Below are 143005 nucleotides of genomic sequence, written 5' to 3' on the forward strand. Positions count from 1 at the left end.
GTAATATGATAGATATATAATAAATATAAATCATAAATTGGGGAATGGGTGGAGGATGGATGGAGGTGAAGTCCAGGCTAAGTCAGTGTAATGCAGCGATCCAGTACACAGTCACTTGGACTGGTGACTCTTCTCTCTCAGCATCTCTGCTCCACAGTCACTCAGGTGCCCCGATACCTTCTGCATCGTTGCTCTGCCCTCCCCCTAAGATAACGTCTTCGTGCATATAGCTGTAGCCGGATCCCTGGCATGTCCAGGTTCCAGCGTGAGGAAAGTGGTCAAGAAGGGAAGCCTAAGGCCAACGATCCGTCACCTATGCAGAAGAAATGGATGGAGGAGATGGAAGGATGGCATGGACCTGGTTGGAGGGGTCGAAGCTAGAACCGGGAGGAAGCGATGAAGGAAGGAGGAGGCCCAGCCCCATTGGTGCCCTCCTGCCCATGCTCCCACACACCCCAGAAGCAGAGCTAACTCTGGAGCAGCACAGAGGGGCCAACCAGATCCCCTCAGACGGCACAGTGGCTGCCCTGACCTCCCATTTGACCATGTCCTCTGTGAAAAGGACACCTACCTCAGACACATTTCTATAGAACTAAGAGCACCCAAAAGTCACCCCCTGTTAGAAAACCAAAGAAAGCCAAAATGGGTCCCTAGGATGAAGCAAGTATCCGCTCACTAATCCTGAGACGTGCACGCCCCAAAAGCTCCCCCATGCTCCAGATGTTCAGATCTTTCCGCACAATGCCTGAGACCTGGATTGCTCTGCCCTCCCTCCCCACCCCCCTCTACTAGTTTTCCACTCATGTCTCTCCTTGTTCCCCTTCACTCTCTGAACAGCAATATTTTAAATGGGAAATGGTTTATCCATAGCAATCAATACCTGCTTTTCCACCAATTATCACTTATTTATATATGAACAGTAGTTCAGCTGGGAAACATAGGAGTCTGCCCTTTCACAGGGGCACATGAGCAAGCTCTCTCAGAAATCCGGAAGGGACAGCAATCAGCTCCCAAATGCAGCCAGGACTCCCTCCCTCCCTCTCCTCCACCAAGGCAGACAGAGCTCCCTCCCCCAGATCCCAAAACACAGAGGGTCAGCCACGGATGGGGACCAAGGCTCTGCATTTTCTTTCAGCCAGCTCCCACTTCCCACGGATGCACTCGACTGCATTTCCCTGGAAATCAGACATGGAGATACAAAGCCATCCCCCAGAAGCACCCCTGACGGGACCCTCTGTGCCCCAGCCAGGCCCCCATACACCCGCACAGCAGTGCAGGAACTCAGCACCTCCAGAGGTAAGAGAAAGTGAACTTCCCGAAAGACCCGTCCCTCTGCCAGACTAGCCTGTTCCTCAGACATTTCATACTCACAAGGAGGATGGGTGGGGGGGGGGCAACCTGACCCGGCTTCTATCTGACAGCTGACACCTGGTCCCTGTCCACTGAGGGTTCCGACACCATGCACAGGCCCACAAACACGCGCTCAGCTCAGAAGTGCCCTCTCCCTCTCTCTGGCTCGCCCGCGGCCCAAGTGAGGGTAATGGGCCCGCTCATTTTGCCCCATTCGGAGGAGCCTGGCTGCGGGCCGCTGGGCAGCTCCAGGCACCATGGGGCTGTGCATGCACCCTGGGCGCGCCGCGCGCAGGCATCGGAGAAACGCCGGGGGTCCCGGCGGAGGGTGGTCTCCTGTTGGCGCCCACCCCCGCGCCGTGGACCCTGAGGTCACTCACCGCCCGTAAGCTGTGCGGGGCCGAAGCACAGAGCCAGCTGGATCTAGAGGACCACGGCCAGCAGCCTGCGAGGGGGCAGCGGCTGCTGCTGCTGCTGCTTCTCCAGAAATCCGTCTCCCGGGCTCCGGTTCATTCCATGATGCATCTTTCGTCCAGGCACCGCACCCGGCTCACAGGCGCCTGCAATCAGGAGCGGACGCGGCGGTGCCTGAGCCGCGGGGCCGCGGGGCAGCGGGGCCTCCCCTCCTCCATCCCCCTCCCTGCGGGAACCCCCCTCTCGGCCCCCACTGGCATCACCACCCACCCCGCTACCCGCCGCGCACAACCCACGGCAGCGCCCCGCGATGCCGCGCGGGTGGACGGCGGGGGAGGGGCGGCCTGGCCGGGATTGCGCCGGAACCTTGGCCACTAAGTCCGAAGCATCCCCGCGTCTCCTGCTGGACCCGCACTTTTGCCGGGGCCTATGCGTTTTCACTCTCGGGCACCTCGCGGCGTGGCAGCGGGTCCCCGCGCGACCTACCCCACCTCCGGGCTCTCGGTCGTGCCCTGAGGTCGCGGGGGTTCCTGGCGCGACGGACCCTCCCTGGCCCGCGGGCTCCCGCGCTTACCTACGGGGCTTCTCTGGCAGCTTCCTTCCCGCCTCTGCCGCCTCCCTGCGCAGCTCTGACCCGCATCTGTGCGCGACCTCTGCGCCGCCACTGCGCTAGCCAGAGGGAAGCCTCAGCAGCGCCAGACCCCCGCCCGCGCCCCGCCTCCGGCTCCCGCGGCACCGGGACCAATCAGAATCCCGCGCGCCTGCACCTGCCTGCCCCGCGGCCAGGTGGCCTCCAACCCACGCGGCGGGCCCGCGACATGTCAGCCCTCGGTCCCCGCGAAGGTTCCGCGCGTCCCTTTGGGGCCCGAGTGGCGACCGAAGCGGCTGAGACCCTCCCCATCCCAGGGCATCCCAGCGTTTGCCCTTCAGGATCCGCGGGTACTCCGATCCGAGGCCTGTGCCTTGCAACTGCGCTGGCCTCTCCCAGCGTCTGCGCCGCTTGCCCGGGTGTCCCGCGGGGGGCCTGTGTAGGGTGGGGGTGCGATCCTTGCAGCTGAAGAAGCCAGGGTACCCGGGAAAGGGAGGCCTCTGGAGGGGTGGGGCCTCAACCCGAGGGGTTCGGGTGTTGGCTCCCAGTCCTCAGGGGGTAGCCTGAGCCTCCACGTGGTTCTTGGAGCACAACCCGGCACCCGCATAGGGGTGGCCCACTCCCCCGACCCCTTTCTCCTCCGCCCACCGTTCCGCCCGAGGCTGGTCTCCCTCTAGTTGAAGGGTGAACTAAGGAGGTGGTGCAGGCAGGCGGCAATTCACTTCCGGGGCTCCCCGTTTTGCCGCTGCAGTTTGCGCCCTGAAAACCATTTTCCTGATACCAACAGCAAATCATCCCGATTCTATCGGGTTTGTATTTATTTCTTTGTTTAGGCTTTATCAAATTGAGATGGCCGCTTTGCACACCGTAGGTTTGACACTTTGGCACAAGTTAATTCCTGCTAATACGGTCTCACTTTGGGGGATCTGGAATCTGAGTTGGGCACCATTCCACCTTTGAATATTTACTCCCATTTTTTTCCCCCTCAGTAAGCCATGAAATCAGCAAAGCTGAGAAATAGTTGACCATGCACGTTTTTACCGTAGTAAGAGGTCTACATGTATGTATATTCTACTGAACTCTGTTCTTCAACCAATGCGCAACCCATTTGTACAGACACCATCAGGATCAAAAGGAACACACACGTTTTTCTATCCAAACACGGGATCTAGGCTGGAGTCCCCTGACATTTCTAATAAGCGGTCATTCCGCCTCATGGAATACTTCCTGAGGGAGCCTGGTACATTCGCCAACACCTCTCTTAGAAAAGCCTCTCCAGCAAATATAGTTTCTGACCCACACATGATGCAACAGAGAAGTTATTCTTAATAATTTGCTTCCGTTCATGCAACATAAGAAAAACAAACATTAGGGTGGCCACCGCAACACCCCAGCTGTGAGTTTTCTATAGGACCTTTTGTGTTGGTCTGCTAAAGCAGCCCTAACCACGTAGCCCTTGCGGGGTCATGACCAAGACAGGTCTATCTTCTCAGTTTTGGAGGCCAGCCACTCAAGATCAAGGTGTCAGCACGTTTGGTTTCTCCTGAGGCCTGTCTCCCCAGCATGAGGGGAGTGGCTTTGTGCCCATGTCACTGACTGACCACAGTGCAGTGGTCAACTCTGCGGTCCCTGTGCTATTTTCCCTCACTTTTCCCTTCCATCCCCCAGCCTCTCCCTGCCCACTATGAGACATTTTTCAAAACGTAGTGAATCTCTTTTGGGGGGAAAAATTATGATTTCACTTTCAGTGGCCAGCAGTATTTCCCTCAGGATGTGTTAGTTGAGCACCAGCTGTGAACAGGATGAGAAAGTGATCACAGAACACAAAACTTCTGTGCCCTTTGAGAACTTACGTTCCGGTGAAGGAAGACACAAGAAGCCAACAAAGGAAAGCACTGGGTCTGTCTGGAGCTGTTAAGTGCTGGGCAGAATAATAAATATGTAATATGATAGATATATAATAAATATAAATCATAAATTGGGGAATGGGTGGAGGATGGATGGAGGTGAAGTCCAGGCTAAGTCAGTGTAATGAAGCGATCCAGTACACAGTCACTTGGACTGGTTACTCTTCTCTCTCAGCATCTCTGCTCCACAATCACTCAGGTGCCCCGGGACCTTCTGCATCGTTGCTCTGCCCTCCCCCTAAGATAACGTCTTCGTGCATATAGCTGTAGCCGGATCCCTGGCATGTCCAGGTTCCAGCCTGAGGAAAGTGGTCAAGAAGGGAAGCCTAAGGCCAACGATCCGTCACCTATGCGGAAGAAATGGATGGAGGAGATGGAAGGATGGCATGGACCTGGTTGGAGGGGTCGAGGCTAGAACCGGGAGGAAGCGATGAAGGAAGGAGGAGGCCCAGCCCCATTTGTGCCCTCCTGCCCATGCTCCCACACACCCCAGAAGCAGAGCTAACTCTGGAGCAGCACAGAGGGGCCAACCAGATCCCCTCAGACGGCACAGTGGCTGCCCTGACCTCCCATTTGACCATGTCCTCTGTGAAAAGGACACCTACCTCAGACACATTTCTATAGAACTAAGAGCACCCAAAAGTCACCCCCTGTTAGAAAACCAAAGAAAGCCAAAATGGGTCCCTAGGATGAAGCAAGTATCCGCTCACTAATCCTGAGACGTGCACGCCCCAAAAGCTCCTCCATGCTCCAGATGTCCAGATCATTCCGCACAATGCCTGAGACCTGGATTCCTCTGCGGTCCCTCCCCACCCCCCTTTACTAGTTTTCCACTCATGTCTCTCCTTGTTGCCCTTCACTCTCCGAACAGCAATATTTTAAATGGGAAATGGTTTATCCATAGCAATCAATACCTGCTTTTCCACCAATTATCACTTATTTATATATGAACAGTAGTTCAGCTGGGAAACATAGGAGTCTGCCCTTTCACAGGGGCACATGAGCAAGCTCTCTCAGAAATCCGGAAGGGACAGCAATCAGCTCCCAAATGCAGCCAGGACTCCCTCCCTCCCTCTCCTCCACCAAGGCAGACAGAGCTCCCTCCCCCAGATCCCAAAACACAGAGGGTCAGCCACGGATGGGGACCAAGGCTCTGCATTTTCTTTCAGCCAGCTCCCACTTCCCACGGATGCACTCGACTGCATTCCCCTGGAAATCAGACATGGAGATACAAAGCCATCCCCCAGAAGCACCCCTGACGGGACCCTCTGTGCCCCAGCCCGGCCCCCATACACCCGCACAGCAGTGCAGGAACTCAGCACCTCCAGAGGTAAGAGAAAGTGAACTTCCCGACAGACCCGTCCCTCTGCCAGACTAGCCTGTTCCTCAGACATTTCACACTCACAAGGAGGATGGGTGGGTGGGGGGGGCAACCTGCGCCGGCTTCTATCTGACAGCTGACACCTGGTCCCTGTCCACTGAGGGTTCCGACACCATGCACAGGCCCACAAACACGCGCTCAGCTCAGAAGTGCCCTCTCCCTCTCTCTGGCTCGCCCGCGGCCCAAGTGAGGGTAATGGGCCCGCTCATTTTGCCCCATTCGGAGGAGCCTGGCTGCGGGCCGCTGGGCAGCTCCAGGCACCATGGGGCTGTGCATGCACCCTGGGCGCGCCGCGCGCAGGCATCGGAGAAACGCCGGGGGTCCCGGCGGAGGGTGGTCTCCTGTTGGCGCCCACCCCCGCGCCGTGGACCCTGAGGTCACTCACCGCCCGTAAGCTGTGCGGGGCCGAAGCACAGAGCCAGCTGGATCTACAGGACCACGGCCAGCAGCCTGCGAGGGGGCAGCGGCTGCTGCTGCTGCTGCTTCTCCAGAAATCCGTCTCCCGGGCTCCGGTTCATTCCATGATGCATCTTTCGTCCAGGCACCGCACCCGGCTCACAGGCGCCTGCAATCAGGAGCGGACGCGGCGGTGCCTGAGCCGCGGGGCCGCGGGGCAGCGGGGCCTCCCCTCCTCCATCCCCCAACCTGCGGGAACCCCCCTCCCGGCCCCCACTGGCATCACCACCCAGCCCCCTACCCGCCGCGCGCAACCCGCCGCAGCGCCCCGAGGCGCCGCGCGGGTGGACGGCGGGGGAGGGGCGGCCTGGCCGGGATTGCGCCGGAACCTTGGCCACTAAGTCCGAAGCATCCCCGCGTCTCCTGCTGGTCCCGCACTTTTGCCGGGGCCTATGCGTTTTCACTCTCGGGCACCTCGCGGCGTGGCAGCGGGTCCCCGCGCGACCTACCCCACCTCCGGGCTCTCGGTCGTGCCCCGAGGTCGCGGGGGTTCCCGGCGCGGCGGACCCTCCCTGGCCCGCGGGCTCCCGCGCTTACCTACGGGGCTTCTCTGGCAGCTTCCTTCCCGCCTCTGCCGAATCCCTGCGCAGCTCTGACCCGCATCTGTGCGCGACCTCTGCGCTGCCACTGCGCTAGCCAGAGGGAAGCCTCGGCAGCGCCAGACCCCCGCCCGCGCCCCGCCTCTGGCTCCCGCGGCACCGGGACCAATCAGAATTCCGCGCGCCTGCACCTGCCTGCCCCGCGGCCAGGCGGCCTCCAACCCACGCGGCGGGCCCGCGACATGTCAGCCCTCGGTCCCCGCGAAGGTTCCGCGCGTCCCTTTGGGGCCCGAGTGGCGACCGAAGCGGCTGAGACCCTCCCCATCCCAGGGCATCCCAGCGTTTGCCTTTCAGGATCCGCGGGTACTCCGATCCGAGGCCTGTGCCTTGGAACTGCCCTGGCCTCTCCCAGCGTCTGCGCCGCTTGCGCGGGTGTCCCGCGGGGGGCTGTGCGGGGTGGGGGTGCGATCCTTGCAGCTGAAGAAGCCTGGGTACCCGGGAAAGGGAGGCCTCTGGAGGGGTGGGGCCTCAACCCGAGGGGTTCGGGTGTTGGCTCCCAGTCCTCAGGGGGTAGCTTGAGCCTCCACGTGGTTCTTGGAGCACAACCCGGCACCCGCATAGGGGTGGCCCACTCCCCCGACCCCTTTCTCCTCCGCCCACCGTTCCGCCCGAGGCTGGTCTCCCTCTAGTTGAAGGGTGAACTAAGGAGGTGGTGCAGGCAGGCGGCAATTCACTTCCGGGGCTCCCCGTTTTGCCGCTGCAGTTTGCGCCCTGAAAACCATTTTCCTGATACCAACAGCAAATCATCCCGATTCTATCGGGTTTGTATTTATTTCTTTGTTTAGGCTTTATCAAATTAAGATGGCCGCTTTGCACACCGTAGGTTTGACACTTTGGCACAAGTTAATTCCTGCTAATACGGTCTCACTTTGGGGGATCTGGAATCTGAGTTGGGCACCATTCCACCTTTGAATATTTACTCCCATTTTTTTCCCCCTCAGTAAGCCATGAAATCAGCAAAGCTGAGAAATAGTTGACCATGCACGTTTTTACCGTAGTAAGAGGTCTACATGTATGTATATTCTACTGAACTCTGTTCTTCAACCAATGCGCAACCCATTTGTACAGACACCATCAGGATCAAAAGGAACACACACGTTTTTCTGTCCAAACACGGGATCTAGGCTGGAGTCCCCTGACATTTCTAATAAGCGGTCATTCCGCCTCATGGAATACTTCCTGAGGGAGCCTGGTACATTCGCCAACACCTCTCTTAGAAAAGCCTCTCCAGCAAATATAGTTTCTGACCCACACATGATGCAACAGAGAAGTTATTCTGAATAATTTGCTTCCGTTCATGCAACATAAGAAAAACAAACATTAGGGTGGCCACCGCAACACCCCAGCTGTGAGTTTTCTATAGGACCTTTTGTGTTGGTCTGCTAAAGCAGCACTAACCACGTAGCCCTTGCGGGGTCATGACCAAGACAGGTCTATCTTCTCAGTTTTGGAGGCCAGCCACTCAAGATCAAGGTGTCAGCACGTTTGGTTTCTCCTGAGGCCTGTCTCCCCAGCATGAGGGGAGTGGCTTTGTGCCCATGTCACTGACTGACCACAGTGCAGTGGTCAACTCTGCGGTCCCTGTGCTATTTTCCCTCACTTTTCCCTTCCATCCCCCAGCCTCTCCCTGCCCACTATGAGACATTTTTCAAAACGTAGTGAATCTCTTTTGGGGGGAAAAATTATGATTTCACTTTCAGTGGCCAGCAGTATTTCCCTCAGGATGTGTTAGTTGAGCACCAGCTGTGAACAGGATGAGAAAGTGATCACAGAACACAAAACTTCTGTGCCCTTTGAGAACTTACGTTCCGGTGAAGGAAGACACAAGAAGCCAACAAAGGAAAGCACTGGGTCTGTCTGGAGCTGTTAAGTGCTGGGCAGAATAATAAATATGTAATATGATAGATATATAATAAATATAAATCATAAATTGGGGAATGGGTGGAGGATGGATGGAGGTGAAGTCCAGGCTAAGTCAGTGTAATGAAGCGATCCAGTACACAGTCACTTGGACTGGTTACTCTTCTCTCTCAGCATCTCTGCTCCACAGTCACTCAGGTGCCCCGATACCTTCTGCATCGTTGCTCTGCCCTCCCCCTAAGATAACGTCTTCGTGCATATAGCTGTAGCCGGATCCCTGGCATGTCCAGGTTCCAGCCTGAGGAAAGTGGTCAAGAAGGGAAGCCTAAGGCCAACGATCCGTCACCTATGCAGAAGAAATGGATGGAGGAGATGGAAGGATGGCATGGACCTGGTTGGAGGGGTCGAAGCTAGAACCGGGAGGAAGCGATGAAGGAAGGAGGAGGCCCAGCCCCATTTGTGCCCTCCTGCCCATGCTCCCACACACCCCAGAAGCAGAGCTAACTCTGGAGCAGCACAGAGGGGCCAACCAGATCCCCTCAGACGGCACAGTGGCTGCCCTGACCTCCCATTTGACCATGTCCTCTGTGAAAAGGACACCTACCTCAGACACATTTCTATAGAACTAAGAGCACCCAAAAGTCACCCCCTGTTAGAAAACCAAAGAAAGCCAAAATGGGTCCCTAGGATGAAGCAAGTATCCGCTCACTAATCCTGAGACGTGCACGCCCCAAAAGCTCCCCCATGCTCCAGATGTCCAGATCTTTCCGCACAATGCCTGAGACCTGGATTCCTCTGCGGTCCCTCCCCACCCCCCTTTACTAGTTTTCCACTCATGTCTCTCCTTGTTCCCCTTCACTCTCTGAACAGCAATATTTTAAATGGGAAATGGTTTATCCATAGCAATCAATACCTGCTTTTCCACCAATTATCACTTATTTATATATGAACAGTAGTTCAGCTGGGAAACATAGGAGTCTGCCCTTTCACAGGGGCACATGAGCAAGCTCTCTCAGAAATCCGGAAGGGACAGCAATCAGCTCCCAAATGCAGCCAGGACTCCCTCCCTCCCTCTCCTCCACCAAGGCAGACAGAGCTCCCTCCCCCAGATCCCAAAACACAGAGGGTCAGCCACGGATGGGGACCAAGGCTCTGCATTTTCTTTCAGCCAGCTCCCACTTCCCACGGATGCACTCGACTGCATTTCCCTGGAAATCAGACATGGAGATACAAAGCCATCCCCCAGAAGCACCCCTGACGGGACCCTCTGTGCCCCAGCCAGGCCCCCATACACCCGCACAGCAGTGCAGGAACTCAGCACCTCCAGAGGTAAGAGAAAGTGAACTTCCCGACAGACCCGTCCCTCTGCCAGACTAGCCTGTTCCTCAGACATTTCATACTCACAAGGAGGATGGGTGGGGGGGGGGCAACCTGACCCGGCTTCTATCTGACAGCTGACACCTGGTCCCTGTCCACTGAGGGTTCTGACACCATGCACAGGCCCACAAACACGCGCTCAGCTCAGAAGTGCCCTCTCCCTCTCTCTGGCTCGCCCGCGGCCCAAGTGAGGGTAATGGGCCCGCTCATTTTGCCCCATTCGGAGGAGCCTGGCTGCGGGCCGCTGGGCAGCTCCAGGCACCATGGGGCTGTGCATGCACCCTGGGCGCGCCGCGCGCAGGCATCGGAGAAACGCCGGGGGTCCCGGCGGAGGGTGGTCTCCTGTTGGCGCCCACCCCCGCGCCGTGGACCCTGAGGTCACTCACCGCCCGTAAGCTGTGCGGGGCCGAAGCACAGAGCCAGCTGGATCTACAGGACCACGGCCAGCAGCCTGCGAGGGGGCAGCGGCTGCTGCTGCTGCTGCTTCTCCAGAAATCCGTCTCCCGGGCTCCGGTTCATTCCATGATGCATCTTTCGTCCAGGCACCGCACCCGGCTCACAGGCGCCTGCAATCAGGAGCGGACGCGGCGGTGCCTGAGCCGCGGGGCCGCGGGGCAGCGGGGCCTCCCCTCCTCCATCCCCCTCCCTGCGGGAACCCCCCTCCCGGCCCCCACTGGCATCACCACCCACCCCGCTACCCGCCGCGCACAACCCACGGCAGCGCCCCGCGATGCCGCGCGGGTGGACGGCGGGGGAGGGGCGGCCTGGCCGGGATTGCGCCGGAACCTTGGCCACTAAGTCCGAAGCATCCCCGCGTCTCCTGCTGGACCCGCACTTTTGCCGGGGCCTATGCGTTTTCACTCTCGGGCACCTCGCGGCGTGGCAGCGGGTCCCCGCGCGACCTACCCCACCTCCGGGCTCTCGGTCGTGCCCTGAGGTCGCGGGGGTTCCTGGCGCGACGGACCCTCCCTGGCCCGCGGGCTCCCGCGCTTACCTACGGGGCTTCTCTGGCAGCTTCCTTCCCGCCTCTGCCGCCTCCCTGCGCAGCTCTGACCCGCATCTGTGCGCGACCTCTGCGCCGCCACTGCGCTAGCCAGAGGGAAGCCTCAGCAGCGCCAGACCCCCGCCCGCGCCCCGCCTCCGGCTCCCGCGGCACCGGGACCAATCAGAATCCCGCGCGCCTGCACCTGCCTGCCCCGCGGCCAGGTGGCCTCCAACCCACGCGGCGGGCCCGCGACATGTCAGCCCTCGGTCCCCGCGAAGGTTCCGCGCGTCCCTTTGGGGCCCGAGTGGCGACCGAAGCGGCTGAGACCCTCCCCATCCCAGGGCATCCCAGCGTTTGCCCTTCAGGATCCGCGGGTACTCCGATCCGAGGCCTGTGCCTTGCAACTGCGCTGGCCTCTCCCAGCGTCTGCGCCGCTTGCCCGGGTGTCCCGCGGGGGGCCTGTGTAGGGTGGGGGTGCGATCCTTGCAGCTGAAGAAGCCAGGGTACCCGGGAAAGGGAGGCCTCTGGAGGGGTGGGGCCTCAACCCGAGGGGTTCGGGTGTTGGCTCCCAGTCCTCAGGGGGTAGCCTGAGCCTCCACGTGGTTCTTGGAGCACAACCCGGCACCCGCATAGGGGTGGCCCACTCCCCCGACCCCTTTCTCCTCCGCCCACCGTTCCGCCCGAGGCTGGTCTCCCTCTAGTTGAAGGGTGAACTAAGGAGGTGGTGCAGGCAGGCGGCAATTCACTTCCGGGGCTCCCCGTTTTGCCGCTGCAGTTTGCGCCCTGAAAACCATTTTCCTGATACCAACAGCAAATCATCCCGATTCTATCGGGTTTGTATTTATTTCTTTGTTTAGGCTTTATCAAATTGAGATGGCCGCTTTGCACACCGTAGGTTTGACACTTTGGCACAAGTTAATTCCTGCTAATACGGTCTCACTTTGGGGGATCTGGAATCTGAGTTGGGCACCATTCCACCTTTGAATATTTACTCCCATTTTTTTCCCCCTCAGTAAGCCATGAAATCAGCAAAGCTGAGAAATAGTTGACCATGCACGTTTTTACCGTAGTAAGAGGTCTACATGTATGTATATTCTACTGAACTCTGTTCTTCAACCAATGCGCAACCCATTTGTACAGACACCATCAGGATCAAAAGGAACACACACGTTTTTCTGTCCAAACACGGGATCTAGGCTGGAGTCCCCTGACATTTCTAATAAGCGGTCATTCCGCCTCATGGAATACTTCCTGAGGGAGCCTGGTACATTCGCCAACACCTCTCTTAGAAAAGCCTCTCCAGCAAATATAGTTTCTGACCCACACATGATGCAACAGAGAAGTTATTCTGAATAATTTGCTTCCGTTCATGCAACATAAGAAAAACAAACATTAGGGTGGCCACCGCAACACCCCAGCTGTGAGTTTTCTATAGGACCTTTTGTGTTGGTCTGCTAAAACAGCCCTAACCACGTAGCCCTTGCGGGGTCATGACCAAGACAGGTCTATCTTCTCAGTTTTGGAGGCCAGCCACTCAAGATCAAGGTGTCAGCACGTTTGGTTTCTCCTGAGGCCTGTCTCCCCAGCATGAGGGGAGTGGCTTTGTGCCCATGTCACTGACTGACCACAGTGCAGTGGTCAACTCTGCGGTCCCTGTGCTATTTTCCCTCACTTTTCCCTTCCATCCCCCAGCCTCTCCCTGCCCACTATGAGACATTTTTCAAAACGTAGTGAATCTCTTTTGGGGGGAAAAATTATGATTTCACTTTCAGTGGCCAGCAGTATTTCCCTCAGGATGTGTTAGTTGAGCACCAGCTGTGAACAGGATGAGAAAGTGATCACAGAACACAAAACTTCTGTGCCCTTTGAGAACTTACGTTCCGGTGAAGGAAGACACAAGAAGCCAACAAAGGAAAGCACTGGGTCTGTCTGGAGCTGTTAAGTGCTGGGCAGAATAATAAATATGTAATATGATAGATATATAATAAATATAAACCATAAATTGGGGAATGGGTGGAGGATGGATGGACGTGAAGTCCAGGCTAAGTCAGTGTAATGAAGCGATCCAGTACACAGTCACTTGGACTGGTTACTCTTCTCTCTCAGCATCTCTGCTCCACAATCACTCAGGTGCCCCGGGACCTTCTGCATCGTTGCTCTGCCCTCCCCCTAAGATAACGTCTTCGTGCATATAGCTGTAGCCGGATCCCTGGCATGTCCAGGTTCCAGCCTGAGGAAAGTGGTCAAGAAGGGAAGCCTAAGGCCAACGATCCGTCACCTATGCGGAAGAAATGGATGGAGGAGATGGAAGGATGGCATGGACCTGGTTGGAGGGGTCGAGGCTAGAACCGGGAGGAAGCGATGAAGGAAGGAGGAGGCCCAGCCCCATTTGTGCCCTCCTGCCCATGCTCCCACACACCCCAGAAGCAGAGCTAACTCTGGAGCAGCACACAGGGGCCAACCAGATCCCCTCAGACGGCACAGTGGCTGCCCTGACCTCCCATTTGACCATGTCCTCTGTGAAAAGGACACCTACCTCAGACACATTTCTATAGAACTAAGAGCACCCAAAAGTCACCCCCTGTTAGAAAACCAAAGAAAGCCAAAATGGGTCCCTAGGATGAAGCAAGTATCCGCTCACTAATCCTGAGACGTGCACGCCCCAAAAGCTCCTCCATGCTCCAGATGTCCAGATCTTTCCGCACAATGCCTGAGACCTGGATTCCTCTGCGGTCCCTCCCCACCCCCCTTTACTAGTTTTCCACTCATGTCTCTCCTTGTTGCCCTTCACTCTCCGAACAGCAATATTTTAAATGGGAAAATGGTTTATCCATAGCAATCAATACCTGCTTTTCCACCAATTATCACTTATTTATATATGAACAGTAGTTCAGCTGGGAAACATAGGAGTCTGCCCTTTCACAGGGGCACATGAGCAAGCTCTCTCAGAAATCCGGAAGGGACAGCAATCAGCTCCCAAATGCAGCCAGGACTCCCTCCCTCCCTCTCCTCCACCAAGGCAGACAGAGCTCCCTCCCCCAGATCCCAAAACACAGAGGGTCAGCCACGGATGGTGACCAAGGCTCTGCATTTTCTTTCAGCCAGCTCCCACTTCCCACGGATGCACTCGACTGCATTCCCCTGGAAATCAGACATGGAGATACAAAGCCATCCCCCAGAAGCACCCCTGACGGGACCCTCTGTGCCCCAGCCCGGCCCCCATACACCCGCACAGCAGTGCAGGAACTCAGCACCTCCAGAGGTAAGAGAAAGTGAACTTCCCGACAGACCCGTCCCTCTGCCAGACTAGCCTGTTCCTCAGACATTTCACACTCACAAGGAGGATGGGTGGGTGGGGGGGGCAACCTGCGCCGGCTTCTATCTGACAGCTGACACCTGGTCCCTGTCCACTGAGGGTTCCGACACCATGCACAGGCCCACAAACACGCGCTCAGCTCAGAAGTGCCCTCTCCCTCTCTCTGGCTCGCCCGCGGCCCAAGTGAGGGTAATGGGCCCGCTCATTTTGCCCCATTCGGAGGAGCCTGGCTGCGGGCCGCTGGGCAGCTCCAGGCACCATGGGGCTGTGCATGCACCCTGGGCGCGCCGCGCGCAGGCATCGGAGAAACGCCGGGGGTCCCGGCGGAGGGTGGTCTCCTGTTGGCGCCCACCCCCGCGCCGTGGACCCTGAGGTCACTCACCGCCCGTAAGCTGTGCGGGGCCGAAGCACAGAGCCAGCTGGATCTACAGGACCACGGCCAGCAGCCTGCGAGGGGGCAGCGGCTGCTGCTGCTGCTGCTTCTCCAGAAATCCGTCTCCCGGGCTCCGGTTCATTCCATGATGCATCTTTCGTCCAGGCACCGCACCCGGCTCACAGGCGCCTGCAATCAGGAGCGGACGCGGCGGTGCCTGAGCCGCGGGGCCGCGGGGCAGCGGGGCCTCCCCTCCTCCATCCCCCAACCTGCGGGAACCCCCCTCCCGGCCCCCACTGGCATCACCACCCAGCCCCCTACCCGCCGCGCGCAACCCGCGGCAGCGCCCCGAGGCGCCGCGCGGGTGGACGGCGGGGGAGGGGCGGCCTGGCCGGGATTGCGCCGGAACCTTGGCCACTAAGTCCGAAGCATCCCCGCGTCTCCTGCTGGACCCGCACTTTTGCCGGGGCCTATGCGTTTTCACTCTCGGGCACCTCGCGGCGTGGCAGCGGGTCCCCGCGCGACCTACCCCACCTCCGGGCTCTCGGTCGTGCCCCGAGGTCGCGGGGGTTCCCGGCGCGGCGGACCCTCCCTGGCCCGCGGGCTCCCGCGCTTACCTACGGGGCTTCTCTGGCAGCTTCCTTCCCGCCTCTGCCGCCTCCCTGCGCAGCTCTGACCCGCATCTGTGCGCGACCTCTGCGCCGCCACTGCGCTAGCCAGAGGGAAGCCTCGGCAGCGCCAGACCCCCGCCCGCGCCCCGCCTCTGGCTCCCGCGGCACCGGGACCAATCAGAATTCCGCGCGCCTGCACCTGCCTGCCCCGCGGCCAAGCGGCCTCCAACCCACGCGGCGGGCCCGCGACATGTCAGCCCTCGGTCCCCGCGAAGGTTCCGCGCGTCCCTTTGGGGCCCGAGTGGCGACCGAAGCGGCTGAGACCCTCCCCATCCCAGGGCATCCCAGCGTTTGCCTTTCAGGATCCGCGGGTACTCCGATCCGAGGCCTGTGCCTTGGAACTGCCCTGGCCTCTCCCAGCGTCTGCGCCGCTTGCGCGGGTGTCCCGCGGGGGGCCTGTGCGGGGTGGGAGTGCGATCCTTGTAGCTGAAGAAGCCTGGGTACCCGGGAAAGGGAGGCCTCTGGAGGGGTGGGGCCTCAACCCGAGGGGTTCGGGTGTTGGCTCCCAGTCCTCAGGGGGTAGCTTGAGCCTCCACGTGGTTCTTGGAGCACAACCCGGCACCCGCATAGGGGTGGCCCACTCCCCCGACCCCTTTCTCCTCCGCCCACCGTTCCGCCCGAGGCTGGTCTCCCTCTAGTTGAAGGGTGAACTAAGGAGGTGGTGCAGGCAGGCGGCAATTCACTTCCGGGGCTCCCCGTTTTGCCGCTGCAGTTTGCGCCCTGAAAACCATTTTCCTGATACCAACAGCAAATCATCCCGATTCTATCGGCTTTGGATTTATTTCTTTGTTTAGGCTTTATCAAATTGAGATGGCCGCTTTGCACACCGTAGGTTTGACACTTTGGCACAAGTTAATTCCTGCTAATACGGTCTCACTTTGGGGGATCTGGAATCTGAGTTGGGCACCATTCCACCTTTGAATATTTACTCCCATTTTTTTCCCCCTCAGTAAGCCATCAAATCAGCAAAGCTGAAAAATAGTTGACCATGCACGTTTTTACCGTAGTAAGAGGTCTACATGTATGTATATTCTACTGAACTCTGTTCTTCAACCAATGCGCAACCCATTTGTACAGACACCATCAGGATCAAAAGGAACACACACGTTTTTCTGTCCAAACACGGGATCTAGGCTGGAGTCCCCTGACATTTCTAATAAGCGGTCATTCCGCCTCATGGAATACTTCCTGAGGGAGCCTGGTACATTCGCCAACACCTCTCTTAGAAAAGCCTCTCCAGCAAATATAGTTTCTGACCCACACATGATGCAACAGAGAAGTTATTCTTAATAATTTGCTTCCGTTCATGCAACATAAGAAAAACAAACATTAGGGTGGCCACCGCAACACCCCAGCTGTGAGTTTTCTATAGGACCTTTTGTGTTGGTCTGCTAAAACAGCCCTAACCACGTAGCCCTTGCGGGGTCATGACCAAGACAGGTCTATCTTCTCAGTTTTGGAGGCCAGCCACTCAAGATCAAGGTGTCAGCACGTTTGGTTTCTCCTGAGGCCTGTCTCCCCAGCATGAGGGGAGTGGCTTTGTGCCCATGTCACTGACTGACCACAGTGCAGTGGCCCGACTTCAACTCTGCGGTCCCTGTGCTATTTTCCCTCACTTTTCCCTTCCATCCCCCAGCCTCTCCCTGCCCACTATGAGACATTTTTCAAAACGTAGTGAATCTCTTTTGGGGGGAAAAATTATGATTTCACTTTCAGTGGCCAGCAGTATTTCCCTCAGGATGTGTTAGTTGAGCACCAGCTGTGAACAGGATGAGAAAGTGATCACAGAACACAAAACTTCTGTGCCCTTTGAGAACTTACGTTCCGGTGAAGGAAGACACAAGAAGCCAACAAAGGAAAGCACTGGGTCTGTCTGGAGCTGTTAAGTGCTGGGCAGAATAATAAATATGTAATATGATAGATATATAATAAATATAAATCATAAATTGGGGAATGGGTGGAGGATGGATGGAGGTGAAGTCCAGGCTAAGTCAGTGTAATGAAGCGATCCAGTACACAGTCACTTGGACTGGTTACTCTTCTCTCTCAGCATCTCTGCTCCACAGTCACTCAGGTGCCCCGATACCTTCTGCATCGTTGCTCTGCCCTCCCCCTAAGATAACGTCTTCGTGCATATAGCTGTAGCCGGATGCCTGGCATGTCCAGGTTCCAGCCTGAGGAAAGTGGTCAAGAAGGGAAGCCTAAGGCCAACGATCCGTCACCTATGCGGAAGAAATGGATGGAGGAGATGGAAGGATGGCATGGACCTGGTTGGAGGGGTCGAAGCTAGAACCGGGAGGAAGCGATGAAGGAAGGAGGAGGCCCAGCCCCATTTGTGCCCTCCTGCCCATGCTCCCACACACCCCAGAAGCAGAGCTAACTCTGGAGCAGCACAGAGGGGCCAACCAGATCCCCTCAGACGGCACAGTGGCTGCCCTGACCTCCCATTTGACCATGTCCTCTGTGAAAAGGACACCTACCTCAGACACATTTCTATAGAACTAAGAGCACCCAAAAGTCACCCCCTGTTAGAAAACCAAAGAAAGCCAAAATGGGTCCCTAGGATGAAGCAAGTATCCGCTCACTAATCCTGAGACGTGCACGCCCCAAAAGCTCCCCCATGCTCCAGATGTCCAGATCTTTCCGCACAATGCCTGAGACCTGGATTCCTCTGCGGTCCCTCCCCACCCCCCTTTACTAGTTTTCCACTCATGTCTCTCCTTGTTCCCCTTCACTCTCTGAACAGCAATATTTTATATGGGAAATGGTTTATCCATAGCAATCAATACCTGCTTTTCCACCAATTATCACTTATTTATATATGAACAGTAGTTCAGCTGGGAAACATAGGAGTCTGCCCTTTCACAGGGGCACATGAGCAAGCTCTCTCAGAAATCCGGAAGGGACAGCAATCAGCTCCCAAATGCAGCCAGGACTCCCTCCCTCCCTCTCCTCCACCAAGGCAGACAGAGCTCCCTCCCCCAGATCCCAAAACACAGAGGGTCAGCCACGGATGGGGACCAAGGCTCTGCATTTTCTTTCAGCCAGCGCCCACTTCGCAAGGATGCACTCGACTGCATTCCCCTGGAAATCAGACATGGAGATACAAGGCCATCCCCCAGAAGCACCCCTGACGGGACCCTCTGTGCCCCAGCCCGGCCCCCATACACCCGCACAGCAGTGCAGGAACTCAGCACCTCCAGAGGTAAGAGAAAGTGAACTTCCCGACAGACCCGTCCCTCTGCCAGACTAGCCTGTTCCTCAGACATTTCACACTCACAAGAAGGATGGGTGGGGGGTGGGGCAACCTGACCCGGCTTCTATCTGACAGCTGACACCTGGTCCCTGTCCACTGAGGGTTCCGACACCATGCACAGGCCCACAAACACGCGCTCAGCTCAGAAGTGCCCTCTCCCTCTCTCTGGCTCGCCCGCGGCCCAAGTGAGGGTAATGGGCCCGCTCATTTTGCCCCATTCGGAGGAGCCTGGCTGCGGGCCGCTGGGCAGCTCCAGGCACCATGGGGCTGTGCATGCACCCTGGGCGCGCCGCGCGCAGGCATCGGAGAAACGCCGGGGGTCCCGGCGGAGGGTGGTCTCCTGTTGGCGCCCACCCCCGCGCCGTGGACCCTGAGGTCACTCACCGCCCGTAAGCTGTGCGGGGCCGAAGCACAGAGCCAGCTGGATCTACAGGACCACGGCCAGCAGCCTGCGAGGGGGCAGCGGCTGCTGCTGCTGCTGCTTCTCCAGAAATCCGTCTCCCGGGCTCCGGTTCATTCCATGATGCATCTTTCGTCCAGGCACCGCACCCGGCTCACAGGCGCCTGCAATCAGGAGCGGACGCGGCGGTGCCTGAGCCGCGGGGCCGCGGGGCAGCGGGGCCTCCCCTCCTCCATCCCCCTCCCTGCGGGAACCCCCCTCCCGGCCCCCACTGGCATCACCACCCACCCCCCTACCCGCCGCGCGCAACCCGCGGCAGCGCCCCGAGGCGCCGCGCGGTGGACGGCGGGGGAGGGGCGGCCTGGCCGGGATTGCGCCGGAACCTTGGCCACTAAGTCCGAAGCATCCCCGCGTCTCCTGCTGGACCCGCACTTTTGCCGGGGCCTATGCGTTTTCACTCTCGGGCACCTCGCGGTGTGGCAGCGGGTCCCCGCGCGAACTACCCCACCTCCGGGCTCTCGGTCGTGCCCCGAGGTCGCGGGGGTTCCCGGCGCGGCGGACCCTCCCTGGCCCGCGGGCTCCCGCGCTTACCTACGGGGCTTCTCTGGCAGCTTCCTTCCCGCCTCTGCCGCCTCCCTGCGCAGCTCTGACCCGCATCTGTGCGCGACCTCTGCGCCGCCACTGCGCTAGCCAGAGGGAAGCCTCGGCAGCGCCAGACCCCCGCCCGCGCCCCGCCTCCGGCTCCCGCGGCACCGGGACCAATCAGAATCCTGCGCGCCTGCACCTGCCTGCCCCGCGGCCAGGCGGCCTCCAACCCACGCGGCGGGCCCGCGACATGTCAGCCCTCGGTCCCCGCGAAGGTTCCGCGCGTCCCTTTGGGGCCCGAGTGGCGACCGAAGCGGCTGAGACCCTCCCCATCCCAGGGCATCCCAGCGTTTGCCCTTCAGGATCCGCGGGTACTCCGATCCGAGGCCTGTGCCTTGGAACTGCCCTGGCCTCTCCCAGCGTCTGCGCCGCTTGCGCGGGTGTCCCGCGGGGGGCCTGTGCGGGGTGGGGGTGCGATCCTTGCAGCTGAAGAAGCCTGGGTACCCGGGAAAGGGAGGCCTCTGGAGGGGTGGGGCCTCAACCCGAGGGGTTCGGGTGTTGGCTCCCAGTCCTCAGGGGGTAGCCTGAGCCTCCACGTGGTTCTTGGAGCACAACCCGGCACCCGCATAGGGGTGGCCCACTCCCCCGACCCCTTTCTCCTCCGCCCACCGTTCCGCCCGAGGCTGGTCTCCCTCTAGTTGAAGGGTGAACTAAGGAGGTGGTGCAGGCAGGCGGCAATTCACTTCCGGGGCTCCCCGTTTTGCCGCTGCAGTTTGCGCCCTGAAAACCATTTTCCTGATACCAACAGCAAATCATCCCGATTCTATCGGGTTTGGATTTATTTCTTTGTTTAGGCTTTATCAAATTGAGATGGCCGCTTTGCACACCGTAGGTTTGACACTTTGGCACAATTTAATTCCTGCTAATACGGTCTCACTTTGGGGGTTCTGGAATCTGAGTTGGGCACCATTCCACCTTTGAATATTTACTCCCATTTTTTCCCCCTCAGTAAGCCATCAAATCAGCAAAGCTGAGAAATAGTTGACCATGCACGTTTTTACCGTAGTAAGAGGTCTACATTTATGTATATTCTACTGAACTCTGTTCTTCAACCAATGCGCAACCCATTTGTACAGACACCATCAGGATCAAAAGGAACACACACGTTTTTCTGTCCAAACACGGGATCTAGGCTGGAGTCCCCTGACATTTCTAATAAGCGGTCATTCCGCCTCATGGAATACTTCCTGAGGGAGCCTGGTACATTCGCCAACACCTCTCTTAGAAAAGCCTCTCCAGCAAATATAGTTTCTGACCCACACATGATGCAACAGAGAAGTTATTCTGAATAATTTGCTTCCGTTCATGCAACATAAGAAAAACAAACATTAGGGTGGCCACCGCAACACCCCAGCTGTGAGTTTTCTATAGGACCTTTTGTGTTGGTCTGCTAAAGCAGCCCTAACCACGTAGCCCTTGCGGGGTCATGACCAAGACAGGTCTATCTTCTCAGTTTTGGAGGCCAGCCACTCAAGATCAAGGTGTCAGCACGTTTGGTTTCTCCTGAGGCCTGTCTCCCCAGCATGAGGGGAGTGGCTTTGTGCCCATGTCACTGACTGACCACAGTGCAGTGGTCAACTCTGCGGTCCCTGTGCTATTTTCCCTCACTTTTCCCTTCCATCCCCCAGCCTCTCCCTGCCCACTATGAGACATTTTTCAAAACGTAGTGAATCTCTTTTGGGGGGAAAAATTATGATTTCACTTTCAGTGGCCAGCAGTATTTCCCTCAGGATGTGTTAGTTGAGCACCAGCTGTGAACAGGATGAGAAAGTGATCACAGAACACAAAACTTCTGTGCCCTTTGAGAACTTACGTTCCGGTGAAGGAAGACACAAGAAGCCAACAAAGGAAAGCACTGGGTCTGTCTGGAGCTGTTAAGTGCTGGGCAGAATAATAAATATGTAATATGATAGATATATAATAAATATAAACCATAAATTGGGGAATGGGTGGAGGATGGATGGAGGTGAAGTCCAGGCTAAGTCAGTGTAATGAAGCGATCCAGTACACAGTCACTTGGACTGGTTACTCTTCTCTCTCAGCATCTCTGCTCCACAATCACTCAGGTGCCCCGATACCTTCTGCATCGTTGCTCTGCCCTCCCCCTAAGATAACGTCTTCGTGCATATAGCTGTAGCCGGATCCCTGGCATGTCCAGGTTCCAGCCTGAGGAAAGTGGTCAAGAAGGGAAGCCTAAGGCCAACGATCCGTCACCTATGCGGAAGAAATGGATGGAGGAGATGGAAGGATGGCATGGACCTGGTTGGAGGGGTCGAGGCTAGAACCGGGAGGAAGCGATGAAGGAAGGAGGAGGCCCAGCCCCATTTGTGCCCTCCTGCCCATGCTCCCACACACCCCAGAAGCAGAGCTAACTCTGGAGCAGCACAGAGGGGCCAACCAGATCCCCTCAGACGGCACAGTGGCTGCCCTGACCTCCCATTTGACCATGTCCTCTGTGAAAAGGACACCTACCTCAGACACATTTCTATAGAACTAAGAGCACCCAAAAGTCACCCCCTGTTAGAAAACCAAAGAAAGCCAAAATGGGTCCCTAGGATGAAGCAAGTATCCGCTCACTAATCCTGAGACGTGCACGCCCCAAAAGCTCCTCCATGCTCCAGATGTCCAGATCTTTCCGCACAATGCCTGAGACCTGGATTCCTCTGCGGTCCCTCCCCACCCCCCTTTACTAGTTTTCCACTCATGTCTCTCCTTGTTGCCCTTCACTCTCCGAACAGCAATATTTTAAATGGGAAATGGTTTATCCATAGCAATCAATACCTGCTTTTCCACCAATTATCACTTATTTATATATGAACAGTAGTTCAGCTGGGAAACATAGGAGTCTGCCCTTTCACAGGGGCACATGAGCAAGCTCTCTCAGAAATCCGGAAGGGACAGCAATCAGCTCCCAAATGCAGCCAGGACTCCCTCCCTCCCTCTCCTCCACCAAGGCAGACAGAGCTCCCTCCCCCAGATCCCAAAACACAGAGGGTCAGCCACGGATGGGGACCAAGGCTCTGCATTTTCTTTCAGCCAGCTCCCACTTCCCACGGATGCACTCGACTGCATTCCCCTGGAAATCAGACATGGAGATACAAGGCCATCCCCCAGAAGCACCCCTGACGGGACCCTCTGTGCCCCAGCACGGCCCCCATACACCCGCACAGCAGTGCAGGAACTCAGCACCTCCAGAGGTAAGAGAAAGTGAACTTCCCGACAGACCCGTCCCTCTGCCAGACTAGCCTGTTCCTCAGACATTTCACACTCACAAGGAGGATGGGTGGGGGGTGGGGCAACCTGACCCGGCTTCTATCTGACAGCTGACACCTGGTCCCTGTCCACTGAGGGTTCCGACACCATGCACAGGCCCACAAACACGCGCTCAGCTCAGAAGTGCCCTCTCCCTCTCTCTGGCTCGCCCGCGGCCCAAGTGAGGGTAATGGGCCCGCTCATTTTGCCCCATTCGGAGGAGCCTGGCTGCGGGCTGCTGGGCAGCTCCAGGCACCATGGGGCTGTGCATGCACCCTGGGCGCGCCGCGCGCAGGCATCGGAGAAACGCCGGGGGTCCCTGCGGAGGGTGGTCTCCTGTTGGCGCCCACCCCCGCGCCGTGGACCCTGAGGTCACTCACCGCCCGTAAGCTGTGCGGGGCCGAAGCACAGAGCCAGCTGGATCTACAGGACCACGGCCAGCTACCTGTGAGGGGGCAGCGGCTACTGCTGCTGCTGCTTCTCCAGAAATCCGTCTCCCGGGCTCCGGTTCATTCCATGATGCATCTTTCGTCCAGGCACCGCACCCGGCTCACAGGCGCCTGCAATCAGGAGCGGACGCGGCGGTGCCTGAGCCGCGGGGCCGCGGGGCAGCGGGGCCTCCCCTCCTCCATCCCCCTCCCTGCGGGAACTCCCCTCCCGGCCCCCAGTGGCATCACCACCCACCCCCCTCCCCGCTGCGCGCAACCCGCGGCAGCGCCCCGAGGCGCCGCGCGGGTGGACGGCGGGGGAGGGGCGGCCTGGCCGGGATTGCGCCGGAACCTTGGCCACTAAGTCCGAAGCATCCCCGCGTCTCCTGCTGGACCCGCACTTTTGCCGGGGCCTATGCGTTTTCACTCTCGGGCACCTCGCGGCGTGGCAGCGGGTCCCCGCACGACTTACCCCACCTCTAGGCTCTCGGTCGTGCCCCGAGGTCGCGGGGGTTCCTGGCGCGACGGACCCCCCCCCTGGCCCGCGGGCTCCCGCGCTTACCTACGGGGCTTCTCTGGCAGCTTCCTTCCCGCCTCTGCCGCCTCCCTGCGCAGCTCTGACCCGCATCTGTGCGTGACCTCTGCGCCGCCACTGCGCTAGCCAGAGGGAAGCCTCGGCAGCGCCAGACCCCCGCCCGCGCCCCGCCTCCGGCTCCCGCGGCACCGGGACCAATCAGAATCCCACGCGCCTGCACCTGCCTGCCCCGCGGCCAGGCGGCCTCCAACCCACGCGGCGGGCCCGCGACATGTCAGCCCTCGGTCCCCGCGAAGATTCCGCGCGTCCCTTTGGGGCCCGAGTGGCGACCGAAGCGGCTGAGACCCTCCCCATCCCAGGGCATCCCAGCGTTTGCCCTTCAGGATCCGCGGGTACTCCGATCCGAGGCCTGTGCCTTGGAACTGCCCTGGCCTCTCCCAGCGTCTGCGCCGCTTGCGCGGGTGTCCCGCGGGGGGCCTGTGCGGGGTGGGGGTGCGATCCTTGCAGCTGAAGAAGCCTGGGTACCCGGGAAAGGGAGGCCTCTGGAGGGGTGGGGCCTCAACCCGAGGGGTTCGGGTGTTGGCTCCCAGTCCTCAGGGGGTAGCCTGAGCCTCCACGTGGTTCTTGGAGCACAACCCGGCACCCGCATAGGGGTGGCCCTCTCCCCCGACCCCTTTCTCCTCCGCCCACCGTTCCGCCCGAGGCTGGTCTCCCTCTAGTTGAAGGGTGAACTAAGGAGGTGGTGCAGGCAGGCGGCAATTCACTTCCGGGGCTCCCCGTTTTGCCGCTGCAGTTTGCGCCCTGAAAACCATTTTCCTGATACCAACAGCAAATCATCCCGATTCTATCGGGTTTGGATTTATTTCTTTGTTTAGGCTTTATCAAATTGAGATGGCCGCTTTGCACACCGTAGGTTTGACACTTTGGCACAAGTTAATTCCTGCTAATACGGTCTCACTTTGGGGGTTCTGGAATCTGAGTTGGGCACCATTCCACCTTTGAATATTTACTCCCATTTTTTTCCCCCTCAGTAAGCCATCAAATCAGCAAAGCTGAGAAATAGTTGACCATGCACGTTTTTACCGTAGTAAGAGGTCTACATGTATGTATATTCTACTGAACTCTGTTCTTCAACCAATGCGCAACCCATTTGTACAGACACCATCAGGATCAAAAGGAACACACACGTTTTCCTGTCCAAACACGGGATCTAGGCTGGAGTCCCCTGACATTTCTAATAAGCGGTCATTCCGCCTCATGGAATACTTCCTGAGGGAGCCTGGTACATTCGCCAACACCTCTCTTAGAAAAGCCTCTCCAGCAAATATAGTTTCTGACCCACACATGATGCAACAGAGAAGTTATTCTGAATAATTTGCTTCCGTTCATGCAACATAAGAAAAACAAACATTAGGGTGGCCACCGCCTCACCCCAGCTGTGAGTTTTCTATAGGACCTTTTGTGTTGGTCTGCTAAAGCAGCCCTAACCACGTAGCCCTTGCGGGGTCATGACCAAGACAGGTCTATCTTCTCAGTTTTGGAGGCCAGCCACTCAAGATCAAGGTGTCAGCACGTTTGGTTTCTCCTGAGGCCTGTCTCCCCAGCATGAGGGGAGTGGCTTTGTGCCCATGTCACTGACTGACCACAGTGCAGTGGCCCGACTTCAACTCTGCGGTCCCTGTGCTATTTTCCCTCACTTTTCCCTTCCATCCCCCAGCCTCTCCCTGCCCACTATGAGACATTTTTCAAAACGTAGTGAATCTCTTTTGGGGGGAAAAATTATGATTTCACTTTCAGTGGCCAGCAGTATTTCCCTCAGGATGTGTTAGTTGAGCACCAGCTGTGAACAGGATGAGAAAGTGATCACAGAACACAAAACTTCTGTGCCCTTTGAGAACTTACGTTCCGGTGAAGGAAGACACAAGAAGCCAACAAAGGAAAGCACTGGGTCTGTCTGGAGCTGTTAAGTGCTGGGCAGAATAATAAATATGTAATATGATAGATATATAATAAATATAAACCATAAATTGGGGAATGGGTGGAGGATGGATGGAGGTGAAGTCCAGGCTAAGTCAGTGTAATGAAGCGATCCAGTACACAGTCACTTGGACTGGTTACTCTTCTCTCTCAGCATCTCTGCTCCACAATCACTCAGGTGCCCCGATACCTTCTGCATCGTTGCTCTGCCCTCCCCCTAAGATAACGTCTTCGTGCATATAGCTGTAGCCGGATCCCTGGCATGTCCAGGTTCCAGCCTGAGGAAAGTGGTCAAGAAGGGAAGCCTAAGGCCAACGATCCGTCACCTATGCGGAAGAAATGGATGGAGGAGATGGAAGGATGGCATGGACCTGGTTGGAGGGGTCGAGGCTAGAACCGGGAGGAAGCGATGAAGGAAGGAGGAGGCCCAGCCCCATTTGTGCCCTCCTGCCCATGCTCCCACACACCCCAGAAGCAGAGCTAACTCTGGAGCAGCACACAGGGGCCAACCAGATCCCCTCAGACGGCACAGTGGCTGCCCTGACCTCCCATTTGACCATGTCCTCTGTGAAAAGGACACCTACCTCAGACACATTTCTATAGAACTAAGAGCACCCAAAAGTCACCCCCTGTTAGAAAACCAAAGAAAGCCAAAATGGGTCCCTAGGATGAAGCAAGTATCCGCTCACTAATCCTGAGACGTGCACGCCCCAAAAGCTCCTCCATGCTCCAGATGTCCAGATCTTTCCGCACAATGCCTGAGACCTGGATTCCTCTGCGGTCCCTCCCCACCCCCCTTTACTAGTTTTCCACTCATGTCTCTCCTTGTTGCCCTTCACTCTCCGAACAGCAATATTTTAAATGGGAAATGGTTTATCCATAGCAATCAATACCTGCTTTTCCACCAATTATCACTTATTTATATATGAACAGTAGTTCAGCTGGGAAACATAGGAGTCTGCCCTTTCACAGGGGCACATGAGCAAGCTCTCTCAGAAATCCGGAAGGGACAGCAATCAGCTCCCAAATGCAGCCAGGACTCCCTCCCTCCCTCTCCTCCACCAAGGCAGACAGAGCTCCCTCCCCCAGATCCCAAAACACAGAGGGTCAGCCACGGATGGGGACCAAGGCTCTGCATTTTCTTTCAGCCAGCTCCCACTTCCCACGGATGCACTCGACTGCATTCCCCTGGAAATCAGACATGGAGATACAAAGCCATCCCCCAGAAGCACCCCTGACGGGACCCTCTGTGCCCCAGCCCGGCCCCCATACACCCGCACAGCAGTGCAGGAACTCAGCACCTCCAGAGGTAAGAGAAAGTGAACTTCCCGACAGACCCGTCCCTCTGCCAGACTAGCCTGTTCCTCAGACATTTCACACTCACAAGGAGGATGGGTGGGTGGGGGGGGCAACCTGCGCCGGCTTCTATCTGACAGCTGACACCTGGTCCCTGTCCACTGAGGGTTCCGACACCATGCACAGGCCCACAAACACGCGCTCAGCTCAGAAGTGCCCTCTCCCTCTCTCTGGCTCGCCCGCGGCCCAAGTGAGGGTAATGGGCCCGCTCATTTTGCCCCATTCGGAGGAGCCTGGCTGCGGGCCGCTGGGCAGCTCCAGGCACCATGGGGCTGTGCATGCACCCTGGGCGCGCCGCGCGCAGGCATCGGAGAAACGCCGGGGGTCCCGGCGGAGGGTGGTCTCCTGTTGGCGCCCACCCCCGCGCCGTGGACCCTGAGGTCACTCACCGCCCGTAAGCTGTGCGGGGCCGAAGCACAGAGCCAGCTGGATCTACAGGACCACGGCCAGCAGCCTGCGAGGGGGCAGCGGCTGCTGCTGCTGCTGCTTCTCCAGAAATCCGTCTCCCGGGCTCCGGTTCATTCCATGATGCATCTTTCGTCCAGGCACCGCTCCCGGCTCACAGGCGCCTGCAATCAGGAGCGGACGCGGCGGTGCCTGAGCCGCGGGGCTGCGGGGCAGCGGGGCCTCCCCTCCTCCATCCCCCAACCTGCGGGAACCCCCCTCCCGGCCCCCACTGGCATCACCACCCAGCCCCCTACCCGCCGCGCGCAACCCGCGGCAGCGCCCCGAGGCGCCGCGCAGGTGGACGGCGGGGGAGGGGCGGCCTGGCCGGGATTGCGCCGGAACCTTGGCCACTAAGTCCGAAGCATCCCCGCGTCTCCTGCTGGACCCGCACTTTTGCCGGGGCCTATGCGTTTTCACTCTCGGGCACCTCGCGGCGTGGCAGCGGGTCCCCGCGCGACCTATCCCACCTCCGGGCTCTCGGTCGTGCCCCGAGGTCGCGGGGGTTCCCGGCGCGGCGGACCCTCCCTGGCCCGCGGGCTCCCGCGCTTACCTACGGGGCTTCTCTGGCAGCTTCCTTCCCGCCTCTGCCGCCTCCCTGCGCAGCTCTGACCCGCATCTGTGCGCGACCTCTGCGCCGCCACTGCGCTAGCCAGAGGGAAGCCTCGGCAGCGCCAGACCCCCGCCCGCGCCCCGCCTCTGGCTCCCGCGGCACCGGGACCAATCAGAATTCCGCGCGCCTGCACCTGCCTGCCCTGCGGCCAGGCGGCCTCCAACCCACGCGGCGGGCCCGCGACATGTCAGCCCTCGGTCCCCGCGAAGGTTCCGCGAGTCCCTTTGGGGCCCGAGTGGCGACCGAAGCGGCTGAGACCCTCCCCATCCCAGGGCATCCCAGCGTTTGCCTTTCAGGATCCGCGGGTACTCCGATCCGAGGCCTGTGCCTTGGAACTGCCCTGGCCTCTCCCAGCGTCTGCGCCGCTTGCGCGGGTGTCCCGCGGGGGGCCTGTGCGGGGTGGGGGTGCGATCCTTGCAGCTGAAGAAGCCTGGGTACCCGGGAAAGGGAGGCCTCTGGAGGGGTGGGGCCTCAACCCGAGGGGTTCGGGTGTTGGCTCCCAGTCCTCAGGGGGTAGCTTGAGCCTCCACGTGGTTCTTGGAGCACAACCCGGCACCCGCATAGGGGTGGCCCACTCCCCCGACCCCTTTCTCCTCCGCCCACCGTTCCGCCCGAGGCTGGTCTCCCTCTAGTTGAAGGGTGAACTAAGGAGGTGGTGCAGGCAGGCGGCAATTCACTTCCGGGGCTCCCCGTTTTGCCGCTGCAGTTTGCGCCCTGAAAACCATTTTCCTGATACCAACAGCAAATCATCCCGATTCTATCGGGTTTGGATTTATTTCTTTGTTTAGGCTTTATCAAATTGAGATGGCCGCTTTGCACACCGTAGGTTTGACACTTTGGCACAAGTTAATTCCTGCTAATACGGTCTCACTTTGGGGGATCTGGAATCTGAGTTGGGCACCATTCCACCTTTGAATATTTACTCCCATTTTTTTCCCCCTCAGTAAGCCATCAAATCAGCAAAGCTGAAAAATAGTTGACCATGCACGTTTTTACCGTAGAAAGAGGTCTACATGTATGTATATTCTACTGAACTCTGTTCTTCAACCAATGCGCAACCCATTTGTACAGACACCATCAGGATCAAAAGGAACACACACGTTTTTCTGTCCAAACACGGGATCTAGGCTGGGGTCCCCTGACATTTCTAATAAGCGGTCATTCCGCCTCTTGGAATACTTCCTGAGGGAGCCTGGTACATTCGCCAACACCTCTCTTAGAAAAGCCTCTCCAGCAAATATAGTTTCTGACCCACACATGATGCAACAGAGAAGTTATTCTGAATAATTTGCTTCCGTTCATGCAACATAAGAAAAACAAACATTAGGGTGGCCACCGCAACACCCCAGCTGTGAGTTTTCTATAGGACCTTTTGTGTTGGTCTGCTAAAACAGCCCTAACCACGTAGCCCTTGCGGGGTCATGACCAAGACAGGTCTATCTTCTCAGTTTTGGAGGCCAGCCACTCAAGATCAAGGTGTCAGCACGTTTGGTTTCTCCTGAGGCCTGTCTCCCCAGCATGAGGGGAGTGGCTTTGTGCCCATGTCACTGACTGACCACAGTGCAGTGGCCCGACTTCAACTCTGCGGTCCCTGTGCTATTTTCCCTCACTTTTCCCTTCCATCCCCCAGCCTCTCCCTGCCCACTATGAGACATTTTTCAAAACGTAGTGAATCTCTTTTGGGGGGAAAAATTATGATTTCACTTTCAGTGGCCAGCAGTATTTCCCTCAGGATGTGTTAGTTGAGCACCAGCTGTGAACAGGATGAGAAAGTGATCACAGAACACAAAACTTCTGTGCCCTTTGAGAACTTACGTTCCGGTGAAGGAAGACACAAGAAGCCAACAAAGGAAAGCACTGGGTCTGTCTGGAGCTGTTAAGTGCTGGGCAGAATAATAAATATGTAATATGATAGATATATAATAAATATAAATCATAAATTGGGGAATGGGTGGAGGATGGATGGAGGTGAAGTCCAGGCTAAGTCAGTGTAATGAAGCGATCCAGTACACAGTCACTTGGACTGGTTACTCTTCTCTCTCAGCATCTCTGCTCCACAGTCACTCAGGTGCCCCGATACCTTCTGCATCGTTGCTCTGCCCTCCCCCTAAGATAACGTCTTCGTGCATATAGCTGTAGCCGGATCCCTGGCATGTCCAGGTTCCAGCCTGAGGAAAGTGGTCAAGAAGGGAAGCCTAAGGCCAACGATCCGTCACCTATGCGGAAGAAATGGATGGAGGAGATGGAAGGATGGCATGGACCTGGTTGGAGGGGTCGAAGCTAGAACCGGGAGGAAGCGATGAAGGAAGGAGGAGGCCCAGCCCCATTTGTGCCCTCCTGCCCATGCTCCCACACACCCCAGAAGCAGAGCTAACTCTGGAGCAGCACAGAGGGGCCAACCAGATCCCCTCAGACGGCACAGTGGCTGCCCTGACCTCCCATTTGACCATGTCCTCTGTGAAAAGGACACCTACCTCAGACACATTTCTATAGAACTAAGAGCACCCAAAAGTCACCCCCTGTTAGAAAACCAAAGAAAGCCAAAATGGGTCCCTAGGATGAAGCAAGTATCCGCTCACTAATCCTGAGACGTGCACGCCCCAAAAGCTCCCCCATGCTCCAGATGTCCAGATCTTTCCGCACAATGCCTGAGACCTGGATTCCTCTGCGGTCCCTCCCCACCCCCCTTTACTAGTTTTCCACTCATGTCTCTCCTTGTTCCCCTTCACTCTCTGAACAGCAATATTTTATATGGGAAATGGTTCATCCATAGCAATCAATACCTGCTTTTCCACCAATTATCACTTATTTATATATGAACAGTAGTTCAGCTGGGAAACATAGGAGTCTGCCCTTTCACAGGGGCACATGAGCAAGCTCTCTCAGAAATCCGGAAGGGACAGCAATCAGCTCCCAAATGCAGCCAGGACTCCCTCCCTCCCTCTCCTCCACCAAGGCAGACAGAGCTCCCTCCCCCAGATCCCAAAACACAGAGGGTCAGCCACGGATGGGGACCAAGGCTCTGCATTTTCTTTCAGCCAGCTCCCACTTCCCACGGATGCACTCGACTGCATTCCCCTGGAAATCAGACATGGAGATACAAGGCCATCCCCCAGAAGCACCCCTGACGGGACCCTCTGTGCCCCAGCACGGCCCCCATACACCCGCACAGCAGTGCAGGAACTCAGCACCTCCAGAGGTAAGAGAAAGTGAACTTCCCGACAGACCCGTCCCTCTGCCAGACTAGCCTGTTCCTCAGACATTTCACACTCACAAGGAGGATGGGTGGGGGGTGGGGCAACCTGACCCGGCTTCTATCTGACAGCTGACACCTGGTCCCTGTCCACTGAGGGTTCCGACACCATGCACAGGCCCACAAACACGCGCTCAGCTCAGAAGTGCCCTCTCCCTCTCTCTGGCTCGCCCGCGGCCCAAGTGAGGGTAATGGGCCCGCTCATTTTGCCCCATTCGGAGGAGCCTGGCTGCGGGCCGCTGGGCAGCTCCAGGCACCATGGGGCTGTGCATGCACCCTGGGCGCGCCGCGCGCAGGCATCGGAGAAACGCCGGGGGTCCCTGCGGAGGGTGGTCTCCTGTTGGCGCCCACCCCCGCGCCGTGGACCCTGAGGTCACTCACCGCCCGTAAGCTGTGCGGGGCCGAAGCACAGAGCCAGCTGGATCTACAGGACCACGGCCAGCTACCTGCGAGGGGGCAGCGGCTACTGCTGCTGCTGCTTCTCCAGAAATCCGTCTCCCGGGCTCCGGTTCATTCCATGATGCATCTTTCGTCCAGGCACCGCACCCGGCTCACAGGCGCCTGCAATCAGGAGCGGACGCGGCGGTGCCTGAGCCGCGGGGCCGCGGGGCAGCGGGGCCTCCCCTCCTCCATCCCCCTCCCTGCGGGAACTCCCCTCCCGGCCCCCAGTGGCATCACCACCCACCCCCCTACCCGCCGCGCGCAACCCGCGGCAGGGCCCCGAGGCGCCGCGCGGGTGGACGGCGGGGGAGGGGCGGCCTGGCCGGGATTGCGCCGGAACCTTGGCCACTAAGTCCGAAGCATCCCCGCGTCTCCTGCTGGACCCGCACTTTTGCCGGGGCCTATGCGTTTTCACTCTCGGGCACCTCGCGGCGTGGCAGCGGGTCCCCGCACGACTTACCCCACCTCTAGGCTCTCGGTCGTGCCCCGAGGTCGCGGGGGTTCCTGGCGCGACGGACCCCCCCCCTGGCCCGCGGGCTCCCGCGCTTACCTACGGGGCTTCTCTGGCAGCTTCCTTCCCGCCTCTGCCGCCTCCCTGCGCAGCTCTGACCCGCATCTGTGCGTGACCTCTGCGCCGCCACTGCGCTAGCCAGAGGGAAGCCTCGGCAGCGCCAGACCCCCGCCCGCGCCCCACCTCCGGCTCCCGCGGCACCGGGACCAATCAGAATCCCGCGCGCCTGCACCTGCCTGCCCCGCGGCCAGGCGGCCTCCAACCCACGCGGCGGGCCCGCGACATGTCAGCCCTCGGTCCCCGCGAAGGTTCCGCGCGTCCCTTTGGGGCCCGAGTGGCGACCGAAGCGGCTGAGACCCTCCCCATCCCAGGGCATCCCAGCGTTTGCCCTTCAGGATCCGCGGGTACTCCGATCCGAGGCCTGTGCCTTGGAACTGCCCTGGCCTCTCCCAGCGTCTGCGCCGCTTGCGCGGGTGTCCCGCGGGGGGCCTGTGCGGGGTGGGGGTGCGATCCTTGCAGCTGAAGAAGCCTGGGTACCCGGGAAAGGGAGGCCTCTGGAGGGGTGGGGCCTCAACATCGAGGGGTTCGGGTGTTGGCTCCCAGTCCTCAGGGGGTAGCCTGAGCCTCCACGTGGTTCTTGGAGCACAACCCGGCACCCGCATAGGGGTGGCCCACTCCCCCGACCCCTTTCTCCTCCGCCCACCGTTCCGCCCGAGGCTGGTCTCCCTCTAGTTGAAGGGTGAACTAAGGAGGTGGTGCAGGCAGGCGGCAATTCACTTCCGGGGCTCCCCGTTTTGCCGCTGCAGTTTGCGCCCTGAAAACCATTTTCCTGATACCAACAGCAAATCATCCCGATTCTATCGGGTTTGGATTTATTTCTTTGTTTAGGCTTTATCAAATTGAGATGGCCGCTTTGCACACCGTAGGTTTGACACTTTGGCACAAGTTAATTCCTGCTAATACGGTCTCACTTTGGGGGTTCTGGAATCTGAGTTGGGCACCATTCCACCTTTGAATATTTACTCCCATTTTTTTCCCCCTCAGTAAGCCATGAAATCAGCAAAGCTGAGAAATAGTTGACCATGCACGTTTTTACCGTAGTAAGAGGTCTACATGTATGTATATTCTACTGAACTCTGTTCTTCAACCAATGCGCAACCCATTTGTACAGACACCATCAGGATCAAAAGGAACACACACGTTTTTCTGTCCAAACACGGGATCTAGGCTGGAGTCCCCTGACATTTCTAATAAGCGGTCATTCCGCCTCATGGAATACTTCCTGAGGGAGCCTGGTACATTCGCCAACACCTCTCTTAGAAAAGCCTCTCCAGCAAATATAGTTTCTGACCCACACATGATGCAACAGAGAAGTTATTCTGAATAATTTGCTTCCGTTCATGCAACATAAGAAAAACAAACATTAGGGTGGCCACCGCAACACCCCAGCTGTGAGTTTTCTATAGGACCTTTTGTGTTGGTCTGCTAAAGCAGCCCTAACCACGTAGCCCTTGCGGGGTCATGACCAAGACAGGTCTATCTTCTCAGTTTTGGAGGCCAGCCACTCAAGATCAAGGTGTCAGCACGTTTGGTTTCTCCTGAGGCCTGTCTCCCCAGCATGAGGGGAGTGGCTTTGTGCCCATGTCACTGACTGACCACAGTGCAGTGGCCCGACTTCAACTCTGCGGTCCCTGTGCTATTTTCCCTCACTTTTCCCTTCCATCCCCCAGCCTCTCCCTGCCCACTATGAGACATTTTTCAAAACGTAGTGAATCTCTTTTGGGGGGAAAAATTATGATTTCACTTTCAGTGGCCAGCAGTATTTCCCTCAGGATGTGTTAGTTGAGCACCAGCTGTGAACAGGATGAGAAAGTGATCACAGAACACAAAACTTCTGTGCCCTTTGAGAACTTACGTTCCGGTGAAGGAAGACACAAGAAGCCAACAAAGGAAAGCACTGGGTCTGTCTGGAGCTGTTAAGTGCTGGGCAGAATAATAAATATGTAATATGATAGATATATAATAAATATAAATCATAAATTGGGGAATGGGTGGAGGATGGATGGAGGTGAAGTCCAGGCTAAGTCAGTGTAATGAAGCGATCCAGTACACAGTCACTTGGACTGGTTACTCTTCTCTCTCAGCATCTCTGCTCCACAGTCACTCAGGTGCCCCGATACCTTCTGCATCGTTGCTCTGCCCTCCCCCTAAGATAACGTCTTCGTGCATATAGCTGTAGCCGGATGCCTGGCATGTCCAGGTTCCAGCCTGAGGAAAGTGGTCAAGAAGGGAAGCCTAAGGCCAACGATCCGTCACCTATGCGGAAGAAATGGATGGAGGAGATGGAAGGATGGCATGGACCTGGTTGGAGGGGTCGAAGCTAGAACCGGGAGGAAGAGATGAAGGAAGGAGGAGGCCCAGCCCCATTTGTGCCCTCCTGCCCATGCTCCCACACACCCCAGAAGCAGAGCTAACTCTGGAGCAGCACAGAGGGGCCAACCAGATCCCCTCAGACGGCACAGTGGCTGCCCTGACCTCCCATTTGACCATGTCCTCTGTGAAAAGGACACCTACCTCAGACACATTTCTATAGAACTAAGAGCACCCAAAAGTCACCCCCTGTTAGAAAACCAAAGAAAGCCAAAATGGGTCCCTAGGATGAAGCAAGTATCCGCTCACTAATCCTGAGACGTGCACGCCCCAAAAGCTCCCCCATGCTCCAGATGTCCAGATCTTTCCGCACAATGCCTGAGACCTGGATTCCTCTGCGGTCCCTCCCCACCCCCCTTTACTAGTTTTCCAATCATGTCTCTCCTTGTTGCCCTTCACTCTCTGAACAGCAATATTTTATATGGGAAATGGTTTATCCATAGCAATCAATACCTGCTTTTCCACCAATTATCACTTATTTATATATGAACAGTAGTTCAGCTGGGAAACATAGGAGTCTGCCCTTTCACAGGGGCACATGAGCAAGCTCTCTCAGAAATCCGGAAGGGACAGCAATCAGCTCCCAAATGCAGCCAGGACTCCCTCCCTCCCTCTCCTCCACCAAGGCAGACAGAGCTCCCTCCCCCAGATCCCAAAACACAGAGGGTCAGCCACGGATGGGGACCAAGGCTCTGCATTTTCTTTCAGCCAGCTCCCACTTCCCACGGATGCACTCGACTGCATTCCCCTGGAAATCAGACATGGAGATACAAGGCCATCCCCCAGAAGCACCCCTGACGGGACCCTCTGTGCCCCAGCCCGGCCCCCATACACCCGCACAGCAGTGCAGGAACTCAGCACCTCCAGAGGTAAGAGAAAGTGAACTTCCCGACAGACCCGTCCCTCTGCCAGACTAGCCTGTTCCTCAGACATTTCACACTCACAAGGAGGATGGGTGGGGGGTGGGGCAACCTGCGCCGGCTTCTATCTGACAGCTGACACCTGTTCCCTGTCACTGAGGGTTCCGACACCATGCACAGGCCCACAAACACGCGCTCAGCTCAGAAGTGCCCTCTCCCTCTCTCTGGCTCGCCCGCGGCCCAAGTGAGGGTAATGGGCCCGCTCATTTTGCCCCATTCGGAGGAGCCTGGCTGCGGGCCGCTGGGCAGCTCCAGGCACCATGGGGCTGTGCATGCACCCTGGGCGCGCCGCGCGCAGGCATCGGAGAAACACCGGGGGTCCCGGCGGAGGGTGGTCTCCTGTTGGCGCCCACCCCCGCGCCGTGGACCCTGAGGTCACTCACCGCCCGTAAGCTGTGCGGGGCCGAAGCACAGAGCCAGCTGGATCTACAGGACCACGGCCAGCAGCCTGCGAGGGGGCAGCGGCTGCTGCTGCTGCTGCTTCTCCAGAAATCCGTCTCCCGGGCTCCGGTTCATTCCATGATGCATCTTTCGTCCAGGCACCGCACCCGGCTCACAGGCGCCTGCAATCAGGAGCGGACGCGGCGGTGCCTGAGCCGCGGGGCCGCGGGGCAGCGGGGCCTCCCCTCCTCCATCCCCCTCCCTGCGGGAACACCCCTCCCGGCCACCACTGGCATCACCACCCACCCCCCTACCCGCCGCGCGCAACCCGCGGCAGCGCCCCGAGGCGCCGCGCGGGTGGACGGCGGGGGAGGGGCGGCCTGGCCGGGATTGCGCCGGAACCTTGGCCACTAAGTCCGAAGCATCCCCGCGTCTCCTGCTGGACCCGCACTTTTGCCGGGGCCTATGCGTTTTCACTCTCGGGCACCTCGCGGCGTGGCAGCGGGTCCCCGCCCGACCTACCCCACCTCCGGGCTCTTGGTCGTGCCCCGAGGTCGCGGGGGTTCCTGGCGCGACGGACCCCCCCTGGCCCGCGGGCTCCCGCGCTTACCTACGGGGCTTCTCTGGCAGCTTCCTTCCCGCCTCTGCCGCCTCCCTGCGCAGCTCTGACCCGCATCTGTGCGCGACCTCTGCGCCGCCACTGCGCTAGCCAGAGGGAAGCCTCGGCAGCGCCAGACCCCCGCCCGCGCCCCGCCTCCGGCTCCCGCGGCACCGGGACCAATCAGAATCCCGCGCGCCTGCACCTGCCTGCCCCGCGGCCAGGCGGCCTCCAACCCACGCGGCGGGCCCGCGACATGTCAGCCCTCGGTCCCCGCGAAGGTTCCGCGCGTCCCTTTGGGGCCCGAGTGGCGACCGAAGCGGCTGAGACCCTCCCCATCCCAGGGCATCCCAGCGTTTGCCCTTCAGGATCCGCGGGTACTCCGATCCGAGGCCTGTGCCTTGGAACTGCCCTGGCCTCTCCCAGCGTCTGCGCCGCTTGCGCGGGTGTCCCGCGGGGGGCCTGTGCGGGGTGGGGGTGCGATCCTTGCAGCTGAAGAAGCCTGGGTACCCGGGAAAGGGAGGCCTCTGGAGGGGTGGGGCCTCAACCCGAGGGGTTCGGGTGTTGGCTCCCAGTCCTCAGGGGGTAGCCTGAGCCTCCACGTGGTTCTTGGAGCACAACCCGGCACCCGCATAGGGGTGGCCCACTCCCCCGACCCCTTTCTCCTCCGCCCACCGTTCCGCCCGAGGCTGGTCTCCCTCTAGTTGAAGGGTGAACTAAGGAGGTGGTGCAGGCAGGCGGCAATTCACTTCCGGGGCTCCCCGTTTTGCCGCTGCAGTTTGCGCCCTGAAAACCATTTTCCTGATACCAACAGCAAATCATCCCGATTCTATCGGGTTTGGATTTATTTCTTTGTTTAGGCTTTATCAAATTGAGATGGCCGCTTTGCACACCGTAGGTTTGACACTTTGGCACAAGTTAATTCCTGCTAATACGGTCTCACTTTGGGGGATCTGGAATCTGAGTTGGGCACCATTCCACCTTTGAATATTTACTCCCATTTTTTTCCCCCTCAGTAAGCCATGAAATCAGCAAAGCTGAGAAATAGTTGACCATGCACGTTTTTACCGTAGTAAGAGGTCTACATGTATGTATATTCTACTGAACTCTGTTCTTCAACCAATGCGCAACCCATTTGTACAGACACCATCAGGATCAAAAGGAACACACACGTTTTTCTGTCCAAACACGGGATCTAGGCTGGAGTCCCCTGACATTTCTAATAAGCGGTCATTCCGCCTCATGGAATACTTCCTGAGGGAGCCTGGTACATTCGCCAACACCTCTCTTAGAAAAGCCTCTCCAGCAAATATAGTTTCTGACCCACACATGATGCAACAGAGAAGTTATTCTGAATAATTTGCTTCCGTTCATGCAACATAAGAAAAACAAACATTAGGGTGGCCACCGCAACACCCCAGCTGTGAGTTTTCTATAGGACCTTTTGTGTTGGTCTGCTAAAGCAGCCCTAACCACGTAGCCCTTGCGGGGTCATGACCAAGACAGGTCTATCTTCTCAGTTTTGGAGGCCAGCCACTCAAGATCAAGGTGTCAGCACGTTTGGTTTCTCCTGAGGCCTGTCTCCCCAGCATGAGGGGAGTGGCTTTGTGCCCATGTCACTGACTGACCACAGTGCAGTGGTCAACTCTGCGGTCCCTGTGCTATTTTCCCTCACTTTTCCCTTCCATCCCCCAGCCTCTCCCTGCCCACTATGAGACATTTTTCAAAACGTAGTGAATCTCTTTTGGGGGGAAAAATTATGATTTCACTTTCAGTGGCCAGCAGTATTTCCCTCAGGATGTGTTAGTTGAGCACCAGCTGTGAACAGGATGAGAAAGTGATCACAGAACACAAAACTTCTGTGCCCTTTGAGAACTTACGTTCCGGTGAAGGAAGACACAAGAAGCCAACAAAGGAAAGCACTGGGTCTGTCTGGAGCTGTTAAGTGCTGGGCAGAATAATAAATATGTAATATGATAGATATATAATAAATATAAACCATAAATTGGGGAATGGGTGGAGGATGGATGGAGGTGAAGTCCAGGCTAAGTCAGTGTAATGAAGCGATCCAGTACACAGTCACTTGGACTGGTTACTCTTCTCTCTCAGCATCTCTGCTCCACAATCACTCAGGTGCCCCGGGACCTTCTGCATCGTTGCTCTGCCCTCCCCCTAAGATAACGTCTTCGTGCATATAGCTGTAGCCAGATCCCTGGCATGTCCAGGTTCCAGCCTGAGGAAAGTGGTCAAGAAGGGAAGCCTAAGGCCAACGATCCGTCACCTATGCGGAAGAAATGGATGGAGGAGATGGAAGGATGGCATGGACCTGGTTGGAGGGGTCGAGGCTAGAACCGGGAGGAAGCGATGAAGGAAGGAGGAGGCCCAGCCCCATTTGTGCCCTCCTGCCCATGCTCCCACACACCCCAGAAGCAGAGCTAACTCTGGAGCAGCACAGAGGGGCCAACCAGATCCCCTCAGACGGCACAGTGGCTGCCCTGACCTCCCATTTGACCATGTCCTCTGTGAAAAGGACACCTACCTCAGACACATTTCTATAGAACTAAGAGCACCCAAAAGTCACCCCCTGTTAGAAAACCAAAGAAAGCCAAAATGGGTCCCTAGGATGAAGCAAGTATCCGCTCACTAATCCTGAGACGTGCACGCCCCAAAAGCTCCCCCATGCTCCAGATGTCCAGATCTTTCCGCACAATGCCTGAGACCTGGATTCCTCTGCGTTCCCTCCCCACCCCCCTTTACTAGTTTTCCACTCATGTCTCTCCTTGTTGCCCTTCACTCTCCGAACAGCAATATTTTAAATGGGAAATGGTTTATCCATAGCAATCAATACCTGCTTTTCCACCAATTATCACTTATTTATATATGAACAGTAGTTCAGCTGGGAAACATAGGAGTCTGCCCTTTCACAGGGGCACATGAGCAAGCTCTCTCAGAAATCCGGAAGGGACAGCAATCAGCTCCCAAATGCAGCCAGGACTCCCTCCCTCCCTCTCCTCCACCAAGGCAGACAGAGCTCCCTCCCCCAGATCCCAAAACACAGAGGGTCAGCCACGGATGGGGACCAAGGCTCTGCATTTTCTTTCAGCCAGCTCCCACTTCCCACGGATGCACTCGACTGCATTCCCCTGGAAATCAGACATGGAGATACAAAGCCATCCCCCAGAAGCACCCCTGACGGGACCCTCTGTGCCCCAGCCCGGCCCCCATACACCCGCACAGCAGTGCAGGAACTCAGCACCTCCAGAGGTAAGAGAAAGTGAACTTCCCGACAGACCCGTCCCTCTGCCAGACTAGCCTGTTCCTCAGACATTTCACACTCACAAGGAGGATGGGTGGGTGGGGGGGGCAACCTGCGCCGGCTTCTATCTGACAGCTGACACCTGGTCCCTGTCCACTGAGGGTTCCGACACCATGCACAGGCCCACAAACACGCGCTCAGCTCAGAAGTGCCCTCTCCCTCTCTCTGGCTCGCCCGCGGCCCAAGTGAGGGTAATGGGCCCGCTCATTTTGCCCCATTCGGAGGAGCCTGGCTGCGGGCCGCTGGGCAGCTCCAGGCACCATGGGGCCGCGCGCAGGCATCGGAGAAACGCCGGGGGTCCCGGCGGAGGGTGGTCTCCTGTTGGCGCCCACCCCCGCGCCGTGGACCCTGAGGTCACTCACCGCCCGTAAGCTGTGCGGGGCCGAAGCACAGAGCCAGCTGGATCTACAGGACCACGGCCAGCAGCCTGCGAGGGGGCAGCGGCTGCTGCTGCTGCTGCTTCTCCAGAAATCCGTCTCCCGGGCTCCGGTTCATTCCATGATGCATCTTTCGTCCAGGCACCGCACCCGGCTCACAGGCGCCTGCAATCAGGAGCGGACGCGGCGGTGCCTGAGCCGCGGGGCCGCGGGGCAGCGGGGCCTCCCCTCCGCCATCCCCCTCCCTGCGGGAACCCCCCTCCCGGCCCCCACTGGCATCACCACCCACCCCCCTACCCGCCGCGCGCAACCCGCGGCAGCGCCCCGAGGCGCGCCGCGCGGGTGGACGGCGGGGGAGGGGCGGCCTGGCCGGGATTGCGCCGGAACCTTGGCCACTAAGTCCGAAGCATCCCCGCGTCTCCTGCTGGACCCGCACTTTTGCCGGGGCCTATGCGTTTTCACTCTCGGGCACCTCGCGGCGTGGCAGCGGGTCCCCGCGCGACCTACCCCACCTCCGGGCTCTCGGTCGTGCCCCGAGGTCGCGGGGGTTCCCGGCGCGGCGGACCCTCCCTGGCCCGCGGGCTCCCGCGCTTACCTACGGGGCTTCTCTGGCAGCTTCCTTCCCGCCTCTGCCGCCTCCCTGCGCAGCTCTGACCCGCATCTGTGCGCGACCTCTGCGCCGCCACTGCGCTAGCCAGAGGGAAGCCTCGGCAGCGCCAGACCCCCGCCCGCGCCCCGCCTCTGGCTCCCGCGGCACCGGGACCAATCAGAATTCCGCGCGCCTGCACCTGCCTGCCCCGCGGCCAGGCGGCCTCCAACCCACGCGGCGGGCCCGCGACATGTCAGCCCTCGGTCCCCGCGAAGGTTCCGCGCGTCCCTTTGGGGCCCGAGTGGCGACCGAAGCGGCTGAGACCCTCCCCATCCCAGGGCATCCCAGCGTTTGCCTTTCAGGATCCGCGGGTACTCCGATCCGAGGCCTGTGCCTTGGAACTGCCCTGGCCTCTCCCAGCGTCTGCGCCGCTTGCGCGGGTGTCCCGCGGGGGGCCTGTGCGGGGTGGGGGTGCGATCCTTGCAGCTGAAGAAGCCTGGGTACCCGGGAAAGGGAGGCCTCTGGAGGGGTGGGGCCTCAACCCGAGGGGTTCGGGTGTTGGCTCCCAGTCCTCAGGGGGTAGCTTGAGCCTCCACGTGGTTCTTGGAGCACAACCCGGCACCCGCATAGGGGTGGCCCACTCCCCCGACCCCTTTCTCCTCCGCCCACCGTTCCGCCCGAGGCTGGTCTCCCTCTAGTTGAAGGGTGAACTAAGGAGGTGGTGCAGGCAGGCGGCAATTCACTTCCGGGGCTCCCCGTTTTGCCGCTGCAGTTTGCGCCCTGAAAACCATTTTCCTGATACCAACAGCAAATCATCCCGATTCTATCGGGTTTGGATTTATTTCTTTGTTTAGGCTTTATCAAATTGAGATGGCCGCTTTGCACACCGTAGGTTTGACACTTTGGCACAAGTTAATTCCTGCTAATACGGTCTCACTTTGGGGGATCTGGAATCTGAGTTGGGCACCATTCCACCTTTGAATATTTACTCCCATTTTTTTCCCCCTCAGTAAGCCATCAAATCAGCAAAGCTGAAAAATAGTTGACCATGCACGTTTTTACCGTAGTAAGAGGTCTACATGTATGTATATTCTACTGAACTCTGTTCTTCAACCAATGCGCAACCCATTTGTACAGACACCATCAGGATCAAAAGGAACACACACGTTTTTCTGTCCAAACACGGGATCTAGGCTGGAGTCCCCTGACATTTCTAATAAGCGGTCATTCCGCCTCATGGAATACTTCCTGAGGGAGCCTGGTACATTCGCCAACACCTCTCTTAGAAAAGCCTCTCCAGCAAATATAGTTTCTGACCCACACATGATGCAACAGAGAAGTTATTCTGAATAATTTGCTTCCGTTCATGCAACATAAGAAAAACAAACATTAGGGTGGCCACCGCAACACCCCAGCTGTGAGTTTTCTATAGGACCTTTTGTGTTGGTCTGCTAAAACAGCCCTAACCACGTAGCCCTTGCGGGGTCATGACCAAGACAGGTCTATCTTCTCAGTTTTGGAGGCCAGCCACTCAAGATCAAGGTGTCAGCACGTTTGGTTTCTCCTGAGGCCTGTCTCCCCAGCATGAGGGGAGTGGCTTTGTGCCCATGTCACTGACTGACCACAGTGCAGTGGCCCGACTTCAACTCTGCGGTCCCTGTGCTATTTTCCCTCACTTTTCCCTTCCATCCCCCAGCCTCTCCCTGCCCACTATGAGACATTTTTCAAAACGTAGTGAATCTCTTTTGGGGGGAAAAATTATGATTTCACTTTCAGTGGCCAGCAGTATTTCCCTCAGGATGTGTTAGTTGAGCACCAGCTGTGAACAGGATGAGAAAGTGATCACAGAACACAAAACTTCTGTGCCCTTTGAGAACTTACGTTCCGGTGAAGGAAGACACAAGAAGCCAACAAAGGAAAGCACTGGGTCTGTCTGGAGCTGTTAAGTGCTGGGCAGAATAATAAATATGTAATATGATAGATATATAATAAATATAAATCATAAATTGGGGAATGGGTGGAGGATGGATGGAGGTGAAGTCCAGGCTAAGTCAGTGTAATGAAGCGATCCAGTACACAGTCACTTGGACTGGTTACTCTTCTCTCGCAGCATCTCTGCTCCACAGTCACTCAGGTGCCCCGATACCTTCTGCATCGTTGCTCTGCCCTCCCCCTAAGATAACGTCTTCGTGCATATAGCTGTAGCCGGATGCCTGGCATGTCCAGGTTCCAGCCTGAGGAAAGTGGTCAAGAAGGGAAGCCTAAGGCCAACGATCCGTCACCTATGCGGAAGAAATGGATGGAGGAGATGGAAGGATGGCATGGACCTGGTTGGAGGGGTCGAAGCTAGAACCGGGAGGAAGCGATGAAGGAAGGAGGAGGCCCAGCCCCATTTGTGCCCTCCTGCCCATGCTCCCACACACCCCAGAAGCAGAGCTAACTCTGGAGCAGCACAGAGGGGCCAACCAGATCCCCTCAGACGGCACAGTGGCTGCCCTGACCTCCCATTTGACCATGTCCTCTGTGAAAAGGACACCTACCTCAGACACATTTCTATAGAACTAAGAGCACCCAAAAGTCACCCCCTATTAGAAAACCAAAGAAAGCCAAAATGGGTCCCTAGGATGAAGCAAGTATCCGCTCACTAATCCTGAGACGTGCACGCCCCAAAAGCTCCCCCATGCTCCAGATGTCCAGATCTTTCCGCACAATGCCTGAGACCTGGATTCCTCTGCGGTCCCTCCCCACCCCCCTTTACTAGTTTTCCACTCATGTCTCTCCTTGTTCCCCTTCACTCTCTGAACAGCAATATTTTATATGGGAAATGGTTTATCCATAGCAATCAATACCTGCTTTTCCACCAATTATCACTTATTTATATATGAACAGTAGTTCAGCTGGGAAACATAGGAGTCTGCCCTTTCACAGGGGCACATGAGCAAGCTCTCTCAGAAATCCGGAAGGGACAGCAATCAGCTCCCAAATGCAGCCAGGACTCCCTCCCTCCCTCTCCTCCACCAAGGCAGACAGAGCTCCCTCCCCCAGATCCCAAAACACAGAGGGTCAGCCACGGATGGGGACCAAGGCTCTGCATTTTCTTTCAGCCAGCTCCCACTTCCCACGGATGCACTCGACTGCATTCCCCTGGAAATCAGACATGGAGATACAAGGCCATCCCCCAGAAGCACCCCTGACGGGACCCTCTGTGCCCCAGCCCGGCCCCCATACACCCGCACAGCAGTGCAGGAACTCAGCACCTCCAGAGGTAAGAGAAAGTGAACTTCCCGACAGACCCGTCCCTCTGCCAGACTAGCCTGTTCCTCAGACATTTCACACTCACAAGGAGGATGGGTGGGGGGTGGGGCAACCTGCGCCGGCTTCTATCTGACAGCTGACACCTGGTCCCTGTCCACTGAGGGTTCCGACACCATGCACAGGCCCACAAACACGCGCTCAGCTCAGAAGTGCCCTCTCCCTCTCTCTGGCTCGCCCGCGGCCCAAGTGAGGGTAATGGGCCCGCTCATTTTGCCCCATTCGGAGGAGCCTGGCTGCGGGCCGCTGGACAGCTCCAGGCACCATGGGGCTGTGCATGCACCCTGGGTGCGCCGCGCGCAGGCATCGGAGAAATGCCGGGGGTCCCGGCGGAGGGTGGTCTCCTGTTGGCGCCCACCCCCGCGCCGTGGACCCTGAGGTCACTCACCGCCCGTAAGCTGTGCGGGGCCGAAGCACAGAGCCAGCTGGATCTACAGGACCACGGCCAGCAGCCTGCGAGGGGGCAGCGGCTGCTGCTGCTGCTGCTTCTCCAGAAATCCGTCTCCCAGGCTCCGGTTCATTCCATGATGCATCTTTCGTCCAGGCACCGCACCCGGCTCACAGGCGCCTGCAATCAGGAGCGGACGCGGCGGTGCCTGAGCCGCGGGGCCGCGGGGCAGCGGGGCCTCCCCTCCTCCATCCCCCTCCCTGCGGGAACACCCCTCCCGGCCACCACTGGCATCACCACCCACCCCCCTACCCGCCGCGCGCAACCCGCGGCAGCGCCCCGAGGCGCCGCTCGGGTGGACGGCGGGGGAGGGGCGGCCTGGCCGGGATTGCGCCGGAACCTTGGCCACTAAGTCCGAAGCATCCCCGCGTCTCCTGCTGGACCCGCACTTTTGCCGGGGCCTATGCGTTTTCACTCTCGGGCACCTCGCGGCGTAGCAGCGGGTCCCCGCCCGACCTACCCCACCTCCGGGCTCTCGGTCGTGCCCCGAGGTCGCGGGGGTTCCTGGCGCGACGGACCCCCCCTGGCCCGCGGGCTCCCGCGCTTACCTACGGGGCTTCTCTGGCAGCTTCCTTCCCGCCTCTGCCGCCTCCCTGCGCAGCTCTGACCCGCATCTGTGCGCGACCTCTGCGCCGCCACTGCGCTAGCCAGAGGGAAGCCTCGGCAGCGCCAGACCCCCGCCCGCGCCCCGCCTCCGGCTCCCGCGGCACCGGGACCAATCAGAATCCCGCGCGCCTGCACCTGCCTGCCCCGCGGCCAGGCGGCCTCCAACCCACGCGGCGGGCCCGCGACATGTCAGCCCTCGGTCCCCGCGAAGGTTCCGCGCGTCCCTTTGGGGCCCGAGTGGCGACCGAAGCGGCTGAGACCCTCCCCATCCCAGGGCATCCCAGCGTTTGCCCTTCAGGATCCGCGGGTACTCCGATCCGAGGCCTGTGCCTTGGAACTGCCCTGGCCTCTCCCAGCGTCTGCGCCGCTTGCGCGGGTGTCCCGCGGGGGGCCTGTGCGGGGTGGGGGTGCGATCCTTGCAGCTGAAGAAGCCTGGGTACCCGGGAAAGGGAGGCCTCTGGAGGGGTGGGGCCTCAACCCGAGGGGTTCGGGTGTTGGCTCCCAGTCCTCAGGGGGTAGCCTGAGCCTCCACGTGGTTCTTGGAGCACAACCCGGCACCCGCATAGGGGTGGCCCACTCCCCCGACCCCTTTCTCCTCCGCCCACCGTTCCGCCCGAGGCTGGTCTCCCTCTAGTTGAAGGGTGAACTAAGGAGGTGGTGCAGGCAGGCGGCAATTCACTTCCGGGGCTCCCCGTTTTGCCGCTGCAGTTTGCGCCCTGAAAACCATTTTCCTGATACCAACAGCAAATCATCCCGATTCTATCGGGTTTGTATTTATTTCTTTGTTTAGGCTTTATCAAATTGAGATGGCCGCTTTGCACACCGTAGGTTTGACACTTTGGCACAAGTTAATTCCTGCTAATACGGTCTCACTTTGGGGGATCTGGAATCTGAGTTGGGCACCATTCCACCTTTGAATATTTACTCCCATTTTTTTCCCCCTCAGTAAGCCATCAAATCAGCAAAGCTGAAAAATAGTTGACCATGCACGTTTTTACCGTAGTAAGAGGTCTACATGTATGTATATTCTACTGAACTCTGTTCTTCAACCAATGCGCAACCCATTTGTACAGACACCATCAGGATCAAAAGGAACACACACGTTTTTCTGTCCAAACACGGGATCTAGGCTGGAGTCCCCTGACATTTCTAATAAGCGGTCATTCCGCCTCTTGGAATACTTCCTGAGGGAGCCTGGTACATTCGCCAACACCTCTCTTAGAAAAGCCTCTCCAGCAAATATAGTTTCTGACCCACACATGATGCAACAGAGAAGTTATTCTGAATAATTTGCTTCCGTTCATGCAACATAAGAAAAACAAACATTAGGGTGGCCACCGCAACACCCCAGCTGTGAGTTTTCTATAGGACCTTTTGTGTTGGTCTGCTAAAACAGCCCTAACCACGTAGCCCTTGCGGGGTCATGACCAAGACAGGTCTATCTTCTCAGTTTTGGAGGCCAGCCACTCAAGATCAAGGTGTCAGCACGTTTGGTTTCTCCTGAGGCCTGTCTCCCCAGCATGAGGGGAGTGGCTTTGTGCCCATGTCACTGACTGACCACAGTGCAGTGGCCCGACTTCAACTCTGCGGTCCCTGTGCTATTTTCCCTCACTTTTCCCTTCCATCCCCCAGCCTCTCCCTGCCCACTATGAGACATTTTTCAAAACGTAGTGAATCTCTTTTGGGGGGAAAAATTATGATTTCACTTTCAGTGGCCAGCAGTATTTCCCTCAGGATGTGTTAGTTGAGCACCAGCTGTGAACAGGATGAGAAAGTGATCACAGAACACAAAACTTCTGTGCCCTTTGAGAACTTACGTTCCGGTGAAGGAAGACACAAGAAGCCAACAAAGGAAAGCACTGGGTCTGTCTGGAGCTGTTAAGTGCTGGGCAGAATAATAAATATGTAATATGATAGATATATAATAAATATAAATCATAAATTGGGGAATGGGTGGAGGATGGATGGAGGTGAAGTCCAGGCTAAGTCAGTGTAATGAAGCGATCCAGTACACAGTCACTTGGACTGGTTACTCTTCTCTCTCAGCATCTCTGCTCCACAGTCACTCAGGTGCCCCGATACCTTCTGCATCGTTGCTCTGCCCTCCCCCTAAGATAACGTCTTCGTGCATATAGCTGTAGCCGGATCCCTGGCATGTCCAGGTTCCAGCCTGAGGAAAGTGGTCAAGAAGGGAAGCCTAAGGCCAACGATCCGTCACCTATGCGGAAGAAATGGATGGAGGAGATGGAAGGATGGCATGGACCTGGTTGGAGGGGTCGAAGCTAGAACCGGGAGGAAGCGATGAAGGAAGGAGGAGGCCCAGCCCCATTTGTGCCCTCCTGCCCATGCTCCCACACACCCCAGAAGCAGAGCTAACTCTGGAGCAGCACAGAGGGGCCAACCAGATCCCCTCAGACGGCACAGTGGCTGCCCTGACCTCCCATTTGACCATGTCCTCTGTGAAAAGGACACCTACCTCAGACACATTTCTATAGAACTAAGAGCACCCAAAAGTCACCCCCTGTTAGAAAACCAAAGAAAGCCAAAATGGGTCCCTAGGATGAAGCAAGTATCCGCTCACTAATCCTGAGACGTGCACGCCCCAAAAGCTCCCCCATGCTCCAGATGTCCAGATCTTTCCACACAATGCCTGAGACCTGGATTCCTCTGCGGTCCCTCCCCACCCCCCTTTACTAGTTTTCCACTCATGTCTCTCCTTGTTCCCCTTCACTCTCTGAACAGCAATATTTTATATGGGAAATGGTTCATCCATAGCAATCAATACCTGCTTTTCCACCAATTATCACTTATTTATATATGAACAGTAGTTCAGCTGGGAAACATAGGAGTCTGCCCTTTCACAGGGGCACATGAGCAAGCTCTCTCAGAAATCCGGAAGGGACAGCAATCAGCTCCCAAATGCAGCCAGGACTCCCTCCCTCCCTCTCCTCCACCAAGGCAGACAGAGCTCCCTCCCCCAGATCCCAAAACACAGAGGGTCAGCCACGGATGGGGACCAAGGCTCTGCATTTTCTTTCAGCCAGCTCCCACTTCCCACGGATGCACTCGACTGCATTCCCCTGGAAATCAGACATGGAGATACAAGGCCATCCCCCAGAAGCACCCCTGACGGGACCCTCTGTGCCCCAGCACGGCCCCCATACACCCGCACAGCAGTGCAGGAACTCAGCACCTCCAGAGGTAAGAGAAAGTGAACTTCCCGACAGACCCGTCCCTCTGCCAGACTAGCCTGTTCCTCAGACATTTCACACTCACAAGGAGGATGGGTGGGGGGTGGGGCAACCTGACCCGGCTTCTATCTGACAGCTGACACCTGGTCCCTGTCCACTGAGGGTTCCGACACCATGCACAGGCCCACAAACACGCGCTCAGCTCAGAAGTGCCCTCTCCCTCTCTCTGGCTCGCCCGCGGCCCAAGTGAGGGTAATGGGCCCGCTCATTTTGCCCCATTCGGAGGAGCCTGGCTGCGGGCCGCTGGGCAGCTCCAGGCACCATGGGGCTGTGCATGCACCCTGGGCGCGCCGCGCGCAGGCATCGGAGAAACGCCGGGGGTCCCTGCGGAGGGTGGTCTCCTGTTGGCGCCCACCCCCGCGCCGTGGACCCTGAGGTCACTCACCGCCCGTAAGCTGTGCGGGGCCGAAGCACAGAGCCAGCTGGATCTACAGGACCACGGCCAGCTACCTGCGAGGGGGCAGCGGCTACTGCTGCTGCTGCTTCTCCAGAAATCCGTCTCCCGGGCTCCGGTTCATTCCATGATGCATCTTTCGTCCAGGCACCGCACCCGGCTCACAGGCGCCTGCAATCAGGAGCGGACGCGGCGGTGCCTGAGCCGCGGGGCCGCGGGGCAGCGGGGCCTCCCCTCCTCCATCCCCCTCCCTGCGGGAACTCCCCTCCCGGCCCCCAGTGGCATCACCACCCACCCCCCTACCCGCCGCGCGCAACCCGCGGCAGCGCCCCGAGGCGCCGCGCGGGTGGACGGCGGGGGAGGGGCGGCCTGGCCGGGATTGCGCCGGAACCTTGGCCACTAAGTCCGAAGCATCCCCGCGTCTCCTGCTGGACCCGCACTTTTGCCGGGGCCTATGCGTTTTCACTCTCGGGCACCTCGCGGCGTAGCAGCGGGTCCCCGCCCGACCTACCCCACCTCCGGGCTCTCGGTCGTGCCCCGAGGTCGCGGGGGTTCCTGGCGCGACGGACCCCCCCTGGCCCGCGGGCTCCCGCGCTTACCTACGGGGCTTCTCTGGCAGCTTCCTTCCCGCCTCTGCCGCCTCCCTGCGCAGCTCTGACCCGCATCTGTGCATGACCTCTGCGCCGCCACTGCGCTAGCCAGAGGGAAGCCTCGGCAGCGCCAGACCCCCGCCCGCGCCCCGCCTCCGGCTCCCGCGGCACCGGGACCAATCAGAATCCCGCGCGCCTGCACCTGCCTGCCCCGCGGCCAGGCGGCCTCCAACCCACGCGGCGGGCCCGCGACATGTCAGCCCTCGGTCCCCGCGAAGGTTCCGCGCGTCCCTTTGGGGCCCGAGTGGCGACCGAAGCGGCTGAGACCCTCCCCATCCCAGGGCATCCCAGCGTTTGCCCTTCAGGATCCGCGGGTACTCCGATCCGAGGCCTGTGCCTTGGAACTGCCCTGGCCTCTCCCAGCGTCTGCGCCGCTTGCGCGGGTGTCCCGCGGGGGGCCTGTGCGGGGTGGGGGTGCGATCCTTGCAGCTGAAGAAGCCTGGGTACCCGGGAAAGGGAGGCCTCTGGAGGGGTGGGGCCTCAACCCGAGGGGTTCGGGTGTTGGCTCCCAGTCCTCAGGGGGTAGCCTGAGCCTCCACGTGGTTCTTGGAGCACAACCCGGCACCCGCATAGGGGTGGCCCACTCCCCCGACCCCTTTCTCCTCCGCCCACCGTTCCGCCCGAGGCTGGTCTCCCTCTAGTTGAAGGGTGAACTAAGGAGGTGGTGCAGGCAGGCGGCAATTCACTTCCGGGGCTCCCCGTTTTGCCGCTGCAGTTTGCGCCCTGAAAACCATTTTCCTGATACCAACAGCAAATCATCCCGATTCTATCGGGTTTGTATTTATTTCTTTGTTTAGGCTTTATCAAATTGAGATGGCCGCTTTGCACACCGTAGGTTTGACACTTTGGCACAAGTTAATTCCTGCTAATACGGTCTCACTTTGGGGGATCTGGAATCTGAGTTGGGCACCATTCCACCTTTGAATATTTACTCCCATTTTTTTCCCCCTCAGTAAGCCATCAAATCAGCAAAGCTGAAAAATAGTTGACCATGCACGTTTTTACCGTAGTAAGAGGTCTACATGTATGTATATTCTACTGAACTCTGTTCTTCAACCAATGCGCAACCCATTTGTACAGACACCATCAGGATCAAAAGGAACACACACGTTTTTCTGTCCAAACACGGGATCTAGGCTGGAGTCCCCTGACATTTCTAATAAGCGGTCATTCCGCCTCTTGGAATACTTCCTGAGGGAGCCTGGTACATTCGCCAACACCTCTCTTAGAAAAGCCTCTCCAGCAAATATAGTTTCTGACCCACACATGATGCAACAGAGAAGTTATTCTGAATAATTTGCTTCCGTTCATGCAACATAAGAAAAACAAACATTAGGGTGGCCACCGCAACACCCCAGCTGTGAGTTTTCTATAGGACCTTTTGTGTTGGTCTGCTAAAACAGCCCTAACCACGTAGCCCTTGCGGGGTCATGACCAAGACAGGTCTATCTTCTCAGTTTTGGAGGCCAGCCACTCAAGATCAAGGTGTCAGCACGTTTGGTTTCTCCTGAGGCCTGTCTCCCCAGCATGAGGGGAGTGGCTTTGTGCCCATGTCACTGACTGACCACAGTGCAGTGGCCCGACTTCAACTCTGCGGTCCCTGTGCTATTTTCCCTCACTTTTCCCTTCCATCCCCCAGCCTCTCCCTGCCCACTATGAGACATTTTTCAAAACGTAGTGAATCTCTTTTGGGGGGAAAAATTATGATTTCACTTTCAGTGGCCAGCAGTATTTCCCTCAGGATGTGTTAGTTGAGCACCAGCTGTGAACAGGATGAGAAAGTGATCACAGAACACAAAACTTCTGTGCCCTTTGAGAACTTACGTTCCGGTGAAGGAAGACACAAGAAGCCAACAAAGGAAAGCACTGGGTCTGTCTGGAGCTGTTAAGTGCTGGGCAGAATAATAAATATGTAATATGATAGATATATAATAAATATAAATCATAAATTGGGGAATGGGTGGAGGATGGATGGAGGTGAAGTCCAGGCTAAGTCAGTGTAATGAAGCGATCCAGTACACAGTCACTTGGACTGGTTACTCTTCTCTCTCAGCATCTCTGCTCCACAGTCACTCAGGTGCCCCGATACCTTCTGCATCGTTGCTCTGCCCTCCCCCTAAGATAACGTCTTCGTGCATATAGCTGTAGCCGGATCCCTGGCATGTCCAGGTTCCAGCCTGAGGAAAGTGGTCAAGAAGGGAAGCCTAAGGCCAACGATCCGTCACCTATGCGGAAGAAATGGATGGAGGAGATGGAAGGATGGCATGGACCTGGTTGGAGGGGTCGAAGCTAGAACCGGGAGGAAGCGATGAAGGAAGGAGGAGGCCCAGCCCCATTTGTGCCCTCCTGCCCATGCTCCCACACACCCCAGAAGCAGAGCTAACTCTGGAGCAGCACAGAGGGGCCAACCAGATCCCCTCAGACGGCACAGTGGCTGCCCTGACCTCCCATTTGACCATGTCCTCTGTGAAAAGGACACCTACCTCAGACACATTTCTATAGAACTAAGAGCACCCAAAAGTCACCCCCTGTTAGAAAACCAAAGAAAGCCAAAATGGGTCCCTAGGATGAAGCAAGTATCCGCTCACTAATCCTGAGACGTGCACGCCCCAAAAGCTCCCCCATGCTCCAGATGTCCAGATCTTTCCGCACAATGCCTGAGACCTGGATTCCTCTGCGGTCCCTCCCCACCCCCCTTTACTAGTTTTCCACTCATGTCTCTCCTTGTTCCCCTTCACTCTCTGAACAGCAATATTTTATATGGGAAATGGTTCATCCATAGCAATCAATACCTGCTTTTCCACCAATTATCACTTATTTATATATGAACAGTAGTTCAGCTGGGAAACATAGGAGTCTGCCCTTTCACAGGGGCACATGAGCAAGCTCTCTCAGAAATCCGGAAGGGACAGCAATCAGCTCCCAAATGCAGCCAGGACTCCCTCCCTCCCTCTCCTCCACCAAGGCAGACAGAGCTCCCTCCCCCAGATCCCAAAACACAGAGGGTCAGCCACGGATGGGGACCAAGGCTCTGCATTTTCTTTCAGCCAGCTCCCACTTCCCACGGATGCACTCGACTGCATTCCCCTGGAAATCAGACATGGAGATACAAGGCCATCCCCCAGAAGCACCCCTGACGGGACCCTCTGTGCCCCAGCCCGGCCCCCATACACCCGCACAGCAGTGCAGGAACTCAGCACCTCCAGAGGTAAGAGAAAGTGAACTTCCCGACAGACCCGTCCCTCTGCCAGACTAGCCTGTTCCTCAGACATTTCACACTCACAAGGAGGATGGGTGGGGGGTGGGGCAACCTGACCCGGCTTCTATCTGACAGCTGACACCTGGTCCCTGTCCACTGAGGGTTCCGACACCATGCACAGGCCCACAAACACGCGCTCAGCTCAGAAGTGCCCTCTCCCTCTCTCTGGCTCGCCCGCGGCCCAAGTGAGGGTAATGGGCCCGCTCATTTTGCCCCATTCGGAGGAGCCTGGCTGCGGGCCGCTGGGCAGCTCCAGGCACCATGGGGCTGTGCATGCACCCTGGGCGCGCCGCGCGCAGGCATCGGAGAAACGCCGGGGGTCCCTGCGGAGGGTGGTCTCCTGTTGGCGCCCACCCCCGCGCCGTGGACCCTGAGGTCACTCACCGCCCGTAAGCTGTGCGGGGCCGAAGCACAGAGCCAGCTGGATCTACAGGACCACGGCCAGCTACCTGCGAGGGGGCAGCGGCTACTGCTGCTGCTGCTTCTCCAGAAATCCGTCTCCCGGGCTCCGGTTCATTCCATGATGCATCTTTCGTCCAGGCACCGCACCCGGCTCACAGGCGCCTGCAATCAGGAGCGGACGCGGCGGTGCCTGAGCCGCGGGGCCGCGGGGCAGCGGGGCCTCCCCTCCTCCATCCCCCTCCCTGCGGGAACTCCCCTCCCGGCCCCCAGTGGCATCACCACCCACCCCCCTTCCCGCCGCGCGAAACCCGCGGCAGCGCCCCGAGGCGCCGCGCGGGTGGACGGCGGGGGAGGGGCGGCCTGGCCGGGATTGCGCCGGAACCTTGGCCACTAAGTCCGAAGCATCCCCGCGTCTCCTGCTGGACCCGCACTTTTGCCGGGGCCTATGCGTTTTCACTCTCGGGCACCTCGCGGCGTGGCAGCGGGTCCCCGCACGACTTACCCCACCTCTAGGCTCTCGGTCGTGCCCCGAGGTCGCGGGGGTTCCTGGCGCGACGGACCCCCCCCCTGGCCCGCGGGCTCCCGCGCTTACCTACGGGGCTTCTCTGGCAGCTTCCTTCCCGCCTCTGCCGCCTCCCTGCGCAGCTCTGACCCGCATCTGTGCGTGACCTCTGCGCCGCCACTGCGCTAGCCAGAGGGAAGCCTCGGCAGCGCCAGACCCCCGCCCGCGCCCCGCCTCCGGCTCCCGCGGCACCGGGACCAATCAGAATCCCGCGCGCCTGCACCTGCCTGCCCCGCGGCCAGGCGGCCTCCAACCCACGCGGCGGGCCCGCGACATGTCAGCCCTCGGTCCCCGCGAAGGTTCCGCGCGTCCCTTTGGGGCCCGAGTGGCGACCGAAGCGGCTGAGACCCTCCCCATCCCAGGGCATCCCAGCGTTTGCCCTTCAGGATCCGCGGGTACTCCGATCCGAGGCCTGTGCCTTGGAACTGCCCTGGCCTCTCCCAGCGTCTGCGCCGCTTGCGTGGGTGTCCCGCGGGGGGCCTGTGCGGGGTGGGGGTGCGATCCTTGCAGCTGAAGAAGCCTGGGTACCCGGGAAAGGGAGGCCTCTGGAGGGGTGGGGCCTCAACCCGAGGGGTTCGGGTGTTGGCTCCCAGTCCTCAGGGGGTAGCCTGAGCCTCCACGTGGTTCTTGGAGCACAACCCGGCACCCGCATAGGGGTGGCCCACTCCCCCGACCCCTTTCTCCTCCGCCCACCGTTCCGCCCGAGGCTGGTCTCCCTCTAGTTGAAGGGTGAACTAAGGAGGTGGTGCAGGCAGGCGGCAATTCACTTCCGGGGCTCCCCGTTTTGCCGCTGCAGTTTGCGCCCTGAAAACCATTTTCCTGATACCAACAGCAAATCATCCCGATTCTATCGGGTTTGGATTTATTTCTTTGTTTAGGCTTTATCAAATTGAGATGGCCGCTTTGCACACCGTAGGTTTGACACTTTGGCACAAGTTAATTCCTGCTAATACGGTCTCACTTTGGGGGTTCTGGAATCTGAGTTGGGCACCATTCCACCTTTGAATATTTACTCCCATTTTTTTCCCCCTCAGTAAGCCATGAAATCAGCAAAGCTGAGAAATAGTTGACCATGCACGTTTTTACCGTAGTAAGAGGTCTACATGTATGTATATTCTACTGAACTCTGTTCTTCAACCAATGCGCAACCCATTTGTACAGACACCATCAGGATCAAAAGGAACACACACGTTTTTCTGTCCAAACACGGGATCTAGGCTGGAGTCCCCTGACATTTCTAATAAGCGGTCATTCCGCCTCATGGAATACTTCCTGAGGGAGCCTGGTACATTCGCCAACACCTCTCTTAGAAAAGCCTCTCCAGCAAATATAGTTTCTGACCCACACATGATGCAACAGAGAAGTTATTCTGAATAATTTGCTTCCGTTCATGCAACATAAGAAAAACAAACATTAGGGTGGCCACCGCAACACCCCAGCTGTGAGTTTTCTATAGGACCTTTTGTGTTGGTCTGCTAAAGCAGCCCTAACCACGTAGCCCTTGCGGGGTCATGACCAAGACAGGTCTATCTTCTCAGTTTTGGAGGCCAGCCACTCAAGATCAAGGTGTCAGCACGTTTGGTTTCTCCTGAGGCCTGTCTCCCCAGCATGAGGGGAGTGGCTTTGTGCCCATGTCACTGACTGACCACAGTGCAGTGGCCCGACTTCAACTCTGCGGTCCCTGTGCTATTTTCCCTCACTTTTCCCTTCCATCCCCCAGCCTCTCCCTGCCCACTATGAGACATTTTTCAAAACGTAGTGAATCTCTTTTGGGGGGAAAAATTATGATTTCACTTTCAGTGGCCAGCAGTATTTCCCTCAGGATGTGTTAGTTGAGCACCAGCTGTGAACAGGATGAGAAAGTGATCACAGAACACAAAACTTCTGTGCCCTTTGAGAACTTACGTTCCGGTGAAGGAAGACACAAGAAGCCAACAAAGGAAAGCACTGGGTCTGTCTGGAGCTGTTAAGTGCTGGGCAGAATAATAAATATGTAATATGATAGATATATAATAAATATAAATCATAAATTGGGGAATGGGTGGAGGATGGATGGAGGTGAAGTCCAGGCTAAGTCAGTGTAATGAAGCGATCCAGTACACAGTCACTTGGACTGGTTACTCTTCTCTCTCAGCATCTCTGCTCCACAGTCACTCAGGTGCCCCGATACCTTCTGCATCGTTGCTCTGCCCTCCCCCTAAGATAACGTCTTCGTGCATATAGCTGTAGCCGGATGCCTGGCATGTCCAGGTTCCAGCCTGAGGAAAGTGGTCAAGAAGGGAAGCCTAAGGCCAACGATCCGTCACCTATGCGGAAGAAATGGATGGAGGAGATGGAAGGATGGCATGGACCTGGTTGGAGGGGTCGAAGCTAGAACCGGGAGGAAGAGATGAAGGAAGGAGGAGGCCCAGCCCCATTTGTGCCCTCCTGCCCATGCTCCCACACACCCCAGAAGCAGAGCTAACTCTGGAGCAGCACAGAGGGGCCAACCAGATCCCCTCAGACGGCACAGTGGCTGCCCTGACCTCCCATTTGACCATGTCCTCTGTGAAAAGGACACCTACCTCAGACACATTTCTATAGAACTAAGAGCACCCAAAAGTCACCCCCTGTTAGAAAACCAAAGAAAGCCAAAATGGGTCCCTAGGATGAAGCAAGTATCCGCTCACTAATCCTGAGACGTGCACGCCCCAAAAGCTCCCCCATGCTCCAGATGTCCAGATCTTTCCGCACAATGCCTGAGACCTGGATTCCTCTGCGGTCCCTCCCCACCCCCCTTTACTAGTTTTCCAATCATGTCTCTCCTTGTTGCCCTTCACTCTCTGAACAGCAATATTTTATATGGGAAATGGTTTATCCATAGCAATCAATACCTGCTTTTCCACCAATTATCACTTATTTATATATGAACAGTAGTTCAGCTGGGAAACATAGGAGTCTGCCCTTTCACAGGGGCACATGAGCAAGCTCTCTCAGAAATCCGGAAGGGACAGCAATCAGCTCCCAAATGCAGCCAGGACTCCCTCCCTCCCTCTCCTCCACCAAGGCAGACAGAGCTCCCTCCCCCAGATCCCAAAACACAGAGGGTCAGCCACGGATGGGGACCAAGGCTCTGCATTTTCTTTCAGCCAGCTCCCACTTCCCACGGATGCACTCGACTGCATTCCCCTGGAAATCAGACATGGAGATACAAGGCCATCCCCCAGAAGCACCCCTGACGGGACCCTCTGTGCCCCAGCCCGGCCCCCATACACCCGCACAGCAGTGCAGGAACTCAGCACCTCCAGAGGTAAGAGAAAGTTAACTTCCCGACAGACCCGTCCCTCTGCCAGACTAGCCTGTTCCTCAGACATTTCACACTCACAAGGAGGATGGGTGGGGGGTGGGGCAACCTGTGCCGGCTTCTATCTGACAGCTGACACCTGTTCCCTGTCACTGAGGGTTCCGACACCATGCACAGGCCCACAAACACGCGCTCAGCTCAGAAGTGCCCTCTCCCTCTCTCTGGCTCGCCCGCGGCCCAAGTGAGGGTAATGGGCCCGCTCATTTTGCCCCATTCGGAGGAGCCTGGCTGCGGGCCGCTGGGCAGCTCCAGGCACCATGGGGCTGTGCATGCACCCTGGGCGCGCCGCGCGCAGGCATCGGAGAAACACCGGGGGTCCCGGCGGAGGGTGGTCTCCTGTTGGCGCCCACCCCCGCGCCGTGGACCCTGAGGTCACTCACCGTCCGTAAGCTGTGCGGGGCCGAAGCACAGAGCCAGCTGGATCTACAGGACCACGGCCAGCAGCCTGCGAGGGGGCAGCGGCTGCTGCTGCTGCTGCTTCTCCAGAAATCCGTCTCCCGGGCTCCGGTTCATTCCATGATGCATCTTTCGTCCAGGCACCGCACCCGGCTCACAGGCGCCTGCAATCAGGAGCGGACGCGGCGGTGCCTGAGCCGCGGGGCCGCGGGGCAGCGGGGCCTCCCCTCCTCCATCCCCCTCCCTGCGGGAACACCCCTCCCGGCCACCACTGGCATCACCACCCACCCCCCTACCCGCCGCGCGCAACCCGCGGCAGCGCCCCGAGGCGCCGCGCGGGTGGACGGCGGGGGAGGGGCGGCCTGGCCGGGATTGCGCCGGAACCTTGGCCACTAAGTCCGAAGCATCCCCGCGTCTCCTGCTGGACCCGCACTTTTGCCGGGGCCTATGCGTTTTCACTCTCGGGCACCTCGCGGCGTGGCAGCGGGTCCCCGCCCGACCTACCCCACCTCCGGGCTCTCGGTCGTGCCCCGAGGTCGCGGGGGTTCCTGGCGCGACGGACCCCCCCTGGCCCGCGGGCTCCCGCGCTTACCTACGGGGCTTCTCTGGCAGCTTCCTTCCCGCCTCTGCCGCCTCCCTGCGCAGCTCTGACCCGCATCTGTGCGCGACCTCTGCGCCGCCACTGCGCTAGCCAGAGGGAAGCCTCGGCAGCGCCAGACCCCCGCCCGCGCCCCGCCTCCGGCTCCCGCGGCACCGGGACCAATCAGAATCCCGCGCGCCTGCACCTGCCTGCCCCGCGGCCAGGCGGCCTCCAACCCACGCGGCGGGCCCGCGACATGTCAGCCCTCGGTCCCCGCGAAGGTTCCGCGCGTCCCTTTGGGGCCCGAGTGGCGACCGAAGCGGCTGAGACCCTCCCCATCCCAGGGCATCCCAGCGTTTGCCCTTCAGGATCCGCGGGTACTCCGATCCGAGGCCTGTGCCTTGGAACTGCCCTGGCCTCTCCCAGCGTCTGCGCCGCTTGCGCGGGTGTCCCGCGGGGGGCCTGTGCGGGGTGGGGGTGCGATCCTTGCAGCTGAAGAAGCCTGGGTACCCGGGAAAGGGAGGCCTCTGGAGGGGTGGGGCCTCAACCCGAGGGGTTCGGGTGTTGGCTCCCAGTCCTCAGGGGGTAGCCTGAGCCTCCACGTGGTTCTTGGAGCACAACCCGGCACCCGCATAGGGGTGGCCCACTCCCCCGACCCCTTTCTCCTCCGCCCACCGTTCCGCCCGAGGCTGGTCTCCCTCTAGTTGAAGGGTGAACTAAGGAGGTGGTGCAGGCAGGCGGCAATTCACTTCCGGGGCTCCCCGTTTTGCCGCTGCAGTTTGCGCCCTGAAAACCATTTTCCTGATACCAACAGCAAATCATCCCGATTCTATCGGGTTTGGATTTATTTCTTTGTTTAGGCTTTATCAAATTGAGATGGCCGCTTTGCACACCGTAGGTTTGACACTTTGGCACAAGTTAATTCCTGCTAATACGGTCTCACTTTGGGGGATCTGGAATCTGAGTTGGGCACCATTCCACCTTTGAATATTTACTCCCATTTTTTTCCCCCTCAGTAAGCCATGAAATCAGCAAAGCTGAGAAATAGTTGACCATGCACGTTTTTACCGTAGTAAGAGGTCTACATGTATGTATATTCTACTGAACTCTGTTCTTCAACCAATGCGCAACCCATTTGTACAGACACCATCAGGATCAAAAGGAACACACACGTTTTTCTGTCCAAACACGGGATCTAGGCTGGAGTCCCCTGACATTTCTAATAAGCGGTCATTCCGCCTCATGGAATACTTCCTGAGGGAGCCTGGTACATTCGCCAACACCTCTCTTAGAAAAGCCTCTCCAGCAAATATAGTTTCTGACCCACACATGATGCAACAGAGAAGTTATTCTGAATAATTTGCTTCCGTTCATGCAACATAAGAAAAACAAACATTAGGGTGGCCACCGCAACACCCCAGCTGTGAGTTTTCTATAGGACCTTTTGTGTTGGTCTGCTAAAGCAGCCCTAACCACGTAGCCCTTGCGGGGTCATGACCAAGACAGGTCTATCTTCTCAGTTTTGGAGGCCAGCCACTCAAGATCAAGGTGTCAGCACGTTTGGTTTCTCCTGAGGCCTGTCTCCCCAGCATGAGGGGAGTGGCTTTGTGCCCATGTCACTGACTGACCACAGTGCAGTGGTCAACTCTGCGGTCCCTGTGCTATTTTCCCTCACTTTTCCCTTCCATCCCCCAGCCTCTCCCTGCCCACTATGAGACATTTTTCAAAACGTAGTGAATCTCTTTTGGGGGGAAAAATTATGATTTCACTTTCAGTGGCCAGCAGTATTTCCCTCAGGATGTGTTAGTTGAGCACCAGCTGTGAACAGGATGAGAAAGTGATCACAGAACACAAAACTTCTGTGCCCTTTGAGAACTTACGTTCCGGTGAAGGAAGACACAAGAAGCCAACAAAGGAAAGCACTGGGTCTGTCTGGAGCTGTTAAGTGCTGGGCAGAATAATAAATATGTAATATGATAGATATATAATAAATATAAACCATAAATTGGGGAATGGGTGGAGGATGGATGGAGGTGAAGTCCAGGCTAAGTCAGTGTAATGAAGCGATCCAGTACACAGTCACTTGGACTGGTTACTCTTCTCTCTCAGCATCTCTGCTCCACAATCACTCAGGTGCCCCGGGACCTTCTGCATCGTTGCTCTGCCCTCCCCCTAAGATAACGTCTTCGTGCATATAGCTGTAGCCAGATCCCTGGCATGTCCAGGTTCCAGCCTGAGGAAAGTGGTCAAGAAGGGAAGCCTAAGGCCAACGATCCGTCACCTATGCGGAAGAAATGGATGGAGGAGATGGAAGGATGGCATGGACCTGGTTGGAGGGGTCGAGGCTAGAACCGGGAGGAAGCGATGAAGGAAGGAGGAGGCCCAGCCCCATTTGTGCCCTCCTGCCCATGCTCCCACACACCCCAGAAGCAGAGCTAACTCTGGAGCAGCACAGAGGGGCCAACCAGATCCCCTCAGATGGCACAGTGGCTGCCCTGACCTCCCATTTGACCATGTCCTCTGTGAAAAGGACACCTACCTCAGACACATTTCTATAGAACTAAGAGCACCCAAAAGTCACCCCCTGTTAGAAAACCAAAGAAAGCCAAAATGGGTCCCTAGGATGAAGCAAGTATCCGCTCACTAATCCTGAGACGTGCACGCCCCAAAAGCTCCCCCATGCTCCAGATGTCCAGATCTTTCCGCACAATGCCTGAGACCTGGATTCCTCTGCGTTCCCTCCCCACCCCCCTTTACTAGTTTTCCACTCATGTCTCTCCTTGTTGCCCTTCACTCTCCGAACAGCAATATTTTAAATGGGAAATGGTTTATCCATAGCAATCAATACCTGCTTTTCCACCAATTATCACTTATTTATATATGAACAGTAGTTCAGCTGGGAAACATAGGAGTCTGCCCTTTCACAGGGGCACATGAGCAAGCTCTCTCAGAAATCCGGAAGGGACAGCAATCAGCTCCCAAATGCAGCCAGGACTCCCTCCCTCCCTCTCCTCCACCAAGGCAGACAGAGCTCCCTCCCCCAGATCCCAAAACACAGAGGGTCAGCCACGGATGGGGACCAAGGCTCTGCATTTTCTTTCAGCCAGCTCCCACTTCCCACGGATGCACTCGACTGCATTCCCCTGGAAATCAGACATGGAGATACAAAGCCATCCCCCAGAAGCACCCCTGACGGGACCCTCTGTGCCCCAGCCCGGCCCCCATACACCCGCACAGCAGTGCAGGAACTCAGCACCTCCAGAGGTAAGAGAAAGTGAACTTCCCGACAGACCCGTCCCTCTGCCAGACTAGCCTGTTCCTCAGACATTTCACACTCACAAGGAGGATGGGTGGGTGGGGGGGGCAACCTGCGCCGGCTTCTATCTGACAGCTGACACCTGGTCCCTGTCCACTGAGGGTTCCGACACCATGCACAGGCCCACAAACACGCGCTCAGCTCAGAAGTGCCCTCTCCCTCTCTCTGGCTCGCCCGCGGCCCAAGTGAGGGTAATGGGCCCGCTCATTTTGCCCCATTCGGAGGAGCCTGGCTGCGGGCCGCTGGGCAGCTCCAGGCACCATGGGGCCGCGCGCAGGCATCGGAGAAACGACGGGGGTCCCGGCGGAGGGTGGTCTCCTGTTGGCGCCCACCCCCGCGCCGTGGACCCTGAGGTCACTCACCGCCCGTAAGCTGTGCGGGGCCGAAGCACAGAGCCAGCTGGATCTACAGGACCACGGCCAGCAGCCTGCGAGGGGGCAGCGGCTGCTGCTGCTGCTGCTTCTCCAGAAATCCGTCTCCCGGGCTCCGGTTCATTCCATGATGCATCTTTCGTCCAGGCACCGCACCCGGCTCACAGGCGCCTGCAATCAGGAGCGGACGCGGCGGTGCCTGAGCCGCGGGGCCGCGGGGCAGCGGGGCCTCCCCTCCGCCATCCCCCTCCCTGCGGGAACCCCCCTCCCGGCCCCCACTGGCATCACCACCCACCCCCCTACCCGCCGCGCGCAACCCGCGGCAGCGCCCCGAGGCGCGCCGCGCGGGTGGACGGCGGGGGAGGGGCGGCCTGGCCGGGATTGCGCCGGAACCTTGGCCACTAAGTCCGAAGCATCCCCGCGTCTCCTGCTGGACCCGCACTTTTGCCGGGGCCTATGCGTTTTCACTCTCGGGCACCTCGCGGCGTGGCAGCGGGTCCCCGCGCGACCTACCCCACCTCCGGGCTCTCGGTCGTGCCCCGAGGTCGCGGGGGTTCCCGGCGCGGCGGACCCTCCCTGGCCCGCGGGCTCCCGCGCTTACCTACGGGGCTTCTCTGGCAGCTTCCTTCCCGCCTCTGCCGCCTCCCTGCGCAGCTCTGACCCGCATCTGTGCGCGACCTCTGCGCCGCCACTGCGCTAGCCAGAGGGAAGCCTCGGCAGCGCCAGACCCCCGCCCGCGCCCCGCCTCTGGCTCCCGCGGCACCGGGACCAATCAGAATTCCGCGCGCCTGCACCTGCCTGCCCCGCGGCCAGGCGGCCTCCAACCCACGCGGCGGGCCCGCGACATGTCAGCCCTCGGTCCCCGCGAAGGTTCCGCGCGTCCCTTTGGGGCCCGAGTGGCGACCGAAGCGGCTGAGACCCTCCCCATCCCAGGGCATCCCAGCGTTTGCCTTTCAGGATCCGCGGGTACTCCGATCCGAGGCCTGTGCCTTGGAACTGCCCTGGCCTCTCCCAGCGTCTGCGCCGCTTGCGCGGGTGTCCCGCGGGGGGCCTGTGCGGGGTGGGGGTGCGATCCTTGCAGCTGAAGAAGCCTGGGTACCCGGGAAAGGGAGGCCTCTGGAGGGGTGGGGCCTCAACCCGAGGGGTTCGGGTGTTGGCTCCCAGTCCTCAGGGGGTAGCTTGAGCCTCCACGTGGTTCTTGGAGCACAACCCGGCACCCGCATAGGGGTGGCCCACTCCCCCGACCCCTTTCTCCTCCGCCCACCGTTCCGCCCGAGGCTGGTCTCCCTCTAGTTGAAGGGTGAACTAAGGAGGTGGTGCAGGCAGGCGGCAATTCACTTCCGGGGCTCCCCGTTTTGCCGCTGCAGTTTGCGCCCTGAAAACCATTTTCCTGATACCAACAGCAAATCATCCCGATTCTATCGGGTTTGGATTTATTTCTTTGTTTAGGCTTTATCAAATTGAGATGGCCGCTTTGCACACCGTAGGTTTGACACTTTGGCACAAGTTAATTCCTGCTAATACGGTCTCACTTTGGGGGATCTGGAATCTGAGTTGGGCACCATTCCACCTTTGAATATTTACTCCCATTTTTTTCCCCCTCAGTAAGCCATCAAATCAGCAAAGCTGAAAAATAGTTGACCATGCACGTTTTTACCGTAGTAAGAGGTCTACATGTATGTATATTCTACTGAACTCTGTTCTTCAACCAATGCGCAACCCATTTGTACAGACACCATCAGGATCAAAAGGAACACACACGTTTTTCTGTCCAAACACGGGATCTAGGCTGGAGTCCCCTGACATTTCTAATAAGCGGTCATTCCGCCTCATGGAATACTTCCTGAGGGAGCCTGGTACATTCGCCAACACCTCTCTTAGAAAAGCCTCTCCAGCAAATATAGTTTCTGACCCACACATGATGCAACAGAGAAGTTATTCTGAATAATTTGCTTCCGTTCATGCAACATAAGAAAAACAAACATTAGGGTGGCCACCGCAACACCCCAGCTGTGAGTTTTCTATAGGACCTTTTGTGTTGGTCTGCTAAAGCAGCCCTAACCACGTAGCCCTTGCGGGGTCATGACCAAGACAGGTCTATCTTCTCAGTTTTGGAGGCCAGCCACTCAAGATCAAGGTGTCAGCACGTTTGGTTTCTCCTGAGGCCTGTCTCCCCAGCATGAGGGGAGTGGCTTTGTGCCCATGTCACTGACTGACCACAGTGCAGTGGCCCGACTTCAACTCTGCGGTCCCTGTGCTATTTTCCCTCACTTTTCCCTTCCATCCCCCAGCCTCTCCCTGCCCACTATGAGACATTTTTCAAAACGTAGTGAATCTCTTTTGGGGGGAAAAATTATGATTTCACTTTCAGTGGCCAGCAGTATTTCCCTCAGGATGTGTTAGTTGAGCACCAGCTGTGAACAGGATGAGAAAGTGATCACAGAACACAAAACTTCTGTGCCCTTTGAGAACTTACGTTCCGGTGAAGGAAGACACAAGAAGCCAACAAAGGAAAGCACTGGGTCTGTCTGGAGCTGTTAAGTGCTGGGCAGAATAATAAATATGTAATATGATAGATATATAATAAATATAAATCATAAATTGGGGAATGGGTGGAGGATGGATGGAGGTGAAGTCCAGGCTAAGTCAGTGTAATGAAGCGATCCAGTACACAGTCACTTGGACTGGTTACTCTTCTCTCTCAGCATCTCTGCTCCACAGTCACTCAGGTGCCCCGATACCTTCTGCATCGTTGCTCTGCCCTCCCCCTAAGATAACGTCTTCGTGCATATAGCTGTAGCCGGATGCCTGGCATGTCCAGGTTCCAGCCTGAGGAAAGTGGTCAAGAAGGGAAGCCTAAGGCCAACGATCCGTCACCTATGCGGAAGAAATGGATGGAGGAGATGGAAGGATGGCATGGACCTGGTTGGAGGGGTCGAAGCTAGAACCGGGAGGAAGCGATGAAGGAAGGAGGAGGCCCAGCCCCATTTGTGCCCTCCTGCCCATGCTCCCACACACCCCAGAAGCAGAGCTAACTCTGGAGCAGCACAGAGGGGCCAACCAGATCCCCTCAGACGGCACAGTGGCTGCCCTGACCTCCCATTTGACCATGTCCTCTGTGAAAAGGACACCTACCTCAGACACATTTCTATAGAACTAAGAGCACCCAAAAGTCACCCCCTATTAGAAAACCAAAGAAAGCCAAAATGGGTCCCTAGGATGAAGCAAGTATCCGCTCACTAATCCTGAGACGTGCACGCCCCAAAAGCTCCCCCATGCTCCAGATGTCCAGATCTTTCCGCACAATGCCTGAGACCTGGATTCCTCTGCGGTCCCTCCCCACCCCCCTTTACTAGTTTTCCACTCATGTCTCTCCTTGTTCCCCTTCACTCTCTGAACAGCAATATTTTATATGGGAAATGGTTTATCCATAGCAATCAATACCTGCTTTTCCACCAATTATCACTTATTTATATATGAACAGTAGTTCAGCTGGGAAACATAGGAGTCTGCCCTTTCACAGGGGCACATGAGCAAGCTCTCTCAGAAATCCGGAAGGGACAGCAATCAGCTCCCAAATGCAGCCAGGACTCCCTCCCTCCCTCTCCTCCACCAAGGCAGACAGAGCTCCCTCCCCCAGATCCCAAAACACAGAGGGTCAGCCACGGATGGGGACCAAGGCTCTGCATTTTCTTTCAGCCAGCTCCCACTTCCCACGGATGCACTCGACTGCATTCCCCTGGAAATCAGACATGGAGATACAAGGCCATCCCCCAGAAGCACCCCTGACGGGACCCTCTGTGCCCCAGCCCGGCCCCCATACACCCGCACAGCAGTGCAGGAACTCAGCACCTCCAGAGGTAAGAGAAAGTGAACTTCCCGACAGACCCGTCCCTCTGCCAGACTAGCCTGTTCCTCAGACATTTCACACTCACAAGGAGGATGGGTGGGGGGTGGGGCAACCTGCGCCGGCTTCTATCTGACAGCTGACACCTGGTCCCTGTCCACTGAGGGTTCCGACACCATGCACAGGCCCACAAACACGCGCTCAGCTCAGAAGTGCCCTCTCCCTCTCTCTGGCTCGCCCGCGGCCCAAGTGAGGGTAATGGGCCCGCTCATTTTGCCCCATTCGGAGGAGCCTGGCTGCGGGCCGCTGGGCAGCTCCAGGCACCATGGGGCTGTGCATGCACCCTGGGTGCGCCGCGCGCAGGCATCGGAGAAACGCCGGGGGTCCCGGCGGAGGGTGGTCTCCTGTTGGCGCCCACCCCCGCGCCGTGGACCCTGAGGTCACTCACCGCCCGTAAGCTGTGCGGGGCCGAAGCACAGAGCCAGCTGGATCTACAGGACCACGGCCAGCAGCCTGCGAGGGGGCAGCGGCTGCTGCTGCTGCTGCTTCTCCAGAAATCCGTCTCCCAGGCTCCGGTTCATTCCATGATGCATCTTTCGTCCAGGCACCGCACCCGGCTCACAGGCGCCTGCAATCAGGAGCGGACGCGGCGGTGCCTGAGCCGCGGGGCCGCGGGGCAGCGGGGCCTCCCCTCCTCCATCCCCCTCCCTGCGGGAACACCCCTCCCGGCCACCACTGGCATCACCACCCACCCCCCTACCCGCCGCGCGCAACCCGCGGCAGCGCCCCGAGGCGCCGCTCGGGTGGACGGCGGGGGAGGGGCGGCCTGGCCGGGATTGCGCCGGAACCTTGGCCACTAAGTCCGAAGCATCCCCGCGTCTCCTGCTGGACCCGCACTTTTGCCGGGGCCTATGCGTTTTCACTCTCGGGCACCTCGCGGCGTAGCAGCGGGTCCCCGCCCGACCTACCCCACCTCCGGGCTCTCGGTCGTGCCCCGAGGTCGCGGGGGTTCCTGGCGCGACGGACCCCCCCTGGCCCGCGGGCTCCCGCGCTTACCTACGGGGCTTCTCTGGCAGCTTCCTTCCCGCCTCTGCCGCCTCCCTGCGCAGCTCTGACCCGCATCTGTGCGCGACCTCTGCGCCGCCACTGCGCTAGCCAGAGGGAAGCCTCGGCAGCGCCAGACCCCCGCCCGCGCCCCGCCTCCGGCTCCCGCGGCACCGGGACCAATCAGAATCCCGCGCGCCTGCACCTGCCTGCCCCGCGGCCAGGCGGCCTCCAACCCACGCGGCGGGCCCGCGACATGTCAGCCCTCGGTCCCCGCGAAGGTTCCGCGCGTCCCTTTGGGGCCCGAGTGGCGACCGAAGCGGCTGAGACCCTCCCCATCCCAGGGCATCCCAGCGTTTGCCCTTCAGGATCCGCGGGTACTCCGATCCGAGGCCTGTGCCTTGGAACTGCCCTGGCCTCTCCCAGCGTCTGCGCCGCTTGCGCGGGTGTCCCGCGGGGGGCCTGTGCGGGGTGGGGGTGCGATCCTTGCAGCTGAAGAAGCCTGGGTACCCGGGAAAGGGAGGCCTCTGGAGGGGTGGGGCCTCAACCCGAGGGGTTCGGGTGTTGGCTCCCAGTCCTCAGGGGGTAGCCTGAGCCTCCACGTGGTTCTTGGAGCACAACCCGGCACCCGCATAGGGGTGGCCCACTCCCCCGACCCCTTTCTCCTCCGCCCACCGTTCCGCCCGAGGCTGGTCTCCCTCTAGTTGAAGGGTGAACTAAGGAGGTGGTGCAGGCAGGCGGCAATTCACTTCCGGGGCTCCCCGTTTTGCCGCTGCAGTTTGCGCCCTGAAAACCATTTTCCTGATACCAACAGCAAATCATCCCGATTCTATCGGGTTTGGATTTATTTCTTTGTTTAGGCTTTATCAAATTGAGATGGCCGCTTTGCACACCGTAGGTTTGACACTTTGGCACAAGTTAATTCCTGCTAATACGGTCTCACTTTGGGGGATCTGGAATCTGAGTTGGGCACCATTCCACCTTTGAATATTTACTCCCATTTTTTCCCCCTCAGTAAGCCATCAAATCAGCAAAGCTGAGAAATAGTTGACCATGCACGTTTTTACCGTAGTAAGAGGTCTACATGTATGTATATTCTACTGAACTCTGTTCTTCAACCAATGCGCAACCCATTTGTACAGACACCATCAGGATCAAAAGGAACACACACGTTTTTCTGTCCAAACACGGGATCTAGGCTGGAGTCCCCTGACATTTCTAATAAGCGGTCATTCCGCCTCATGGAATACTTCCTGAGGGAGCCTGGTACATTCGCCAACACCTCTCTTAGAAAAGCCTCTCCAGCAAATATAGTTTCTGACCCACACATGATGCAACAGAGAAGTTATTCTGAATAATTTGCTTCCGTTCATGCAACATAAGAAAAACAAACATGAGGGTGGCCACCGCAACACCCCAGCTGTGAGTTTTCTATAGGACCTTTTGTGTTGGTCTGCTAAAGCAGCCCTAACCACGTAGCCCTTGCGGGGTCATGACCAAGACAGGTCTATCTTCTCAGTTTTGGAGGCCAGCCACTCAAGATCAAGGTGTCAGCACGTTTGGTTTCTCCTGAGGCCTGTCTCCCCAGCATGAGGGGAGTGGCTTTGTGCCCATGTCACTGACTGACCACAGTGCAGTGGCCCGACTTCAACTCTGCGGTCCCTGTGCTATTTTCCCTCACTTTTCCCTTCCATCCCCCAGCCTCTCCCTGCCCACTATGAGACATTTTTCAAAACGTAGTGAATCTCTTTTGGGGGGAAAAATTATGATTTCACTTTCAGTGGCCAGCAGTATTTCCCTCAGGATGTGTTAGTTGAGCACCAGCTGTGAACAGGATGAGAAAGTGATCACAGAACACAAAACTTCTGTGCCCTTTGAGAACTTACATTCCGGTGAAGGAAGACACAAGAAGCCAACAAAGGAAAGCACTGGGTCTGTCTGGAGCTGTTAAGTGCTGGGCAGAATAATAAATATGTAATATGATAGATATATAATAAATATAAATCATAAATTGGGGAATGGGTGGAGGATGGATGGAGGTGAAGTCCAGGCTAAGTCAGTGTAATGAAGCGATCCAGTACACAGTCACTTGGACTGGTTACTCTTCTCTCTCAGCATCTCTGCTCCACAGTCACTCAGGTGCCCCGATACCTTCTGCATCGTTGCTCTGCCCTCCCCCTAAGATAACGTCTTCGTGCATATAGCTGTAGCCGGATGCCTGGCATGTCCAGGTTCCAGCCTGAGGAAAGTGGTCAAGAAGGGAAGCCTAAGGCCAACGATCCGTCACCTATGCGGAAGAAATGGATGGAGGAGATGGAAGGATGGCATGGACCTGGTTGGAGGGGTCGAGGCTAGAACCGGGAGGAAGCGATGAAGGAAGGAGGAGGCCCAGCCCCATTTGTGCCCTCCTGCCCATGCTCCCTCACACCCCAGAAGCAGAGCTAACTCTGGAGCAGCACACAGGGGCCAACCAGATCCCCTCAGACGGCACAGTGGCTGCCCTGACCTCCCATTTGACCATGTCCTCTGTGAAAAGGACACCTACCTCAGACACATTTCTATAGAACTAAGAGCACCCAAAAGTCACCCCCTGTTAGAAAACCAAAGAAAGCCAAAATGGGTCCCTAGGATGAAGCAAGTATCCGCTCACTAATCCTGAGACGTGCACGCCCCAAAAGCTCCTCCATGCTCCAGATGTCCAGATCATTCCGCACAATGCCTGAGACCTGGATTCCTCTGCGGTCCCTCCCCACCCCCCTTTACTAGTTTTCCACTCATGTCTCTCCTTGTTGCCCTTCACTCTCCGAACAGCAATATTTTAAATGGGAAATGGTTTATCCATAGCAATCAATACCTGCTTTTCCACCAATTATCACTTATTTATATATGAACAGTAGTTCAGCTGGGAAACATAGGAGTCTGCCCTTTCACAGGGGCACATGAGCAAGCTCTCTCAGAAATCCGGAAGGGACAGCAATCAGCTCCCAAATGCAGCCAGGACTCCCTCCCTCCCTCTCCTCCACCAAGGCAGACAGAGCTCCCTCCCCCAGATCCCAAAACACAGAGGGTCAGCCACGGATGGGGACCAAGGCTCTGCATTTTCTTTCAGCCAGCTCCCACTTCCCACGGATGCACTCGACTGCATTCCCCTGGAAATCAGACATGGAGATACAAAGCCATCCCCCAGAAGCACCCCTGACGGGACCCTCTGTGCCCCAGCCCGGCCCCCATACACCCGCACAGCAGTGCAGGAACTCAGCACCTCCAGAGGTAAGAGAAAGTGAACTTCCCGACAGACCCGTCCCTCTGCCAGACTAGCCTGTTCCTCAGACATTTCACACTCACAAGGAGGATGGGTGGGTGGGGGGGGCAACCTGCGCCGGCTTCTATCTGACAGCTGACACCTGGTCCCTGTCCACTGAGGGTTCCGACACCATGCACAGGCCCACAAACACGCGCTCAGCTCAGAAGTGCCCTCTCCCTCTCTCTGGCTCGCCCGCGGCCCAAGTGAGGGTAATGGGCCCGCTCATTTTGCCCCATTCGGAGGAGCCTGGCTGCGGGCCGCTGGGCAGCTCCAGGCACCATGGGGCTGTGCATGCACCCTGGGCGCGCCGCGCGCAGGCATCGGAGAAACGCCGGGGGTCCCGGCGGAGGGTGGTCTCCTGTTGGCGCCCACCCCCGCGCCGTGGACCCTGAGGTCACTCACCGCCCGTAAGCTGTGCGGGGCCGAAGCACAGAGACAGCTGGATCTACAGGACCACGGCCAGCAGCCTGCGAGGGGGCAGCGGCTGCTGCTGCTGCTGCTTCTCCAGAAATCCGTCTCCCGGGCTCCGGTTCATTCCATGATGCATCTTTCGTCCAGGCACCGCACCCGGCTCACAGGCGCCTGCAATCAGGAGCGGACGCGGCGGTGCCTGAGCCGCGGGGCCGCGGGGCCGCGGGGCCTCCCCTCCTCCATCCCCCAACCTGCGGGAACCCCCCTCCAGGCCCCCACTGGCATCACCACCCACCCCCCTACCCGCCGCGCGCAACCCGCGGCAGCGCCCCGAGGCGCCGCGCAGGTGGACGGCGGGGGAGGGGCGGCCTGGCCGGGATTGCGCCGGAACCTTGGCCACTAAGTCCGAAGCATCCCCGCGTCTCCTGCTGGACCCGCACTTTTGCCGGGGCCTATGCGTTTTCACTCTCGGGCACCTCGCGGCGTGGCAGCGGGTCCCCGCGCGACCTACCCCACCTCCGGGCTCTCGGTCGTGCCCCGAGGTCGCGGGGGTTCCCGGCGCGGCGGACCCTCCCTGGCCCGCGGGCTCCCGCGCTTACCTACGGGGCTTCTCTGGCAGCTTCCTTCCCGCCTCTGCCGCCTCCCTGCGCAGCTCTGACCCGCATCTGTGCGCGACCTTTGCGCCGCCACTGCGCTAGCCAGAGGGAAGCCTCGGCAGCGCCAGACCCCCGCCCGCGCCCCGCCTCTGGCTCCCGCGGCACCGGGACCAATCAGAATTCCGCGCGCCTGCACCTGCCTGCCCTGCGGCCAGGCGGCCTCCAACCCACGCGGCGGGCCCGCGACATGTCAGCCCTCGGTCCCCGCGAAGGTTCCGCGCGTCCCTTTGGGGCCCGAGTGGCGACCGAAGCGGCTGAGACCCTCCCCATCCCAGGGCATCCCAGCGTTTGCCTTTCAGGATCCGCGGGTACTCCGATCCGAGGCCTGTGCCTTGGAACTGCCCTGGCCTCTCCCAGCGTCTGCGCCGCTTGCGCGGGTGTCCCGCGGGGGGCCTGTGCGGGGTGGGGGTGCGATCCTTGCAGCTGAAGAAGCCTGGGTACCCGGGAAAGGGAGGCCTCTGGAGGGGTGGGGCCTCAACCCGAGGGGTTCGGGTGTTGGCTCCCAGTCTTCAGGGGGTAGCCTGAGCCTCCACGTGGTTCTTGGAGCACAACCCGGCACCCGCATAGGGGTGGCCCACTCCCCCGACCCCTTTCTCCTCCGCCCACCGTTCCGCCCGAGGCTGGTCTCCCTCTAGTTGAAGGGTGAACTAAGGAGGTGGTGCAGGCAGGCGGCAATTCACTTCCGGGGCTCCCCGTTTTGCCGCTGCAGTTTGCGCCCTGAAAACCATTTTCCTGATACCAACAGCAAATCATCCCGATTCTATCGGGTTTGGATTTATTTCTTTGTTTAGGCTTTATCAAATTGAGATGGCCGCTTTGCACACCGTAGGTTTGACACTTTGGCACAAGTTAATTCCTGCTAATACGGTCTCACTTTGGGGGATCTGGAATCTGAGTTGGGCACCATTCCACCTTTGAATATTTACTCCCATTTTTTCCCCCTCAGTAAGCCATCCAATCAGCAAAGCTGAGAAATAGTTGACCATGCACGTTTTTACCGTAGTAAGAGGTCTACATGTATGTATATTCTACTGAACTCTGTTCTTCAACCAATGCGCAACCCATTTGTACAGACACCATCAGGATCAAAAGGAACACACACGTTTTTCTGTCCAAACACGGCATCTAGGCTGGAGTCCCCTGACATTTCTAATAAGCGGTCATTCCGCCTCATGGAATACTTCCTGAGGGAGCCTGGTACATTCGCCAACACCTCTCTTAGAAAAGCCTCTCCAGCAAATATAGTTTCTGACCCACACATGATGCAACAGAGAAGTTATTCTGAATAATTTGCTTCCGTTCATGCAACATAAGAAAAGCCAACATGAGGGTGGCCACCGCAACACCCCAGCTGTGAGTTTTCTATAGGACCTTTTGTGTTGGTCTGCTAAAACAGCCCTAACCACGTAGCCCTTGCGGGGTCATGACCAAGACAGGTCTATCTTCTCAGTTTTGGAGGCCAGCCACTCAAGATCAAGGTGTCAGCACGTTTGGTTTCTCCTGAGGCCTGTCTCCCCAGCATGAGGGGAGTGGCTTTGTGCCCATGTCACTGACTGACCACAGTGCAGTGGCCCGACTTCAACTCTGCGGTCCCTGTGCTATTTTCCCTCACTTTTCCCTTCCATCCCCCAGCCTCTCCCTGCCCACTATGAGACATTTTTCAAAACGTAGTGAATCTCTTTTGGGGGGAAAAATTATGATTTCACTTTCAGTGGCCAGCAGTATTTCCCTCAGGATGTGTTAGTTGAGCACCAGCTGTGAACAGGATGAGAAAGTGATCACAGAACACAAAACTTCTGTGCCCTTTGAGAACTTACGTTCCGGTGAAGGAAGACACAAGAAGCCAACAAAGGAAAGCACTGGGTCTGTCTGGAGCTGTTAAGTGCTGGGCAGAATAATAAATATGTAATATGATAGATATATAATAAATATAAATCATAAATTGGGGAATGGGTGGAGGATGGATGGAGGTGAAGTCCAGGCTAAGTCAGTGTAATGAAGCGATCCAGTACACAGTCACTTGGACTGGTTACTCTTCTCTCTCAGCATCTCTGCTCCACAGTCACTCAGGTGCCCCGATACCTTCTGCATCGTTGCTCTGCCCTCCCCCTAAGATAACGTCTTCGTGCATATAGCTGTAGCCGGATGCCTGGCATGTCCAGGTTCCAGCCTGAGGAAAGTGGTCAAGAAGGGAAGCCTAAGGCCAACGATCCGTCACCTATGCGGAAGAAATGGATGGAGGAGATGGAAGGATGGCATGGACCTGGTTGGAGGGGTCGAAGCTAGAACCGGGAGGAAGCGATGAAGGAAGGAGGAGGCCCAGCCCCATTTGTGCCCTCCTGCCCATGCTCCCACACACCCCAGAAGCAGAGCTAACTCTGGAGCAGCACAGAGGGGCCAACCAGATCCCCTCAGACGGCACAGTGGCTGCCCTGACCTCCCATTTGACCATGTCCTCTGTGAAAAGGACACCTACCTCAGACACATTTCTATAGAACTAAGAGCACCCAAAAGTCACCCCCTGTTAGAAAACCAAAGAAAGCCAAAATGGGTCCCTAGGATGAAGCAAGTATCCGCTCACTAATCCTGAGACGTGCACGCCCCAAAAGCTCCCCCATGCTCCAGATGTCCAGATCTTTCCGCACAATGCCTGAGACCTGGATTCCTCTGCGGTCCCTCCCCACCCCCCTTTACTAGTTTTCCACTCATGTCTCTCCTTGTTCCCCTTCACTCTCTGAACAGCAATATTTTATATGGGAAATGGTTCATCCATAGCAATCAATACCTGCTTTTCCACCAATTATCACTTATTTATATATGAACAGTAGTTCAGCTGGGAAACATAGGAGTCTGCCCTTTCACAGGGGCACATGAGCAAGCTCTCTCAGAAATCCGGAAGGGACAGCAATCAGCTCCCAAATGCAGCCAGGACTCCCTCCCTCCCTCTCCTCCACCAAGGCAGACAGAGCTCCCTCCCCCAGATCCCAAAACACAGAGGGTCAGCCACGGATGGGGACCAAGGCTCTGCATTTTCTTTCAGCCAGCTCCCACTTCCCACGGATGCACTCGACTGCATTCCCCTGGAAATCAGACATGGAGATACAAGGCCATCCCCCAGAAGCACCCCTGACGGGACCCTCTGTGCCCCAGCACGGCCCCCATACACCCGCACAGCAGTGCAGGAACTCAGCACCTCCAGAGGTAAGAGAAAGTGAACTTCCCGACAGACCCGTCCCTCTGCCAGACTAGCCTGTTCCTCAGACATTTCACACTCACAAGGAGGATGGGTGGGGGGTGGGGCAACCTGACCCGGCTTCTATCTGACAGCTGACACCTGGTCCCTGTCCACTGAGGGTTCCGACACCATGCACAGGCCCACAAACACGCGCTCAGCTCAGAAGTGCCCTCTCCCTCTCTCTGGCTCGCCCGCGGCCCAAGTGAGGGTAATGGGCCCGCTCATTTTGCCCCATTCGGAGGAGCCTGGCTGCGGGCCGCTGGGCAGCTCCAGGCACCATGGGGCTGTGCATGCACCCTGGGCGCGCCGCGCGCAGGCATCGGAGAAACGCCGGGGGTCCCGGCGGAGGGTGGTCTCCTGTTGGCGCCCACCCCCGCGCCGTGGACCCTGAGGTCACTCACCGCCCGTAAGCTGTGCGGGGCCGAAGCACATAGCCAGCTGGATCTACAGGACCACGGCCAGCAGCCTGCGAGGGGGCAGCGGCTGCTGCTGCTGCTGCTTCTCCAGAAATCCGTCTCCCGGGCTCCGGTTCATTCCATGATGCATCTTTCATCCAGGCACCGCACCCGGCTCACAGGCGCCTGCAATCAGGAGCGGACGCGGCGGTGCCTGAGCCGCGGGGCCGCGGGGCAGCGGGGCCTCCCCTCCTCCATCCCCCTCCCTGCGGGAACCCCCCTCCCGGCCACCACTGGCATCACCACTCACCCCCCTACCCGCCGCGGGAAACCCGCGGCAGTGCCCCGAGGCGCCGCGCGGGTGGACGGCGGGGGAGGGGCGGCCTGGCCGGGATTGCGCCGGAACCTTGGCCACTAAGTCCGAAACATCCCCGCGTCTCCTGCTGTACCCGCACTTTTGCCGGGGCCTATGCGTTTTCACTCTCGGGCACCTCGCGGCGTGGCAGCGGGTCCCCGCGCGACCTACCCCACCTCCGGGCTCTCGGTTGTGCCCCGAGGTCGCGGGGGTTCCTGGCGTGACGGAACCCCCCTGGCCCTTGGGCTCCCGCGCTTACCTACGGGGCTTCTCTGGCAGCTTCCTTCCCGCCTCTGCCGCCTCCCTGCGCAGCTCTGACCGGCATCTGTGCGCGACCTCTGCGCTGCCACTACGCTAGCCAGAGGGAAGCCTCGGCAGCGCCAGACCCCCGCCCGCGCCCCGCCTCCGGCTCCCGCGGCACCGGGACCAATCAGAATCCCGCGCGCCTGCACCTGCCTGCCCCGCGGCCAGGCGGCCTCCAACCCACGCGGCGGGCCCGCGACATGTCAGCCCTCGGTCCCCGCTAAGGTTCCGCGCGTCCCTTTGGGGCCCGAGTGGCGACCGAAGCGGCTGAGACCCTCCCCATCCCAGGGCATCCCAGCGTTTGCCCGTCAGGATCCGCGGGTACTCCGATCCGAGGCCTGTGCCTTGGAACTGCCCTGGCCTCTCCCAGCGTCTGCGCCGCTTGCGCGGGTGTCCCGCGGGGGGCCTGTGCGGGGTGGGGGTGCGATCCTTGCAGCTGAAGAAGCCTGGGTACCCGGGAAAGGGAGGCCTCTGGAGGGGTGGGGCCTCAACCCGAGGGGTTCGGGTGTTGGCTCCCAGTCCTCAGGGGGTAGCCTGAGCCTCCACGTGGTTCTTGGAGCACAACCCGGCACCCGCATAGGGGTGGCCCACTCCCCCGACCCCTTTCTCCTCCGCCCACCGTTCCGCCCGAGGCTGGTCTCCCTCTAGTTGAAGGGTGAACTAAGGAGGTGGTGCAGGCAGGCGGCAATTCACTTCCGGGGCTCCCCGTTTTGCCGCTGCAGTTTGCGCCCTGAAAACCATTTTCCTGATACCAACAGCAAATCATCCCGATTCTATCGGCTTTGGATTTATTTCTTTGTTTAGGCTTTATCAAATTGAGATGGCCGCTTTGCACACCGTAGGTTTGACACTTTGGCACAAGTTAATTCCTGCTAATACGGTCTCACTTTGGGGGTTCTGGAATCTGAGTTGGGCACCATTCCACATTTCGGAGGTCCTATAACTGACCTCTGCCGTTTGAATATTTACTCCCATTTTTTTCCCCCTCAGTAAGCCATCCAATCAGCAAAGCTGAGAAATAGTTGATCATGCACGTTTTTACCGTAGTAAGAGGTCTACATGTATGTATATTCTACTGAACTCTGTTCTTCAACCAATGCGCAACCCATTTGTACAGACACCATCAGGATCAAAAGGAACACACACGTTTTTCTGTCCAAACACGGGATCTAGGCTGGAGTCCCCTGACATTTCTAATAAGCGGTCATTCCGCCTCATGGAATACTTCCTGAGGGAGCCTGGTCCATTCGCCAACACCTCTCTTAGAAAAGCCTCTCCAGCAAATATAGTTTCTGACCCAAACATGATGCAACAGAGAAGTTATTCTGAATAATTTGCTTCCGTTCATGCATCATAAGAAAAGCCAACATGAGGGTGGCCACCGCAACACCCCAGCTGTGAGTTTTCTATAGGACCTTTTGTGTTGGTCTGCTAAAACAGCCCTAACCACGTAGCCCTTGCGGGGTCATGACCAAGACAGGTATATCTTCTCAGTTTTGGAGGCCAGCCACTCAAGATCAAGGTGTCAGCACGTTTGGTTTCTCCTGAGGCCTGTCTCCCCAGCATGAGGGGTGTGGCTTTGTGCCCATGTTACTGACTGACCACAGTGCAGTGGCCCGACTTCAACTCTGCGGTCCCTGTGCTATTTTCCCTCACTTTTCCCTTCCATCCCCCAGCCTCTCCCTGCCCACTATGAGACATTTTTCAAAACGTAGTGAATCTCTTTTGGGGGGAAAAATTATGATTTCACTTTCAGTGGCCAGCAGTATTTCCCTCAGGATGTGTTAGTTGAGCACCAGCTGTGAACAGGATGAGAAAGTGATCACAGAACACAAAACTTCTGTGCCCTTTGAGAACTTACGTTCCAGTGAAGGAAGACACAAGAAGCCAACAAAGGAAAGCACTGGGTCTGTCTGGAGCTGTTAAGTGCTGGGCAGAATAATAAATATGTAATATGATAGATATATAATAAATATAAACCATAAATTGGGGAATGGGTGGAGGATGGATGGAGGTGAAGTCCAGGCTAAGTCAGTGTAATGAAGCGATCCAGTACACAGTCACTTGGACTGGTTACTCTTCTCTCTCAGCATCTCTGCTCCACAGTCACTCAGGTGCCCCGATACCTTCTGCATCGTTGCTCTGCCCTCCCCCTAAGATAACGTCTTCGTGCATATAGCTGTAGCCGGATGCCTGGCATGTCCAGGTTCCACCCTGAGGAAAGTGGTCAAGAAGGGAAGCCTAAGGCCAACGATCCGTCACCTATGCGGAAGAAATGGATGGAGGAGATGGAAGGATGGCATGGACCTGGTTGGAGGGGTCGAGGCTAGAACCGGGAGGAAGCGATGAAGGAAGGAGGAGGCCCAGCCCCATTTGTGCCCTCCTGCCCATGCTCCCACACACCCCAGAAGCAGAGCTAACTCTGGAGCAGCACACAGGGGCCAACCAGATCCCCTCAGACGGCACAGTGGCTGCCCTGACCTCCCATTTGACCATGTCCTCTGTGAAAAGGACACCTACCTCAGACACATTTCTATAGAACTAAGAGCACCCAAAAGTCACCCCCTGTTAGAAAACCAAAGAAAGCCAAAATGGGTCCCTAGGATGAAGCAAGTATCCGCTCACTAATCCTGAGACGTGCACGCCCCAAAAGCTCCCCCATGCTCCAGATGTCCAGATCTTTCCGCACAATGCCTGAGACCTGGATTCCTCTGCGGTCCCTCCCCACCCCCCTTTACTAGTTTTCCACTCATGTCTCTCCTTGTTGCCCTTCAATCTCCGAACAGCAATATTTTAAATGGGAAATGGTTTATCCATAGCAATCAATACCTGCTTTTCCACCAATTATCACTTATTTATATATGAACAGTAGTTCAGCTGGGAAACATAGGAGTCTGCCCTTTCACAGGGGCACATGAGCAAGCTCTCTCAGAAATCCGGAAGGGACAGCAATCAGCTCCCAAATGCAGCCAGGACTCCCTCCCTCCCTCTCCTCCACCAAGGCAGACAGAGCTCCCTCCCCCAGATCCCAAAACACAGAGGGTCAGCCACGGATGGGGACCAAGGCTCTGCATTTTCTTTCAGCCAGCTCCCACTTCCCACGGATGCACTCGACTGCATTCCCCTGTAAATCAGACATGGAGATACAAAGCCATCCCCCAGAAGCACCCTGACGGGACCCTCTGTGCCCCAGCCCGGCCCCCATACACCCGCACAGCAGTGCAGGAACTCAGCACCTCCAGAGGTAAGAGAAAGTGAACTTCCAGACAGACCCGTCCCTCTGCCAGACTAGCCTGTTCCTCAGACATTTCACACTCACAAGGAGGATGGGTGGGTGGGGGGGGGCAACCTGCCCCGGCTTCTATCTGACAGCTGACACCTGGTTCCTGTCCACTGAGGGTTCCGACACCATGCACAGGCCCACAAACACGCGCTCAGCTCAGAAGTTCCCTCTCCCTGTCTCTGGCTCGCCAGCGGCCCAAGTGAGGGTAATGGGCCCGCTCATTTTGCCCCATTCGGAGGAGCCTGGCTGCGGGCCGCTGGGCAGCTCCAGGCACCATGGGGCTGTGCATGCACCCTGGGCGCGCCGCGCGCAGGCATCGGAGAAACGCCGGGGGTCCCGGCGGAGGGTGGTCTCCTGTTGGCGCCCACCCCCGCGCCGTGGACCCTGAGGTCACTCACCGCCCGTAAGCTGTGCGGGGCCGAAGCACAGAGCCAGCTGGATCTACAGGACCACGGCCAGCAGCCTGCGAGGGGGCAGCGGCTGCTGCTGCTGCTGCTTCTCCAGAAATCCGTCTCCCGGGCTCCGGTTCATTCCATGATGCATCTTTCGTCCAGGCACCGCACCCGGCTCACAGGCGCCTGCAATCAGGAGCGGACGCGGCGGTGCCTGAGCCGCGGGGCCGCGGGGCAGCGGGGCCTCCCCTCCTCCATCCCCCTCCCTGCGGGAACCCCCCTCCCGGCCCCCACTGGCATCCCCACCCACCCCCCTACCCGCCGCGCGCAACCCGGGGCAGCGCCCCGAGGCGCGCCGCCCGGGTGGACGGCGGGGGAGGGGCGGCCTGGCCGGGATTGCGCCGGAACCTTGGCCACTAAGTCCGAAGCATCCCCGCGTCTCCTGCTGGACCCGCACTTTTGCCGGGGCCTATGCGTTTTCACTCTCGGGCACCTCGCGGCGTGGCAGCGGGTCCCCGCGCGACCTACCCCACCTCTGGGCTCTGGGTCGTGCCCCGAGGTCGCGGGGGTTCCGGGCGCGGCGACCCTCCCTGGCCCGCGGTCTCCCGCGCTTACCTACGGGGCTTCTCTGGCAGCTTCCTTCCCGCCTCTGCCGCCTCCCTGCCCCGTCTGACCCGCATCTGTGCGTGACCTCTGCGCCGCCACCGCGCTAGCCAGAGGGAAGCCTCGGCAGCGCCAGACCCCCGGCCGCGCCCCCCCCTCCGGCTCCCACGGCACCGGGACCAATCTGAATCCCGCGCGCCTGCACCTGCCTGCCCGCGGCCAGGCGGCCTCCAACCCACGCGGCGGGCCCGCGACATGTCAGCCCTCGGTCCCCGCGAAGGTTCCGCGCGTCCCTTTGGGGCCCGAGTGGCGACCGAAGCGGCTGAGACCCTCCCCATCCCAGGGCATCCCAGCGTTTGCCCTTCAGGATCCGCGGGTACTCCGATCCGAGGCCTGTGCCTTGGAACTGCCCTGGCCTCTCCCAGCGTCCGCGCCGCTTGCGCGGGTGTCCCGCGGGGGGCCTGTGCGGGGTGGGGGTGTGATCCTTGCAGCTGAAGAAGCCTGGGTACCCGGGAAAGGGAGGCCTCTGGAGGGGTGGGGCCTCAACCCGAGGGGTTCGGGTGTTGGCTCCCAGTCCTCAGGGGGTAGCCTGAGCCTCCACGTGGTTCTTGGAGCACAACCCGGCACCCGCATAGGGGTGGCCCACTCCCCCGACCCCTTTCTCCTCCACCCACCGTTCCGCCTGAGGCTGGTCTCCCTCTAGTTGAAGGGTGAACTAAGGAGGTGGTGCAGGCAGGCGGCAATTCACTTCCGGGGCTCCCCGTTGTGCCGCTGCAGTTTGCGCCCTGAAAACCATTTTCCTGATACCAACAGCAAATCATCCCGATTCTATCGGGTTTGGATTTATTTCTTTGTTTAGGCTTTATCAAATTGAGATGGCCGCTTTGCACACCGTAGGTTTGACACTTTGGCACAAGTTAATTCCTGCTAATACGGTCTCACTTTGGGAGTTCTGGAATCTGAGTTGTGCACCATTCCACATTTCGGAGGTCCTATAACTGACCTCTGCCGTTTGAATATTTACTCCCATTTTTTTCCCCCTCAGTAAGCCATCAAATCAGCAAAGCTGAGAAATAGTTGACCATGCACGTTTTTACCATAGTAAGAGGTCTACATGTATGTATATTCTACTGAACTCTGTTCTTCAACCAATGCGCAACCCATTTGTACAGACACCATCAGGATCAAAAGGAACACACACGTTTTTCAGTCCAAACACGGGATCTAGGCTGGAGTCCCCTGACATTTCTAATATGCGGTCATTCCGCCTCATGGAATACTTCCTGAGGGAGCCTGGTACATTCGCCAACACCTCTCTTAGAAAAGCCTCTCCAGCAAATATAGTTTCTGACCCACACATGATGCAACAGAGAAGTTATTCTGAATAATTTGCTTCCGTTCATGCAACATAAGAAAAACCAACATGAGGGTGGCCACCGCAACACCCCAGCTGTGAGTTTTCTATAGGACCTTTTGTGTTGGTCTGCTAAAACAGCCCTAACCACGTAGCCCTTGCGGGGTCATGACCAAGACAGGTCTATCTTCTCAGTTTTGGAGGCCAGCCACTCAAGATCAAGGTGTCAGCACGTTTGGTTTCTCCTGAGGCCTGTCTCCCCAGCATGAGGGGAGTGGCTTTGTGCCCATGTCACTGACTGACCACAGTGCAGTGGCCCGACTTCAACTCTGCGGTCCCTGTGCTATTTTCCCTCACTTTTCCCTTCCATCCCCCAGCCTCTCCCTGCCCACTATGAGACATTTTTCAAAACGTAGTGAATCTCTTTTGGGGGGAAAAATTATGATTTCACTTTCAGTGGCCAGCAGTATTTCCCTCAGGATGTGTTAGTTGAGCACCAGCTGTGAACAGGATGAGAAAGTGATCACAGAACACAAAACTTCTGTGCCCTTTGAGAACTTACGTTCCGGTGAAGGAAGACACAAGAAGCCAACAAAGGAAAGCACTGGGTCTGTCTGGAGCTGTTAAGTGCTGGGCAGAATAATAAATATGTAATATGATAGATATATAATAAATATAAATCATAAATTGGGGAATGGGTGGAGGATGGATGGAGGTGAAGTCCAGGCTAAGTCAGTGTAATGAAGCGACCCAGTACACAGTCACTTGGACTGGTTACACTTCTCTCTCAGCATCTCTGCTCCACAGTCACTCAGGTGCCCCGATACCTTCTGCATCATTGCTCTGCCCTCCCCCTAAGATAACGTCTTCGTGCATATAGCTGTAGCCGGATGCCTGGCATGTCCAGGTTCCAGCCTGAGGAAAGTGGTCAAGAAGGGAAGCCTAAGGCCAACGATCCGTCACCTATGCGGAAGAAATGGATGGAGGAGATGGAAGGATGGCATGGACCTGGTTGGAGGGGTCGAGGCTAGAACCGGGAGGAAGCGATGAAGGAAGGAGGAGGCCCAGCCCCATTTGTGCCCTCCTGCCCATGCTCCCACACACCCCAGAAGCAGAGCTAACTCTGGAGCAGCACAGAGGGGCCAACCAGATCCCCTCAGACGGCACAGTGGCTGCCCTGACCTCCCATTTGACCATGTCCTCTGTGAAAAGGACACCTACCTCAGACACATTTCTATAGAACTAAGAGCACCCAAAAGTCACCCCCTGTTAGAAAACCAAAGAAAGCCAAAATGGGTCCCTAGGATGAAGCAAGTATCCGCTCACTAATCCTGAGACGTGCACGCCCCAAAAGCTCCTCCATGCTCCAGATGTCCAGATCATTCCGCACAATGCCTGAGACCTGGATTCCTCTGCGGTCCCTCCCCACCCCCCTTTACTAGTTTTCCACTCATGTCTCTCCTTGTTGCCCTTCACTCTCCGAACAGCAATATTTTAAATGGGAAATGGTTTATCCATAGCAATCAATACCTGCTTTTCCACCAATTATCACTTATTTATATATGAACAGTAGTTCAGCTGGGAAACATAGGAGTCTGCCCTTTCACAGGGGCACATGAGCAAGCTCTCTCAGAAATCCGGAAGGGACAGCAATCAGCTCCCAAATGCAGCCAGGACTCCCTCCCTCCCTCTCCTCCACCAAGGCAGACAGAGCTCCCTCCCCCAGATCCCAAAACACAGAGGGTCAGCCACGGATGGGGACCAAGGCTCTGCATTTTCTTTCAGCCAGCTCCCACTTCCCACGGATGCACTCGACTGCATTCCCCTGGAAATCAGACATGGAGATACAAAGCCATCCCCCAGAAGCACCCCTGACGGGACCCTCTGTGCCCCAGCCCGGCCCCCATACACCCGCACAGCAGTGCAGGAACTCAGCACCTCCAGAGGTAAGAGAAAGTGAACTTCCCGACAGACCCGTCCCTCTGCCAGACTAGCCTGTTCCTCAGACATTTCACACTCACAAGGAGGATGGGTGGGTGGGGGGGGCAACCTGCGCCGGCTTCTATCTGACAGCTGACACCTGGTCCCTGTCCACTGAGGGTTCCGACACCATGCACAGGCCCACAAACACGCGCTCAGCTCAGAAGTGCCCTCTCCCTCTCTCTGGCTCGCCCGCGGCCCAAGTGAGGGTAATGGGCCCGCTCATTTTGCCCCATTCGGAGGAGCCTGGCTGCGGGCCGCTGGGCAGCTCCAGGCACCATGGGGCTGTGCATGCACCCTGGGCGCGCCGCGCGCAGGCATCGGAGAAACGCCGGGGGTCCCGGCGGAGGGTGGTCTCCTGTTGGCGCCCACCCCCGCGCCGTGGACCCTGAGGTCACTCACCGCCCGTAAGCTGTGCGGGGCCGAAGCACAGAGACAGCTGGATCTACAGGACCACGGCCAGCAGCCTGCGAGGGGGCAGCGGCTGCTGCTGCTGCTGCTTCTCCAGAAATCCGTCTCCCGGGCTCCGGTTCATTCCATGATGCATCTTTCGTCCAGGCACCGCACCCGGCTCACAGGCGCCTGCAATCAGGAGCGGACGCGGCGGTGCCTGAGCCGCGGGGCCGCGGGGCCGCGGGGCCTCCCCTCCTCCATCCCCCAACCTGCGGGAACCCCCCTCCCGGCCCCCACTGGCATCACCACCCAGCCCCCTACCCGCCGCGCGCAACCCGCGGCAGCGCCCCGAGGCGCCGCGCTGGTGGACGGCGGGGAAGGGGCGGCCTGGCCGGGATTGCGCCGGAACCTTGGCCACTAAGTCCGAAGCATCCCCGCGTCTCCTGCTGGACCCGCACTTTTGCCGGGGCCTATGCGTTTTCACTCTCGGGCACCTCGCGGCGTGGCAGCGGGTCCCCGCGCGACCTACCCCACCTCCGGGCTCTCGGTCGTGCCCCGAGGTCGCGGGGGTTCCCGGCGCGGCGGACCCTCCCTGGCCCGCGGGCTCCCGCGCTTACCTACGGGGCTTCTCTGGCAGCTTCCTTCCCGCCTCTGCCGCCTCCCTGCGCAGCTCTGACCCGCATCTGTGCGCGACCTCTGCGCCGCCACTGCGCTAGCCAGAGGGAAGCCTCGGCAGCGCCAGACCCCCGCCCGCGCCCCGCCTCTGGCTCCCGCGGCACCGGGACCAATCAGAATCCCGCGCGCCTGCACCTGCCTGCCCCGCGGCCAGGCGGCCTCCAACCCACGCGGCGGGCCCGCGACATGTCAGCCCTCGGTCCCCGCGAAGGTTCCGCGCGTCCCTTTGGGGCCCGAGTGGCGACCGAAGCGGCTGAGACCCTCCCCATCCCAGGGCATCCCAGCGTTTGCCTTTCAGGATCCGCGGGTACTACGATCCGAGGCCTGTGCCTTGGAACTGCCCTGGCCTCTCCCAGCGTCTGCGCCGCTTGCGCGGGTGTCCCGCGGGGGGCCTGTGCGGGGTGGGGGTGCGATCCTTGCAGCTGAAGAAGCCTGGGTACCCGGGAAAGGGAGGCCTCTGGAGGGGTGGGGCCTCAACCCGAGGGGTTCGGGTGTTGGCTCCCAGTCCTCAGGGGGTAGCTTGAGCCTCCACGTGGTTCTTGGAGCACAACCCGGCACCCGCATAGGGGTGGCCCACTCCCCCGACCCCTTTCTCCTCCGCCCACCGTTCCGCCCGAGGCTGGTCTCCCTCTAGTTGAAGGGTGAACTAAGGAGGTGGTGCAGGCAGGCGGCAATTCACTTCCGGGGCTCCCCGTTTTGCCGCTGCAGTTTGCGCCCTGAAAACCATTTTCCTGATACCAACAGCAAATCATCCCGATTCTATCGGGTTTGTATTTATTTCTTTGTTTAGGCTTTATCAAATTGAGATGGCCGCTTTGCACACCGTAGGTTTGACACTTTGGCACAAGTTAATTCCTGCTAATACGGTCTCACTTTGGGGGATCTGGAATCTGAGTTGGGCACCATTCCACCTTTGAATATTTACTCCCATTTTTTTCCCCCTCAGTAAGCCATCAAATCAGCAAAGCTGAAAAATAGTTGACCATGCACGTTTTTACCGTAGTAAGAGGTCTACATGTATGTATATTCTACTGAACTCTGTTCTTCAACCAATGCGCAACCCATTTGTACAGACACCATCAGGATCAAAAGGAACACACACGTTTTTCTGTCCAAACACGGGATCTAGGCTGGAGTCCCCTGACATTTCTAATAAGCGGTCATTCCGCCTCATGGAATACTTCCTGAGGGAGCCTGGTACATTCGCCAACACCTCTCTTAGAAAAGCCTCTCCAGCAAATATAGTTTCTGACCCACACATGATGCAACAGAGAAGTTATTCTGAATAATTTGCTTCCGTTCATGCAACATAAGAAAAACAAACATTAGGGTGGCCACCGCAACACCCCAGCTGTGAGTTTTCTATAGGACCTTTTGTGTTGGTCTGCTAAAACAGCCCTAACCACGTAGCCCTTGCGGGGTCATGACCAAGACAGGTCTATCTTCTCAGTTTTGGAGGCCAGCCACTCAAGATCAAGGTGTCAGCACGTTTGGTTTCTCCTGAGGCCTGTCTCCCCAGCATGAGGGGAGTGGCTTTGTGCCCATGTCACTGACTGACCACAGTGCAGTGGCCCGACTTCAACTCTGCGGTCCCTGTGCTATTTTCCCTCACTTTTCCCTTCCATCCCCCAGCCTCTCCCTGCCCACTATGAGACATTTTTCAAAACGTAGTGAATCTCTTTTGGGGGGAAAAATTATGATTTCACTTTCAGTGGCCAGCAGTATTTCCCTCAGGATGTGTTAGTTGAGCACCAGCTGTGAACAGGATGAGAAAGTGATCACAGAACACAAAACTTCTGTGCCCTTTGAGAACTTACATTCCGGTGAAGGAAGACACAAGAAGCCAACAAAGGAAAGCACTGGGTCTGTCTGGAGCTGTTAAGTGCTGGGCAGAATAATAAATATGTAATATGATAGATATATAATAAATATAAATCATAAATTGGGGAATGGGTGGAGGATGGATGGAGGTGAAGTCCAGGCTAAGTCAGTGTAATGAAGCGATCCAGTACACAGTCACTTGGACTGGTTACTCTTCTCTCTCAGCATCTCTGCTCCACAGTCACTCAGGTGCCCCGATACCTTCTGCATCGTTGCTCTGCCCTCCCCCTAAGATAACGTCTTCGTGCATATAGCTGTAGCCGGATCCCTGGCATGTCCAGGTTCCAGCCTGAGGAAAGTGGTCAAGAAGGGAAGCCTAAGGCCAACGATCCGTCACCTATGCGGAAGAAATGGATGGAGGAGATGGAAGGATGGCATGGACCTGGTTGGAGGGGTCGAAGCTAGAACCGGGAGGAAGCGATGAAGGAAGGAGGAGGCCCAGCCCCATTTGTGCCCTCCTGCCCATGCTCCCACACACCCCAGAAGCAGAGCTAACTCTGGAGCAGCACAGAGGGGCCAACCAGATCCCCTCAGACGGCACAGTGGCTGCCCTGACCTCCCATTTGACCATGTCCTCTGTGAAAAGGACACCTACCTCAGACACATTTCTATAGAACTAAGAGCACCCAAAAGTCACCCCCTGTTAGAAAACCAAAGAAAGCCAAAATGGGTCCCTAGGATGAAGCAAGTATCCGCTCACTAATCCTGAGACGTGCACGCCCCAAAAGCTCCCCCATGCTCCAGATGTCCAGATCTTTCCGCACAATGCCTGAGACCTGGATTCCTCTGCGGTCCCTCCCCACCCCCCTTTACTAGTTTTCCACTCATGTCTCTCCTTGTTCCCCTTCACTCTCTGAACAGCAATATTTTAAATGGGAAATGGTTTATCCATAGCAATCAATAGCTGCTTTTCCACCAATTATCACTTATTTATATATGAACAGTAGTTCAGCTGGGAAACATAGGAGTCTGCCCTTTCACAGGGGCACATGAGCAAGCTCTCTCAGAAATCCGGAAGGGACAGCAATCAGCTCCCAAATGCAGCCAGGACTCCCTCCCTCCCTCTCCTCCACCAAGGCAGACAGAGCTCCCTCCCCCAGATCCCAAAACACAGAGGGTCAGCCACGGATGGGGACCAAGGCTCTGCATTTTCTTTCAGCCAGCTCCCACTTCCCACGGATGCACTCGACTGCATTCCCCTGGAAATCAGACATGGAGATACAAAGCCATCCCCCAGAAGCACCCCTGACGGGACCCTCTGTGCCCCAGCCCGGCCCCCATACACCCGCACAGCAGTGCAGGAACTCAGCACCTCCAGAGGTAAGAGAAAGTGAACTTCCCGACAGACCCGTCCCTCTGCCAGACTAGCCTGTTCCTCAGACATTTCACACTCACAAGGAGGATGGGTGGGGGGTGGGGCAACCTGCGCCGGCTTCTATCTGACAGCTGACACCTGGTCCCTGTCCACTGAGGGTTCCGACACCATGCACAGGCCCACAAACACGCGCTCAGCTCAGAAGTGCCCTCTCCCTCTCTCTGGCTCGCCCGCGGCCCAAGTGAGGGTAATGGGCCCGCTCATTTTGCCCCATTCGGAGGAGCCTGGCTGCGGGCCGCTGGGCAGCTCCAGGCACCATGGGGCTGTGCATGCACCCTGGGCGCGCCGCGCGCAGGCATCGGAGAAACGCCGGGGGTCCCGGCGGAGGGTGGTCTCCTGTTGGCGCCCACCCCCGCGCCGTGGACCCTGAGGTCACTCACCGCCCGTAAGCTGTGCGGGGCCGAAGCACAGAGCCAGCTGGATCTACAGGACCACGGCCAGCAGCCTGCGAGGGGGCAGCGGCTGCTGCTGCTGCTGCTTCTCCAGAAATCCGTCTCCCGGGCTCCGGTTCATTCCATGATGCATCTTTCATCCAGGCACCGCACCCGGCTCACAGGCGCCTGCAATCAGGAGCGGACGCGGCGGTGCCTGAGCCGCGGGGCCGCGGGGCAGCGGGGCCTCCCCTCCTCCATCCCCCTCCCTGCGGGAACCCCCCTCCCGGCCACCACTGGCATCACCACTCACCCCCCTACCCGCCGCGGGAAACCCGCGGCAGTGCCCCGAGGCGCCGCGCGGGTGGACGGCGGGGGAGGGGCGGCCTGGCCGGGATTGCGCCGGAACCTTGGCCACTAAGTCCGAAACATCCCCGCGTCTCCTGCTGTACCCGCACTTTTGCCGGGGCCTATGCGTTTTCACTCTCGGGCACCTCGCGGCGTGGCAGCGGGTCCCCGCGCGACCTACCCCACCTCCGGGCTCTCGGTTGTGCCCCGAGGTCGCGGGGGTTCCTGGCGTGACGGAACCCCCCTGGCCCTTGGGCTCCCGCGCTTACCTACGGGGCTTCTCTGGCAGCTTCCTTCCCGCCTCTGCCGCCTCCCTGCGCAGCTCTGACCGGCATCTGTGCGCGACCTCTGCGCTGCCACTACGCTAGCCAGAGGGAAGCCTCGGCAGCGCCAGACCCCCGCCCGCGCCCCGCCTCCGGCTCCCGCGGCACCGGGACCAATCAGAATCCCGCGCGCCTGCACCTGCCTGCCCCGCGGCCAGGCGGCCTCCAACCCACGCGGCGGGCCCGCGACATGTCAGCCCTCGGTCCCCGCTAAGGTTCCGCGCGTCCCTTTGGGGCCCGAGTGGCGACCGAAGCGGCTGAGACCCTCCCCATCCCAGGGCATCCCAGCGTTTGCCCGTCAGGATCCGCGGGTACTCCGATCCGAGGCCTGTGCCTTGGAACTGCCCTGGCCTCTCCCAGCGTCTGCGCCGCTTGCGCGGGTGTCCCGCGGGGGGCCTGTGCGGGGTGGGGGTGCGATCCTTGCAGCTGAAGAAGCCTGGGTACCCGGGAAAGGGAGGCCTCTGGAGGGGTGGGGCCTCAACCCGAGGGGTTCGGGTGTTGGCTCCCAGTCCTCAGGGGGTAGCCTGAGCCTCCACGTGGTTCTTGGAGCACAACCCGGCACCCGCATAGGGGTGGCCCACTCCCCCGACCCCTTTCTCCTCCGCCCACCGTTCCGCCCGAGGCTGGTCTCCCTCTAGTTGAAGGGTGAACTAAGGAGGTGGTGCAGGCAGGCGGCAATTCACTTCCGGGGCTCCCCGTTTTGCCGCTGCAGTTTGCGCCCTGAAAACCATTTTCCTGATACCAACAGCAAATCATCCCGATTCTATCGGCTTTGGATTTATTTCTTTGTTTAGGCTTTATCAAATTGAGATGGCCGCTTTGCACACCGTAGGTTTGACACTTTGGCACAAGTTAATTCCTGCTAATACGGTCTCACTTTGGGGGTTCTGGAATCTGAGTTGGGCACCATTCCACATTTCGGAGGTCCTATAACTGACCTCTGCCGTTTGAATATTTACTCCCATTTTTTTCCCCCTCAGTAAGCCATCCAATCAGCAAAGCTGAGAAATAGTTGATCATGCACGTTTTTACCGTAGTAAGAGGTCTACATGTATGTATATTCTACTGAACTCTGTTCTTCAACCAATGGGCAACCCATTTGTACAGACACCATCAGGATCAAAAGGAACACACACGTTTTTCTGTCCAAACACGGGATCTAGGCTGGAGTCCCCTGACATTTCTAATAAGCGGTCATTCCGCCTCATGGAATACTTCCTGAGGGAGCCTGGTCCATTCGCCAACACCTCTCTTAGAAAAGCCTCTCCAGCAAATATAGTTTCTGACCCAAACATGATGCAACAGAGAAGTTATTCTGAATAATTTGCTTCCGTTCATGCATCATAAGAAAAGCCAACATGAGGGTGGCCACCGCAACACCCCAGCTGTGAGTTTTCTATAGGACCTTTTGTGTTGGTCTGCTAAAACAGCCCTAACCACGTAGCCCTTGCGGGGTCATGACCAAGACAGGTATATCTTCTCAGTTTTGGAGGCCAGCCACTCAAGATCAAGGTGTCAGCACGTTTGGTTTCTCCTGAGGCCTGTCTCCCCAGCATGAGGGGTGTGGCTTTGTGCCCATGTTACTGACTGACCACAGTGCAGTGGCCCGACTTCAACTCTGCGGTCCCTGTGCTATTTTCCCTCACTTTTCCCTTCCATCCCCCAGCCTCTCCCTGCCCACTATGAGACATTTTTCAAAACGTAGTGAATCTCTTTTGGGGGGAAAAATTATGATTTCACTTTCAGTGGCCAGCAGTATTTCCCTCAGGATGTGTTAGTTGAGCACCAGCTGTGAACAGGATGAGAAAGTGATCACAGAACACAAAACTTCTGTGCCCTTTGAGAACTTACGTTCCAGTGAAGGAAGACACAAGAAGCCAACAAAGGAAAGCACTGGGTCTGTCTGGAGCTGTTAAGTGCTGGGCAGAATAATAAATATGTAATATGATAGATATATAATAAATATAAACCATAAATTGGGGAATGGGTGGAGGATGGATGGAGGTGAAGTCCAGGCTAAGTCAGTGTAATGAAGCGATCCAGTACACAGTCACTTGGACTGGTTACTCTTCTCTCTCAGCATCTCTGCTCCACAGTCACTCAGGTGCCCCGATACCTTCTGCATCGTTGCTCTGCCCTCCCCCTAAGATAACGTCTTCGTGCATATAGCTGTAGCCGGATGCCTGGCATGTCCAGGTTCCACCCTGAGGAAAGTGGTCAAGAAGGGAAGCCTAAGGCCAACGATCCGTCACCTATGCGGAAGAAATGGATGGAGGAGATGGAAGGATGGCATGGACCTGGTTGGAGGGGTCGAGGCTAGAACCGGGAGGAAGCGATGAAGGAAGGAGGAGGCCCAGCCCCATTTGTGCCCTCCTGCCCATGCTCCCACACACCCCAGAAGCAGAGCTAACTCTGGAGCAGCACACAGGGGCCAACCAGATCCCCTCAGACGGCACAGTGGCTGCCCTGACCTCCCATTTGACCATGTCCTCTGTGAAAAGGACACCTACCTCAGACACATTTCTATAGAACTAAGAGCACCCAAAAGTCACCCCCTGTTAGAAAACCAAAGAAAGCCAAAATGGGTCCCTAGGATGAAGCAAGTATCCGCTCACTAATCCTGAGACGTGCACGCCCCAAAAGCTCCCCCATGCTCCAGATGTCCAGATCTTTCCGCACAATGCCTGAGACCTGGATTCCTCTGCGGTCCCTCCCCACCCCCCTTTACTAGTTTTCCACTCATGTCTCTCCTTGTTGCCCTTCAATCTCCGAACAGCAATATTTTAAATGGGAAATGGTTTATCCATAGCAATCAATACCTGCTTTTCCACCAATTATCACTTATTTATATATGAACAGTAGTTCAGCTGGGAAACATAGGAGTCTGCCCTTTCACAGGGGCACATGAGCAAGCTCTCTCAGAAATCCGGAAGGGACAGCAATCAGCTCCCAAATGCAGCCAGGACTCCCTCCCTCCCTCTCCTCCACCAAGGCAGACAGAGCTCCCTCCCCCAGATCCCAAAACACAGAGGGTCAGCCACGGATGGGGACCAAGGCTCTGCATTTTCTTTCAGCCAGCTCCCACTTCCCACGGATGCACTCGACTGCATTCCCCTGTAAATCAGACATGGAGATACAAAGCCATCCCCCAGAAGCACCCTGACGGGACCCTCTGTGCCCCAGCCCGGCCCCCATACACCCGCACAGCAGTGCAGGAACTCAGCACCTCCAGAGGTAAGAGAAAGTGAACTTCCCGACAGACCCGTCCCTCTGCCAGACTAGCCTGTTCCTCAGACATTTCACACTCACAAGGAGGATGGGTGGGTGGGGGGGGGCAACCTGCCCCGGCTTCTATCTGACAGCTGACACCTGGTTCCTGTCCACTGAGGGTTCCGACACCATGCACAGGCCCACAAACACGCGCTCAGCTCAGAAGTTCCCTCTCCCTGTCTCTGGCTCGCCAGCGGCCCAAGTGAGGGTAATGGGCCCGCTCATTTTGCCCCATTCGGAGGAGCCTGGCTGCGGGCCGCTGGGCAGCTCCAGGCACCATGGGGCTGTGCATGCACCCTGGGCGCGCCGCGCGCAGGCATCGGAGAAACGCCGGGGGTCCCGGCGGAGGGTGGTCTCCTGTTGGCGCCCACCCCCGCGCCGTGGACCCTGAGGTCACTCACCGCCCGTAAGCTGTGCGGGGCCGAAGCACAGAGCCAGCTGGATCTACAGGACCACGGCCAGCAGCCTGCGAGGGGGCAGCGGCTGCTGCTGCTGCTGCTTCTCCAGAAATCCGTCTCCCGGGCTCCGGTTCATTCCATGATGCATCTTTCGTCCAGGCACCGCACCCGGCTCACAGGCGCCTGCAATCAGGAGCGGACGCGGCGGTGCCTGAGCCGCGGGGCCGCGGGGCAGCGGGGCCTCCCCTCCTCCATCCCCCTCCCTGCGGGAACCCCCCTCCCGGCCCCCACTGGCATCCCCACCCACCCCCCTACCCGCCGCGCGCAACCCGGGGCAGCGCCCCGAGGCGCGCCGCCCGGGTGGACGGCGGGGGAGGGGCGGCCTGGCCGGGATTGCGCCGGAACCTTGGCCACTAAGTCCGAAGCATCCCCGCGTCTCCTGCTGGACCCGCACTTTTGCCGGGGCCTATGCGTTTTCACTCTCGGGCACCTCGCGGCGTGGCAGCGGGTCCCCGCGCGACCTACCCCACCTCTGGGCTCTGGGTCGTGCCCCGAGGTCGCGGGGGTTCCGGGCGCGGCGACCCTCCCTGGCCCGCGGTCTCCCGCGCTTACCTACGGGGCTTCTCTGGCAGCTTCCTTCCCGCCTCTGCCGCCTCCCTGCCCCGTCTGACCCGCATCTGTGCGTGACCTCTGCGCCGCCACCGCGCTAGCCAGAGGGAAGCCTCGGCAGCGCCAGACCCCCGGCCGCGCCCCCCCCTCCGGCTCCCACGGCACCGGGACCAATCTGAATCCCGCGCGCCTGCACCTGCCTGCCCGCGGCCAGGCGGCCTCCAACCCACGCGGCGGGCCCGCGACATGTCAGCCCTCGGTCCCCGCGAAGGTTCCGCGCGTCCCTTTGGGGCCCGAGTGGCGACCGAAGCGGCTGAGACCCTCCCCATCCCAGGGCATCCCAGCGTTTGCCCTTCAGGATCCGCGGGTACTCCGATCCGAGGCCTGTGCCTTGGAACTGCCCTGGCCTCTCCCAGCGTCCGCGCCGCTTGCGCGGGTGTCCCGCGGGGGGCCTGTGCGGGGTGGGGGTGTGATCCTTGCAGCTGAAGAAGCCTGGGTACCCGGGAAAGGGAGGCCTCTGGAGGGGTGGGGCCTCAACCCGAGGGGTTCGGGTGTTGGCTCCCAGTCCTCAGGGGGTAGCCTGAGCCTCCACGTGGTTCTTGGAGCACAACCCGGCACCCGCATAGGGGTGGCCCACTCCCCCGACCCCTTTCTCCTCCACCCACCGTTCCGCCTGAGGCTGGTCTCCCTCTAGTTGAAGGGTGAACTAAGGAGGTGGTGCAGGCAGGCGGCAATTCACTTCCGGGGCTCCCCGTTGTGCCGCTGCAGTTTGCGCCCTGAAAACCATTTTCCTGATACCAACAGCAAATCATCCCGATTCTATCGGGTTTGGATTTATTTCTTTGTTTAGGCTTTATCAAATTGAGATGGCCGCTTTGCACACCGTAGGTTTGACACTTTGGCACAAGTTAATTCCTGCTAATACGGTCTCACTTTGGGAGTTCTGGAATCTGAGTTGTGCACCATTCCACATTTCGGAGGTCCTATAACTGACCTCTGCCGTTTGAATATTTACTCCCATTTTTTTCCCCCTCAGTAAGCCATCAAATCAGCAAAGCTGAGAAATAGTTGACCATGCACGTTTTTACCATAGTAAGAGGTCTACATGTATGTATATTCTACTGAACTCTGTTATTCAACCAATGCGCAACCCATTTGTACAGACACCATCAGGATCAAAAGGAACACACACGTTTTTCAGTCCAAACACGGGATCTAGGCTGGAGTCCCCTGACATTTCTAATATGCGGTCATTCCGCCTCATGGAATACTTCCTGAGGGAGCCTGGTACATTCGCCAACACCTCTCTTAGAAAAGCCTCTCCAGCAAATATAGTTTCTGACCCACACATGATGCAACAGAGAAGTTATTCTGAATAATTTGCTTCCGTTCATGCAACATAAGAAAAACCAACATGAGGGTGGCCACCGCAACACCCCAGCTGTGAGTTTTCTATAGGACCTTTTGTGTTGGTCTGCTAAAACAGCCCTAACCACGTAGCCCTTGCGGGGTCATGACCAAGACAGGTCTATCTTCTCAGTTTTGGAGGCCAGCCACTCAAGATCAAGGTGTCAGCACGTTTGGTTTCTCCTGAGGCCTGTCTCCCCAGCATGAGGGGAGTGGCTTTGTGCCCATGTCACTGACTGACCACAGTGCAGTGGCCCGACTTCAACTCTGCGGTCCCTGTGCTATTTTCCCTCACTTTTCCTTCCATCCCCCAGCCTCTCCCTGCCCACTATGAGACATTTTTCAAAACGTAGTGAATCTCTTTTGGGGGGAAAAATTATGATTTCACTTTCAGTGGCCAGCAGTATTTCCCTCAGGATGTGTTAGTTGAGCACCAGCTGTGAACAGGATGAGAAAGTGATCACAGAACACAAAACTTCTGTGCCCTTTGAGAACTTACGTTCCGGTGAAGGAAGACACAAGAAGCCAACAAAGGAAAGCACTGGGTCTGTCTGGAGCTGTTAAGTGCTGGGCAGAATAATAAATATGTAATATGATAGATATATAATAAATATAAATCATAAATTGGGGAATGGGTGGAGGATGGATGGAGGTGAAGTCCAGGCTAAGTCAGTGTAATTGAAGCGACCCAGTACACAGTCACTTGGACTGGTTACACTTCTCTCTCAGCATCTCTGCTCCACAGTCACTCAGGTGCCCCGATACCTTCTGCATCATTGCTCTGCCCTCCCCCTAAGATAACGTCTTCGTGCATATAGCTGTAGCCGGATGCCTGGCATGTCCAGGTTCCAGCCTGAGGAAAGTGGTCAAGAAGGGAAGCCTAAGGCCAACGATCCGTCACCTATGCGGAAGAAATGGATGGAGGAGATGGAAGGATGGCATGGACCTGGTTGGAGGGGTCGAGGCTAGAACCGGGAGGAAGCGATGAAGGAAGGAGGAGGCCCAGCCCCATTTGTGCCCTCCTGCCCATGCTCCCACACACCCCAGAAGCAGAGCTAACTCTGGAGCAGCACAGAGGGGCCAACCAGATCCCCTCAGACGGCACAGTGGCTGCCCTGACCTCCCATTTGACCATGTCCTCTGTGAAAAGGACACCTACCTCAGACACATTTCTATAGAACTAAGAGCACCCAAAAGTCACCCCCTGTTAGAAAACCAAAGAAAGCCAAAATGGGTCCCTAGGATGAAGCAAGTATCCGCTCACTAATCCTGAGACGTGCACGCCCCAAAAGCTCCTCCATGCTCCAGATGTCCAGATCATTCCGCACAATGCCTGAGACCTGGATTCCTCTGCGGTCCCTCCCCACCCCCCTTTACTAGTTTTCCACTCATGTCTCTCCTTGTTGCCCTTCACTCTCCGAACAGCAATATTTTAAATGGGAAATGGTTTATCCATAGCAATCAATACCTGCTTTTCCACCAATTATCACTTATTTATATATGAACAGTAGTTCAGCTGGGAAACATAGGAGTCTGCCCTTTCACAGGGGCACATGAGCAAGCTCTCTCAGAAATCCGGAAGGGACAGCAATCAGCTCCCAAATGCAGCCAGGACTCCCTCCCTCCCTCTCCTCCACCAAGGCAGACAGAGCTCCCTCCCCCAGATCCCAAAACACAGAGGGTCAGCCACGGATGGGGACCAAGGCTCTGCATTTTCTTTCAGCCAGCTCCCACTTCCCACGGATGCACTCGACTGCATTCCCCTGGAAATCAGACATGGAGATACAAAGCCATCCCCCAGAAGCACCCCTGACGGGACCCTCTGTGCCCCAGCCCGGCCCCCATACACCCGCACAGCAGTGCAGGAACTCAGCACCTCCAGAGGTAAGAGAAAGTGAACTTCCCGACAGACCCGTCCCTCTGCCAGACTAGCCTGTTCCTCAGACATTTCACACTCACAAGGAGGATGGGTGGGTGGGGGGGGCAACCTGCGCCGGCTTCTATCTGACAGCTGACACCTGGTCCCTGTCCACTGAGGGTTCCGACACCATGCACAGGCCCACAAACACGCGCTCAGCTCAGAAGTGCCCTCTCCCTCTCTCTGGCTCGCCCGCGGCCCAAGTGAGGGTAATGGGCCCGCTCATTTTGCCCCATTCGGAGGAGCCTGGCTGCGGGCCGCTGGGCAGCTCCAGGCACCATGGGGCTGTGCATGCACCCTGGGCGCGCCGCGCGCAGGCATCGGAGAAACGCCGGGGGTCCCGGCGGAGGGTGGTCTCCTGTTGGCGCCCACCCCCGCGCCGTGGACCCTGAGGTCACTCACCGCCCGTAAGCTGTGCGGGGCCGAAGCACAGAGACAGCTGGATCTACAGGACCACGGCCAGCAGCCTGCGAGGGGGCAGCGGCTGCTGCTGCTGCTGCTTCTCCAGAAATCCGTCTCCCGGGCTCCGGTTCATTCCATGATGCATCTTTCGTCCAGGCACCGCACCCGGCTCACAGGCGCCTGCAATCAGGAGCGGACGCGGCGGTGCCTGAGCCGCGGGGCCGCGGGGCCGCGGGGCCTCCCCTCCTCCATCCCCCAACCTGCGGGAACCCCCCTCCCGGCCCCCACTGGCATCACCACCCAGCCCCCTACCCGCCGCGCGCAACCCGCGGCAGCGCCCCGAGGCGCCGCGCTGGTGGACGGCGGGGAAGGGGCGGCCTGGCCGGGATTGCGCCGGAACCTTGGCCACTAAGTCCGAAGCATCCCCGCGTCTCCTGCTGGACCCGCACTTTTGCCGGGGCCTATGCGTTTTCACTCTCGGGCACCTCGCGGCGTGGCAGCGGGTCCCCGCGCGACCTACCCCACCTCCGGGCTCTCGGTCGTGCCCCGAGGTCGCGGGGGTTCCCGGCGCGGCGGACCCTCCCTGGCCCGCGGGCTCCCGCGCTTACCTACGGGGCTTCTCTGGCAGCTTCCTTCCCGCCTCTGCCGCCTCCCTGCGCAGCTCTGACCCGCATCTGTGCGCGACCTCTGCGCCGCCACTGCGCTAGCCAGAGGGAAGCCTCGGCAGCGCCAGACCCCCGCCCGCGCCCCGCCTCTGGCTCCCGCGGCACCGGGACCAATCAGAATCCCGCGCGCCTGCACCTGCCTGCCCCGCGGCCAGGCGGCCTCCAACCCACGCGGCGGGCCCGCGACATGTCAGCCCTCGGTCCCCGCGAAGGTTCCGCGCGTCCCTTTGGGGCCCGAGTGGCGACCGAAGCGGCTGAGACCCTCCCCATCCCAGGGCATCCCAGCGTTTGCCTTTCAGGATCCGCGGGTACTACGATCCGAGGCCTGTGCCTTGGAACTGCCCTGGCCTCTCCCAGCGTCTGCGCCGCTTGCGCGGGTGTCCCGCGGGGGGCCTGTGCGGGGTGGGGGTGCGATCCTTGCAGCTGAAGAAGCCTGGGTACCCGGGAAAGGGAGGCCTCTGGAGGGGTGGGGCCTCAACCCGAGGGGTTCGGGTGTTGGCTCCCAGTCCTCAGGGGGTAGCTTGAGCCTCCACGTGGTTCTTGGAGCACAACCCGGCACCCGCATAGGGGTGGCCCACTCCCCCGACCCCTTTCTCCTCCGCCCACCGTTCCGCCCGAGGCTGGTCTCCCTCTAGTTGAAGGGTGAACTAAGGAGGTGGTGCAGGCAGGCGGCAATTCACTTCCGGGGCTCCCCGTTTTGCCGCTGCAGTTTGCGCCCTGAAAACCATTTTCCTGATACCAACAGCAAATCATCCCGATTCTATCGGGTTTGTATTTATTTCTTTGTTTAGGCTTTATCAAATTGAGATGGCCGCTTTGCACACCGTAGGTTTGACACTTTGGCACAAGTTAATTCCTGCTAATACGGTCTCACTTTGGGGGATCTGGAATCTGAGTTGGGCACCATTCCACCTTTGAATATTTACTCCCATTTTTTTCCCCCTCAGTAAGCCATCAAATCAGCAAAGCTGAAAAATAGTTGACCATGCACGTTTTTACCGTAGTAAGAGGTCTACATGTATGTATATTCTACTGAACTCTGTTCTTCAACCAATGCGCAACCCATTTGTACAGACACCATCAGGATCAAAAGGAACACACACGTTTTTCTGTCCAAACACGGGATCTAGGCTGGAGTCCCCTGACATTTCTAATAAGCGGTCATTCCGCCTCATGGAATACTTCCTGAGGGAGCCTGGTACATTCGCCAACACCTCTCTTAGAAAAGCCTCTCCAGCAAATATAGTTTCTGACCCACACATGATGCAACAGAGAAGTTATTCTGAATAATTTGCTTCCGTTCATGCAACATAAGAAAAACAAACATTAGGGTGGCCACCGCAACACCCCAGCTGTGAGTTTTCTATAGGACCTTTTGTGTTGGTCTGCTAAAACAGCCCTAACCACGTAGCCCTTGCGGGGTCATGACCAAGACAGGTCTATCTTCTCAGTTTTGGAGGCCAGCCACTCAAGATCAAGGTGTCAGCACGTTTGGTTTCTCCTGAGGCCTGTCTCCCCAGCATGAGGGGAGTGGCTTTGTGCCCATGTCACTGACTGACCACAGTGCAGTGGCCCGACTTCAACTCTGCGGTCCCTGTGCTATTTTCCCTCACTTTTCCCTTCCATCCCCCAGCCTCTCCCTGCCCACTATGAGACATTTTTCAAAACGTAGTGAATCTCTTTTGGGGGGAAAAATTATGATTTCACTTTCAGTGGCCAGCAGTATTTCCCTCAGGATGTGTTAGTTGAGCACCAGCTGTGAACAGGATGAGAAAGTGATCACAGAACACAAAACTTCTGTGCCCTTTGAGAACTTACGTTCCGGTGAAGGAAGACACAAGAAGCCAACAAAGGAAAGCACTGGGTCTGTCTGGAGCTGTTAAGTGCTGGGCAGAATAATAAATATGTAATATGATAGATATATAATAAATATAAATCATAAATTGGGGAATGGGTGGAGGATGGATGGAGGTGAAGTCCAGGCTAAGTCAGTGTAATGAAGCGATCCAGTACACAGTCACTTGGACTGGTTACTCTTCTCTCTCAGCATCTCTGCTCCACAGTCACTCAGGTGCCCCGGTACCTTCTGCATCGTTGCTCTGCCCTCCCCCTAAGATAACGTCTTCGTGCGTATAGCTGTAGCCGGATCCCTGGCATGTCCAGGTTCCAGCCTGAGGAAAGTGGTCAAGAAGGGAAGCCTAAGGCCAACGATCCGTCACCTATGCGGAAGAAATGGATGGAGGAGATGGAAGGATGGCATGGACCTGGTTGGAGGGGTCGAGGCTAGAACCGGGAGGAAGCGATGAAGGAAGGAGGAGGCCCAGCCCCATTTGTGCCCTCCTGCCCATGCTCCCACACACCCCAGAAGCAGAGCTAACTCTGGAGCAGCACAGAGGGGCCAACCAGATCCCCTCAGACGGCACAGTGGCTGCCCTGACCTCCCATTTGACCATGTCCTCTGTGAAAAGGACACCTACCTCAGACACATTTCTATAGAACTAAGAGCACCCAAAAGTCACCCCCTGTTAGAAAACCAAAGAAAGCCAAAATGGGTCCCTAGGATGAAGCAAGTATCCGCTCACTAATCCTGAGACGTGCACGCCCCAAAAGCTCCCCCATGCTCCAGATGTCCAGATCTTTCCGCACAATGCCTGAGACCTGGATTCCTCTGCGGTCCCTCCCCACCCCCCTTTACTAGTTTTCCACTCATGTCTCTCCTTGTTGCCCTTCACTCTCTGAACAGCAATATTTTAAATGGGAAATGGTTTATCCATAGCAATCAATACCTGCTTTTCCACCAATTATCACTTATTTATATATGAACAGTAGTTCAGCTGGGAAACATAGGAGTCTGCCCTTTCACAGGGGCACATGAGCAAGCTCTCTCAGAAATCCGGAAGGGACAGCAATCAGCTCCCAAATGCAGCCAGGACTCCCTCCCTCCCTCTCCTCCACCAAGGCAGACAGAGCTCCCTCCCCCAGATCCCAAAACACAGAGGGTCAGCCACGGATGGGGACCAAGGCTCTGCATTTTCTTTCAGCCAGCTCCCACTTCCCACGGATGCACTCGACTGCATTCCCCTGGAAATCAGACATGGAGATACAAAGCCATCCCCCAGAAGCACCCCTGACGGGACCCTCTGTGCCCCAGCCCGGCCCCCATACACCCGCACAGCAGTGCAGGAACTCAGCACCTCCAGAGGTAAGAGAAAGTGAACTTCCCGACAGACCCGTCCCTCTGCCAGACTAGCCTGTTCCTCAGACATTTCACACTCACAAGGAGGATGGGTGGGTGGGGGGGGCAACCTGCGCCGGCTTCTATCTGACAGCTGACACCTGGTCCCTGTCCACTGAGGGTTCCGACACCATGCACAGGCCCACAAACACGCGCTCAGCTCAGAAGTGCCCTCTCCCTCTCTCTGGCTCGCCCGCGGCCCAAGTGAGGGTAATGGGCCCGCTCATTTTGCCCCATTCGGAGGAGCCTGGCTGCGGGCCGCTGGGCAGCTCCAGGCACCATGGGGCTGTGCATGCACCCTGGGCGCGCCGCGCGCAGGCATGGGAGAAACGCCGGGGGTCCCCGCCCGACCTACCCCACCTCCGGGCTCTCGGTCGTGCCCCGAGGTCGCGGGGGTTCCTGGCGCGACGGACCCCCCCTGGCCCGCGGGCTCCCGCGCTTACCTACGGGGCTTCTCTGGCAGCTTCCTTCCCGCCTCTGCCGCCTCCCTGCGCAGCTCTGACCCGCATCTGTGCGCGACCTCTGCGCCGCCACTGCGCTAGCCAGAGGGAAGCCTCGGCAGCGCCAGACCCCCGCCCGCGCCCCGCCTCCGGCTCCCGCGGCACCGGGACCAATCAGAATCCCGCGCGCCTGCACCTGCCTGCCCCGCGGCCAGGCGGCCTCCAACCCACGCGGCGGGCCCGCGACATGTCAGCCCTCGGTCCCCGCGAAGGTTCCGCGCGTCCCTTTGGGGCCCGAGTGGCGACCGAAGCGGCTGAGACCCTCCCCATCCCAGGGCATCCCAGCGTTTGCCCTTCAGGATCCGCGGGTACTCCGATCCGAGGCCTGTGCCTTGGAACTGCCCTGGCCTCTCCCAGCGTCTGCGCCGCTTGCGCGGGTGTCCCGCGGGGGGCCTGTGCGGGGTGGGGGTGCGATCCTTGCAGCTGAAGAAGCCTGGGTACCCGGGAAAGGGAGGCCTCTGGAGGGGTGGGGCCTCAACCCGAGGGGTTCGGGTGTTGGCTCCCAGTCCTCAGGGGGTAGCCTGAGCCTCCACGTGGTTCTTGGAGCACAACCCGGCACCCGCATAGGGGTGGCCCACTCCCCCGACCCCTTTCTCCTCCGCCCACCGTTCCGCCCGAGGCTGGTCTCCCTCTAGTTGAAGGGTGAACTAAGGAGGTGGTGCAGGCAGGCGGCAATTCACTTCCGGGGCTCCCCGTTTTGCCGCTGCAGTTTGCGCCCTGAAAACCATTTTCCTGATACCAACAGCAAATCATCCCGATTCTATCGGGTTTGGATTTATTTCTTTGTTTAGGCTTTATCAAATTGAGATGGCCGCTTTGCACACCGTAGGTTTGACACTTTGGCACAAGTTAATTCCTGCTAATACGGTCTCACTTTGGGGGATCTGGAATCTGAGTTGGGCACCATTCCACCTTTGAATATTTACTCCCATTTTTTTCCCCCTCAGTAAGCCATGAAATCAGCAAAGCTGAGAAATAGTTGACCATGCATGTTTTTACCGTAGTAAGAGGTCTACATGTATGTATATTCTACTGAACTCTGTTCTTCAACCAATGCGCAACCCATTTGTACAGACACCATCAGGATCAAAAGGAACACACACGTTTTTCTGTCCAAACACGGGATCTAGGCTGGAGTCCCCTGACATTTCTAATAAGCGGTCATTCCGCCTCATGGAATACTTCCTGAGGGAGCCTGGTACATTCGCCAACACCTCTCTTAGAAAAGCCTCTCCAGCAAATATAGTTTCTGACCCACACATGATGCAACAGAGAAGTTATTCTGAATAATTTGCTTCCGTTCATGCAACATAAGAAAAACAAACATTAGGGTGGCCACCGCAACACCCCAGCTGTGAGTTTTCTATAGGACCTTTTGTGTTGGTCTGCTAAAGCAGCCCTAACCACGTAGCCCTTGCGGGGTCATGACCAAGACAGGTCTATCTTCTCAGTTTTGGAGGCCAGCCACTCAAGATCAAGGTGTCAGCACGTTTGGTTTCTCCTGAGGCCTGTCTCCCCAGCATGAGGGGAGTGGCTTTGTGCCCATGTCACTGACTGACCACAGTGCAGTGGTCAACTCTGCGGTCCCTGTGCTATTTTCCCTCACTTTTCCCTTCCATCCCCCAGCCTCTCCCTGCCCACTATGAGACATTTTTCAAAACGTAGTGAATCTCTTTTGGGGGGAAAAATTATGATTTCACTTTCAGTGGCCAGCAGTATTTCCCTCAGGATGTGTTAGTTGAGCACCAGCTGTGAACAGGATGAGAAAGTGATCACAGAACACAAAACTTCTGTGCCCTTTGAGAACTTACGTTCCGGTGAAGGAAGACACAAGAAGCCAACAAAGGAAAGCACTGGGTCTGTCTGGAGCTGTTAAGTGCTGGGCAGAATAATAAATATGTAATATGATAGATATATAATAAATATAAACCATAAATTGGGGAATGGGTGGAGGATGGATGGAGGTGAAGTCCAGGCTAAGTCAGTGTAATGAAGCGATCCAGTACACAGTCACTTGGACTGGTTACTCTTCTCTCTCAGCATCTCTGCTCCACAATCACTCAGGTGCCCCGGGACCTTCTGCATCGTTGCTCTGCCCTCCCCCTAAGATAACGTCTTCGTGCATATAGCTGTAGCCGGATCCCTGGCATGTCCAGGTTCCAGCCTGAGGAAAGTGGTCAAGAAGGGAAGCCTAAGGCCAACGATCCGTCACCTATGCGGAAGAAATGGATGGAGGAGATGGAAGGATGGCATGGACCTGGTTGGAGGGGTCGAGGCTAGAACCGGGAGGAAGCGATGAAGGAAGGAGGAGGCCCAGCCCCATTTGTGCCCTCCTGCCCATGCTCCCACACACCCCAGAAGCAGAGCTAACTCTGGAGCAGCACAGAGGGGCCAACCAGATCCCCTCAGACGGCACAGTGGCTGCCCTGACCTCCCATTTGACCATGTCCTCTGTGAAAAGGACACCTACCTCAGACACATTTCTATAGAACTAAGAGCACCCAAAAGTCACCCCCTGTTAGAAAACCAAAGAAAGCCAAAATGGGTCCCTAGGATGAAGCAAGTATCCGCTCACTAATCCTGAGACGTGCACGCCCCAAAAGCTCCCCCATGCTCCAGATGTCCAGATCTTTCCGCACAATGCCTGAGACCTGGATTCCTCTGCGTTCCCTCCCCACCCCCCTTTACTAGTTTTCCACTCATGTCTCTCCTTGTTGCCCTTCACTCTCCGAACAGCAATATTTTAAATGGGAAATGGTTTATCCATAGCAATCAATACCTGCTTTTCCACCAATTATCACTTATTTATATATGAACAGTAGTTCAGCTGGGAAACATAGGAGTCTGCCCTTTCACAGGGGCACATGAGCAAGCTCTCTCAGAAATCCGGAAGGGACAGCAATCAGCTCCCAAATGCAGCCAGGACTCCCTCCCTCCCTCTCCTCCACCAAGGCAGACAGAGCTCCCTCCCCCAGATCCCAAAACACAGAGGGTCAGCCACGGATGGGGACCAAGGCTCTGCATTTTCTTTCAGCCAGCTCCCACTTCCCACGGATGCACTCGACTGCATTCCCCTGTAAATCAGACATGGAGATACAAAGCCATCCCCCAGAAGCACCCCTGACGGGACCCTCTGTGCCCCAGACGGCCCCCATACACCCGCACAGCAGTGCAGGAACTCAGCACCTCCAGAGGTAAGAGAAAGTGAACTTCCCGACAGACCCGTCCCTCTGCCAGACTAGCCTGTTCCTCAGACATTTCACACTCACAAGGAGGATGGGTGGGTGGGGGGGGCAACCTGCGCCGGCTTCTATCTGACAGCTGACACCTGGTCCCTGTCCACTGAGGGTTCCGACACCATGCACAGGCCCACAAACACGCGCTCAGCTCAGAAGTGCCCTCTCCCTCTCTCTGGCTCGCCCGCGGCCCAAGTGAGGGTAATGGGCCCGCTCATTTTGCCCCATTCGGAGGAGCCTGGCTGCGGGCCGCTGGGCAGCTCCAGGCACCATGGGGCCGCGCGCAGGCATCGGAGAAACGACGGGGGTCCCGGCGGAGGGTGGTCTCCTGTTGGCGCCCACCCCCGCGCCGTGGACCCTGAGGTCACTCACCGCCCGTAAGCTGTGCGGGGCCGAAGCACAGAGCCAGCTGGATCTACAGGACCACGGCCAGCAGCCTGCGAGGGGGCAGCGGCTGCTGCTGCTGCTGCTTCTCCAGAAATCCGTCTCCCGGGCTCCGGTTCATTCCATGATGCATCTTTCGTCCAGGCACCGCACCCGGCTCACAGGCGCCTGCAATCAGGAGCGGACGCGGCGGTGCCTGAGCCGCGGGGCCGCGGGGCAGCGGGGCCTCCCCTCCGCCATCCCCCTCCCTGCGGGAACCCCCCTCCCGGCCCCCACTGGCATCACCACCCACCCCCCTACCCGCCGCGCGCAACCCGCGGCAGCGCCCCGAGGCGCGCCGCGCGGGTGGACGGCGGGGGAGGGGCGGCCTGGCCGGGATTGCGCCGGAACCTTGGCCACTAAGTCCGAAGCATCCCCGCGTCTCCTGCTGGACCCGCACTTTTGCCGGGGCCTATGCGTTTTCACTCTCGGGCACCTCGCGGCGTGGCAGCGGGTCCCCGCGCGACCTACCCCACCTCCGGGCTCTCGGTCGTGCCCCGAGGTCGCGGGGGTTCCCGGCGCGGCGGACCCTCCCTGGCCCGCGGGCTCCCGCGCTTACCTACGGGGCTTCTCTGGCAGCTTCCTTCCCGCCTCTGCCGCCTCCCTGCGCAGCTCTGACCCGCATCTGTGCGCGACCTCTGCGCCGCCACTGCGCTAGCCAGAGGGAAGCCTCGGCAGCGCCAGACCCCCGCCCGCGCCCCGCCTCTGGCTCCCGCGGCACCGGGACCAATCAGAATTCCGCGCGCCTGCACCTGCCTGCCCCGCGGCCAGGCGGCCTCCAACCCACGCGGCGGGCCCGCGACATGTCAGCCCTCGGTCCCCGCGAAGGTTCCGCGCGTCCCTTTGGGGCCCGAGTGGCGACCGAAGCGGCTGAGACCCTCCCCATCCCAGGGCATCCCAGCGTTTGCCTTTCAGGATCCGCGGGTACTCCGATCCGAGGCCTGTGCCTTGGAACTGCCCTGGCCTCTCCCAGCGTCTGCGCCGCTTGCGCGGGTGTCCCGCGGGGGGCCTGTGCGGGGTGGGGGTGCGATCCTTGCAGCTGAAGAAGCCTGGGTACCCGGGAAAGGGAGGCCTCTGGAGGGGTGGGGCCTCAACCCGAGGGGTTCGGGTGTTGGCTCCCAGTCCTCAGGGGGTAGCTTGAGCCTCCACGTGGTTCTTGGAGCACAACCCGGCACCCGCATAGGGGTGGCCCACTCCCCCGACCCCTTTCTCCTCCGCCCACCGTTCCGCCCGAGGCTGGTCTCCCTCTAGTTGAAGGGTGAACTAAGGAGGTGGTGCAGGCAGGCGGCAATTCACTTCCGGGGCTCCCCGTTTTGCCGCTGCAGTTTGCGCCCTGAAAACCATTTTCCTGATACCAACAGCAAATCATCCCGATTCTATCGGGTTTGGATTTATTTCTTTGTTTAGGCTTTATCAAATTGAGATGGCCGCTTTGCACACCGTAGGTTTGACACTTTGGCACAAGTTAATTCCTGCTAATACGGTCTCACTTTGGGGGATCTGGAATCTGAGTTGGGCACCATTCCACCTTTGAATATTTACTCCCATTTTTTTCCCCCTCAGTAAGCCATCAAATCAGCAAAGCTGAAAAATAGTTGACCATGCACGTTTTTACCGTAGTAAGAGGTCTACATGTATGTATATTCTACTGAACTCTGTTCTTCAACCAATGCGCAACCCATTTGTACAGACACCATCAGGATCAAAAGGAACACACACGTTTTTCTGTCCAAACACGGGATCTAGGCTGGAGTCCCCTGACATTTCTAATAAGCGGTCATTCCGCCTCATGGAATACTTCCTGAGGGAGCCTGGTACATTCGCCAACACCTCTCTTAGAAAAGCCTCTCCAGCAAATATAGTTTCTGACCCACACATGATGCAACAGAGAAGTTATTCTGAATAATTTGCTTCCGTTCATGCAACATAAGAAAAACAAACATTAGGGTGGCCACCGCAACACCCCAGCTGTGAGTTTTCTATAGGACCTTTTGTGTTGGTCTGCTAAAACAGCCCTAACCACGTAGCCCTTGCGGGGTCATGACCAAGACAGGTCTATCTTCTCAGTTTTGGAGGCCAGCCACTCAAGATCAAGGTGTCAGCACGTTTGGTTTCTCCTGAGGCCTGTCTCCCCAGCATGAGGGGAGTGGCTTTGTGCCCATGTCACTGACTGACCACAGTGCAGTGGCCCGACTTCAACTCTGCGGTCCCTGTGCTATTTTCCCTCACTTTTCCCTTCCATCCCCCAGCCTCTCCCTGCCCACTATGAGACATTTTTCAAAACGTAGTGAATCTCAAAAGGAACACACACGTTTTTCAGTCCAAACACGGGATCTAGGCTGGAGTCCCCTGACATTTCTAATATGCGGTCATTCCGCCTCATGGAATACTTCCTGAGGGAGCCTGGTACATTCGCCAACACCTCTCTTAGAAAAGCCTCTCCAGCAAATATAGTTTCTGACCCACACATGATGCAACAGAGAAGTTATTCTGAATAATTTGCTTCCGTTCATGCAACATAAGAAAAACCAACATGAGGGTGGCCACCGCAACACCCCAGCTGTGAGTTTTCTATAGGACCTTTTGTGTTGGTCTGCTAAAACAGCCCTAACCACGTAGCCCTTGCGGGGTCATGACCAAGACAGGTCTATCTTCTCAGTTTTGGAGGCCAGCCACTCAAGATCAAGGTGTCAGCACGTTTGGTTTCTCCTGAGGCCTGTCTCCCCAGCATGAGGGGAGTGGCTTTGTGCCCATGTCACTGACTGACCACAGTGCAGTGGCCCGACTTCAACTCTGCGGTCCCTGTGCTATTTTCCCTCACTTTTCCCTTCCATCCCCCAGCCTCTCCCTGCCCACTATGAGACATTTTTCAAAACGTAGTGAATCTCTTTTGGGGGGAAAAATTATGATTTCACTTTCAGTGGCCAGCAGTATTTCCCTCAGGATGTGTTAGTTGAGCACCAGCTGTGAACAGGATGAGAAAGTGATCACAGAACACAAAACTTCTGTGCCCTTTGAGAACTTACGTTCCGGTGAAGGAAGACACAAGAAGCCAACAAAGGAAAGCACTGGGTCTGTCTGGAGCTGTTAAGTGCTGGGCAGAATAATAAATATGTAATATGATAGATATATAATAAATATAAATCATAAATTGGGGAATGGGTGGAGGATGGATGGAGGTGAAGTCCAGGCTAAGTCAGTGTAATGAAGCGACCCAGTACACAGTCACTTGGACTGGTTACACTTCTCTCTCAGCATCTCTGCTCCACAGTCACTCAGGTGCCCCGATACCTTCTGCATCATTGCTCTGCCCTCCCCCTAAGATAACGTCTTCGTGCATATAGCTGTAGCCGGATGCCTGGCATGTCCAGGTTCCAGCCTGAGGAAAGTGGTCAAGAAGGGAAGCCTAAGGCCAACGATCCGTCACCTATGCGGAAGAAATGGATGGAGGAGATGGAAGGATGGCATGGACCTGGTTGGAGGGGTCGAGGCTAGAACCGGGAGGAAGCGATGAAGGAAGGAGGAGGCCCAGCCCCATTTGTGCCCTCCTGCCCATGCTCCCACACACCCCAGAAGCAGAGCTAACTCTGGAGCAGCACAGAGGGGCCAACCAGATCCCCTCAGACGGCACAGTGGCTGCCCTGACCTCCCATTTGACCATGTCCTCTGTGAAAAGGACACCTACCTCAGACACATTTCTATAGAACTAAGAGCACCCAAAAGTCACCCCCTGTTAGAAAACCAAAGAAAGCCAAAATGGGTCCCTAGGATGAAGCAAGTATCCGCTCACTAATCCTGAGACGTGCACGCCCCAAAAGCTCCTCCATGCTCCAGATGTCCAGATCATTCCGCACAATGCCTGAGACCTGGATTCCTCTGCGGTCCCTCCCCACCCCCCTTTACTAGTTTTCCACTCATGTCTCTCCTTGTTGCCCTTCACTCTCCGAACAGCAATATTTTAAATGGGAAATGGTTTATCCATAGCAATCAATACCTGCTTTTCCACCAATTATCACTTATTTATATATGAACAGTAGTTCAGCTGGGAAACATAGGAGTCTGCCCTTTCACAGGGGCACATGAGCAAGCTCTCTCAGAAATCCGGAAGGGACAGCAATCAGCTCCCAAATGCAGCCAGGACTCCCTCCCTCCCTCTCCTCCACCAAGGCAGACAGAGCTCCCTCCCCCAGATCCCAAAACACAGAGGGTCAGCCACGGATGGGGACCAAGGCTCTGCATTTTCTTTCAGCCAGCTCCCACTTCCCACGGATGCACTCGACTGCATTCCCCTGGAAATCAGACATGGAGATACAAAGCCATCCCCCAGAAGCACCCCTGACGGGACCCTCTGTGCCCCAGCCCGGCCCCCATACACCCGCACAGCAGTGCAGGAACTCAGCACCTCCAGAGGTAAGAGAAAGTGAACTTCCCGACAGACCCGTCCCTCTGCCAGACTAGCCTGTTCCTCAGACATTTCACACTCACAAGGAGGATGGGTGGGTGGGGGGGGCAACCTGCGCCGGCTTCTATCTGACAGCTGACACCTGGTCCCTGTCCACTGAGGGTTCCGACACCATGCACAGGCCCACAAACACGCGCTCAGCTCAGAAGTGCCCTCTCCCTCTCTCTGGCTCGCCCGCGGCCCAAGTGAGGGTAATGGGCCCGCTCATTTTGCCCCATTCGGAGGAGCCTGGCTGCGGGCCGCTGGGCAGCTCCAGGCACCATGGGGCTGTGCATGCACCCTGGGCGCGCCGCGCGCAGGCATCGGAGAAACGCCGGGGGTCCCGGCGGAGGGTGGTCTCCTGTTGGCGCCCACCCCCGCGCCGTGGACCCTGAGGTCACTCACCGCCCGTAAGCTGTGCGGGGCCGAAGCACAGAGACAGCTGGATCTACAGGACCACGGCCAGCAGCCTGCGAGGGGGCAGCGGCTGCTGCTGCTGCTGCTTCTCCAGAAATCCGTCTCCCGGGCTCCGGTTCATTCCATGATGCATCTTTCGTCCAGGCACCGCACCCGGCTCACAGGCGCCTGCAATCAGGAGCGGACGCGGCGGTGCCTGAGCCGCGGGGCCGCGGGGCCGCGGGGCCTCCCCTCCTCCATCCCCCAACCTGCGGGAACCCCCCTCCCGGCCCCCACTGGCATCACCACCCAGCCCCCTACCCGCCGCGCGCAACCCGCGGCAGCGCCCCGAGGCGCCGCGCTGGTGGACGGCGGGGAAGGGGCGGCCTGGCCGGGATTGCGCCGGAACCTTGGCCACTAAGTCCGAAGCATCCCCGCGTCTCCTGCTGGACCCGCACTTTTGCCGGGGCCTATGCGTTTTCACTCTCGGGCACCTCGCGGCGTGGCAGCGGGTCCCCGCGCGACCTACCCCACCTCCGGGCTCTGGGTCGTGCCCCGAGGTCGCGGGGGTTCCCGGCGCGGCGGACCCTCCCTGGCCCGCGGGCTCCCGCGCTTACCTACGGGGCTTCTCTGGCAGCTTCCTTCCCGCCTCTGCCGCCTCCCTGCGCAGCTCTGACCCGCATCTGTGCGCGACCTCTGCGCCGCCACTGCGCTAGCCAGAGGGAAGCCTCGGCAGCGCCAGACCCCCGCCCGCGCCCCGCCTCTGGCTCCCGCGGCACCGGGACCAATCAGAATCCCGCGCGCCTGCACCTGCCTGCCCCGCGGCCAGGCGGCCTCCAACCCACGCGGCGGGCCCGCGACATGTCAGCCCTCGGTCCCCGCGAAGGTTCCGCGCGTCCCTTTGGGGCCCGAGTGGCGACCGAAGCGGCTGAGACCCTCCCCATCCCAGGGCATCCCAGCGTTTGCCTTTCAGGATCCGCGGGTACTACGATCCGAGGCCTGTGCCTTGGAACTGCCCTGGCCTCTCCCAGCGTCTGCGCCGCTTGCGCGGGTGTCCCGCGGGGGGCCTGTGCGGGGTGGGGGTGCGATCCTTGCAGCTGAAGAAGCCTGGGTACCCGGGAAAGGGAGGCCTCTGGAGGGGTGGGGCCTCAACCCGAGGGGTTCGGGTGTTGGCTCCCAGTCCTCAGGGGGTAGCTTGAGCCTCCACGTGGTTCTTGGAGCACAACCCGGCACCCGCATAGGGGTGGCCCACTCCCCCGACCCCTTTCTCCTCCGCCCACCGTTCCGCCCGAGGCTGGTCTCCCTCTAGTTGAAGGGTGAACTAAGGAGGTGGTGCAGGCAGGCGGCAATTCACTTCCGGGGCTCCCCGTTTTGCCGCTGCAGTTTGCGCCCTGAAAACCATTTTCCTGATACCAACAGCAAATCATCCCGATTCTATCGGGTTTGTATTTATTTCTTTGTTTAGGCTTTATCAAATTGAGATGGCCGCTTTGCACACCGTAGGTTTGACACTTTGGCACAAGTTAATTCCTGCTAATACGGTCTCACTTTGGGGGATCTGGAATCTGAGTTGGGCACCATTCCACCTTTGAATATTTACTCCCATTTTTTTCCCCCTCAGTAAGCCATCAAATCAGCAAAGCTGAAAAATAGTTGACCATGCACGTTTTTACCGTAGTAAGAGGTCTACATGTATGTATATTCTACTGAACTCTGTTCTTCAACCAATGCGCAACCCATTTGTACAGACACCATCAGGATCAAAAGGAACACACACGTTTTTCTGTCCAAACACGGGATCTAGGCTGGAGTCCCCTGACATTTCTAATAAGCGGTCATTCCGCCTCATGGAATACTTCCTGAGGGAGCCTGGTACATTCGCCAACACCTCTCTTAGAAAAGCCTCTCCAGCAAATATAGTTTCTGACCCACACATGATGCAACAGAGAAGTTATTCTGAATAATTTGCTTCCGTTCATGCAACATAAGAAAAACAAACATTAGGGTGGCCACCGCAACACCCCAGCTGTGAGTTTTCTATAGGACCTTTTGTGTTGGTCTGCTAAAACAGCCCTAACCACGTAGCCCTTGCGGGGTCATGACCAAGACAGGTCTATCTTCTCAGTTTTGGAGGCCAGCCACTCAAGATCAAGGTGTCAGCACGTTTGGTTTCTCCTGAGGCCTGTCTCCCCAGCATGAGGGGAGTGGCTTTGTGCCCATGTCACTGACTGACCACAGTGCAGTGGCCCGACTTCAACTCTGCGGTCCCTGTGCTATTTTCCCTCACTTTTCCCTTCCATCCCCCAGCCTCTCCCTGCCCACTATGAGACATTTTTCAAAACGTAGTGAATCTCTTTTGGGGGGAAAAATTATGATTTCACTTTCAGTGGCCAGCAGTATTTCCCTCAGGATGTGTTAGTTGAGCACCAGCTGTGAACAGGATGAGAAAGTGATCACAGAACACAAAACTTCTGTGCCCTTTGAGAACTTACGTTCCGGTGAAGGAAGACACAAGAAGCCAACAAAGGAAAGCACTGGGTCTGTCTGGAGCTGTTAAGTGCTGGGCAGAATAATAAATATGTAATATGATAGATATATAATAAATATAAATCATAAATTGGGGAATGGGTGGAGGATGGATGGAGGTGAAGTCCAGGCTAAGTCAGTGTAATGAAGCGATCCAGTACACAGTCACTTGGACTGGTTACTCTTCTCTCTCAGCATCTCTGCTCCACAGTCACTCAGGTGCCCCGGTACCTTCTGCATCGTTGCTCTGCCCTCCCCCTAAGATAACGTCTTCGTGCGTATAGCTGTAGCCGGATCCCTGGCATGTCCAGGTTCCAGCCTGAGGAAAGTGGTCAAGAAGGGAAGCCTAAGGCCAACGATCCGTCACCTATGCGGAAGAAATGGATGGAGGAGATGGAAGGATGGCATGGACCTGGTTGGAGGGGTCGAGGCTAGAACCGGGAGGAAGCGATGAAGGAAGGAGGAGGCCCAGCCCCATTTGTGCCCTCCTGCCCATGCTCCCACACACCCCAGAAGCAGAGCTAACTCTGGAGCAGCACAGAGGGGCCAACCAGATCCCCTCAGACGGCACAGTGGCTGCCCTGACCTCCCATTTGACCATGTCCTCTGTGAAAAGGACACCTACCTCAGACACATTTCTATAGAACTAAGAGCACCCAAAAGTCACCCCCTGTTAGAAAACCAAAGAAAGCCAAAATGGGTCCCTAGGATGAAGCAAGTATCCGCTCACTAATCCTGAGACGTGCACGCCCCAAAAGCTCCCCCATGCTCCAGATGTCCAGATCTTTCCGCACAATGCCTGAGACCTGGATTCCTCTGCGGTCCCTCCCCACCCCCCTTTACTAGTTTTCCACTCATGTCTCTCCTTGTTGCCCTTCACTCTCTGAACAGCAATATTTTAAATGGGAAATGGTTTATCCATAGCAATCAATACCTGCTTTTCCACCAATTATCACTTATTTATATATGAACAGTAGTTCAGCTGGGAAACATAGGAGTCTGCCCTTTCACAGGGGCACATGAGCAAGCTCTCTCAGAAATCCGGAAGGGACAGCAATCAGCTCCCAAATGCAGCCAGGACTCCCTCCCTCCCTCTCCTCCACCAAGGCAGACAGAGCTCCCTCCCCCAGATCCCAAAACACAGAGGGTCAGCCACGGATGGGGACCAAGGCTCTGCATTTTCTTTCAGCCAGCTCCCACTTCCCACGGATGCACTCGACTGCATTCCCCTGGAAATCAGACATGGAGATACAAAGCCATCCCCCAGAAGCACCCCTGACGGGACCCTCTGTGCCCCAGCCCGGCCCCCATACACCCGCACAGCAGTGCAGGAACTCAGCACCTCCAGAGGTAAGAGAAAGTGAACTTCCCGACAGACCCGTCCCTCTGCCAGACTAGCCTGTTCCTCAGACATTTCACACTCACAAGGAGGATGGGTGGGTGGGGGGGGCAACCTGCGCCGGCTTCTATCTGACAGCTGACACCTGGTCCCTGTCCACTGAGGGTTCCGACACCATGCACAGGCCCACAAACACGCGCTCAGCTCAGAAGTGCCCTCTCCCTCTCTCTGGCTCGCCCGCGGCCCAAGTGAGGGTAATGGGCCCGCTCATTTTGCCCCATTCGGAGGAGCCTGGCTGCGGGCCGCTGGGCAGCTCCAGGCACCATGGGGCTGTGCATGCACCCTGGGCGCGCCGCGCGCAGGCATGGGAGAAACGCCGGGGGTCCCCGCCCGACCTACCCCACCTCCGGGCTCTCGGTCGTGCCCCGAGGTCGCGGGGGTTCCTGGCGCGACGGACCCCCCCTGGCCCGCGGGCTCCCGCGCTTACCTACGGGGCTTCTCTGGCAGCTTCCTTCCCGCCTCTGCCGCCTCCCTGCGCAGCTCTGACCCGCATCTGTGCGCGACCTCTGCGCCGCCACTGCGCTAGCCAGAGGGAAGCCTCGGCAGCGCCAGACCCCCGCCCGCGCCCCGCCTCCGGCTCCCGCGGCACCGGGACCAATCAGAATCCCGCGCGCCTGCACCTGCCTGCCCCGCGGCCAGGCGGCCTCCAACCCACGCGGCGGGCCCGCGACATGTCAGCCCTCGGTCCCCGCGAAGGTTCCGCGCGTCCCTTTGGGGCCCGAGTGGCGACCGAAGCGGCTGAGACCCTCCCCATCCCAGGGCATCCCAGCGTTTGCCCTTCAGGATCCGCGGGTACTCCGATCCGAGGCCTGTGCCTTGGAACTGCCCTGGCCTCTCCCAGCGTCTGCGCCGCTTGCGCGGGTGTCCCGCGGGGGGCCTGTGCGGGGTGGGGGTGCGATCCTTGCAGCTGAAGAAGCCTGGGTACCCGGGAAAGGGAGGCCTCTGGAGGGGTGGGGCCTCAACCCGAGGGGTTCGGGTGTTGGCTCCCAGTCCTCAGGGGGTAGCCTGAGCCTCCACGTGGTTCTTGGAGCACAACCCGGCACCCGCATAGGGGTGGCCCACTCCCCCGACCCCTTTCTCCTCCGCCCACCGTTCCGCCCGAGGCTGGTCTCCCTCTAGTTGAAGGGTGAACTAAGGAGGTGGTGCAGGCAGGCGGCAATTCACTTCCGGGGCTCCCCGTTTTGCCGCTGCAGTTTGCGCCCTGAAAACCATTTTCCTGATACCAACAGCAAATCATCCCGATTCTATCGGGTTTGGATTTATTTCTTTGTTTAGGCTTTATCAAATTGAGATGGCCGCTTTGCACACCGTAGGTTTGACACTTTGGCACAAGTTAATTCCTGCTAATACGGTCTCACTTTGGGGGATCTGGAATCTGAGTTGGGCACCATTCCACCTTTGAATATTTACTCCCATTTTTTTCCCCCTCAGTAAGCCATGAAAACAGCAAAGCTGAGAAATAGTTGACCATGCATGTTTTTACCGTAGTAAGAGGTCTACATGTATGTATATTCTACTGAACTCTGTTCTTCAACCAATGCGCAACCCATTTGTACAGACACCATCAGGATCAAAAGGAACACACACGTTTTTCTGTCCAAACACGGGATCTAGGCTGGAGTCCCCTGACATTTCTAATAAGCGGTCATTCCGCCTCATGGAATACTTCCTGAGGGAGCCTGGTACATTCGCCAACACCTCTCTTAGAAAAGCCTCTCCAGCAAATATAGTTTCTGACCCACACATGATGCAACAGAGAAGTTATTCTGAATAATTTGCTTCCGTTCATGCAACATAAGAAAAACAAACATTAGGGTGGCCACCGCAACACCCCAGCTGTGAGTTTTCTATAGGACCTTTTGTGTTGGTCTGCTAAAGCAGCCCTAACCACGTAGCCCTTGCGGGGTCATGACCAAGACAGGTCTATCTTCTCAGTTTTGGAGGCCAGCCACTCAAGATCAAGGTGTCAGCACGTTTGGTTTCTCCTGAGGCCTGTCTCCCCAGCATGAGGGGAGTGGCTTTGTGCCCATGTCACTGACTGACCACAGTGCAGTGGTCAACTCTGCGGTCCCTGTGCTATTTTCCCTCACTTTTCCCTTCCATCCCCCAGCCTCTCCCTGCCCACTATGAGACATTTTTCAAAACGTAGTGAATCTCTTTTGGGGGGAAAAATTATGATTTCACTTTCAGTGGCCAGCAGTATTTCCCTCAGGATGTGTTAGTTGAGCACCAGCTGTGAACAGGATGAGAAAGTGATCACAGAACACAAAACTTCTGTGCCCTTTGAGAACTTACGTTCCGGTGAAGGAAGACACAAGAAGCCAACAAAGGAAAGCACTGGGTCTGTCTGGAGCTGTTAAGTGCTGGGCAGAATAATAAATATGTAATATGATAGATATATAATAAATATAAACCATAAATTGGGGAATGGGTGGAGGATGGATGGAGGTGAAGTCCAGGCTAAGTCAGTGTAATGAAGCGATCCAGTACACAGTCACTTGGACTGGTTACTCTTCTCTCTCAGCATCTCTGCTCCACAATCACTCAGGTGCCCCGGGACCTTCTGCATCGTTGCTCTGCCCTCCCCCTAAGATAACGTCTTCGTGCATATAGCTGTAGCCGGATCCCTGGCATGTCCAGGTTCCAGCCTGAGGAAAGTGGTCAAGAAGGGAAGCCTAAGGCCAACGATCCGTCACCTATGCGGAAGAAATGGATGGAGGAGATGGAAGGATGGCATGGACCTGGTTGGAGGGGTCGAGGCTAGAACCGGGAGGAAGCGATGAAGGAAGGAGGAGGCCCAGCCCCATTTGTGCCCTCCTGCCCATGCTCCCACACACCCCAGAAGCAGAGCTAACTCTGGAGCAGCACAGAGGGGCCAACCAGATCCCCTCAGACGGCACAGTGGCTGCCCTGACCTCCCATTTGACCATGTCCTCTGTGAAAAGGACACCTACCTCAGACACATTTCTATAGAACTAAGAGCACCCAAAAGTCACCCCCTGTTAGAAAACCAAAGAAAGCCAAAATGGGTCCCTAGGATGAAGCAAGTATCCGCTCACTAATCCTGAGACGTGCACGCCCCAAAAGCTCCCCCATGCTCCAGATGTCCAGATCTTTCCGCACAATGCCTGAGACCTGGATTCCTCTGCGTTCCCTCCCCACCCCCCTTTACTAGTTTTCCACTCATGTCTCTCCTTGTTGCCCTTCACTCTCCGAACAGCAATATTTTAAATGGGAAATGGTTTATCCATAGCAATCAATACCTGCTTTTCCACCAATTATCACTTATTTATATATGAACAGTAGTTCAGCTGGGAAACATAGGAGTCTGCCCTTTCACAGGGGCACATGAGCAAGCTCTCTCAGAAATCCGGAAGGGACAGCAATCAGCTCCCAAATGCAGCCAGGACTCCCTCCCTCCCTCTCCTCCACCAAGGCAGACAGAGCTCCCTCCCCCAGATCCCAAAACACAGAGGGTCAGCCACGGATGGGGACCAAGGCTCTGCATTTTCTTTCAGCCAGCTCCCACTTCCCACGGATGCACTCGACTGCATTCCCCTGTAAATCAGACATGGAGATACAAAGCCATCCCCCAGAAGCACCCCTGACGGGACCCTCTGTGCCCCAGACGGCCCCCATACACCCGCACAGCAGTGCAGGAACTCAGCACCTCCAGAGGTAAGAGAAAGTGAACTTCCCGACAGACCCGTCCCTCTGCCAGACTAGCCTGTTCCTCAGACATTTCACACTCACAAGGAGGATGGGTGGGTGGGGGGGGCAACCTGCGCCGGCTTCTATCTGACAGCTGACACCTGGTCCCTGTCCACTGAGGGTTCCGACACCATGCACAGGCCCACAAACACGCGCTCAGCTCAGAAGTGCCCTCTCCCTCTCTCTGGCTCGCCCGCGGCCCAAGTGAGGGTAATGGGCCCGCTCATTTTGCCCCATTCGGAGGAGCCTGGCTGCGGGCCGCTGGGCAGCTCCAGGCACCATGGGGCTGTGCATGCACCCTGGGTGCGCCGCGCGCAGGCATCGGAGAAATGCCGGGGGTCCCGGCGGAGGGTGGTCTCCTGTTGGCGCCCACCCCCGCGCCGTGGACCCTGAGGTCACTCACCGCCCGTAAGCTGTGCGGGGCCGAAGCACAGAGCCAGCTGGATCTACAGGACCACGGCCAGCAGCCTGCGAGGGGGCAGCGGCTGCTGCTGCTGCTGCTTCTCCAGAAATCCGTCTCCCAGGCTCCGGTTCATTCCATGATGCATCTTTCGTCCAGGCACCGCACCCGGCTCACAGGCGCCTGCAATCAGGAGCGGACGCGGCGGTGCCTGAGCCGCGGGGCCGCGGGGCAGCGGGGCCTCCCCTCCTCCATCCCCCTCCCTGCGGGAACACCCCTCCCGGCCACCACTGGCATCACCACCCACCCCCCTACCCGCCGCGCGCAACCCGCGGCAGCGCCCCGAGGCGCCGCTCGGGTGGACGGCGGGGGAGGGGCGGCCTGGCCGGGATTGCGCCGGAACCTTGGCCACTAAGTCCGAAGCATCCCCGCGTCTCCTGCTGGACCCGCACTTTTGCCGGGGCCTATGCGTTTTCACTCTCGGGCACCTCGCGGCGTAGCAGCGGGTCCCCGCCCGACCTACCCCACCTCCGGGCTCTCGGTCGTGCCCCGAGGTCGCGGGTGTTCCTGGCGCGACGGACCCCCCCTGGCCCGCGGGCTCCCGCGCTTACCTACGGGGCTTCTCTGGCAGCTTCCTTCCCGCCTCTGCCGCCTCCCTGCGCAGCTCTGACCCGCATCTGTGCGCGACCTCTGCGCCGCCACTGCGCTAGCCAGAGGGAAGCCTCGGCAGCGCCAGACCCCCGCCCGCGCCCCGCCTCCGGCTCCCGCGGCACCGGGACCAATCAGAATCCCGCGCGCCTGCACCTGCCTGCCCCGCGGCCAGGCGGCCTCCAACCCACGCGGCGGGCCCGCGACATGTCAGCCCTCGGTCCCCGCGAAGGTTCCGCGCGTCCCTTTGGGGCCCGAGTGGCGACCGAAGCGGCTGAGACCCTCCCCATCCCAGGGCATCCCAGCGTTTGCCCTTCAGGATCCGCGGGTACTCCGATCCGAGGCCTGTGCCTTGGAACTGCCCTGGCCTCTCCCAGCGTCTGCGCCGCTTGCGCGGGTGTCCCGCGGGGGGCCTGTGCGGGGTGGGGGTGCGATCCTTGCAGCTGAAGAAGCCTGGGTACCCGGGAAAGGGAGGCCTCTGGAGGGGTGGGGCCTCAACCCGAGGGGTTCGGGTGTTGGCTCCCAGTCCTCAGGGGGTAGCCTGAGCCTCCACGTGGTTCTTGGAGCACAACCCGGCACCCGCATAGGGGTGGCCCACTCCCCCGACCCCTTTCTCCTCCGCCCACCGTTCCGCCCGAGGCTGGTCTCCCTCTAGTTGAAGGGTGAACTAAGGAGGTGGTGCAGGCAGGCGGCAATTCACTTCCGGGGCTCCCCGTTTTGCCGCTGCAGTTTGCGCCCTGAAAACCATTTTCCTGATACCAACAGCAAATCATCCCGATTCTATCGGGTTTGTATTTATTTCTTTGTTTAGGCTTTATCAAATTGAGATGGCCGCTTTGCACACCGTAGGTTTGACACTTTGGCACAAGTTAATTCCTGCTAATACGGTCTCACTTTGGGGGATCTGGAATCTGAGTTGGGCACCATTCCACCTTTGAATATTTACTCCCATTTTTTTCCCCCTCAGTAAGCCATCAAATCAGCAAAGCTGAAAAATAGTTGACCATGCACGTTTTTACCGTAGTAAGAGGTCTACATGTATGTATATTCTACTGAACTCTGTTCTTCAACCAATGCGCAACCCATTTGTACAGACACCATCAGGATCAAAAGGAACACACACGTTTTTCTGTCCAAACACGGGATCTAGGCTGGAGTCCCCTGACATTTCTAATAAGCGGTCATTCCGCCTCTTGGAATACTTCCTGAGGGAGCCTGGTACATTCGCCAACACCTCTCTTAGAAAAGCCTCTCCAGCAAATATAGTTTCTGACCCACACATGATGCAACAGAGAAGTTATTCTGAATAATTTGCTTCCGTTCATGCAACATAAGAAAAACAAACATTAGGGTGGCCACCGCAACACCCCAGCTGTGAGTTTTCTATAGGACCTTTTGTGTTGGTCTGCTAAAACAGCCCTAACCACGTAGCCCTTGCGGGGTCATGACCAAGACAGGTCTATCTTCTCAGTTTTGGAGGCCAGCCACTCAAGATCAAGGTGTCAGCACGTTTGGTTTCTCCTGAGGCCTGTCTCCCCAGCATGAGGGGAGTGGCTTTGTGCCCATGTCACTGACTGACCACAGTGCAGTGGCCCGACTTCAACTCTGCGGTCCCTGTGCTATTTTCCCTCACTTTTCCCTTCCATCCCCCAGCCTCTCCCTGCCCACTATGAGACATTTTTCAAAACGTAGTGAATCTCTTTTGGGGGGAAAAATTATGATTTCACTTTCAGTGGCCAGCAGTATTTCCCTCAGGATGTGTTAGTTGAGCACCAGCTGTGAACAGGATGAGAAAGTGATCACAGAACACAAAACTTCTGTGCCCTTTGAGAACTTACGTTCCGGTGAAGGAAGACACAAGAAGCCAACAAAGGAAAGCACTGGGTCTGTCTGGAGCTGTTAAGTGCTGGGCAGAATAATAAATATGTAATATGATAGATATATAATAAATATAAATCATAAATTGGGGAATGGGTGGAGGATGGATGGAGGTGAAGTCCAGGCTAAGTCAGTGTAATGAAGCGATCCAGTACACAGTCACTTGGACTGGTTACTCTTCTCTCTCAGCATCTCTGCTCCACAGTCACTCAGGTGCCCCGATACCTTCTGCATCGTTGCTCTGCCCTCCCCCTAAGATAACGTCTTCGTGCATATAGCTGTAGCCGGATCCCTGGCATGTCCAGGTTCCAGCCTGAGGAAAGTGGTCAAGAAGGGAAGCCTAAGGCCAACGATCCGTCACCTATGCGGAAGAAATGGATGGAGGAGATGGAAGGATGGCATGGACCTGGTTGGAGGGGTCGAAGCTAGAACCGGGAGGAAGCGATGAAGGAAGGAGGAGGCCCAGCCCCATTTGTGCCCTCCTGCCCATGCTCCCACACACCCCAGAAGCAGAGCTAACTCTGGAGCAGCACAGAGGGGCCAACCAGATCCCCTCAGACGGCACAGTGGCTGCCCTGACCTCCCATTTGACCATGTCCTCTGTGAAAAGGACACCTACCTCAGACACATTTCTATAGAACTAAGAGCACCCAAAAGTCACCCCCTGTTAGAAAACCAAAGAAAGCCAAAATGGGTCCCTAGGATGAAGCAAGTATCCGCTCACTAATCCTGAGACGTGCACGCCCCAAAAGCTCCCCCATGCTCCAGATGTCCAGATCTTTCCGCACAATGCCTGAGACCTGGATTCCTCTGCGGTCCCTCCCCACCCCCCTTTACTAGTTTTCCACTCATGTCTCTCCTTGTTCCCCTTCACTCTCTGAACAGCAATATTTTATATGGGAAATGGTTCATCCATAGCAATCAATACCTGCTTTTCCACCAATTATCACTTATTTATATATGAACAGTAGTTCAGCTGGGAAACATAGGAGTCTGCCCTTTCACAGGGGCACATGAGCAAGCTCTCTCAGAAATCCGGAAGGGACAGCAATCAGCTCCCAAATGCAGCCAGGACTCCCTCCCTCCCTCTCCTCCACCAAGGCAGACAGAGCTCCCTCCCCCAGATCCCAAAACACAGAGGGTCAGCCACGGATGGGGACCAAGGCTCTGCATTTTCTTTCAGCCAGCTCCCACTTCCCACGGATGCACTCGACTGCATTCCCCTGGAAATCAGACATGGAGATACAAGGCCATCCCCCAGAAGCACCCCTGACGGGACCCTCTGTGCCCCAGCACGGCCCCCATACACCCGCACAGCAGTGCAGGAACTCAGCACCTCCAGAGGTAAGAGAAAGTGAACTTCCCGACAGACCCGTCCCTCTGCCAGACTAGCCTGTTCCTCAGACATTTCACACTCACAAGGAGGATGGGTGGGGGGTGGGGCAACCTGACCCGGCTTCTATCTGACAGCTGACACCTGGTCCCTGTCCACTGAGGGTTCCGACACCATGCACAGGCCCACAAACACGCGCTCAGCTCAGAAGTGCCCTCTCCCTCTCTCTGGCTCGCCCGCGGCCCAAGTGAGGGTAATGGGCCCGCTCATTTTGCCCCATTCGGAGGAGCCTGGCTGCGGGCCGCTGGGCAGCTCCAGGCACCATGGGGCTGTGCATGCACCCTGGGCGCGCCGCGCGCAGGCATCGGAGAAACGCCGGGGGTCCCTGCGGAGGGTGGTCTCCTGTTGGCGCCCACCCCCGCGCCGTGGACCCTGAGGTCACTCACCGCCCGTAAGCTGTGCGGGGCCGAAGCACAGAGCCAGCTGGATCTACAGGACCACGGCCAGCTACCTGCGAGGGGGCAGCGGCTACTGCTGCTGCTGCTTCTCCAGAAATCCGTCTCCCGGGCTCCGGTTCATTCCATGATGCATCTTTCGTCCAGGCACCGCACCCGGCTCACAGGCGCCTGCAATCAGGAGCGGACGCGGCGGTGCCTGAGCCGCGGGGCCGCGGGGCAGCGGGGCCTCCCCTCCTCCATCCCCCTCCCTGCGGGAACTCCCCTCCCGGCCCCCAGTGGCATCACCACCCACCCCCCTACCCGCCGCGCGCAACCCGCGGCAGCGCCCCGAGGCGCCGCGCGGGTGGACGGCGGGGGAGGGGCGGCCTGGCCGGGATTGCGCCGGAACCTTGGCCACTAAGTCCGAAGCATCCCCGCGTCTCCTGCTGGACCCGCACTTTTGCCGGGGCCTATGCGTTTTCACTCTCGGGCACCTCGCGGCGTAGCAGCGGGTCCCCGCCCGACCTACCCCACCTCCGGGCTCTCGGTCGTGCCCCGAGGTCGCGGGGGTTCCTGGCGCGACGGACCCCCCCTGGCCCGCGGGCTCCCGCGCTTACCTACGGGGCTTCTCTGGCAGCTTCCTTCCCGCCTCTGCCGCCTCCCTGCGCAGCTCTGACCCGCATCTGTGCGCGACCTCTGCGCCGCCACTGCGCTAGCCAGAGGGAAGCCTCGGCAGCGCCAGACCCCCGCCCGCGCCCCGCCTCCGGCTCCCGCGGCACCGGGACCAATCAGAATCCCGCGCGCCTGCACCTGCCTGCCCCGCGGCCAGGCGGCCTCCAACCCACGCGGCGGGCCCGCGACATGTCAGCCCTCGGTCCCCGCGAAGGTTCCGCGCGTCCCTTTGGGGCCCGAGTGGCGACCGAAGCGGCTGAGACCCTCCCCATCCCAGGGCATCCCAGCGTTTGCCCTTCAGGATCCGCGGGTACTCCGATCCGAGGCCTGTGCCTTGGAACTGCCCTGGCCTCTCCCAGCGTCTGCGCCGCTTGCGCGGGTGTCCCGCGGGGGGCCTGTGCGGGGTGGGGGTGCGATCCTTGCAGCTGAAGAAGCCTGGGTACCCGGGAAAGGGAGGCCTCTGGAGGGGTGGGGCCTCAACCCGAGGGGTTCGGGTGTTGGCTCCCAGTCCTCAGGGGGTAGCCTGAGCCTCCACGTGGTTCTTGGAGCACAACCCGGCACCCGCATAGGGGTGGCCCACTCCCCCGACCCCTTTCTCCTCCGCCCACCGTTCCGCCCGAGGCTGGTCTCCCTCTAGTTGAAGGGTGAACTAAGGAGGTGGTGCAGGCAGGCGGCAATTCACTTCCGGGGCTCCCCGTTTTGCCGCTGCAGTTTGCGCCCTGAAAACCATTTTCCTGATACCAACAGCAAATCATCCCGATTCTATCGGGTTTGTATTTATTTCTTTGTTTAGGCTTTATCAAATTGAGATGGCCGCTTTGCACACCGTAGGTTTGACACTTTGGCACAAGTTAATTCCTGCTAATACGGTCTCACTTTGGGGGATCTGGAATCTGAGTTGGGCACCATTCCACCTTTGAATATTTACTCCCATTTTTTTCCCCCTCAGTAAGCCATCAAATCAGCAAAGCTGAAAAATAGTTGACCATGCACGTTTTTACCGTAGTAAGAGGTCTACATGTATGTATATTCTACTGAACTCTGTTCTTCAACCAATGCGCAACCCATTTGTACAGACACCATCAGGATCAAAAGGAACACACACGTTTTTCTGTCCAAACACGGGATCTAGGCTGGAGTCCCCTGACATTTCTAATAAGCGGTCATTCCGCCTCTTGGAATACTTCCTGAGGGAGCCTGGTACATTCGCCAACACCTCTCTTAGAAAAGCCTCTCCAGCAAATATAGTTTCTGACCCACACATGATGCAACAGAGAAGTTATTCTGAATAATTTGCTTCCGTTCATGCAACATAAGAAAAACAAACATTAGGGTGGCCACCGCAACACCCCAGCTGTGAGTTTTCTATAGGACCTTTTGTGTTGGTCTGCTAAAACAGCCCTAACCACGTAGCCCTTGCGGGGTCATGACCAAGACAGGTCTATCTTCTCAGTTTTGGAGGCCAGCCACTCAAGATCAAGGTGTCAGCACGTTTGGTTTCTCCTGAGGCCTGTCTCCCCAGCATGAGGGGAGTGGCTTTGTGCCCATGTCACTGACTGACCACAGTGCAGTGGCCCGACTTCAACTCTGCGGTCCCTGTGCTATTTTCCCTCACTTTTCCCTTCCATCCCCCAGCCTCTCCCTGCCCACTATGAGACATTTTTCAAAACGTAGTGAATCTCTTTTGGGGGGAAAAATTATGATTTCACTTTCAGTGGCCAGCAGTATTTCCCTCAGGATGTGTTAGTTGAGCACCAGCTGTGAACAGGATGAGAAAGTGATCACAGAACACAAAACTTCTGTGCCCTTTGAGAACTTACGTTCCGGTGAAGGAAGACACAAGAAGCCAACAAAGGAAAGCACTGGGTCTGTCTGGAGCTGTTAAGTGCTGGGCAGAATAATAAATATGTAATATGATAGATATATAATAAATATAAATCATAAATTGGGGAATGGGTGGAGGATGGATGGAGGTGAAGTCCAGGCTAAGTCAGTGTAATGAAGCGATCCAGTACACAGTCACTTGGACTGGTTACTCTTCTCTCTCAGCATCTCTGCTCCACAGTCACTCAGGTGCCCCGATACCTTCTGCATCGTTGCTCTGCCCTCCCCCTAAGATAACGTCTTCGTGCATATAGCTGTAGCCGGATCCCTGGCATGTCCAGGTTCCAGCCTGAGGAAAGTGGTCAAGAAGGGAAGCCTAAGGCCAACGATCCGTCACCTATGCGGAAGAAATGGATGGAGGAGATGGAAGGATGGCATGGACCTGGTTGGAGGGGTCGAAGCTAGAACCGGGAGGAAGCGATGAAGGAAGGAGGAGGCCCAGCCCCATTTGTGCCCTCCTGCCCATGCTCCCACACACCCCAGAAGCAGAGCTAACTCTGGAGCAGCACAGAGGGGCCAACCAGATCCCCTCAGACGGCACAGTGGCTGCCCTGACCTCCCATTTGACCATGTCCTCTGTGAAAAGGACACCTACCTCAGACACATTTCTATAGAACTAAGAGCACCCAAAAGTCACCCCCTGTTAGAAAACCAAAGAAAGCCAAAATGGGTCCCTAGGATGAAGCAAGTATCCGCTCACTAATCCTGAGACGTGCACGCCCCAAAAGCTCCCCCATGCTCCAGATGTCCAGATCTTTCCGCACAATGCCTGAGACCTGGATTCCTCTGCGGTCCCTCCCCACCCCCCTTTACTAGTTTTCCACTCATGTCTCTCCTTGTTCCCCTTCACTCTCTGAACAGCAATATTTTATATGGGAAATGGTTCATCCATAGCAATCAATACCTGCTTTTCCACCAATTATCACTTATTTATATATGAACAGTAGTTCAGCTGGGAAACATAGGAGTCTGCCCTTTCACAGGGGCACATGAGCAAGCTCTCTCAGAAATCCGGAAGGGACAGCAATCAGCTCCCAAATGCAGCCAGGACTCCCTCCCTCCCTCTCCTCCACCAAGGCAGACAGAGCTCCCTCCCCCAGATCCCAAAACACAGAGGGTCAGCCACGGATGGGGACCAAGGCTCTGCATTTTCTTTCAGCCAGCTCCCACTTCCCACGGATGCACTCGACTGCATTCCCCTGGAAATCAGACATGGAGATACAAGGCCATCCCCCAGAAGCACCCCTGACGGGACCCTCTGTGCCCCAGCACGGCCCCCATACACCCGCACAGCAGTGCAGGAACTCAGCACCTCCAGAGGTAAGAGAAAGTGAACTTCCCGACAGACCCGTCCCTCTGCCAGACTAGCCTGTTCCTCAGACATTTCACACTCACAAGGAGGATGGGTGGGGGGTGGGGCAACCTGACCCGGCTTCTATCTGACAGCTGACACCTGGTCCCTGTCCACTGAGGGTTCCGACACCATGCACAGGCCCACAAACACGCGCTCAGCTCAGAAGTGCCCTCTCCCTCTCTCTGGCTCGCCCGCGGCCCAAGTGAGGGTAATGGGCCCGCTCATTTTGCCCCATTCGGAGGAGCCTGGCTGCGGGCCGCTGGGCAGCTCCAGGCACCATGGGGCTGTGCATGCACCCTGGGCGCGCCGCGCGCAGGCATCGGAGAAACGCCGGGGGTCCCTGCGGAGGGTGGTCTCCTGTTGGCGCCCACCCCCGCGCCGTGGACCCTGAGGTCACTCACCGCCCGTAAGCTGTGCGGGGCCGAAGCACAGAGCCAGCTGGATCTACAGGACCACGGCCAGCTACCTGCGAGGGGGCAGCGGCTACTGCTGCTGCTGCTTCTCCAGAAATCCGTCTCCCGGGCTCCGGTTCATTCCATGATGCATCTTTCGTCCAGGCACCGCACCCGGCTCACAGGCGCCTGCAATCAGGAGCGGACGCGGCGGTGCCTGAGCCGCGGGGCCGCGGGGCAGCGGGGCCTCCCCTCCTCCATCCCCCTCCCTGCGGGAACTCCCCTCCCGGCCCCCAGTGGCATCACCACCCACCCCCCTACCCGCCGCGCGCAACCCGCGGCAGCGCCCCGAGGCGCCGCGCGGGTGGACGGCGGGGGAGGGGCGGCCTGGCCGGGATTGCGCCGGAACCTTGGCCACTAAGTCCGAAGCATCCCCGCGTCTCCTGCTGGACCCGCACTTTTGCCGGGGCCTATGCGTTTTCACTCTCGGGCACCTCGCGGCGTGGCAGCGGGTCCCCGCACGACTTACCCCACCTCTAGGCTCTCGGTCGTGCCCCGAGGTCGCGGGGGTTCCTGGCGCGACGGACCCCCCCCCTGGCCCGCGGGCTCCCGCGCTTACCTACGGGGCTTCTCTGGCAGCTTCCTTCCCGCCTCTGCCGCCTCCCTGCGCAGCTCTGACCCGCATCTGTGCGTGACCTCTGCGCCGCCACTGCGCTAGCCAGAGGGAAGCCTCGGCAGCGCCAGACCCCCGCCCGCGCCCCGCCTCCGGCTCCCGCGGCACCGGGACCAATCAGAATCCCGCGCGCCTGCACCTGCCTGCCCCGCGGCCAGGCGGCCTCCAACCCACGCGGCGGGCCCGCGACATGTCAGCCCTCGGTCCCCGCGAAGGTTCCGCGCGTCCCTTTGGGGCCCGAGTGGCGACCGAAGCGGCTGAGACCCTCCCCATCCCAGGGCATCCCAGCGTTTGCCCTTCAGGATCCGCGGGTACTCCGATCCGAGGCCTGTGCCTTGGAACTGCCCTGGCCTCTCCCAGCGTCTGCGCCGCTTGCGCGGGTGTCCCGCGGGGGGCCTGTGCGGGGTGGGGGTGCGATCCTTGCAGCTGAAGAAGCCTGGGTACCCGGGAAAGGGAGGCCTCTGGAGGGGTGGGGCCTCAACCCGAGGGGTTCGGGTGTTGGCTCCCAGTCCTCAGGGGGTAGCCTGAGCCTCCACGTGGTTCTTGGAGCACAACCCGGCACCCGCATAGGGGTGGCCCACTCCCCCGACCCCTTTCTCCTCCGCCCACCGTTCCGCCCGAGGCTGGTCTCCCTCTAGTTGAAGGGTGAACTAAGGAGGTGGTGCAGGCAGGCGGCAATTCACTTCCGGGGCTCCCCGTTTTGCCGCTGCAGTTTGCGCCCTGAAAACCATTTTCCTGATACCAACAGCAAATCATCCCGATTCTATCGGGTTTGTATTTATTTCTTTGTTTAGGCTTTATCAAATTGAGATGGCCGCTTTGCACACCGTAGGTTTGACACTTTGGCACAAGTTAATTCCTGCTAATACGGTCTCACTTTGGGGGATCTGGAATCTGAGTTGGGCACCATTCCACCTTTGAATATTTACTCCCATTTTTTTCCCCCTCAGTAAGCCATGAAATCAGCAAAGCTGAGAAATAGTTGACCATGCACGTTTTTACCGTAGTAAGAGGTCTACATGTATGTATATTCTACTGAACTCTGTTCTTCAACCAATGCACAACCCATTTGTACAGACACCATCAGGATCAAAAGGAACACACACGTTTTTCTGTCCAAACACGGGATCTAGGCTGGAGTCCCCTGACATTTCTAATAAGCGGTCATTCCGCCTCATGGAATACTTCCTGAGGGAGCCTGGTACATTCGCCAACACCTCTCTTAGAAAAGCCTCTCCAGCAAATATAGTTTCTGACCCACACATGATGCAACAGAGAAGTTATTCTGAATAATTTGCTTCCGTTCATGCAACATAAGAAAAACAAACATTAGGGTGGCCACCGCAACACCCCAGCTGTGAGTTTTCTATAGGACCTTTTGTGTTGGTCTGCTAAAGCAGCCCTAACCACGTAGCCCTTGCGGGGTCATGACCAAGACAGGTCTATCTTCTCAGTTTTGGAGGCCAGCCACTCAAGATCAAGGTGTCAGCACGTTTGGTTTCTCCTGAGGCCTGTCTCCCCAGCATGAGGGGAGTGGCTTTGTGCCCATGTCACTGACTGACCACAGTGCAGTGGTCAACTCTGCGGTCCCTGTGCTATTTTCCCTCACTTTTCCCTTCCATCCCCCAGCCTCTCCCTGCCCACTATGAGACATTTTTCAAAACGTAGTGAATCTCTTTTGGGGGGAAAAATTATGATTTCACTTTCAGTGGCCAGCAGTATTTCCCTCAGGATGTGTTAGTTGAGCACCAGCTGTGAACAGGATGAGAAAGTGATCACAGAACACAAAACTTCTGTGCCCTTTGAGAACTTACGTTCCGGTGAAGGAAGACACAAGAAGCCAACAAAGGAAAGCACTGGGTCTGTCTGGAGCTGTTAAGTGCTGGGCAGAATAATAAATATGTAATATGATAGATATATAATAAATATAAACCATAAATTGGGGAATGGGTGGAGGATGGATGGAGGTGAAGTCCAGGCTAAGTCAGTGTAATGAAGCGATCCAGTACACAGTCACTTGGACTGGTTACTCTTCTCTCTCAGCATCTCTGCTCCACAATCACTCAGGTGCCCCGGGACCTTCTGCATCGTTGCTCTGCCCTCCCCCTAAGATAACGTCTTCGTGCATATAGCTGTAGCCAGATCCCTGGCATGTCCAGGTTCCAGCCTGAGGAAAGTGGTCAAGAAGGGAAGCCTAAGGCCAACGATCCGTCACCTATGCGGAAGAAATGGATGGAGGAGATGGAAGGATGGCATGGACCTGGTTGGAGGGGTCGAGGCTAGAACCGGGAGGAAGCGATGAAGGAAGGAGGAGGCCCAGCCCCATTTGTGCCCTCCTGCCCATGCTCCCACACACCCCAGAAGCAGAGCTAACTCTGGAGCAGCACAGAGGGGCCAACCAGATCCCCTCAGACGGCACAGTGGCTGCCCTGACCTCCCATTTGACCATGTCCTCTGTGAAAAGGACACCTACCTCAGACACATTTCTATAGAACTAAGAGCACCCAAAAGTCACCCCCTGTTAGAAAACCAAAGAAAGCCAAAATGGGTCCCTAGGATGAAGCAAGTATCCGCTCACTAATCCTGAGACGTGCACGCCCCAAAAGCTCCCCCATGCTCCAGATGTCCAGATCTTTCCGCACAATGCCTGAGACCTGGATTCCTCTGCGTTCCCTCCCCACCCCCCTTTACTAGTTTTCCACTCATGTCTCTCCTTGTTGCCCTTCACTCTCCGAACAGCAATATTTTAAATGGGAAATGGTTTATCCATAGCAATCAATACCTGCTTTTCCACCAATTATCACTTATTTATATATGAACAGTAGTTCAGCTGGGAAACATAGGAGTCTGCCCTTTCACAGGGGCACATGAGCAAGCTCTCTCAGAAATCCGGAAGGGACAGCAATCAGCTCCCAAATGCAGCCAGGACTCCCTCCCTCCCTCTCCTCCACCAAGGCAGACAGAGCTCCCTCCCCCAGATCCCAAAACACAGAGGGTCAGCCACGGATGGGGACCAAGGCTCTGCATTTTCTTTCAGCCAGCTCCCACTTCCCACGGATGCACTCGACTGCATTCCCCTGGAAATCAGACATGGAGATACAAAGCCATCCCCCAGAAGCACCCCTGACGGGACCCTCTGTGCCCCAGCCCGGCCCCCATACACCCGCACAGCAGTGCAGGAACTCAGCACCTCCAGAGGTAAGAGAAAGTGAACTTCCCGACAGACCCGTCCCTCTGCCAGACTAGCCTGTTCCTCAGACATTTCACACTCACAAGGAGGATGGGTGGGTGGGGGGGGCAACCTGCGCCGGCTTCTATCTGACAGCTGACACCTGGTCCCTGTCCACTGAGGGTTCCGACACCATGCACAGGCCCACAAACACGCGCTCAGCTCAGAAGTGCCCTCTCCCTCTCTCTGGCTCGCCCGCGGCCCAAGTGAGGGTAATGGGCCCGCTCATTTTGCCCCATTCGGAGGAGCCTGGCTGCGGGCCGCTGGGCAGCTCCAGGCACCATGGGGCCGCGCGCAGGCATCGGAGAAACGCCGGGGGTCCCGGCGGAGGGTGGTCTCCTGTTGGCGCCCACCCCCGCGCCGTGGACCCTGAGGTCACTCACCGCCCGTAAGCTGTGCGGGGCCGAAGCACAGAGCCAGCTGGATCTACAGGACCACGGCCAGCAGCCTGCGAGGGGGCAGCGGCTGCTGCTGCTGCTGCTTCTCCAGAAATCCGTCTCCCGGGCTCCGGTTCATTCCATGATGCATCTTTCGTCCAGGCACCGCACCCGGCTCACAGGCGCCTGCAATCAGGAGCGGACGCGGCGGTGCCTGAGCCGCGGGGCCGCGGGGCAGCGGGGCCTCCCCTCCGCCATCCCCCTCCCTGCGGGAACCCCCCTCCCGGCCCCCACTGGCATCACCACCCACCCCCCTACCCGCCGCGCGCAACCCGCGGCAGCGCCCCGAGGCGCGCCGCGCGGGTGGACGGCGGGGGAGGGGCGGCCTGGCCGGGATTGCGCCGGAACCTTGGCCACTAAGTCCGAAGCATCCCCGCGTCTCCTGCTGGACCCGCACTTTTGCCGGGGCCTATGCGTTTTCACTCTCGGGCACCTCGCGGCGTGGCAGCGGGTCCCCGCGCGACCTACCCCACCTCCGGGCTCTCGGTCGTGCCCCGAGGTCGCGGGGGTTCCCGGCGCGGCGGACCCTCCCTGGCCCGCGGGCTCCCGCGCTTACCTACGGGGCTTCTCTGGCAGCTTCCTTCCCGCCTCTGCCGCCTCCCTGCGCAGCTCTGACCCGCATCTGTGCGCGACCTCTGCGCCGCCACTGCGCTAGCCAGAGGGAAGCCTCGGCAGCGCCAGACCCCCGCCCGCGCCCCGCCTCTGGCTCCCGCGGCACCGGGACCAATCAGAATTCCGCGCGCCTGCACCTGCCTGCCCCGCGGCCAGGCGGCCTCCAACCCACGCGGCGGGCCCGCGACATGTCAGCCCTCGGTCCCCGCGAAGGTTCCGCGCGTCCCTTTGGGGCCCGAGTGGCGACCGAAGCGGCTGAGACCCTCCCCATCCCAGGGCATCCCAGCGTTTGCCTTTCAGGATCCGCGGGTACTCCGATCCGAGGCCTGTGCCTTGGAACTGCCCTGGCCTCTCCCAGCGTCTGCGCCGCTTGCGCGGGTGTCCCGCGGGGGGCCTGTGCGGGGTGGGGGTGCGATCCTTGCAGCTGAAGAAGCCTGGGTACCCGGGAAAGGGAGGCCTCTGGAGGGGTGGGGCCTCAACCCGAGGGGTTCGGGTGTTGGCTCCCAGTCCTCAGGGGGTAGCTTGAGCCTCCACGTGGTTCTTGGAGCACAACCCGGCACCCGCATAGGGGTGGCCCACTCCCCCGACCCCTTTCTCCTCCGCCCACCGTTCCGCCCGAGGCTGGTCTCCCTCTAGTTGAAGGGTGAACTAAGGAGGTGGTGCAGGCAGGCGGCAATTCACTTCCGGGGCTCCCCGTTTTGCCGCTGCAGTTTGCGCCCTGAAAACCATTTTCCTGATACCAACAGCAAATCATCCCGATTCTATCGGGTTTGGATTTATTTCTTTGTTTAGGCTTTATCAAATTGAGATGGCCGCTTTGCACACCGTAGGTTTGACACTTTGGCACAAGTTAATTCCTGCTAATACGGTCTCACTTTGGGGGATCTGGAATCTGAGTTGGGCACCATTCCACCTTTGAATATTTACTCCCATTTTTTTCCCCCTCAGTAAGCCATCAAATCAGCAAAGCTGAAAAATAGTTGACCATGCACGTTTTTACCGTAGTAAGAGGTCTACATGTATGTATATTCTACTGAACTCTGTTCTTCAACCAATGCGCAACCCATTTGTACAGACACCATCAGGATCAAAAGGAACACACACGTTTTTCTGTCCAAACACGGGATCTAGGCTGGAGTCCCCTGACATTTCTAATAAGCGGTCATTCCGCCTCATGGAATACTTCCTGAGGGAGCCTGGTACATTCGCCAACACCTCTCTTAGAAAAGCCTCTCCAGCAAATATAGTTTCTGACCCACACATGATGCAACAGAGAAGTTATTCTGAATAATTTGCTTCCGTTCATGCAACATAAGAAAAACAAACATTAGGGTGGCCACCGCAACACCCCAGCTGTGAGTTTTCTATAGGACCTTTTGTGTTGGTCTGCTAAAACAGCCCTAACCACGTAGCCCTTGCGGGGTCATGACCAAGACAGGTCTATCTTCTCAGTTTTGGAGGCCAGCCACTCAAGATCAAGGTGTCAGCACGTTTGGTTTCTCCTGAGGCCTGTCTCCCCAGCATGAGGGGAGTGGCTTTGTGCCCATGTCACTGACTGACCACAGTGCAGTGGCCCGACTTCAACTCTGCGGTCCCTGTGCTATTTTCCCTCACTTTTCCCTTCCATCCCCCAGCCTCTCCCTGCCCACTATGAGACATTTTTCAAAACGTAGTGAATCTCTTTTGGGGGGAAAAATTATGATTTCACTTTCAGTGGCCAGCAGTATTTCCCTCAGGATGTGTTAGTTGAGCACCAGCTGTGAACAGGATGAGAAAGTGATCACAGAACACAAAACTTCTGTGCCCTTTGAGAACTTACGTTCCGGTGAAGGAAGACACAAGAAGCCAACAAAGGAAAGCACTGGGTCTGTCTGGAGCTGTTAAGTGCTGGGCAGAATAATAAATATGTAATATGATAGATATATAATAAATATAAATCATAAATTGGGGAATGGGTGGAGGATGGATGGAGGTGAAGTCCAGGCTAAGTCAGTGTAATGAAGCGATCCAGTACACAGTCACTTGGACTGGTTACTCTTCTCTCGCAGCATCTCTGCTCCACAGTCACTCAGGTGCCCCGATACCTTCTGCATCGTTGCTCTGCCCTCCCCCTAAGATAACGTCTTCGTGCATATAGCTGTAGCCGGATGCCTGGCATGTCCAGGTTCCAGCCTGAGGAAAGTGGTCAAGAAGGGAAGCCTAAGGCCAACGATCCGTCACCTATGCGGAAGAAATGGATGGAGGAGATGGAAGGATGGCATGGACCTGGTTGGAGGGGTCGAAGCTAGAACCGGGAGGAAGCGATGAAGGAAGGAGGAGGCCCAGCCCCATTTGTGCCCTCCTGCCCATGCTCCCACACACCCCAGAAGCAGAGCTAACTCTGGAGCAGCACAGAGGGGCCAACCAGATCCCCTCAGACGGCACAGTGGCTGCCCTGACCTCCCATTTGACCATGTCCTCTGTGAAAAGGACACCTACCTCAGACACATTTCTATAGAACTAAGAGCACCCAAAAGTCACCCCCTATTAGAAAACCAAAGAAAGCCAAAATGGGTCCCTAGGATGAAGCAAGTATCCGCTCACTAATCCTGAGACGTGCACGCCCCAAAAGCTCCCCCATGCTCCAGATGTCCAGATCTTTCCGCACAATGCCTGAGACCTGGATTCCTCTGCGGTCCCTCCCCACCCCCCTTTACTAGTTTTCCACTCATGTCTCTCCTTGTTCCCCTTCACTCTCTGAACAGCAATATTTTATATGGGAAATGGTTTATCCATAGCAATCAATACCTGCTTTTCCACCAATTATCACTTATTTATATATGAACAGTAGTTCAGCTGGGAAACATAGGAGTCTGCCCTTTCACAGGGGCACATGAGCAAGCTCTCTCAGAAATCCGGAAGGGACAGCAATCAGCTCCCAAATGCAGCCAGGACTCCCTCCCTCCCTCTCCTCCACCAAGGCAGACAGAGCTCCCTCCCCCAGATCCCAAAACACAGAGGGTCAGCCACGGATGGGGACCAAGGCTCTGCATTTTCTTTCAGCCAGCTCCCACTTCCCACGGATGCACTCGACTGCATTCCCCTGGAAATCAGACATGGAGATACAAGGCCATCCCCCAGAAGCACCCCTGACGGGACCCTCTGTGCCCCAGCCCGGCCCCCATACACCCGCACAGCAGTGCAGGAACTCAGCACCTCCAGAGGTAAGAGAAAGTGAACTTCCCGACAGACCCGTCCCTCTGCCAGACTAGCCTGTTCCTCAGACATTTCACACTCACAAGGAGGATGGGTGGGGGGTGGGGCAACCTGCGCCGGCTTCTATCTGACAGCTGACACCTGGTCCCTGTCCACTGAGGGTTCCGACACCATGCACAGGCCCACAAACACGCGCTCAGCTCAGAAGTGCCCTCTCCCTCTCTCTGGCTCGCCCGCGGCCCAAGTGAGGGTAATGGGCCCGCTCATTTTGCCCCATTCGGAGGAGCCTGGCTGCGGGCCGCTGGGCAGCTCCAGGCACCATGGGGCTGTGCATGCACCCTGGGTGCGCCGCGCGCAGGCATCGGAGAAATGCCGGGGGTCCCGGCGGAGGGTGGTCTCCTGTTGGCGCCCACCCCCGCGCCGTGGACCCTGAGGTCACTCACCGCCCGTAAGCTGTGCGGGGCCGAAGCACAGAGCCAGCTGGATCTACAGGACCACGGCCAGCAGCCTGCGAGGGGGCAGCGGCTGCTGCTGCTGCTGCTTCTCCAGAAATCCGTCTCCCAGGCTCCGGTTCATTCCATGATGCATCTTTCGTCCAGGCACCGCACCCGGCTCACAGGCGCCTGCAATCAGGAGCGGACGCGGCGGTGCCTGAGCCGCGGGGCCGCGGGGCAGCGGGGCCTCCCCTCCTCCATCCCCCTCCCTGCGGGAACACCCCTCCCGGCCACCACTGGCATCACCACCCACCCCCCTACCCGCCGCGCGCAACCCGCGGCAGCGCCCCGAGGCGCCGCTCGGGTGGACGGCGGGGGAGGGGCGGCCTGGCCGGGATTGCGCCGGAACCTTGGCCACTAAGTCCGAAGCATCCCCGCGTCTCCTGCTGGACCCGCACTTTTGCCGGGGCCTATGCGTTTTCACTCTCGGGCACCTCGCGGCGTAGCAGCGGGTCCCCGCCCGACCTACCCCACCTCCGGGCTCTCGGTCGTGCCCCGAGGTCGCGGGGGTTCCTGGCGCGACGGACCCCCCCTGGCCCGCGGGCTCCCGCGCTTACCTACGGGGCTTCTCTGGCAGCTTCCTTCCCGCCTCTGCCGCCTCCCTGCGCAGCTCTGACCCGCATCTGTGCGCGACCTCTGCGCCGCCACTGCGCTAGCCAGAGGGAAGCCTCGGCAGCGCCAGACCCCCGCCCGCGCCCCGCCTCCGGCTCCCGCGGCACCGGGACCAATCAGAATCCCGCGCGCCTGCACCTGCCTGCCCCGCGGCCAGGCGGCCTCCAACCCACGCGGCGGGCCCGCGACATGTCAGCCCTCGGTCCCCGCGAAGGTTCCGCGCGTCCCTTTGGGGCCCGAGTGGCGACCGAAGCGGCTGAGACCCTCCCCATCCCAGGGCATCCCAGCGTTTGCCCTTCAGGATCCGCGGGTACTCCGATCCGAGGCCTGTGCCTTGGAACTGCCCTGGCCTCTCCCAGCGTCTGCGCCGCTTGCGCGGGTGTCCCGCGGGGGGCCTGTGCGGGGTGGGGGTGCGATCCTTGCAGCTGAAGAAGCCTGGGTACCCGGGAAAGGGAGGCCTCTGGAGGGGTGGGGCCTCAACCCGAGGGGTTCGGGTGTTGGCTCCCAGTCCTCAGGGGGTAGCCTGAGCCTCCACGTGGTTCTTGGAGCACAACCCGGCACCCGCATAGGGGTGGCCCACTCCCCCGACCCCTTTCTCCTCCGCCCACCGTTCCGCCCGAGGCTGGTCTCCCTCTAGTTGAAGGGTGAACTAAGGAGGTGGTGCAGGCAGGCGGCAATTCACTTCCGGGGCTCCCCGTTTTGCCGCTGCAGTTTGCGCCCTGAAAACCATTTTCCTGATACCAACAGCAAATCATCCCGATTCTATCGGGTTTGTATTTATTTCTTTGTTTAGGCTTTATCAAATTGAGATGGCCGCTTTGCACACCGTAGGTTTGACACTTTGGCACAAGTTAATTCCTGCTAATACGGTCTCACTTTGGGGGATCTGGAATCTGAGTTGGGCACCATTCCACCTTTGAATATTTACTCCCATTTTTTTCCCCCTCAGTAAGCCATCAAATCAGCAAAGCTGAAAAATAGTTGACCATGCACGTTTTTACCGTAGTAAGAGGTCTACATGTATGTATATTCTACTGAACTCTGTTCTTCAACCAATGCGCAACCCATTTGTACAGACACCATCAGGATCAAAAGGAACACACACGTTTTTCTGTCCAAACACGGGATCTAGGCTGGAGTCCCCTGACATTTCTAATAAGCGGTCATTCCGCCTCTTGGAATACTTCCTGAGGGAGCCTGGTACATTCGCCAACACCTCTCTTAGAAAAGCCTCTCCAGCAAATATAGTTTCTGACCCACACATGATGCAACAGAGAAGTTATTCTGAATAATTTGCTTCCGTTCATGCAACATAAGAAAAACAAACATTAGGGTGGCCACCGCAACACCCCAGCTGTGAGTTTTCTATAGGACCTTTTGTGTTGGTCTGCTAAAACAGCCCTAACCACGTAGCCCTTGCGGGGTCATGACCAAGACAGGTCTATCTTCTCAGTTTTGGAGGCCAGCCACTCAAGATCAAGGTGTCAGCACGTTTGGTTTCTCCTGAGGCCTGTCTCCCCAGCATGAGGGGAGTGGCTTTGTGCCCATGTCACTGACTGACCACAGTGCAGTGGCCCGACTTCAACTCTGCGGTCCCTGTGCTATTTTCCCTCACTTTTCCCTTCCATCCCCCAGCCTCTCCCTGCCCACTATGAGACATTTTTCAAAACGTAGTGAATCTCTTTTGGGGGGAAAAATTATGATTTCACTTTCAGTGGCCAGCAGTATTTCCCTCAGGATGTGTTAGTTGAGCACCAGCTGTGAACAGGATGAGAAAGTGATCACAGAACACAAAACTTCTGTGCCCTTTGAGAACTTACGTTCCGGTGAAGGAAGACACAAGAAGCCAACAAAGGAAAGCACTGGGTCTGTCTGGAGCTGTTAAGTGCTGGGCAGAATAATAAATATGTAATATGATAGATATATAATAAATATAAATCATAAATTGGGGAATGGGTGGAGGATGGATGGAGGTGAAGTCCAGGCTAAGTCAGTGTAATGAAGCGATCCAGTACACAGTCACTTGGACTGGTTACTCTTCTCTCTCAGCATCTCTGCTCCACAGTCACTCAGGTGCCCCGATACCTTCTGCATCGTTGCTCTGCCCTCCCCCTAAGATAACGTCTTCGTGCATATAGCTGTAGCCGGATCCCTGGCATGTCCAGGTTCCAGCCTGAGGAAAGTGGTCAAGAAGGGAAGCCTAAGGCCAACGATCCGTCACCTATGCGGAAGAAATGGATGGAGGAGATGGAAGGATGGCATGGACCTGGTTGGAGGGGTCGAAGCTAGAACCGGGAGGAAGCGATGAAGGAAGGAGGAGGCCCAGCCCCATTTGTGCCCTCCTGCCCATGCTCCCACACACCCCAGAAGCAGAGCTAACTCTGGAGCAGCACAGAGGGGCCAACCAGATCCCCTCAGACGGCACAGTGGCTGCCCTGACCTCCCATTTGACCATGTCCTCTGTGAAAAGGACACCTACCTCAGACACATTTCTATAGAACTAAGAGCACCCAAAAGTCACCCCCTGTTAGAAAACCAAAGAAAGCCAAAATGGGTCCCTAGGATGAAGCAAGTATCCGCTCACTAATCCTGAGACGTGCACGCCCCAAAAGCTCCCCCATGCTCCAGATGTCCAGATCTTTCCGCACAATGCCTGAGACCTGGATTCCTCTGCGGTCCCTCCCCACCCCCCTTTACTAGTTTTCCACTCATGTCTCTCCTTGTTCCCCTTCACTCTCTGAACAGCAATATTTTATATGGGAAATGGTTCATCCATAGCAATCAATACCTGCTTTTCCACCAATTATCACTTATTTATATATGAACAGTAGTTCAGCTGGGAAACATAGGAGTCTGCCCTTTCACAGGGGCACATGAGCAAGCTCTCTCAGAAATCCGGAAGGGACAGCAATCAGCTCCCAAATGCAGCCAGGACTCCCTCCCTCCCTCTCCTCCACCAAGGCAGACAGAGCTCCCTCCCCCAGATCCCAAAACACAGAGGGTCAGCCACGGATGGGGACCAAGGCTCTGCATTTTCTTTCAGCCAGCTCCCACTTCCCACGGATGCACTCGACTGCATTCCCCTGGAAATCAGACATGGAGATACAAGGCCATCCCCCAGAAGCACCCCTGACGGGACCCTCTGTGCCCCAGCACGGCCCCCATACACCCGCACAGCAGTGCAGGAACTCAGCACCTCCAGAGGTAAGAGAAAGTGAACTTCCCGACAGACCCGTCCCTCTGCCAGACTAGCCTGTTCCTCAGACATTTCACACTCACAAGGAGGATGGGTGGGGGGTGGGGCAACCTGACCCGGCTTCTATCTGACAGCTGACACCTGGTCCCTGTCCACTGAGGGTTCCGACACCATGCACAGGCCCACAAACACGCGCTCAGCTCAGAAGTGCCCTCTCCCTCTCTCTGGCTCGCCCGCGGCCCAAGTGAGGGTAATGGGCCCGCTCATTTTGCCCCATTCGGAGGAGCCTGGCTGCGGGCCGCTGGGCAGCTCCAGGCACCATGGGGCTGTGCATGCACCCTGGGCGCGCCGCGCGCAGGCATCGGAGAAACGCCGGGGGTCCCTGCGGAGGGTGGTCTCCTGTTGGCGCCCACCCCCGCGCCGTGGACCCTGAGGTCACTCACCGCCCGTAAGCTGTGCGGGGCCGAAGCACAGAGCCAGCTGGATCTACAGGACCACGGCCAGCTACCTGCGAGGGGGCAGCGGCTACTGCTGCTGCTGCTTCTCCAGAAATCCGTCTCCCGGGCTCCGGTTCATTCCATGATGCATCTTTCGTCCAGGCACCGCACCCGGCTCACAGGCGCCTGCAATCAGGAGCGGACGCGGCGGTGCCTGAGCCGCGGGGCCGCGGGGCAGCGGGGCCTCCCCTCCTCCATCCCCCTCCCTGCGGGAACTCCCCTCCCGGCCCCCAGTGGCATCACCACCCACCCCCCTACCCGCCGCGCGCAACCCGCGGCAGCGCCCCGAGGCACCGCGCGGGTGGACGGCGGGGGAGGGGCGGCCTGGCCGGGATTGCGCCGGAACCTTGGCCACTAAGTCCGAAGCATCCCCGCGTCTCCTGCTGGACCCGCACTTTTGCCGGGGCCTATGCGTTTTCACTCTCGGGCACCTCGCGGCGTAGCAGCGGGTCCCCGCCCGACCTACCCCACCTCCGGGCTCTCGGTCGTGCCCCGAGGTCGCGGGGGTTCCTGGCGCGACGGACCCCCCCTGGCCCGCGGGCTCCCGCGCTTACCTACGGGGCTTCTCTGGCAGCTTCCTTCCCGCCTCTGCCGCCTCCCTGCGCAGCTCTGACCCGCATCTGTGCGCGACCTCTGCGCCGCCACTGCGCTAGCCAGAGGGAAGCCTCGGCAGCGCCAGACCCCCGCCCGCGCCCCGCCTCCGGCTCCCGCGGCACCGGGACCAATCAGAATCCCGCGCGCCTGCACCTGCCTGCCCCGCGGCCAGGCGGCCTCCAACCCACGCGGCGGGCCCGCGACATGTCAGCCCTCGGTCCCCGCGAAGGTTCCGCGCGTCCCTTTGGGGCCCGAGTGGCGACCGAAGCGGCTGAGACCCTCCCCATCCCAGGGCATCCCAGCGTTTGCCCTTCAGGATCCGCGGGTACTCCGATCCGAGGCCTGTGCCTTGGAACTGCCCTGGCCTCTCCCAGCGTCTGCGCCGCTTGCGCGGGTGTCCCGCGGGGGGCCTGTGCGGGGTGGGGGTGCGATCCTTGCAGCTGAAGAAGCCTGGGTACCCGGGAAAGGGAGGCCTCTGGAGGGGTGGGGCCTCAACCCGAGGGGTTCGGGTGTTGGCTCCCAGTCCTCAGGGGGTAGCCTGAGCCTCCACGTGGTTCTTGGAGCACAACCCGGCACCCGCATAGGGGTGGCCCACTCCCCCGACCCCTTTCTCCTCCGCCCACCGTTCCGCCCGAGGCTGGTCTCCCTCTAGTTGAAGGGTGAACTAAGGAGGTGGTGCAGGCAGGCGGCAATTCACTTCCGGGGCTCCCCGTTTTGCCGCTGCAGTTTGCGCCCTGAAAACCATTTTCCTGATACCAACAGCAAATCATCCCGATTCTATCGGGTTTGTATTTATTTCTTTGTTTAGGCTTTATCAAATTGAGATGGCCGCTTTGCACACCGTAGGTTTGACACTTTGGCACAAGTTAATTCCTGCTAATACGGTCTCACTTTGGGGGATCTGGAATCTGAGTTGGGCACCATTCCACCTTTGAATATTTACTCCCATTTTTTTCCCCCTCAGTAAGCCATCAAATCAGCAAAGCTGAAAAATAGTTGACCATGCACGTTTTTACCGTAGTAAGAGGTCTACATGTATGTATATTCTACTGAACTCTGTTCTTCAACCAATGCGCAACCCATTTGTACAGACACCATCAGGATCAAAAGGAACACACACGTTTTTCTGTCCAAACACGGGATCTAGGCTGGAGTCCCCTGACATTTCTAATAAGCGGTCATTCCGCCTCTTGGAATACTTCCTGAGGGAGCCTGGTACATTCGCCAACACCTCTCTTAGAAAAGCCTCTCCAGCAAATATAGTTTCTGACCCACACATGATGCAACAGAGAAGTTATTCTGAATAATTTGCTTCCGTTCATGCAACATAAGAAAAACAAACATTAGGGTGGCCACCGCAACACCCCAGCTGTGAGTTTTCTATAGGACCTTTTGTGTTGGTCTGCTAAAACAGCCCTAACCACGTAGCCCTTGCGGGGTCATGACCAAGACAGGTCTATCTTCTCAGTTTTGGAGGCCAGCCACTCAAGATCAAGGTGTCAGCACGTTTGGTTTCTCCTGAGGCCTGTCTCCCCAGCATGAGGGGAGTGGCTTTGTGCCCATGTCACTGACTGACCACAGTGCAGTGGCCCGACTTCAACTCTGCGGTCCCTGTGCTATTTTCCCTCACTTTTCCCTTCCATCCCCCAGCCTCTCCCTGCCCACTATGAGACATTTTTCAAAACGTAGTGAATCTCTTTTGGGGGGAAAAATTATGATTTCACTTTCAGTGGCCAGCAGTATTTCCCTCAGGATGTGTTAGTTGAGCACCAGCTGTGAACAGGATGAGAAAGTGATCACAGAACACAAAACTTCTGTGCCCTTTGAGAACTTACGTTCCGGTGAAGGAAGACACAAGAAGCCAACAAAGGAAAGCACTGGGTCTGTCTGGAGCTGTTAAGTGCTGGGCAGAATAATAAATATGTAATATGATAGATATATAATAAATATAAATCATAAATTGGGGAATGGGTGGAGGATGGATGGAGGTGAAGTCCAGGCTAAGTCAGTGTAATGAAGCGATCCAGTACACAGTCACTTGGACTGGTTACTCTTCTCTCTCAGCATCTCTGCTCCACAGTCACTCAGGTGCCCCGATACCTTCTGCATCGTTGCTCTGCCCTCCCCCTAAGATAACGTCTTCGTGCATATAGCTGTAGCCGGATCCCTGGCATGTCCAGGTTCCAGCCTGAGGAAAGTGGTCAAGAAGGGAAGCCTAAGGCCAACGATCCGTCACCTATGCGGAAGAAATGGATGGAGGAGATGGAAGGATGGCATGGACCTGGTTGGAGGGGTCGAAGCTAGAACCGGGAGGAAGCGATGAAGGAAGGAGGAGGCCCAGCCCCATTTGTGCCCTCCTGCCCATGCTCCCACACACCCCAGAAGCAGAGCTAACTCTGGAGCAGCACAGAGGGGCCAACCAGATCCCCTCAGACGGCACAGTGGCTGCCCTGACCTCCCATTTGACCATGTCCTCTGTGAAAAGGACACCTACCTCAGACACATTTCTATAGAACTAAGAGCACCCAAAAGTCACCCCCTGTTAGAAAACCAAAGAAAGCCAAAATGGGTCCCTAGGATGAAGCAAGTATCCGCTCACTAATCCTGAGACGTGCACGCCCCAAAAGCTCCCCCATGCTCCAGATGTCCAGATCTTTCCGCACAATGCCTGAGACCTGGATTCCTCTGCGGTCCCTCCCCACCCCCCTTTACTAGTTTTCCACTCATGTCTCTCCTTGTTCCCCTTCACTCTCTGAACAGCAATATTTTATATGGGAAATGGTTCATCCATAGCAATCAATACCTGCTTTTCCACCAATTATCACTTATTTATATATGAACAGTAGTTCAGCTGGGAAACATAGGAGTCTGCCCTTTCACAGGGGCACATGAGCAAGCTCTCTCAGAAATCCGGAAGGGACAGCAATCAGCTCCCAAATGCAGCCAGGACTCCCTCCCTCCCTCTCCTCCACCAAGGCAGACAGAGCTCCCTCCCCCAGATCCCAAAACACAGAGGGTCAGCCACGGATGGGGACCAAGGCTCTGCATTTTCTTTCAGCCAGCTCCCACTTCCCACGGATGCACTCGACTGCATTCCCCTGGAAATCAGACATGGAGATACAAGGCCATCCCCCAGAAGCACCCCTGACGGGACCCTCTGTGCCCCAGCACGGCCCCCATACACCCGCACAGCAGTGCAGGAACTCAGCACCTCCAGAGGTAAGAGAAAGTGAACTTCCCGACAGACCCGTCCCTCTGCCAGACTAGCCTGTTCCTCAGACATTTCACACTCACAAGGAGGATGGGTGGGGGGTGGGGCAACCTGACCCGGCTTCTATCTGACAGCTGACACCTGGTCCCTGTCCACTGAGGGTTCCGACACCATGCACAGGCCCACAAACACGCGCTCAGCTCAGAAGTGCCCTCTCCCTCTCTCTGGCTCGCCCGCGGCCCAAGTGAGGGTAATGGGCCCGCTCATTTTGCCCCATTCGGAGGAGCCTGGCTGCGGGCCGCT

This window comes from Mustela nivalis (assembly GCF_964662115.1).
Source record: "Mustela nivalis genome assembly, contig: HAP1_SCAFFOLD_809, whole genome shotgun sequence".
NCBI classification, from domain to species: Eukaryota; Metazoa; Chordata; class Mammalia; order Carnivora; family Mustelidae; genus Mustela; species Mustela nivalis.